The 127,199-nt window shown below is 41.4% G+C and overlaps 1 protein-coding gene across 9 annotated transcripts; it reads left to right on the forward strand.

Annotated features, from left to right (window-relative positions):
- Nucleotides 1–6,410: 6,410 nt before the first annotated feature.
- LIN28B (lin-28 homolog B) lies at nucleotides 6,411–106,651 on the forward strand. 9 transcript variants are annotated; one of them, XM_057404678.1, is made up of 5 exons: nucleotides 6,411–6,521; nucleotides 16,826–16,874; nucleotides 23,437–23,624; nucleotides 63,447–63,631; nucleotides 101,562–106,651. In XM_057404678.1, exons 2-5 carry the CDS (start codon nucleotides 16,838–16,840, stop codon nucleotides 101,929–101,931), a joined length of 780 nt encoding a protein of 259 aa, XP_057260661.1. In that variant the 5' UTR covers nucleotides 6,411–6,521; nucleotides 16,826–16,837; the 3' UTR covers nucleotides 101,932–106,651. The 9 variants fall into 9 exon arrangements, with proteins under 9 accessions (XP_057260661.1, XP_057260662.1, XP_057260659.1 ...); XM_057404679.1 differs by having other exon boundaries at nucleotides 23,440–23,624; XM_057404676.1 differs by lacking the exons at nucleotides 6,411–6,521; nucleotides 16,826–16,874 and adding an exon at nucleotides 18,339–18,904 and having other exon boundaries at nucleotides 101,562–101,860; nucleotides 104,500–106,651.
- Nucleotides 106,652–127,199: the final 20,548 nt, after the last annotated feature.

A 127,199-nucleotide genomic window follows, 5' to 3' on the forward strand; every position in this document is an offset into this window, starting at 1 on the left:
AAACCCTTCCTCCTGCACCTGACTCCTTGCTGTGCTTTCGATGAGCATTAGATGAAAAGCTACATATTAATTTGCCTTTCTAAAAAGAAGTGCCATAACCACACACTGATAATTATTCTGTGGAGGAGTGTGCTCAAACCTTTCTGTTTGAACTGGACCAAACAGGAGTCAGAATGCTGGGATCAGAAGTAGAATAAATGCTTAAAAATTCAGCCACAAACTACCACTGGGTAATCAGCTGGACACAAGGAGACCTGAGCTCTTATCCCTTCCCTACTACCTTTTTTTCTTCAGTGACAGTATAATGTAAAATACAGAAGCAAATCAGACCAGCAACCACTCAATTATTAGTCTTTTGTTTGGAGCTGGCTCTTACAAAAGGGGTCCTCATAGTAGAGACCTTTCTTCCCCTCCTCCCACCAAACTCATTGTGGGGTTAAGACCCAAAGGCCATGTCTATACAGATAAATAAAACAGTACAGGGCTCATTTTCTGACCCTGTGACTAACTAGCCTGGTATATCTCACAACCATAGAAGGTTTTAAACCAGTTATCCCTGCAACCACACCAAAAGCAATCTGCATACTAGGGCTTGGCTTTGGTCTAATGACAGTTGCCCAACCACAGCCTGACACTAATTGTTTCGGCATGGCCTGGTTGGCACAAAACCACTTCATCGACTGTGCACAACCAGTGCTCTGGCATCAGCATGAGCAGTTCTGGGGAAAAGGAAACAGAAAACAAGACCCTCACCAGGGTCCTTCTATAGCACATCTTGTATCAGTTTTGCTGTGAGCATGCAGGAAACACACAGCTTTGCAACTGCAGTAATTTTCCTTTGATTAACAGTAGACTTGATGTATTGAAAAAAAAAAAAATTACAAGGGAGTTACATGGAATATATGGTAGTCATGTGATTTATCACCAGGCTTGAGCCCATAAGGATATATACCTGGTATGCAACTTCCAAAGCTAAAGGAGCGATCTTACTGCAATCTTAACTTCATTACTGCTCCTAAGACCACTGGTGGAACATGAACCTGTAGGAAAAGGTCCACAGCGAGTCCGCAGTGGCAAGGATCTGCTCTACTGGGGAAAGGGAGCCAGGAGCCACAGATGATGCAGGAACCTCGCTGACAAGGGTGCAGAGCAGGTCTGTTAGTGGCAGCCAAGAGTCCAAGTAGCCAGATGATGAGGCAGGTCCAAGGTCAAGCCTGTCACCTCTCAGGGTGCAGATCAACAGGCATGGCTGTGGCTGCAGCACACCTGCAATGGAGCTTTAGCTGGGAACAAGGGTGAGAGCCTCAGCTTGAAAACAGCTTGTGAGCAAAGGAGCAGCAGGCCCTTACTGAGGTTTCTTCTAGCATTTTCTTTCAAGGCTACCAACTTTACTATCTTTACACTGGCCCTGAGCCCAGGCAGCCACACACCTAGAAAAGGGGTGCACACAGGACCGCCACACACCAGCTGTGTGCCATTTCCATTCCCACAATTCTTCCATGTTTCTGTCCTGCATTCGTCTACCACAGTTCCTTATCAAATCTATCTCAACACTTTTGTAATCCCCATTTTGCAGAGAAACGTAGAAATACTTTTTTTTTCCTTCTCCACTGCATTCCCACACCCTTTTTCTCTTCCTTCTTTTAGTGCATCCTATTCGCCCACTAACTTCCCACATTCCCTTCATGGCAGTCAGTCTCCCTCACGCATACTCCCAGTCCCTGCCCCTCACAACTAGTAGGAGAGATGCTGTTACTTCCCACAGACACACATGACAGCTCTTTCAGGCAACAGTAACCCTGGTCTTCATCAACTCATACTTCACATATTGTGGATTACACTATGCTGGCAAATAAACATGTTGATATGAGGTGAAATGCTCTTGGGCAGTGAGCCTCTGTCTCCACTCCCATTTCTAGACTTAGCTTTTTGCCCCTTGAACAGTCCTAATCTCAGGGGATTCTTCCTCTGACTCTATTTTTTTTCTCTCATCCTGGTCTTGCATTTGTCTTTTTTAACATTTGACTCAGACAGCTTCTTCCTTCCAGGGTGCTAGCAGTAGGGTCACTAAAAGGACAAGAGAGAGAAATTCCTTTTTCTTGTTCCCAAAACAAGAACCTGTTTGGGAAAAGGAGCAGCTAAAAGCATTCATGGAAAGCTTTCTCTGAGATCCTGTAACCCCAGGCAAGGAGGGGGAGTATGTATATGAACTACCCGGCTGCTGTAGAAGACCCAGTGCACATAGGCTGCTCAGCATTCAGTGTTAGAAATTACTTGGGTGTTTGTTGGACCAGGGCTTTGTAGATTTTAGCTTTTGAGAAAGCCTCTTAGTGTGTGCAAACTGCAGTGTGGAAAGGGCTGTAGCTCAGCCAGATCCGGACAGAGTACCCACACAAACAACAAAAGGCATTTTCCTGACATTACACCAGATCTGGAGTGCCTGCTCTAAATGTCAGGACCTATCATTTTGATAAAAATAATATCTTAACATGGACCAAATATGTACATATATAAAATTACTTTTTTTAATCTGGGGAAAAAATGTAAACAGCCTATAGAAGGCATGAAAAATTTCGTATCGAAGAGCTGGCTTGCCAAAGACATAAGCAACTGGAAAACTGTTATATAATGGGAAATTTTTAGACAATTTTAGTAATGGTCGACACAAACACACCCACTTATAACAAAAAACAGTTCATAGAAATATTGCAGATAAACCTATACACAATCTCCAGGAAGTGCCTACTCAGACCCTGATTCAGCTGGCATAAAGCAAGACTAGTGAATGGGAGATGATAACATCGGGGGAGAAAACATAGCATGGTTGAAACAAACACCAAGAGAATAAATGTGGAAGGATGAGAAACACAAGGCAGCACAAAGCTGTGGGACTAGAACACTCTCTCTGTGTGATAAAATGAGTAAATGTAGTCTCTGGTCTGAGTAGTAGTTAGGTGGAATAGGAACAACCATTCTAGGTCTAACGCTAGTTTCCAAAACGCTGGAATGTGCTAGAGAAGCTGTTACCCAGAACATCAGCAATTCCCCCCCAACAATCAATGTCTCAGCTCCTTTTCAAATGTTCAACGAATATTTCCCACAGTTGGAGACACCATTAGGGAATGGGGAAAAATGGTATTTACTGAATGTTTTTCTTTCTCTTTTTTTTTTTTTTTCTAACTAAAGTGAAAAAAAATCAGTAGATCTCACTAGAAAAATAGTATATTTATTGATTTTTTGACATATAATCATGAACTACTCCGGAAATTATTTTTGCTAGCAGCACAACACAGACTAAACTGTTTTGGTTTGCTTTGCTTTGGGTGGAACATACAGTGCTAAAAGTTAAAAGTGCTTTTTTCAGCACTAATTTGTTTTGCAAAATATCTTCAGCGCCTTTTCTTTTTCACGAGGGATGGCAGGTCATTTTAACAGGTCACCCAAGAAGAAAATCTCGGACCTCATGAAAATGCCTAGAACTGTTTAATCTGTGTAGGAAGAAACAAATGTTTCACCAAGCTCTCAGGGGAAACCCCATGAATGAGCCCAGTGACAAAGATCCCGAGAAATGGAAAGTAATAGAAAAGAATGTGCCATGATTTCATAGCCTTTCAAATTTTGTACATCAGTTATTTACTGGAAGAGTTCAATTCTGCTTATGTTCCACATATAACTTGCTTTATAAACTTGCTATAAAATTAATTATGCCATATGCTGAGGGTACAAAAACCACGCAGGTGGGTAGGTTTCCTCTTCTGCAAAAATATCTCAGCACAAACACCAGGGAGCAGGAAGGAACTCTTCCTCATCTATTACAAATAAACAGAAAATTACGTGAGAAATCAAGTTCTGACTATGGTTTTGTTTTTTGTTTTTCAGAAAAGATCACATTATTACAACGTATAGCTAGAGCTGTTTTAGGGTAATCTAGCTATATATTGAGCTACATTTATTTATATTTATATGCACATAGAGTGCAAATATTTATATGCACACTAGATTTTAGGTAACAGAGTTAAATATTAGGAGTGCTAACAAAATGCAGCTACTTAAAGCTCATCTGGAAAACATGAACAAAGTAACTTTTTAGAGCTGCACCTGGATCTGCACCTGGATAAGTCTGTCCTGGTTTTGGCTGGGATAGTTACTTGTCTTCCTATTAGCTGGTGCAGCACTGTGTTTTGGCTTTAGTCTGAGAGTAAGGTTGATAACGCACCGATATTTTAGTTGCTGCTAAGTAATGTTTACTCTGATCAAGGACTTTTCAGTTTCTGATGCTCTGCCAGTGAGGAGGGTCACAAGAAGCTGGGAGGGAGCAGAGACAGGACACTTGACCCAAACTAGCCAAAGGGGTATTCCATACCACAGCACATCATGCCCGGTATATAAACTGGGGGGAGTTGGCCAGGAGGGGCTGATCACTGCTCAAGGATGTGATGGGCATCAGTCAGAAGTGGTGAGCAATTGTACTGTGCTTCACTTGTTTTACTCCTTCCTCCCTATTTCTTCTTATTGTATTTTACTTTTTATTGTAATTGTTAAACTGTTCTTATTTCAACCAGTGGGTTTTTACATTTCCTCTGATTTTCCTTCCCATCCCACTTAAGGGAGGAGGGGTGGGAGTCAGCGGGCTGCAGCATGGTACTTAGCTGCCAGCTGGGCTTAAACCACAACAGTCCACAAAGTCTAAGTGGGTCAGCATCATTTGGTGACTCACTGCACAAGACTCAATCGTGAGCCTTGAAAATATTTCTCTGTGCAATGCAAAATCTTTCTCACCTACGTAAGGCACAGTATCTGAAGGCTTGAGGCCTTCAGAGCCAAAGCTTCTTTAATCTCAGGCTAAGATCACAGAGCAGAACTCTGTATAGATTTTTTTGTGTGTGAAAAAGAAGTCAAAAAGCAATGCACAGTAAGTATTTTAGCACTAAATGGGCCCTTCATTGCCCACAAAAAGTGCTGATAAATTCTTGAAAGTCTTACAGAAGCCTCAAAAATTAAATCCAGGAAAGCCCAAGTATGGGAAGTTGTGATCAAGGCTGGCATACTAATACCTAGTGATAGAAACCTACATGAACTGGGCTTACTACAGAGCAGGAAATAAGCAACTCAAAAAGACGCCCTTTGCACGTGCCCCGTGTTTATCTCTGTCCCTTAATACAATTGCATACAGTATCCACCTCTTTGCTCCCAAAAACCTTTTAAACCCTTTCTACAATTTCAGCCAAATTCAACATGAAGATGCTAAGTGTCATGAAAATCAGAGGTCAGATAAAAGGGACTGCTAATCTGTGTCTGCTGGACACGGAGAAAAAACGGTGTGACTTCACCAGTTACACACTGCTTAACTTACCACTTGGCTAATCCTTAGCACAAGTGCCTGGTAAACTTGCTAACGTACACACCGCTGGGAACCATCTCCATTTCAGTAGTGCCTGTGGGAACTGTGGAGTGCTGGAGCCTGTGCAGAGGGGATGGGTGGGAAAAAGATGTGGAACACTAATCCATAGGTACCCCAGCTTAGTTAACCCTGTTATTTCAAGAACAATGTACTACGTACACTTGGATGAAACCTGTCCATGACGGTACATAAACTATCATTGGGGATAAACAGAACGTGCTAGAAGCCTCACGTGCTGGGAAAAGAACCCAGTCATGGTTCAAGACAAGTGGAAAGTGACAAGCTCCTGACAAAACAGTTGTACACCAGACGCCTGCTTTGCTGATGTGGGCGGCACATCATGAGGACTAAGACACACCACCAGCATGTCACGGCTGCAGCAGCTGGTGTTCTGCTGGGCGAGATCCTCCACACAAGAGCAAAGCACTACCGGCCCGCGGCATTTTGCAAGCACACAGCAGCGCAAGCGGACCCGACTGGCGAGTCCAGCCCTCGTTGTGATGGAGCCAGATGCAGCCACGGGAGCCACATGACCTCCACCACGCGCGCCGGCGGTGAGACAAGGAGGCGCCTCCACGCTCTGTGAAGGGAGGAGGTTGGCCGGGCGCGGTGAGCGGGGCAGGCCGTGCGGGCGCGGCGGGAAGGCGGTCGGCGAAGCAGGGGCAGACCGCGCCGCTGGGGGGCGCTGCCAGGGCAGCGAGCGGGCGGCTCCCGGGGGGCGCGGGCGGTGCCGCCCCGCCCTCCGGCTCGCGCTGCCCTCGAGCGCCCCCGCGCGTAGCCGCCTGGCTTCCTCCCTCCCGCCCGCCGGCGGGGAGGGCGGCAGGCAGCGGGCAGGTGCGCGGCGGCTGCGGCGTGAGCCAGCGCCGGGGCCGTGTCTGCCCGCCACAGCCGCCGCCCCTCCTCGCTGGATGCCGCCGGCTTCCCGGCGTGAACACCGGTTCCCTCCTGCCGCTGCGGCTGGCTTTCTCCTGCTCCTCCTCCGTTCCGTCCTCCCAGCTGCTCGGGAAGTCAGAGCCCTCGGGGGTGCCCGTCGGTGGGTGCGCGCCCCCAGCCCCTGCGCTCGCTTCCCCACCGCGGCAGCCGCAGCCCCGCTTAGCCCGGCCACCATGGCGTGCGGGAGGTAAGAGAGTTCCCTTCACCTCTCCTCCGCGGGTATCGTCCTCCCGCTGGCGCCGCACCTGCCCGGGCGCCCCGCGGGTCCGCCTCCCGCCGGTCCTGGGCGGCTACGGGTTGAGGGGGATAGTGGGGGCCAGGTGTCTTTTCCTGGTGCCGGAGGAAAAGTTGCGGCTGGCTTCGGCGAAGCGACTCCGCATTGTTGTGTTTGGGCGCGGGTGTTTCCCTGCGGGCGGCGGCGTGGCGGGTGTACTTCCGGGTTCGCACCTTTTTTCCCTTCGCCGCAGCTGCTCCGCGTCTTCTCCTCTGCCCTCGAGCGGAGCCGGAGCCCCCAACCGCTGGAGCTGACAGCTCGGATATCAGCACCTGAGTAGCCGCTCCCCCTCCAGGACGCGGGATAGGGAGTGCGGGGCCGCGCCGCACGTCAAACGCGAACAATAACAGTCGTAGTAAGGGAAGGGTGAGGGGACGGAGGCCCCCCACCCACGCCGCCGAGAGGGGCGCGAGGAGTAGCGCTCCGCCGAGACTCGCCTGCGCCGCGGCGGCGGCCGGGGCCGAGATAACGGCCGGGCAGCGGCCGCGGGGACGGTGCAGCAGCCCGACGCCAGGGGGCGGCCGGAATGCGGCCGCCGGGTGGCGATAACCGGCCGGTGGGGCGGGCGGGGACCGACGCTGGGTTCCCGCGGCTCGATAGGCGCAGCGGAAGGGGAGGCCGGAGAGTGGACGGACGGCGGAATGGAACCCCCTGGGCGGCGCGTCCGCCGTGAGGCGGCCGGGGAGCGGAGGATGGGGCCGCAGCGGTGCGCCCCGAAGGTCGTGGGTCTTGGCTGCCCTGTGGTAACTACCACCGGGGCGGAGGGAGGCGAAGGACAGGGGTGGGCACCGCTACCGGGTGTCACGCGCGGCGCCGTATGCGTGGTGCGGGGGGTTTTAACATGAGCGATGTCGGGGCCGCCATTTTGAATGGCTCCCTGCCGCGCCGCAGGGAGTGCGGGGTCGCAGCCGGCCGCCAGTCGCGGCCGCCCCGCGGAGCTGTGAGAAGAGGGCCAGGGCGGTGCGGGGAGTGCGTCCCGCCGCCGGGCGGGATTTGTGGGTAACGGTCACATGTAGCCTCACGGCTGGCCCTGAGGTGGAGTTGCCGGTGCCGACGGGTCCCAGTGCGAAGGAGGACAAATAAAGTGCAGAAGTGTCTCCAAACGCCTCGTTTTTCCTTGTCTGTTTTCACGCCCAGGGGGAGAGGCGGCAGCGGAGTCGGTTTGGCCAGTGGGCGTTGTTGGGGGGGGCGGGGGGGGCTGCCCGCGGCGCGGCGGGAGGCGGAGCGGCACCTCGGCGGGGGCTCCGCCGGCCCTGCGCTGCCGCTGGTCCCGCATCGCTGCTGCCCGTGCCTTGGCGAGCGGTCCGGAGCTGAACGGCGGCCGCTTCACCCAGCTGCCGAGGTTGGGCTGCAGTAAATCGTACAGTGGGGCAGGCGAACAGCTGGTAAAATTGTAAATTAAATTGAAAATAAGCGAACAGCGGCAGTGTGTGTAATCATTTTGCGCAGGCTATTAAAAAATACAAACCCGAAGTATCTGAATCTGCGAACTCCAAGGTTAATTTTAAATATCTCTTGGCTTTGCCACAATGGAACTATCCATTTTAATATGATAATTTGATTAATTTACTTTTTCCCTTTTAGCAGTTCTTACTTGTTAGTGGCTGTGAGTAAATAATGCATAACGTTCTTATAGTCACGGGATGAAATAGTAGTGTGCACTCTGATGCCAGCGTGTTTACACACTTCACGCTTTTCCTTTACGTAACTGATGTTGCTGCTGTTTTTAAATAGGCCATACACAGGGCTGTTTCCTCCCCCCCCCATCTAATAGCTTGGTTTGGAATGTCACATCTTGCATGGAAGCACTATTAATTATTGCAAGTATGGACAAATGCCCTGTCACAAGTCATCAGATACTAAAGAAATAATTATAGTTACATTTGGGTTTGTTTCATTTAAATATAGCTATATATAGTTTTAGTGGTATCTGTAATACTGTGCTAAAATGCAGGAGTGCATTTAGATTGATACCTACATGCTTTGTTTTACAAAACTAATTTATTTTTGAAACCACACTAAAAAGCACCTTAAAGCTTCACAGGATACAGCACTGACAATTTTGTTTGGAAAACTATTTCTAAGATACGTAACTAAGCCATGGTTCTTTAAAGAATGATGCAGTTTTTTACCCCCCTTGGTATAGAGGAGAAAGAATCAATATTGAATTAAATTACTACCTTAGTTATTAATACACCAGGAAGCCAAGTTTCCTTTGCTATAGTGAAACAAATCATATATGTAGTGGAAAAAGTAGTTATTACAGCTGATATTTGTCCTGTGTAGTAGTTCCAAAAATGCAGCTGTAGTAAAAACTGCTTGTGTGTGTATGACAATAGCTGTCTTTGTTTTTATAATACATTCTGTAGAGGGCATGTGATGCCATCTCAGTTTTCAAAAACATAAAAAAAAAAAATTAAAAATATGTTAGTTATCATGTATTTATAAAATCAGAAGAGGAAAGTGGTGATAAATAAACGAAGGCAGTGACCTTAGACCCTGTCCGTCCTAGGCCTGAAAGGCTATTGCCCGGGCCACTGCTAGGATGCAGTGGCAGGTCACCAGCAGTGCTTCAGGTAGCACCCCCGAGCACAGAAGTGGGTTGTAAAGACCGAGCAGTTAAGATATTTCTGCCTCCTCTTTTAGTTCTTTTTCCCTTAACTGGCCGGTAGTGTTTCGTTAGAACCGCAGCTGGAGCCTGCGGTGCGGAGCGCGCCCTCGAGCTCACGGGCGAGGTTCCGAGCGGGGTGTCGGGGGGAGGGATGGTTCCCGGAGGAACCCCGTTTTCCTCCGCCAGCACCCTGCCTCCCCCTCCTCCCCCGGGCCCTCGTGCGGCGGCGGCGGGTCCCGGGCAGCGGCCGCCGTGGGCGGTGGACGGGGGGGTGCCGCGCCTCCGCTGCGCCGCTGGCCGGGGTGCTGAATCCCGCGGCCATCTTGGTGCCGGCTGGAGCCTGCGGCCCGGAGGTCCGGCCGGTCTAGGGCACGGCTGCGGGCTGCACTTGAGTCCTGTGCTCCGCTCGGGTGTGCTCGCGTCCTGCACGAGCGTTCACGGAGGGAAGTGGTGTCGCCAGAAGCCTTTGTGGAACCCGCGGTACCGCTCCGGTATTGAACGCCGGTAGTAAAACCAATGGCAGAAATACTGCAGTGTGCTCTTCTGCAGAAAGGGACCCTGACGGGAGAAAAGGGGGTTTTGTATGCAACCTGTGAAGCGTAATGTTACCCATGTAAAATGGAAGTGCAGCCAAAACCAACAACTAGACAGGCACTTGCTATTTGCTGTTTTTAACCACAGGTTGAGTTCATGAAAGGGCATTCTGAAAGCTAATATCAAAACAGCGTGTCATCCGTGAGAACAAAATAACCATTCCTAGTAAGGGGGCGGCTCAAGAAAAAACAGTTACCCATGAGCGGCAGCACCAACACAAACACCAGCTTTTTTCCCTTTCTTCCTCTCTCTAGGAAAAGACAGTAAATTTGGAAAGATGTGTGCTCTAGGAAATTTTTTTCTCTCTAAATTCACATCAGTGGGCTCCAGCATTTCTAGAAAATAAAAAACAAAAAAAAAAAAAAAAAAAAAACAAGCTTTTTTTTTCACCACAGAGACAAGTGTTCATTTTCTGTAATTGCACCCTGGATGTTGCAAATGCAGTTGTGCCATAAAAAGCAAATATGCCACTCTGGATTGGTGTGTAGAGGCTAAAAAAAAGACAAAAACAGCTTGGGGTGTTTCACATGGGAGGATAACAATTTAAAAAAAATATACAGAGGTTTTAACATTATGCTTCTAAAAATAGAACAAATAGATATGCAGGGTCTTCAAATTAAAGGTCAGAGGTGACAAATTGGGACAAAGGTCATGCAGCTCATTTTCAAGCAATCAGTTTCTAGTTTTTTCATGCTTGAACAAAAGCTTAATTATACAGAAAAGCGAGGACTGTAATATTTAACTAGTCACCAGTAACAGAAATAGAGGTAGTTTTACACAATTCCCTCTTTGCTTGAATGTGGATGTATTGTGAAATTATTTGTGCTACTGGTAGGTCTGTCTAAATCTGTTTAAATACATTTTTAAATTCAACATCTAATAATTTACACTCTGTACACTCTGTATTTAGTATCTGTACTTGAGAACTAAGAGTGTGTAGCCATCTTCTGCTTTATCAGTGATCTTGGGGAAAAAAAGGCAGGGGGGTGTCTATCCTGATAATCCATACTATGATTTCACAGAAAGTTAAATTGCAGGTCCATGCAGTTTGGCATTCATGCACATACTTACTATTTCTAACAAAGTACCTTGCTTCCCCAAAGTCCTACCTCCAGTCTGTAGCAGTGCGTGTGTCCCTGTGCAGCAATTACACAGACCTAAAAGCTGACTCTTTCATGAGTGTGTGTATGGGATTATCATTTTATTTTGTGCTGTGTAGTCTTTTTTCATGAATTTAGATTCAGGGTTCTTAACATTTTGAAAGGATTGTTTCAATCTTTATATTAATAATATCACATTTACATTAACCCATGTTGTCATAAATGTTCTGAAGGTATTTAAAAGATATTCTATAGCTAACATTTGATACATATTTAGACTACACACAGTATTAGGATAATGCCCCAAATTATACTGTTAAGATTTGTATGTTCACTAGTATTTTTGTATTGCATTGTAAGGTTTGCTTTTCTTTCAGACACTGTGTCTCCTGTACCTACTTCAAGTACTGATGTGTGCACTGATTTTAAAAATATTTTAATTCTTAAGAGATTGTGAGATTTTGGTTATGTATGACTGGTGTTTCTGTGTATTTTTTTCTGTTTGAATGAATGACATATCTTCACTAAAGTTTCTGGGAAAAAATGACCATTGCATTATTTTATTTGATTAGTTTTTCTAAGTAGTGATGTAGTCAGGAAGTATAACATACAGGACTGCTGTCCGCTCCTGTTAAAATGAGAAAAATATCATACCTCCTGTACTATTCAGGAAAAGTGAATATAGATGTTTAATGAGTGTTTAATTGGTGTTATATGAGTCTTTTACAGACACTCTGTTGTTTTAATTTTATAACCTTTGTTTTGATTGTTTTAATCCACAATATCCATTCCATAGCAGTATTTGGTGAGCATGTTATGAAATACAAGTGATTAAAAAAAAATCCACCTTTATTAACACTCACAAGTAATAAGTCAGTGATTTAAAAAAAAAAAAGACCCAAGCCAAGAAAGAACATTCTGTGTTTTGTAGGTAAATGGCATGTACAAATAAAACAAAAATTCTACGCAAAGGGAAAGTTACGTGAAAGATGTGTAAATTCTGTGAAAACAAGTATTAGTTTAATGTAAAACACCTCAGGAAAGAGGTCTGAGTAAACCATACTACAGTTGTTACAAACCCAAAACTCTATAGAACATATATGTATTTTTAATAAAACTTGCTGTAGTGCCATCATTTTTGAGGGGATGATGTTAAAGTCTTAATTGGTTGGAGTATTTTTATAAATTACACATTTGTTTACAGAACATATTTAATCTTGGTTTAATAATGGTTTTGCATTGAGGAAAAAGCATGTACAATTCTGGATTAAAAATAGTACATCTCTACATTGAATGTGAACAATACGCATACAATTTAGTAATCAGGAGCAATCGAGAAAAATTTCACTTTTCTTTAAACTAAAAACTTAAATACTGCATTTGCCTTTTTGCCATAATGGCCTTTAACAAGTATCTTTTCAGGGCTTCATTTTTGTTTTGTTTGCAAATAGTTCTCAAGTGGGGAAATAAAATCTTACTCTATAGTTTCTCATAGAAATAACTAAAATCAGTGATCAAGTTCTGAAAAATATGCTGATCTAACTATGATTTAAGAATTGCAGCTTTTAAAGGTTTTTTCTTTACAAAATACTGAAACCAATTAATCTTAAAAATACAAAGAAAAAATGTCTGAAAACAAATGTAATAAGATCACAAGGTAGTTTTCTCATTGTTTCATTTCCTGCATGGCAGATCAGTGCGTGGAATTTCAATGTACCCATGCTAACAGTAAACTGGGAACAAAATAAATACTAAGGAAGTAGAAAAACAGTAGTAGTAGGCGCTGGTGTGTTTTATTTTGAAATTGTGTATTTTAAAAAATTAATCTTTGAATCTTACAAAACACTGTTTAAAACATACTTATTTTACACTGCTTTTTATTAAATCATTATCATAGTTGCTTAATATATGTACATTCAAATGCAGACTATGTGAAATTGCAGGTTATACTAAAGTGCACTAAATATGAGAATTGTGTATACCTAATTTCAGCCCTTAAAACAAAAATAATTTTGTTCACCATGTTCCTTAAGTACATATTATTAAAGTTTGAATCTGAATAGTTTTAAATGCTAAAATAATTGTAAATATTAATGTAATAGTAACGTTTCACTTTTAAAGAGAAACTTTGATCCAATTTAAATAGCTGGTAGGCTTTCATTGACTCTGATTTTGACAACGTGGGGCTTATTACTCCCTTTCATCTCCCAAAAGAATCAGATTCATAACAACAGTGGAAGCATATTTTACCTTTGTCTCTTCCTTTTCTCACTGTAGTCAAATGACTGTCTCACATGCAGTTAAAAGGTGCATAACAGGATGTTTGATACTCAAGAATGTGTACTTTATTTCTAAAAAACTAGGGTTTGCTTAGCCCCTTTTTGGATCTCAGGAAAGCAGACGTGGACTATTGCCCAGCTATTTTATTTACTTCAAACTAATTACCTCCTTCAGATGAATGACAAAATTGGGTGAAATTAGTAAAGAAAGATTGAATTATAATTTGCTATTTCTTCAGTTAATTTTCTTGAATAAGTATTTTTTAAATGTTTTGGCATCTCACATACACACGCTTTTATCTTCACTTGATAGAAAAATATTTTCATGGTGTAAGAAGAAAGGTATGGAAGAAAAGTAAAAAAAAATCAGAATAGCATCAGAAAAGCTTTCAATTCCTGCCCCCACCCCCACCCTGGGGTTATGGAAGGGCATTGACACCTGAGTGCACAATTTCAGGAAATTTTAATTTGCCTTCTTTATTCATTTCAAACTAACTATATTCTACTGAATAAAACAAAAAGGAAAAAAAGAATCAAAACAATAAAAACATCTCAGAATGAAATTCATTATTTACAATTGTACGTTAAGGAATCCATGTAAATACTCTTAGCTTAATTCAGAGTATGAGATAACAATAATTTGTTATGTTTGAAATCAAAATACTGTGTGCATAGTGCTTCTACCAGCAGTCAAGAACCGTAAACGGGAATAAAGCATTAGCTAGTTTTTACTCACTGGTTCAAAAGATAGATGGCAAAGTTTGTTAATTACAAAATGCATTTTCTCAGTTAATATATCTGACCTATGTGTGTGCATAAATTTAAAAAGCTGATGTTTTATGCTTGGGTTCTGTACATGGAGTTTTAAAATTTGTATATGCTTGTCAACATTCATCTCTTTTATGTCTTCACTACTGATAAGTAGAAGAGTTCCTTTAATACCAGAATGTTCTTCCCAATTCCCTTGCATCACTGTCATATCTGTTTGTTATAAAATAAATAGTTCTTCCGCACTCTGATTGTACTTATAGTATCCAGAATTCTTTCAAAAAATACTGCTGGCTTTATTCTTTGGAACCAGTCAGTCCCTGGCTGCCACTGAGAGTGAAAGAAACAGGTTTAATTTTTTTCAATTTTTTTTTTTTTGGAGTAAAGCATATGACATTTAAATGGGGTAACTATGTATGTCTGCTTTACATTCATCCAAGCAGATTATGTTTCTGAATCTTTTTGGCAGCAGACTTGCTTAAGTGAATGAATTCAAAACAATGATTATCAAAGAGAATTATTTTCTTTTTAAATAGGTATTTTTATTTTCCATTGAAAAGTAAGTTGTCAGAAATAACCTATATAAGGTATTAAGTGAATTACAGAATGTGCTACCTATAAGGAAAGGTAGATTACTTTTGTTGGTGGGTCTTTATTGATACTACGGATACTACTCTCTTCATTGTATTTCCCATCCTGCAGTTAATTCCATGCGGTGTTCTGTTGCATTATTTTTTGTGCTTACTGTTACAGTAGCTTTCCACATGCCACAAATACATAGTTAAAACAACAGTTGCTTTCAAAGCAAGTAACTTTTTATGTAAAAACCTCTTACTCTCTAGTACATAAGTCCTAAAGTTGTTTTTGGTTTTGTTGTTTTTTGTTTTTGTTTTTTTTTTTAGTTCAAGTAAATTCCAAGATAGTTTCAGAACTTAAACACCAAAAAACACTTTTCTGTTTTGTACAGCATAAGGAGGCATAGCAGGGTTCACCATGAGATATTTCAGATCCCAAAGCTGCTTCCATTTAAGTCAGGGACTGTTTACTTACAGCTTTTGGTAGGATGCAGTAAAATACAAGCCAATTAGTTTCTCATTTAAACTATTTAAATTGGAATGTTCTTCTGACATCCCTTTTGCCAAGTTTTGTGTATTGCATTGGGAAGCTGTTCATAATAACTTTATAAAAAAATGCCATCCCTTTTCTACTTAATAATCTGTTTATTTGTCACTCTCAAATACATAATACTTACAAACATGTTACGCAACGCGATACTGGAAACTATTACTTGTGCTGTTTCTGATATAATTTTTAAGAACAACAGTTTACCCCTTTGAGTCCCGACCTTGCTCCCCAAATACTTATTTTTAATCCCTTCATAAACTAAAGCAGACTACGTGCCAAAGCCAAGAACGTATCCTTTACTCTATGCTTGCATATTTCATTATGTTGCATAAATAATGCAAGTAAATCTGAAAGACACAAAAGGCACATAGCTACAGGTTGGCAGAACAAAGCAGCAGACACAAGAGAATGGGCTTCAGTGCTTGAAGGTGTAAAAACAAAGCTAGGTTTAATACAAGGCAAAGAAGTCCACACAATTCCAGTGTAAAACTTAAGTTATTACAGAAGAAGAACTGGCAAGAAGAAGAGCTTGCCAGTGGTGTTGTACTGAAAAGAAAGATTGTCCCATCCCCTTTTCTAATTCCTGGTGTTCGAAAGGATTCAGGATAACTGGCTGTAGGGGCAAAGAAGTTAAGAGAAATTCAATTCTAATTTGTCTTTGGTGATTCTTCTGGCTTTGTTCACTCCAAGTAGAATATCCTGGTTTTTTTTTAGTAAGAGAGGAGGATAACTGTCAGGATGTGCTCTTATATTTGAAGAACTCGTCTCAGTTTTCTTTAAAAGAGAATTTGATTTATATCTTAACAGGAGAATAATGCAATTCCTTGTTGATTTTGTGTGGGTTTTAATTAAAGTAGATTATTCAAAAGATAGTAGAGGGTGACGAGAGGCTTGTAGCAGGTGAGTTTGTGCATGTTCCTATCTGTTTATCTCTCATTGATTAACAAACTGGACAGCCTAAGCAACGTCTGCTGCAAAACCCAGGTCTTTTCCTTCATGCTTCCTACCATCTGTGTCACTCATTTTGTGTGTGATATTCTTATTGGCATTATACAAAATAAGCCAGGTCTTGCTCAAGTAGATCAAAAGTACACCTTTCATCTATCACCTTTGATCAAGTCACACATCTGTATTTTTATGACTGTTTTTGTTCGATTAAGTTTTAGAATTTAGTATTATTACATATTATGCCCTGCAGTTTTATAACTGATATAATACAAAGCATTTCTCTAGTGATATAATAAATCAGCATTGAGTTACATGGAAGAGTCCTGAAGAATCATTTGGGTTTGTTTTTTAATCGCATACAAGGTATGACTGTTTATTTTGTACAATTTAAGTGTAGTAAAGACAACTCACTAGTTCTTAGGTTACCTACTGCAATTAAATATTGATAAAGGAAACAAACAGCTTGCAATATTGTGCAAATCTGTGTTTTTCCCTTCTGCTGTCATCAACTGCATTTTCATAGGAGACTAATGAAAGGCAGTCCCTTTATGGATGCTTGGGGGGGGGGGGGGAAATCAGTGGCTGATTTTTATCTAATGCCTTGTTTATCTCATTGTGGTTCTGATGAGCTAGGTAAGACTCAAACAGTTAATAAGTTTACAGGTCACTTCACAGAGTCAATGCCCTGGCATTTTATGGCCTCCTAATGAGCCGTTAAACTGGAAAAGAGGTAATTAAATATGGTACTCTGGTACAATGTACACAGTACTGACTCCAGCTCTCTGATTTTAGGTTCCTCAGAAGATGATGAAGTCATTCAAGAAGGTCTCCTCAGGCTCAGGTCAGTCTTTATAGCATTTTACCTGGCTGACTTTGTATATATAAAACTGAGTTACTGCAGCACTTTTGTCCCACCGGCTCTAATGAGTTCTTGAGGAAGGGTGAGTGGCAGTGCACAGGCTTTAGAGTTCTTGCTTGACTCAGTTTCTGTAAGACAAATAAACAATTATATAAGGAAAGTTTATTTACAGTAACCCACCATCAGATACCTGCTGTAAACCGTAAGAGCACACGCGTCTGTCAGGACGCTGTTGGAGCACCACCACAACATGCCATATGTACCGATGGCCATGTACATCTCAGTCCCCGACTAAAATTTTACGTCATTGAGGTACTTTCATGCCTCTCCCAAGTTACAGCGCCAGTGGGGCGTTACCGCCGCGCAGCCCCCCGCCCCGATCGCGACCGCTTCCCTGAAGCTTAGCTCAGCCGACAGCGATGCCGGCCCTTCCCTGCCTTTCCCTGCCCGGGCACCGGCGTGACCGCCCGCGGCGGTTTATGCGCGAGGTGGCGGATAGGGGGCGCGGAGCTCCCCGCGGAGCAGCGCTGCCTACCCGAGGGAGGGGCGTTCATCCTGAGCATACTTGCATGCTATCCGTGCCCCGGCTCCCGTATGACGGGAGGCGCTCACTGAGGAGGCAGATAGCCCGGGCCTCACGTTTTACCTGTGTGTTGGGGCGGGAGGAGCTCCCCGTGCTACCGGCCGGCCGTGCGGCGGGCGAGAGCCCCTGGGCGGGGAAGATGCGCGCTCTGCTGGGACACGCACACAGGGAACCGACCCGCCCGCTTGTCGTCCTGCGCCTACATGGCGGGAGGCGAAGCGGTGATCGAGCCGTTAGCCGCCAGCGCGGTTACTTCGTGCGACCTGTCCCCTTGGCAAGAGCCGGTTTCCGCTGCAGTTTTAGCCCTGTCAGACGGGTTCCCACGTCGACTATTTAAAGCCTCCTTAAATCCGCCGGGGAAGCGGTCGCTGTCAGTTGCAAATGTACAGCTGAGAGACTGTTAACGTACGTGAGACCACACGCTGTAGCTGAGCTCTCGGAGTGGTGCCTCCCGCGTTTTCCTGCCCTCGGATCTAACGGGGTTAGAGCCGTTTCTAGTATATTACAAACTCCCCTGGCCGGCCGCCGGCGTTGCCGGGAGGGATCCGCGGGAGGCACGGTGGACCGTGCAAGAGGGCTGCGCGGCACCGAGAGCCGCCGCGTTCCATTTCCACAGAGAATACCAGCAAAGCGCGTCTTCGAAACCGCGCTTTGGCCGTCAATTGAAGTAGCGGCGCCGGTAAACCGCGGTGGGATCCCGCAGCGAGGGCATCCCCATCTCCCTGAGTGGAGCCGCGCGCTGCGCCTACTTCAGGAGTAATGGCTGAGGCGCGAGGGGGCAGCCGTTGGGGAGGGGGGGTGTGTGGGGTGTGTGTCCCAACGGCTCCAGTCGGCGGGCGGGATGTATGTGAGAGATAGGGGCGCCCGCTGCGCTTTAGCACGGTGATTCCCGAAAAGAGCCGTCGGCCGGGACGGGGCGGCCCGAAGGCACCGTTATAACACCGGTAACTTCATACTCCCCAGATGCACGTCGAGCAAATCCCGTCCCTAGCGATGGGAAGTGCGTAGCTGGGTCGAAACTGTTTCGTTTAAAAATATCTTCAAATAATCCTGCGGGAATAATACGGAGGGTAACAAGCGTGAAATAGGGAAAAGGGGAGAACCGGGCGGTGGCAGGGCATGACCGACCCTGCTCCCCGAAGTGTGCGGGAGGGCGCATCGTCATATTCCCCGCATTTTATGACGTGTCGCACAACGGAACGAGGGCGAAGCCCCGCGCCGGGGGAGGGTCGCGGGGACGGAACCGCCGCGCCTGCGGCCACTGATAGCGGCCTCGCGCCCGTTGGGTGCCCGGCCTTCGCTCTCGTCGGCGCCCCAGCGGGCGAGGAGCGATCGGAAGCGGCCTCTCCGGGCCGGGGCGACCCGCGCCCTCGAGCCGGGCGCTTCGCGGCGGCGGAAAGGGAAGGCGGGTTTGGCGCCCAAACTGTAGGTGAGAGAATTTTGGCGGGAACGCTGAGCAGAGACCCCTGTCCTGAGGAAGCAGCCGGGAAGTCCCCTTTGCCTCCCGCTGGCCCTCCCTCCGCCTTGGGAAGAGCCCATTTCGATAGAAAACGTGTAGGAAGCACGACGGGCTTCCCATGCGGTCAAGAGTCAGCGGGAGCGGCGCGCGCGGGCCGGCGCGGTCCAGCGTGGGGCTCCCGCGGCGTAATGCCACCAACCGAAGGAGGGGTAGAGGGGGGGAAGCAGAGTGGCTCCAGCGGCTTTCTTGCGCGTCCTGCCTGCCCGCCGGCGAGAAACGGTGTCTGTGCTTTGATATGGGAAGTCGGGGCAGCACCCCGAGCTCTGCTTTCAAGTGTAAAAGACGCGTTTTGTTTCAAATGCGCGCAGGTCGGTCGTTTGGTTGGCTTCCCCCGCCCCCTCCCGTTTTGTTTTCTATGGAAGTGGTGGTTTTTTGTTTTCTTGTTTTGTTTTGGGAAACAGAACAAACTAGAGTTAAGACTTAGAAGTTTTAGGAAGGTGACAGGAAATTCAACACCACTGGGTTTGGTTACATAGTTTCAAGTGAGTCTTTACCGTGCATTTAAAAAGACAAGGATTTCAGCTGCCTACAATTGTCTTCACCAAAATTAGCATCCCTTTAGAGAAAAGATAGAAATATCTTTTTTAAAATGTGAACTATTAACCATTAAACTAATTTTTTTCAAGAGCTGGCTTGTTCTGTAGGGTTTTTCCCCGTCTTTATCCTCTTGGCTGCCCCCCCCGATCCCCCCCCCCCCCGATCCTTTACAAATGAATTTTGGAAAAGGGTGTTAGTGGGTTGGGTTCTTTTTTCTTTTTTTTTTTTTCTTCCCGAAGAGTTCCCAGCTGGCAACAGCTCTCTACCTTCCACAAAACTTGAAAGGCTGATGTCCCTTGCAGGAAATGAATGAGTCGATAACATCTGACACCAGTGACCAGTCCAGTGACCCCAACCTTAATTCCACTAATACTGGAGGCCTGAAAATCTCAGTAAAGACCCATTGCAAATCTGCCCCTCTCCCCCACGGCCCCCCATTTTACAAAATCTGTATTTATTTTGCAATGTAAGAAATACTTTGCAACAAATATCTTTACATTCATTTATGTACGCAGTTTGTAGTCTTTCATTTATTCATCAAAGAACATATACTGAATTTTGTTTTAACATAAATTTGCTTACAAGACATTTAGTTCATTTAATAAACTTAAGCAGCTCGTTTGTATCTGCTTAACCAGTATTCTTGCCTCTAAAGAATTTATATACTAAATGTCGGTAAAATAACTCAATCTGAGAAAACAAACAAACAAACAAAAAACAAAAACAACCCGAAGACTTAAAACGGTATAAACCAGACTGCTTTCTGTCTATTGGGAGGGAAGGGGCAGAGAGAGCTTGTGTTTAATAAATGTGCCATTCTGCTACAAGAAATGTAGCCTTGGGCACTTCAAATAAGTGGTGTAAACTTTTTTTTTTTCCCATTATTATTATTTATTTTCTTCCGGTAACCTTTGTTGTTCATAGCTGAGTTTTCACGCGTGTTAAAATCTCGTACATTTATTATATATTAGATGTCGTCCCGGTCATAAGATTCAAGCATATAAAATTACTGGTGATTTAATATTGTAAAATAATCGCTATTGTCGAGGGGGGGAGTGAGGTTACAAGCAAAAAGAAGTGGTGTGTTGCACGAATGGGTAAGGCAGGTCAGTGTAGGAAGTCGACCTCCACTGTTGAAATAACCTATAGGAAATTTACGGTTGAAGACTGCAAAGGAATTTCAGGATTTAAAGCTTCTGCTTCACTTGCCAGGCTGGTCATATTCCTACGCTTTTGCACACTCTCTTTTCTTCCTAGAAAACAGTCAGGCTGAGCACCTGGGTGTTTCACACAGGAGTGAGGGGCTGGCAGGGGAATTTACGCTTTCCCGAAAGGCAACAAAAGGAGTAAACAGGCCCTGGGGGGCCAAGGCGTCCCCCGTAATTGGGCAGACTCATGGACGCCACTTCCCAAACAACAGCAAGTGCCTTGCAAATGCATAGCCCCTTGTGCTCAGGTTCTTCGCGGATCCGTTTGGGCTTTGGCTTTTGTTTGTGTGTGTCCTTGGGATAAGAGAGGGTGCCGGGGTAGGGAGAGATTTTAATAAGAAAGAATTGAACCCAGGTTTTAACAAGGTTTGGGCAACGTTTAAAGGTTATACTATACTGGATGTAAAGTGAGGTTACATGCGAGGAGGTGGCGGTGAGGACAGAAGAGGCAAATGTGATGTTTTCATGCCTTTATCCGTACCTTTACACCTAAGGAGATAGGGAAAATGAAAAATAAAACGGAATCTCACCTAATTAGGGCTTAGTTGGGGTTTTTTGTTTGGTTGTGTTTTTTTTACGTTTCTGAAAATACTTTTTAAAACAAGCGTTTGGCCGAAGAGCAGCACTAGCGAGGGCGTGCTGGGGGCCGGCACCCGGTACTGGGGCGAGCCGAGGGGCAGCGCCGTGGTAACGGGGGCGGTTACCAAGCCCGTCCCGTGGCACACGCTGCTTATCCGAGTTGGATCCCCCTTCCCGCTGGCAGTGAATACTTAAACCAGCAATCCCCAGTCAGCACTATTCTCCCCTCTTTGTCTTCTTCCTCCGTTTTTTTTTTCGCCTTCCTCCTCTCTAGCAAATCATTTTCTATCAGTCCTCTCCTCGCTGCTGATAGAGGTTCACTCCAATACTAGGCTTGAAAGCTGGGTTCTTATTTAGGAAGTCATTAATCACATCCCCTCCCCCGGAAAGAGATGGCGGAGAAACCTGTGAAGTACAATTCCTCGCCCCATCCCCCTCCAGAAATGGTTTGAAACGCCAAACCTCCGCGCTTTCTGGGCCATATTAAGGTGATTCCGCCTTTCAGGCGCGCTTTTGATTTAAATGTGGGATAAATGATGCGCACCACAGCCGCCTCCCCGCGTACTTCAGCGCACGTCTGCGCACACGCGTGTACCTCGTCCGTCGGCGCCTTGCATCCTTGTGTATGCCCGCCCGCCCAGCCCCCCTGGCCGCCCGCCCCTGCGGGTGTGCACTGTTCCCAGGGCGCTTCCTACGTATTTGTGCGCGCACGGGAGAGCAGAAACCCCACGGTTATACGTCATCTCGGTTTCCCGTACGGACGCGTGCAGATTAGCTGTCGAAAAGGGGGGGGGGGGGGAAGGCGCGTTAGAAATTTCTTGTTCATTCATAAATTATTTCGGTGTGTCAGCCTCGTTGAAATGGCGATTGGCTGCTCCTGCCTCCTGCCAACCCCTTAAGGATCCGATGTGAAATTAGTAGCAAGAAAGCATGTAATTGAGCGAGTCACGTGTGCGCAGGGGGCCAGAAACGGAGCGAGAGAGAAGGGGAAAAATCAAAAGAGGGAAAGCACATTAGACCATGCGAGCTAAATTTGCGATCGTTCAAAATCAGGATGTTAGATTAATGCAGAAGACCACTTCGATCCACAGGGAAAGTTTTCATCTCACGAGTTTGGAGCAGAGGGCCCGTGGGGCAACATGGCCGAAGGTTAATTTTCTTTTTCTATTGTTTTACTATGATTTTCGCTCTCTCGCTCTCTCTCTCCCTCTTCCTACCCCCCCCCTTCCCCCTTTTAACCCGACTCTGCATTACCCTTTTTTAGCAGCTCGCGCAAGGGGGCTTTCTCCAGCTCCATTGTTACCCCGCTCAGAAACTGTTCCGTACCGCCCACACCGATTCACAACTTGAAAAGCTTTCAGGGGGCTATTGTTTGAATTGTTCCTGTTTGATTAAGCACAGTTGCAGTGGTGGGATGAGAAAACGGCCGTACACCTGTCCCAAGTTGAATCGAAAGTTTATTCCAAGGAGGGATGGATCCACGTTGGAAAATAGTGGTTTCGGCGCTGCATGTGCAATAACCAGTTGTGCAATCTACCCAATTTTGCTTATTCTGTCTCCTCCACCCCTCCTCGGCCGACCTCCCCCCTCGCCCACCCGGTCCTGCGCCTTGCGAGGAGAGACTAATTGGGCTGAGAATTTCTGTTGAGAAATGGGATCGGTCTTAAACCAGCAATATTCAAGTAAAGTATCGCGTTCCGTGCTGTTATGTGACTGAAAGATAGAGTTAAATGGAAAAATACACGTATGTACAGAAACGCGGGCTGCCCTGGGCAAAGAGAAGGAGAGCCTCCGTATGCAGTGTTTCCTCTCTGTAGCCTCCGGTGATTTTTTTTTTTTTTTTAAGTATTTTTGGGGAGAAGGTTGTTTATTTCAGGATTTAGGAAAAAAGGAACTATTTTCGCTTTTTTGATTTTGTTTTGTTCGCTCTTCCCCCCCCCCCCCCTTTCTTCTCTAGTAACTCCTTCATACAGTGGCAAAAGCATGTTACCAGAATTTAACTCTTCGCTTTGCATCTTGTCCCCCCCCCGGTCCTTGTCTTTCTACCCCCTTCTCACTTGCTCCCCTCCTTCTCCCTCCCCACCTCTCCTACCCCGCGCCTTTCCCCCTCTTCCTCAGCAGGGGCGAGTAAAGGTGGAGACGAGCCCGGGAAGTTGCCGGAGCAGGAAGAAGAGGAGGAATCCCAGGTTTTGCACGGAACCGGCCACTGCAAATGGTTCAATGTGAGAATGGGATTTGGGTTCATCTCCATGAGCAACCGAGAGGGAAGCCCCTTGGAGTCTCCAGTTGATGTCTTTGTACACCAAGTAAGACCCATTTTTGTCTTCCATCTCAGCCTGCCACATTTGGTTGAGCTCAGTGGGACTCCAGTTTCACATGCAGAGATGTAACCTGTTTTTCCTAGGTATTTAGGTACATCTGTAATTGCCTTAGATAGTAGTTTTGTTGGCAGCGGGCAATTTGAGTAAATAAGGTTGTTAGCTTGTGTTTTAGTCTCTGTGGCTGGAGGTTTGTGCAACGGGATAATGTTAGTTCTTCATATTTTCCTCCTTGGTTAGAAGCTTCTCCTTCTTGTTTCAAGCTTTTTGTTTCAAAGGCCACACAATTATTAATTTTTTTTTACTAAGTTTATAATTTGTCACCAGCCTGATCAGGAGCAGATATGCCTTTCTGTGGAAACTGATTAAAATTAAGCTTGGAAAAGGATAAATAAATGTAGGGTTTCATTCAGATAACATTTGAATACAATTTTAAATGCTTTTCTTGTAAACCTCGAATTACTTGTTAAAAGATCATCTGAGATTAGTTAGTGAAATTCAGACATAATTACACTGTAATTTTGCAGTAATTCAGATCTGAGAGTGTCCCTGTGGTGATACACTGAAGCGTGCATGTGCTTTGGTTGGTTGATTTTTAAATACTCCTTTATAGAGGAAAAAAAAAAGTGTAACAATTCAGGAATCAGACCAAAAGCAGTGTTTTTGTAAAGCTGTTGGGGACAGAAGGGGTGTGTGGCCATTGGTTTTATTTTTAAGCACATTAACGGTGTTTGTATTTTGAATGTGGAAGCTGGTATGGATGCCTTCATGAAGTGGAGTTTCAGATGCAAGATATGTACAAAATGATAAAGTTAAGGGAACCCTTCCCAATGTCTGTACTGTGGTTTGTGGAGCAGGAGCATGTGTAGACCTTCCCTGGTCCTTCTGTTTAGTCTCCAGTTGTAACAATGCTATGTTGAATTTCACCCATCTTCTCTGTGATCAGAGCAGAGCGGTGTCAGGTAAAGAGACCATTTTGGGTTTGGCTAGGGCCATGTTAGGAAGGCAAAAAGGCATCTTAACTCTTTACGTGCTTGTCCATTTTCTATGACGTTTGCAATGATGGGGGGGGGGGCATGTTCCATGATTATATAGTGATTCCCTTTCAGTGTTCCATTTGATGGTCCAGCCTTGTTTTGTGGTAACTGTCATCAGGCTTTTTGAAAGAATACACATTTTATTAGGTTAATAAAAAGGTGACTGAAATTTAGAAATAATGCTACTGCTGTTGCATGCTGCCTTGCTCCTTGTGCTGGTGAAGTGGGTTTCAGATCTTGGTGCCTTACATGTACCCTGTGCCTAAGGGACTGCACATCAATATTAGTTGCTTGAATTTGGAATTATGTACACGGTATAGAAACCAGTAGTGAACTTACTGAATTCCTACACTGTTTTATACTGGCATATGAGATGCCCCCTCTTCGCTGCTGCTTTTTCTTCTCGGAACTGAATGAATGAAATACTTATCAAAGAAAGAGCAGTCTTCCTTCAGTTTTTCCCCCTTTCTTACCTTCTTTGTACATTCTTAAGTCGTGAAATTGCTGTTCACAGTTCTATAAATTTACAGATAACAAACCTTTTTCCTAATCTAATTTTGTGTTAATACAAGTCATTCTTTTTGTTCCTGAAATAATAGAAGGCAAACATTTGAAGCATAGCAATGTTAATAAAAAAAACACATTTGGAAACAAATATCCTGAGAGCTGTGGAAATAGAGAAGTGTTGAACTGCATGATAATGGAATACATTTAAGTAATACTAGACAAGATGTGCTGTTCCATAATGGAAGGTAGTCATAGCAAGTAATAAAAAAAAAGTATGTATTAAATTTGGAAGTCACTATTTAGTTGTGACCCTTAAGGAAGGAACAAGAAGGAAATGTTAGACATGTTTGTCTGCAGTTTAATAATCTACAGTTTATCAGTATCTTTAGGTTTCTCAGACCAGACTCTATGCCACAGTGTAAAATGCAGTAAAAACCAGCGTGTTTCAATGTACATGAACTGTGAGCCTCAGTAATTTTAAGTATTACTCAGAGATACGTCTCACTGAGTTACTAGTATTCTGCAGCGGATAGCTCTTACAAGAAAGAAAGTTTCTCACCTTTTTCTTTCTGATGAAATCTGGGATATATGTAAACTTCATGGTGACATGAATCTTCTTTCCATCTGTCAAAAGCAGTACTTTAATGGAGAGAAGCAGTATCTATTTCAGAGTACATTTTAGGTAATTTATCTTACTGCATAGAATGCTTTCTGTTAGCTGACTACCTGACCAGTGGTAACAGTAGCAGCCAGAGCATAAAAATGTCTTTAAATCGGTGATGTTATTTAACAGTGCTCCCTGTACAGGAGACTCTGTTGCCCAAACAGTGATTTGACCCTATTCCTATTAGTTTAATTAATTTGAAAAATTTAGGCATGTGAAAAAGCCTTTTTGATATTAGTTTATTCCTCTGTTGAAACAAAATATTGGTGTTCAAAACTGCTTTGAAAACACTTCACAATCTAGTTAAGTGTGTGCACATAGTGTTGCATCCATTCATTCATTCTGCAATGATTGTAACTACTAGTATAATTTTGTAGAATCAGACAGTCTAAACAGAGGAAAAAAACTTTCATTTAGTTCAAGTCCTGTCAAAGCTAGTTTAAACCCTGCAACAATATTTTTACTTCTTTATCTTACTTCTTCTTGGTGAGGTTATGCCTAGTTTATGAGGTCTTGCTATGAGTCAAAATTCCTGCAATAGTTTAAATTGATTATACCTACACTTTAAAGTTTGCAATAAATAATTTTGCTTTCCTCTTGGAGTTCCCCCTTTGTTGTGTGCAGATTACAGACATGTTTTTCTAAAGTCAGTGCTTCACTAGTTGTATAAATTGATATATTTTTAGAGGACAGTGCTTTTGTTTGAACTTCTCTTTCCCTTCACCCAGTGAAAGTTCTGTTCATGAAGTAGCTGCAGTATTTGAGTTTTTAACTCTTGCCTTTTAAGTCCTTTCTTCAGGACTCACCATTTTCATTGATCTTCTGAAGTACCTTCAGGTTGTTTGTTGTTACCCTTCTGGTAATAACGTACCAAGAGCTAAATGCATTAAGGTAGAAATCATTATATATGTGCATCTGCGTGTGTACAATGTAAATAGGGTACACTTACAAACATCTACACTCTTCTCCTGTTTAGCTTTATTCTTATATCTTTAAGTCAAGTGCTCGAGTCATTCAGTGTCATATAAAATTGCAAGTCCTGAAAACTATTTAAGTTTTTTTTGAAGACAAGCCATATCCAATGCAGCAATGTACCCAGTCCACTGTGGGTTTTTTACAAAAAAATGAAGAGTAGCCGTGTTAGTCATTTTTAACACTGTTAAATCCAAGGAATGTGCACCTTACTGAATTTGGCTCAGTATTGTCATTTGGACTTACAAAAAGTTAGAATGGAATGAATAATATAGCTTGCTTTTATTCTGCACAGTTATGTGTGTGCAACTCTTGTTAAGTTTTAGAAAAAGGTCTGTCAAAGGATAAAACAGACTGGAGGGTTGAACAAGTGAAAACATTCGTGGTGCACATGAAGAAAGGTCTTCGCTGCTAAGAACAGCTCAAGCATTCATGAAATCAGAGAAAAGGGTGAAGTTTATTAAAATGTTATTTACATGTTTAAAATTGTGCACACAACTATATGCACAACTGTTTTGGGTGCTGGCAGTAAGGTAAAAATGCTGTGCATTCTTTTTTGCACACTAAGTTAGATGACCGTGTCTGTTTTCCTTTGCATAGTGTGAATCCCAGATGTTAAAGATGATAATGAAAGGTGCCAGATATAAACAGATATAGTTAAATACATGTTTGTGAATATGAAAGGTTATAATTTTACATAATGTTTCCGAGTAATGTGGTCTTTCAGAACGAGATGAATTGTTCAGTGAGATGTCTGTTGTGACCTGGCTCTGTAGTCCAAAATTCTTAGCACATTAAGGGGATTGATACAGGATTTCTGAACTGGGACCTTAAATGTGGTCCTTCTTTGGGATTCTCTTTTATGAGGTGGGGAGAGGAAGGAAGGGAGGAGCAGCACGCAGGAGTTGGTGTACTTTATTTTTCTCATTAAAAGGAACATGGTTGGTTTGAAATTTTTCACTTTTATCTGAACTTTCTCACTGTTGCTGCAAGTTACTGTTATTACAAAATTTAATAAAAACGGAAAAGAGCCTTTTTTAATTTCACTGAGTTCTTCTGCACTGCACTATAATTTTTTTATGTTACAAATTTTGCTCTTCTTGTTGCAAGTACCTATACCAGAGGAGGGGAGTCTTCAACTATGATAGTAAACCAAAGAATAAATGGAAAATTAAACATTTAAGGAGCATCTGAAGTATTCCTTTAATTTCACCAACCATTCTTTTTGAGATAAAATCAGATGCCTATTCTCTAAGTTCTTGGTACTTTAGCTACAGTTGAACTACTTTTTCTACGATAAAGTTGGACATGGCATGATACGCAATGCTGACTTTCTCATGTTGTGACGTGATCCTGTGCTTTTGCAAGGATGAATTCATTCTTCTAGCCTATATTTTCCATTTCTGCATTATTAGGAGCCTGTAAAAAGCTACTTCATTGCTCAGGATAACTGGAAGTTCTTGGGCAAGCAAGTGGGATCAATATTATCTTCCTCCTTATTGTTAAATACCACATAGCAATACCCATTTGAAGTATAGATGTCCTCATGCAGAGTATGCAGTTGTAAACTTGTCATCTGACTTCTGCAGGGGACCAGGCAAGCCCAGTCCTAATCAACACAAAAAGGTCTAGCAGGATTTAGAGAGGGAAGCTGAGGAAGGAAGCAAATGGGGAGTAAATTTGTGTCTGCAGTGAGCAAGTATGTCAGAGATCAGACCTACAATAAAGATGTGGGTGTCAAAGTGCTCAGCAGCCTCAACACGTGTAGAATCTGTAATGGGTAACTGTTGGAGATCCGGACCCAAGCTTTGGCACTCACAAGCTGTCTTGGAGCATACAGAGAAAATTGACTTTTAAATTATGGGGACAATGAATTTGTGGTATAGAGCAGTACAGCCTTGTTTGGAATTACCTTTATTTATTTATTTATTTATTTAGGCTACTCATTAGGCCAAGTCCTACATTTCAAGTGCTACCTATGGACGCTGGACACAGATGGCAAAATACTTCACTGAGAGCTTGATGGTTTAAGATGGTTGAGTGAAGTAACTTGTAACTTGTTATTTAGGTTATGGAGCTGCCATCTGTAGAAGTACTTTCTAGGTTTCATGTATTTACTTCTAAACCGGACATTAGAGTGCATTTTTATCAGTATGCTTACACAGTATTTAACTGAATGGCAAGTCCCATTAAACCTAAATGGTGCTGAATCAGATCAGATTTTGCTGAGGAGGTTTGAACACTAAATGTTGACAAGCAAAAATTACAAGCTGCCCAGAGATGGAGGCCAGCAATAGGACTTCTTTGTCTTAAGGGAGGTTTCCCTCTTTGGCAGAGCAGTAAGTATACCCTTTCCAGAGCATGCTATCCTCCTTTTCCCCAAGCCTGAGGAAGTTGTGCACAGGGGTTGGGATACTGGAAGGAAGAGGATATTTTGTCTGGGGCACAAACATAAGATATCAAAGCAGATACATGAACCAAAGCTAAAAGGAAGTGAATTGTCAAATGGAGGAAAACGTTATTGTTGCTTGCTCTGGTATGCAGCTACATTACTGAGGATTGTAAATACATCTAGAGCGATCCAGAGTTTTGTTTTAGACCCTTTACAAAATAGACTCCCACGTAAATACTGTTTCATTAATCTTCCTTAAAAACCCATGTCAGTAAAGGCTTGTCATCTTTCCCCACTATCAACAGGAGTAAAATTAGGCCCATCAATTTCTACAGAAGTGTATAAAAGTGGACATATAATTTAAGTAAGATCCTAGGAACCTAGAAGCCAGGGGTAAAGCCCATTTCAGGTTTCTTAAACAAATACAAACAAATAACATATGGTTACATTTTTCATTCCTGTATTTAAGGGTGCTTTTCCCCGCTTTTGTTAAATTAGCTGAAAGTTATTGTGACTGTTAAAAAAACATTATGTTATTAAGACACTTAGCTGAGGTAGTTACTCAGGACAAGTCTGGAATAGCTTTTGCTTGCTGGCTATCACTGGTGAAAGCAGTGAATCCTTAAATTCCTTTTTCATCAGCAGAATATCAGTAAACACTTTGGCATGGAAGGCAGGGAAGTGCTTCTGCTTGCTCAAGCATATTTAGTTGCAGAAACTGGTGTCCAGTCTTTTTCTCAGATTATTGTGGCTGACTTAAAATGGGGGTGTGTGGAGTGTGTGTGTTAACTCCATAGGAGATGGCTACAGGGAATTCCAGATCCTCTCTCTCGAGATGGCTCAGCTGCTTGCAGAGCAGCTGTGGAAACTGCCACAAGCTTTATAGTCCACTGTATTAAGGAAAACTGCCACTGATTTTGATTTTTAACTAACATGCAAAGCTGTAGCATGCAGCAGGTCAGCAGCTGCTATGCCAGCAGCTGAGTTGGCTTTGCAGTAGCAGTGTGGTGAACAGGTGGAGGTTGAAACTCCTACATCCACCCTTCGTGGTGGGAGTTATATGGCTGTGATTTTACTTTTACTTTTGGCAGCAGTGCTGCTGCTTAAGTAAGCTTCAACAGCTTTTATAGCACTCCCCCTGTTGGGTTAGCAGAACTGCTTGTGAAGTTGCATGGCAAACTCAGCTTGGGGAAATTTTGGCTTTTGTATCTGATTTTTACCATTTTTCATATGGAGGAACCCCAAAATCCCCACAGATCAAGGGTGGGCAGTATTGGCACCATGGAAGGGCAGACAAAGATGCAAACAAGCAGCTGCCAGGACGAGGAGAAGGTATAGGAGGAAAGAGACCTTACAGAAAGTGAATGAAACTGCAGTCTCCTCTGGTGCAAAATAGCAGAATACTGGTGTTAACCTTCAGCTGAGGACAGAGAGATGACCACAGTGTTACTGACTTTTAAAGAAAAAAGGTACTTGTGGGTATTTTGGGATGAGTACAAGCATCTGAATTTTCCTTGGAATGTTACAGGAATCTTTCAGTTCAATCTTACATGTTTATCTTTCTTGTTTTATTGATTACAATTAAGCTGTAGCATTGAAATATACTGAATTGCAGTTTTAATACAGCACTACTTACAGAACAAAACAAAGCGATGACTTTTCACCACAATTACGTGTGTTTCTTCTTCAGAACAAAAATAAGTATATTTACAGGGTACTTCCAGAATTATTTCGATATATCTTTTTTAGCAGATAGGTGAAAGCTTAGTGAAAGTAGTTGATAATCTGAAAGGTATAGCTCCTTCATTATTCCAGACATACAACTTTGAAAACTAAATTCATCAATACATCAAAAAGTTGTTTATCTGACGTGTGTAGAATATCTGTGTTAGATTACCAGTGCAGGAGGCAAGAAAAATCACACATATACTTTCTATTCAAAAGTTCTAATCTAGTGTAGAATTATATTTTTTGGAAGGAGGGAGAATGAAATATTTGGATTGTTTTTGTTAGCATCATAGATTAGTATTTTCACCTGTAACATTGTTTAACAAGTAAGAACAGAGTGAATAGCTATATAATCAGAGTGAATAGCTATACTAATATTTGTAGTGTATGAATTTGTCTACAAAATCAAAGTAACATTCCATGACTACTACAGATTTTTACGATGCTCTGTCAGAAAACACTTATGCCATTATTACATTCATTGTACATTGTGTACTTCAAGCAGACTAGAATAAGCATAAGCTTGTATTTTTTCACAGTACAGGTGTCTTTAAAATCTCTTAACAGTGTACTTGTGCTATTTTTAAAATGTTTTATTTCATTTTACAGTTGGGTTTTGCAAGCTAGTATTTGTAATAATACAATTTTAGTGAAAATATGGGTTTTAAAAAGCCTCCACTGACCATGTGTAGTAATTTCTGAATATTCTTAGACTTGTTATATTTGAAATAGAAAAATATATAAAAATGTTTTAATATAGAATGTACCTAATAGACCCAAGATGACTTCTGTAGACTTTGGATTAGACTCCCAACAACTCCCTGTAATTAACTGGTTTATATTGCTATCTTACCCTGTTTAATTACCTGGCCTAAAACATAGGAAGTTTAGATTAGATATAAGGAAGAAGTTCTTTTCTGTGAGGGTGGTGAGGCACTGGAACAGGTTGCCCAAAGAAGTTGTGAATGCTCCATCCTTGGCGGTGTTCAAGGCCAAGCTGGACAGAGCCTTGAGTGACATGGTTTAGTGTGAGGTGTCCCTGCCCATGGTAGGGGGGTTGGAACTAGATGATCTTAAGGTCCTTTCCAACCCTAACTATTCTATGATTCTATGTAGATTGGCCATCTTGAGAATTAGCCATTGTTGACACTAAAGTGGAATAAGATTAAAAACTATTCAGAAACCTCTTTGCTACCCTCTCCCCTAAATACTAAAACAATAGTACATTAAGTGAATGGAAATTTGAGAATTGTTTCAACAAAAGCTCATCCGTGATGTAACAAAACCATGACATCTCTTTTGTTTTCTTATGGATATTACAGACCTGATGGGACAAATTCTGTTCAGTCTTCTCATGTGAAGTAGTCCCACTGACCTGTGAAACTTATTCAAAAAACTCAACATTAAGAGTGGATTTTAAGTCTCTTGTATGAATGCTTTTACTGGAAGAATGTAGTTTACATCCTTTTGGTTTTGTAAGTGTGTAAGTGTCCTTTTTGCCCTCCAAAACTTGTGGGTCTTACTGTGGTCTGATTTGTTCCCTGTACAGTGCTTAAATCTTAGGGTAGTAAACTTGGATTTGGGTTGGTGCTGCTTAATTAAAAGTTAAATTTATACAACTTAACACTTGGCACTTATGTTACTTGTATATACTTTTCACCATATGCTACTTTTTTGGTACTGTGAATGTATAATATTTAATGTCTTACCTAAATTCACCTGATCACTAATCTGCCAGACTGCTTCAATGCAAAGCTCTCTTGGGCTGATAATGTTGTGGGGTTTTTCATCTCTGTGTTGAAAAATTGCTCAATCCTAAATCTTTTCCTCACAGGAATAGAGAATGGTGGAAGTAGTATGTAAAATGCTCCTAATGGGAGCAAGACCCATCACCATAGTGCAGGCAGGTTCTGTTGATGGGGAAGGAAGTTCACCCTTGCGGTGAAAGCCCCTTGGGATCTTAAACAGCTATTCAGTAACCCAGAGACAGTTGGGGCCACCTGTGCAGGTCCTTTGATTTCTGGTGGGAGCAGTGGGATGTTGTAGGTATTGGAAAAACTTCTGAAAAACTTTGTAACTGCAGTATTGTGTATCTGTGTTCATAAGGTGAAGGTTCAGAATCCTCCTGGCAGAGTCCCTCAGGATCTTGTTCCCAGCCTAAGGGATGTAGAGTCTACCCAGATACAAGAGAGAGCACTGATTCATGGTGAGGGAGAAGTAGCTGAATGCTCTGTCCAGGCAGGAGGCTGTGGACAGTTACAGATTTGGAGGCATAATATGGTCATCAAATATTTGTAAATGGCAGTCAGTCAGAAAGTTTCCATTTTGCCATAGTGCCTAATAGTCCTCCACTAGTGATTAAATTCTCATTTGGCTGTGCCAAACCTGCTGTGTTTGCTTCATTGTTTGTTTTGGGGGATTTTAGTGTGTGTGTTAATTAAAGAAAGCATGTTACATTTGTAATAGCTGTTCTGTATGAATCAAAATCGCATCTATTTAATGTTTTCAGGTAGCATGTTTTGCAAAAATTGGTTAATGGATGGGAAATGCAGGGTGGAAGCTACACTGTAAGGAAAGTATGGTTTCTTGTAGAAGGATCTGGGGCTTTAGCATGCACACTGATTTTAATTAGCAGGACATTCAGCAAGGCATCCTGTTCATTGTGTGCAATTCTGGTTTAGAAACTATGGCGACGTAGAAACAAAGATAAAAGTAAAATAATTTTTTAAGTGTTTTTAATTGGCTTCAGGAATTAGTGATAATTGTTAAAGGTAGACATTACTTGTAAGGCAATTGATCTGGATGTTAAATGTGAATTAGTGATAATTGTTAAAGATAGACATTACTTGTAAGGCAGTTGATCTGGATGTGAAATGTATGCATGAATAAACGATACCAGAAACTAAGAGTTTCTTTACAGGAAACTCTGCATGTCACCGTTGACATTAAAGGACTAGTGACAGAGAGAGGACTGTGGGATTGAACTGTAGATGATGAAAGAGCAAACGATTGTCAAGGTGTGTTGTCAAGATAAAAATCATATTCAAGATTATCAAGCAGAAGTGTACATCTGAAGATAAAATCTTTGCTTAGTCTAACTGTGTTAATTCATGCCTTTGCAAACACTTAATGCAGCAGTAAATACCACATTTTTCATGAAGGAGTGCTTAATTCTCCTGGTCTATAGTCTGTTATCTACACTAAGAAAGTAGGCTGACAGATTTTCCTCTTAACAATACCTTCTCTTCCTCAAGAGTTAAACAAAACAAAAAGTTCTAAACATTCAAAAATCTGATCAAATGCTTAAAAATTACTTAAAATGTTTAAAATTATTTAAATTCAAAACACTGGTTGTGAAGGTTCCTTTAAATTTGATCTATGCTTATGTTTGTCTTCAGTAGAAATTAGCAATGATTTTTGTAAAAAATAAAAATACATTTTTCATTTGATATGAGGTCTTTGCATTTAATGACTAATATATTTGCATGACAGTAGATACTTCTCAAAATTAATCTGCAGGCTGCTCTGAGCAACACAATCTTTTTTATGTTTCATAATGTAACTGGTGGATTCAGTTTCTCCAAAGAATTTTTACATTAATCTTCATTAATTTATTTTCATTAAGCAATTACATATTTTTCTAAATGGCAGATTATTTCATTTTTATAATACAGTAGTTTCTTTTTTACTGACAATTATTAATAGTTTATTGGAAAGTGATAGCTCTTTCCATGCTTATGGGAGTATTGTGAATCTGTTTCACATCGGTAGTACTTCTTCCTTGGATGATAATTTCTTTAATTGGTGATAACTGTAAATGGATTAAGATTAGACTGTTAAAATGGCTACAGCTGAAACACTGTTCTTTTGCCAAAGACTGAGTATTTTAGTGTTCAGTATTTGATAATAAGTGTGGTTAAAGCCCTTCCCAAATCTTTGCTTGCGAATCACAGAATCACAGAATCCCAAGGGTTGGAAGGGACCTCAAAAGATCATCTAGTCCAACCGCCCTGCAAGAGCAGGGTAACCTAGAGTACATCACACAGGAACTTGTCCAGGCGGGCCTTGAATATCTCCAACGTAGGAGACTTCACAACCCCCCTGGGCAACCTGTTCCAGTGCTCTGTCACTCAAAGCCAAGCCAGCAACATTTTTTGTGATCTTCTACATATTAATACATTTTCCATATGGGAATCTGGTTTTTAATTATATATAAAGCAATACAGAGTTTTTGTAGTTATAATGGGGGGCGTATGCATATGTAATTTAGTATTTATTCTTAATTTATGGTATGCCCATTTCAAGGGAGCTAAACCAGCACTGACCACAACAGGTGTCATGAAATGCACCTATAGTATATTATATTCTCTTGAAAAGTATTGAGGCAATTGGCATTGGATTTTGTTATAATATTTCTGGGTTTAGGGTGATGAATATAATCTGTTTAGTAAAGTCTTAAAAACTGGTAAACTTTAACTTAAGTTTCTGTTTTCTCCTCCATTTAACATGGATTTTGAAAGTAGCATGGTATATTCTAACTACATTTCAGGGACCAAATGTTACTAACAGATGAAATGTTGAGCCAGGTGAAACCGGTGAAATAGTTACCAAGAAGTTTCAACAAGTATGCACAATTTCTCTCAAGAGTCTTTTTCTGATAGTTTCATTTGGGAGCTTAGATATTTAAACCAGAAAAGTTTGATTAAATAAATGTTGGAGGAGTCTTGTGGGTATATACTATCATTTGGTGTACTTGTTTTTACTATGATTGTGAATGCTTTGCAGTCTTTAAAGTGCCCCCTAAGCTAATTATATAATAGAATTATTTTTATGAATTTACAATATATGAAAGCTCATCTAAATTTCTTGCAGCACATTCAGCTGCACTAGGTATGTCATGAGAAATGTGACTCTTCTATTTATGTGGCAGAAGACACTCTACTGGCTTCCTTTGTTCATTTTCACCAGGGTCTTCATTAGTTTAAGTTTAGCTTTGCCATTTTGTGGGGGTTTGATATTCCTGGCATTTTGGGTCTAAAAGAGAACTAACTTGCCAGAAAATTACTTACTGATGATATGTAAGAGAATAAAAATGTGTACCCATCTATGGCTTTCTTCACTTAAATTAACATGTAGCAAATTTAGTGTGTGTGGGGGTGTTGTTTAATTCCAGTGGTTTAACAAAGCTAATCTGAATTTGTGTGTCTTGCTAGCACATTGTTCTTCTGGGCACACTAGCATCTCATTGCCAGTTTTTTAAAGATGATTGACAAAATTATTTCGTAAATAAACATAGGATTAAATTAGCAATCAATACAGATACATGCTAAAGCTATATGAAAAACAGTAATCCTCGTTTCCTTTAAAAATTGGTTTGTTGAAAAATATTGACTACATTACAATAATTTTGACACCTTTATGAGACAAAATATTTTCATGTCTAAAGGAGACACTAAGATCTGTAAATGTGCAGTTTCCATGAATTTGACTAATCTTATCAAAAGCTCTCTGGTAGCAATGTTGCTATTAAAGTGCTACTGTTAAAAAAAAAAACTACATTCAAGCATTGAGAAACTAAATTAGCAAAATCTAGATATTAAAAAAAAAACCAAAATGAAATATTCATTATGAATCAATGAAAGATCTCGTAAATATTTGTCTACAAGACTTCATCTTCTAAGGTGTCAATGCCTATTTCAGGAAATACATTTAACAATGTAGATCAGTTTGGATTCTGCTGCATAAAGGAATGGCAGAGAGGGATGCTAATTGTAACAGTGGTTTTGAAATTTGCCAGCCAGTCCCCTTCTGGGTCAGTGCATTACAAATCTATGTAATTATTATCTATAAGGGGCCAAAAGTAAAGATTTTTGGGTCTTAATTTTTCTTCTTGCCAACAAGATTAGCCAGTTGGCTCTGCTACAGTTGGTGTGGATGGACCTCTCATCTTGCAAAGAATAAGCTATGATTTTTTTTTCTTGTATAGATGTATTTTTACTGTATGTTCAGTTGGTAATATTCAAGTAGGGCAGGTTCCTTCTAATACAAAAGTTGTCATGAACTACTTTGGTAATGAAGGGACTCTGGGATAATGCTCTTAGTACCTCTTGAGACGTGCACGAATGGAATCACTGCAAAATTTCGTTGCTGTTGTTCTGATGCCTATTTTTATCTAAAACCATCACTGTGAACGTAACAGCAAAACATTACCACCACTGTGAACAGAACATCTAAAATCCTGTTCTCTGTTACAAATGTATAAAATGTAGACTAATTGGTCGGCTGATGTAAAAGACAGGTGATTCCATTCTGCTCTTTCATGTCAGTGGCAGAACAGGCAGGAAGGCTGGTTGTGTGTGTGTGTTTACTGCAGCAGTATAAACCGGTTTTAACGCTAAGCTAAAGAAGCTGGATTCAGGCCGGCAACCAGGTATTGGCAGGTGAGGTACAGTGCCGTTTGGGGGTTCTACTCGCAGAGGGAACGCACCTGGGCGCGGTAGCCTGACGGCGCCGGGCTGGGTTGCCGGGCGGGAAGAATTCGCACCAACCGGCTCGAGTTGCTGGCGCTCGGACCCAGCTGAGGGAGCCGGGGTCAGGGCTGCGCGCTGTCTCCCGCTGCCGTGGATAACGCAGTCCTCCCCCATTAGGTAGATGGCCCGAGGAAGTGATACGGAAGATTCAAAGAGAGTCTTTTTATTACTCTCTTTATATGGTTTAAATATTTTTTTAAAAGAAAATCAAATTTATCAAACAGTGCAGAACTGGAAATGCCGGTTAGTATCTTTGAGAATCTTGATAATGACCGATCAGAACGAGCCATACAAAGGCTGGACGCGCTGGAGGGGGCAGTACTCCTGGAATCAATGGGTTTAATGCCGTGCCGTGTCTTGTCAGCAGCAAAACCACACACTTGCCCTCTGCTGTAGCACTGTCATGGTGCAGCGGGCATGATAACCGTTTGCTATGCCGCAGGACCAATTTACCATCACCCACGGAGTAAATTAATGTATAGCAACTACAAATAAAAGACCTGGCGAATTACTTGGGTTTATTCCCCCCCCGGAGGTTTGCTACGGTTTACGCAGGCGCTGAGCGCCACGGTAGCATCAGTTTATACAGGGGGCTGTCGAAGATGTAAACACTTTTAAACTGAGCCTGGCTAAGGCAAGCACCCAACGCTTTGTTCTTATCTCGGCTCCCCACGCCGGGGGCCCGGCCTAGCCTGCGGCACCAGCCGGCCCAGGCGCGCAGCAGCCTCGGGCGCTGCCCAGCAAGATGGCGGCGGGATTGGTGGCTCGGCGGGGCGGAGGCGTCCCACCTGCGGTCTCGCCGCCTTCGACAGCAGCCGCTGGCGTTCCTTACAGTTAGCGGCAGCCCGCAGGCCCCATTCAGGAGGGCGACTAACGGCCACTGCCACCCTTTGTTGTGCAGCCGCGGGGCCTGCGTCTCCCGCCCCGCCGAGGGGACCGGTGGCCGTCACACGTGGGCTGCCCGGCCAGGCGCAGGTCGTTCTGGCGGCAGCGACCCTGGAGCTCGAAGCGCGGCGCCTCGCCGCCTCAATTACTTTTATCGGGGCTGAAGGTGAAGGCACCTCCCTCCTTACCACCGTATTAGCCTTCTGCGGCGCGGGGCTTGCGGGAACTGCTGCCGCAACCACCGGGGGCCCCGGCAGGCCAGGGCCGCCACCCAGCCCTTTCCCTGCCCTGGAAACAAGGGTGCAGGCGTCACAGCGGAGGGTTGTAGAGCATAGGGGGTGGCGGTGGCTCCTCTACCCTTAACGTTAAAAACGACTTTGGAAATAAATGCGAGCTCCTCTGAAAGGAGCATATGAAACCTGAGTTAAGCATTTGTTACTTGATCCGTTGATGCTTAGAGGAAAAAGAATACTAGATGGAAAGTTAAATGTGGGTATGACAGAAAGTTAAGACATTCAGGGAATTTTCTTGGATCTCTCAGTAAACAGCTAGACTTTCCCTCTTAATTCAGCGATCAAGCAAAATGTGCTCCTAAATAATATGTACTTCATGCTGTGTTGAAATAGTCCTATTTACAGATATAATTGAAATTTTAAGGTAAATAACTTTCTACCAACAACCAATTACACTAGAACTTTTCAGTGGTGCTTTACCTCGAAGCGTACAGTTTTTCTGAGTGTTGTAACATGACAGCAGAAAGACTTTGCAAAATATTGGGCAGAATTATCTGCTTTTGTTTGAAGAAGAACATAGTCCTTCTTCCAAAAAGTAATTTTAAAAGATTAATGATTGTAGGATTCCAATCTTGCAAACACTTGTTCTTTAAAATAAGAACTATTCATGTAAATAAAGGTTTCAAGATGACGACCTTAAATATGTGACATATAACTAATCACCCTTTAAAACTGGTCTTCTGCCTTAGTCTTTAGTCTGGCCTTGGGCAAAGTTCTGCATGGATCTGACAGGGTTATTTTTTTTCTTGTGTTAGAACTATAGTTTCAGTACTTAAAATACTTTTTTAATTGAGGAAAGGATTGATAGTCTCAAGGGTTTTTTATTAAAAAAAAAGAAAAAAATGTGTATATATATAGATACACTATATTCTATATATGAAATATACATATTTCTTCCTCAACAGTTCTGCAGCAAAACAAGTAAAACCAAGTGCTCTTTCATAATGCAGGTCTCCAATATGTTGATTTTTCTATGTGAGTGAATTGTATAAAATTGTTTTACAAGTTCTGTTACTGTAGTTTATAACAGTATAATTCAAAGAAGTATTTTTTACATTTTAAAATACAAAATGCACTTCTAGGCTGTGAATGGTGTGTGGTGATTCAGCCCTCTGGGACAGCCTCTCCTATGGATGAATTTGTGTAGTGTCATTAACTATGATACATTTGTGTGAGTTGCTCCTTCTTCCCCCATCATCATCCACTTCACTGGAATCTCATGGTTTCTTCTGATAACGTTTTACTTGCAAACGATTTTTTGTGGATGCTTATGTTATGGAGGGAGTTTGTACTGACAGAACGCTAAGGTTGCTTTGGTTGGTTCAGAATAGCACAGGGCTATTTGAAATCAAGGCTGCTTTTTACTTTTATTGTTAGCTTCGAATAGGTGACACATACTTTTTGAAAGTGTTTATCAAGCAGAAATATGTCACATTTCAAGTACAGATAATTTTGTCTGAGGTTTTCTACAATTTTAGTTATTTCATGTATGTCTGGCTATGGTTTTTCAATTAAACATAGGTTTGTTTACAAAATGTACAGTTTTCTTACTACATATGTCAGATAACTAGAATATTTAGGTAATGTTTCATTTGGGGTTGGCAAGTTACTTTAACCTTTCTATGTCAAATTATTTGTATGGTTTTAAAGTTAATGTTAAACGTTGTTTTTACAATCCCAAGTGTGCAAAATCACAGATCTCTGAGGGCCAAGTAATTGTCATTTCATACACCAGTGCTTTAATGACATTTTAGCTGATACACATCAAACTTTTCATTGCTGTTTTTATGACCCTCAGAATTATGCCACATGCTTATTTTTAAATTAAGTAAGCATTTCTGCTGATCTTGAAGAAAAAATTTTGCTGAAGATGTGATGCCATGCTAGGCTTTTGTTTTGGTTGTTGGTTTTGCTCTGTTTTTTTTTTCTCCCCTGTTATAACTCTGCAGTTTCATTATTGCCTTAAGCCACCTTCTTCCTTGCTAGAAGAGGCAATCCTACCCACCCATTCCTCTCCCCTGGTCTCATGTTCTCAAGTGGATTTCCATGTCAGTTCCACTGACTAGAGAAGGAATTCCGCTCCTTTGCTCTTTGAGCTAAAAACTAGTAGTTTATTTTGCATGTTTGAATTTCATTCGTATCAGCAAGCTCATAGGGCTTTGTCTCTGCTATGTGAAAATTGGAGCTAACTTGAAGAAAGAAGTTGAAGCATGCAGCCTGAGGAAATACAGAATACAACACTCCCTTTGGTTTAATTTTTGAGTAACTGAGCCAAAATAAAATGGGAGGTCTTGTTTCCTGAACTTCACTTCAGTCTTACTGATTGAACTTGCTAGCTAGGAAAAAATGATAAAGCAAGACTTTGCACAACTGCATCTCACAGAACCTCTGCCTCTGTTGGTGTACACTCCTCATGACTGCACCTTGTATCAGTGCTGTGCTTGGTCTGGTATTCATTCCTTTAGAAAAGGATGTTAACAATCCAGTCCTGTAGATAGTGGCTCTGTCCATTTCTGTAACTTTTTTAAAAATAGAAACATTTGAGAGTGACATTCCCGTTGCCATTGGTGAGATTTAAGTTATGACTGCCCTGCTGGTGTATAGCTAGCAGGTGTAATTGAGCTGTCTCCTTTACTAGGCATACCTTTTGCTTAATATTACAGGGGGATCAAGTTAGTCTTCCTTGAAGAGTCTCCATGATTTATACTTTGTTGAGTTTAAATACCTAGTGAGCTGAACTCACTAGCTGTATTGACTGAGGTTCAGGACCAACTAGTCCTACATCAAATAAGCCATAAACAGCTGCTCTTTTGGTGTCTAATCTCTGTTTTGAAGCAAGGTATTTTTTGTTTTCTTTTAAGGACACTTGAAAAATATTTTCAACAAAATAAACCACTAAAATGTCCTGGATGAACTGAGAAATGTTGTTAAATACTTCTCATGCACGTGGGCATGTTTGTTGTTCTCGTATGAGTTCAGTGCTGCAAAACACTGGATCGCAGTACCATACCTACAGAGTTAAGAGATCACTTGACTTCACTGAAATTGGCTGATGATGATCGAGGCCCTCAACAGGGCTCTGTGCAGGACTTCCTTGCGCAGCAAGCTGCAGAATGGGCTCTTAATTTATCTGAGAGCAGGTAGGACTGAATTCTGGCTATGCAGGGTCAATGAAATTATGTTAGGTGCTGCATACACATAACCTGGGCAGATTTAGTAGATAGATTGAAGTGCTGAGGTCTGGTTGCTGTTAATTTAACGTAAAGTCAGAAGGATGTTGTATTTTATAAAAAGCAGAAGTGATTACCTTAAAATTGTTTATTGGCACAAGTTGTGTTGTGGCTGGCAAAGGTGCACCATGCTACAGATACATGCATTACTACTGTACATTAGAATCCGCCCCTCTCCCAGAAGGCTGTTTGGTGAGGAGGTAATACAGATATAAATAAATTGAAGGAGCCTTTCTTTATATACATATATTCTATATATGTTATGTATAGGATTTCTGGGGATGAGTGGCAGCTAGGATGGGGAGGGTGGGAGTGTAAGAGATCCAGAAGCTCTTTAGGGGACTGCTGACAGCCTATGCTGAGCAAGGTCAGGGTGGTTTGGGAGAAACACTGCATGTGGCTGGTTTTAATTGAGAAAGTGTATGTCCCACAGTTTTGGGAAATACTTTTCTTTCTACAGCTGGACTGTCACTGATGAATGGAGCCTATCAAGTAGCAGAGCTCTGTGTTTAATAGCATTTGATGAGGATCCTCATGATAAAGTTGTCTTTCATACATAAAATTATATATGGTTTGAGTCTGTATCTGCTTTTCCTGTAAATGCATCTAGATACTTATTTTAGAAAGAAAAATTGCCAAATGCCACTAAAATACTTTTCAACTGCAACATGTAAGTATGAGGAAATTGTTACACTTTTCAGTAACTTTTGTTTATTGCATTGATCAGTGCTTGATTAATTTGGCATTTTTCTCTTGTAAACAATAATTCGTGCACGTTGTGCACTGACATTACATACATGGTCTAAGTGGATCATAACTGTACACCATTGCTGTGATGTAAGACTGACCAAAGAAGGTATGGCCATTTCTGGCACACAGATATTAATGAGAAGGTTATCAATTTGGGGTATATTGTAACAAACTGAATTATTTGGTACATTATTCTAGCAGAGACTGAGTTAGGTGAACAAAATACCATTTATCTTTATTTGTAGATTGTTCTACAGGCATTATTGATTTCCAGATTTCAGGTGGTTGTAATAAGTTACCACGGTGACATTAACAGTAAGCGGATTATCTTGGTTCAGTGGTTGGGGGAAAGTATGTTGCTAACAAATGGAAAATTTAACGTAAGAAAGAATAAGCTGCATGTGAGAAAATATTTATAAAGGGAGTACTAGCTGTGAAAGTAATGTTTTAAAAATTACTATAAAATGTACACTTAATTTCCACTTAAAGGTATTTGCACAGCACAGGATTTTCTTTATTTTACAAAATGAAGCACTATCGAACTTTCCTGAGCAAAAATACATAAATATCTAATTTCACAAAGAAGAAACTTTATAAACCTGCTTTCCCATCAGCTTAGCTTTTGTGGGTCAGCATTTTATTATAAACTCTTGATTTCTTTACAAATAAGATAAAGCCTATAGTAAATAATTTCAGAATTACCCATGGAAATTTGGGAAGGTTGACCAAGGAAGAGTTTTTCTTTAAGACTTTTTTTTTTTTTTAGTTCTCAAGTGGTGACAAGGAAACACTACTATGGGATTGCTGAGCAAAATGCAGTGTATGCTGTAGGCATTTCTGCTGGCTTTCCTTCATCTTCTGCGGGTGCCTCTTCTCCATTTTGTTTTCCTTTTTCACAGGTTTTCTGGTTGTGATCTCTCTTGACCCTACTGTGTGAGTCACACAGGACCCTAGTAACATCAGAGAATACTACTGTTGCATTAAAACAGGAATGCACAAGTCAGGGAAAAGACTGGGAAGGCAGCAAGAGGAAGGCAAAGGTCTACTGTTTTGTCTGTAAAATAATGCAGTAACCTTTAGCCAGGGCTTGAGATTTTGCATGGTTTATTTGACATTTAATACTGAAAGTTAGCACAACTATTTGTAAAAAGTCCCTACATAGATTTTGTTAAGATCTGTTTTTTCTATTGTGGTCTGTTACCACAGTTCAGAAAAAATAAGAATAGTTATAAGCACTATCAGTCTAAAAAGTGAGTGCCAAATGGAGTGATTATTTTCTTTCTGGTTTTCTGTCTTTTAAGCAAGTTTCCCTAAGATAAACCCTTGAAAGTCATATGCCTCAATTTAAGTATTAATTGGTGCTTACAAATGAGTGCCTTTTATTTATTCCTGAGAAATAACATCTCTGATCTGTGCATAAATACACTTTTTTATCAGAAGTTTACCTTAACTGTTTTGTAATAATATTTTAAAACCTTATATTAAAATGTTTAACCGCTTTGGCATTCGTATCCTAAATTCAGTGTTCTGTAGAATGGTGTGTTCCTGTACAGAATATAAGCAGAAAATACTTGTACTTTTGTGATAAAGTATACTTATACCTGCCTAGCTGAGTAGATAATGAAGCTATTTGAAAGCATTTAGAAAGCACTTCTTTAGACAAACCTAAGAAGCATACATTCCTCTTGTCTTTATGTCTTCAAAGCTCTATCCATCTTTAGTTTGATTTTTATCTTTGATAGAATTTTAGCACTGCTGTTTGTTAACCTGAACACCAGGGAACATACTCTGCAGTTGGTATTACATTTCCATGTTTATCACTCATGGTTCTCACAAGTTCTGTGCAATAGCTACATTATAAAATCTCCTGAATACTGTGCTCAGTGACTTTAAACAAATCTTTTAAAAGAAAATCTGTGTTACATTAGTTTACTATTTTTCTGTACCTGTGGGTGTGCTCTTTACACAGCTGACTATGGATTCAGTCTCTTGGCAACTGCTTGTTGATCATATTAATAAGTTGTGTAGAGATTTCTGTCAGAATTGAGAGACAAGGCAGGATCACTGCTGAGCTGTGCTCAAAGATACCAGGGTACAGATTCTTGCTTAAATTAAGGCATGAGCCAGCTAAGCATAATTGCTGCAAACACCTGCCTGATCAGCAGCATAAAGTCTCCTTTATTGACCAGACAAGTATTACTCACTTTTTGGGCTTTAAGGCTGCATCTTGTGATAAATAAACCAGGGTTAGGAGCAGGCTGAGAGTGGATTACGTGTGCTGTGTGACAGGTAACAGGTTGGGGTTTTTTACTCCCTGCAGCAACTGTTACCACATCTGGCGCATCTGGCAGAAGGGTGCATGCCTGGTGGCATCGCTGCCATCACCATTCTGAGCACAGCTACCCTGTGTTTTTGGAATGGGGCAGAGGTGAGGAAGAAAATAATTTTGCAAGATGGATTTGAAATTATGCTGTGCTACCTTTCTTCAGAGCCAGGGGATGATGCCAGAGCTGTTCGATTAGCGACATGTATGCAGCATGAGAACACAGAAGGAGGGAGAGGCAGGAGAGACTTTGAAATGGGTGCGTATGTGGCTGCCAGCAGATGTAGTCAGCATCCCATGAATCACAATGTTTGTGGTAACCGTGAAATTCTTACAGCCCACACAGTTTTGTTGTTCTATTTATTTATTTATTTTCTGCTCACCTTTCTGTTTAGTAATAACAGATTGCAAAGACAAATGTTTTTCTTCCCTTTCCAAAAGGATTAGGGCATGGTAAATTTTAAGAGATGAGAGGTCCTACAGTGGGTAGGTAAACCCATGCAGGGTATAGTTTGTACCTTGTTAAGGACAGCTTTGCAGTAGATCTGTGCTTGCACAAGTAGTGGCAGAGGTGTTTGGAAGTAGTGTGGTTTCATGTTGGCTTGAGCCAAAGTGTCCTGCGCTGTGTACTCTTTAATGTGATTGAGTGAAGTACTTGTGCCATGTGGGAGGTAACAGCACTTCACTAAGCACACGTGCAAATGCCATGTGTGGATGCACTGACTCATGTTAATGTAATTACCTCATTGTAATTGAGTTAAGTACAACTGATTTAACAGTAAAGATGAGCCCACAGTTACAGTCTAAAATGTGAGTACATATTTGATTGTCAGAGTTAGTGATTCTTGCAGGAGGCTGAAAATTTTCTTCGTAACACAGGGAATGAAAAATGTGCTTAGCTTCAGCCACATCCACAGTCCAAGTAGAACTTGAAGTTTTTGCTTCCTTGCATATATTTTCCAAATACTGTGTGACCATTGGTAATACATCTTTTGCAGAGTGGGAGGGATCAGCATGCTGTGCTTAGCACCTTTTTATTTGATTAGCTGTTCTGTAGGCTGACTTCCAGTACTGAGGTAGAAATATCTTTTCTTGTCACTTAATTGCTTTAGGGGGGATCTCATGGCAATAATTTTTAAAGCCCTGTCCTGCAAGCTTGATCTCCCAGAAATGTTTCTCATACCTGCTCTATATTAGTTCCCAGTTACTAGGAAGCTCCACTGTTGACCCAGACTTACTCCAGCAGTAGTTGACATCTTAGTATGTTAGCATTTACTAATCCATAATGTTAGAAGCAATGCATGTGTGAAGCTGATGTGAGAAAGGGACTGGAAAAAATCTTGATTCATTTATCAGCTAATGAGTTTATCAGGTACTAATTATATAGATTTGGTGTATTAATAAAAAAATATTTACTTCTCAGTGAAGTGTTTTCTCTCTCCCCCCCCCCCATTCCCCCCCCCCCTTGAAAAAAATTCTTTTTCATGTAGAGGACTGGACTGGTCTTTGTAGTTGCAGATGAAAAGGGTTTATCACAGATGCCAGATTTTTTACAGAGAGTTCATCTGTGTGTGCCCTGACTTTTGACTATAGTGTGTGACGAATGTAACATCCCGCAAAGAAAAATATTTTGGAATTACAGTTATTTACTAAACATCATTTATCTTTTAAAGGTTTAGGTGACTGGTACTCCAAGGGTCTGATTTGGCGTCACAATTTAGCCCATTGAGTTTAGCTGCATCAGAAGGAGCAGTCTTACCTGCTTCACTCTTTCTGTGCTGGCCCAGGCTCCAGCATGAGTCAGTTCATCAAGCTAAACCTGTTTTAAAACCAAGGCAAACAAACACCCCCCCAAACCCCATCCTCTTTTCATAGAATTAATTTTGTACTGGCATTGCTACCTTAACTAATGATGATTCGGATGAATGCCTGGTACCAAGGGGTGGAGGGAAAGAATCTGCATCTGCAGCTGGGAAGAGCAGAAGGGAGCTGCTCCCTTCTCTTGAAAAGAGCATCATTTAAATTAAAAATTATGTGAACAAGTTTATAGGAGTAATTCTAACAGTTTTGTTGTCATTCCAGAAATACTCAGTTTCTGAAAATAGGGTACTCTGTATGTGTCTACATAGAGGTAGCCATATCCTTGTCTTTGTCCACACATATTATTAGAAATTTAGTAAGATATTGTAGATTCAAGTTGTTGTTTAAAGAATCAGGTATTTTTATTTTATGAACATTATTCATTTGTGATGCTTCGTTTTGACCAGTTTGTTTTGTTTTTAAGAACCAAAATACTGTATTTGGCCAAAAAACTTTCCTGGGTAGCTTTTCATATTAAATAGAGCAGAAAACAACAGGGACAAAAACAAAATATTGCATACAATTGTGAGTACTGGTTGTTACAGTATAAAACACAAATAGTATATGTTATAAATCTAAGCCCATTATTAAGCATATTACCATTTCTTTATTAGAAATTCCAGTTAAGCCCTGAAGCTGAAGCGTGTTAAGGAATCTAAGAATATTCCTGACATTTAGATAGTGTATGACTGAGTCAGAGGTTTTCAAGACTTGCGGGCAGGCTGCATCAGAAACGATGCAGTGTTACTCTTTGATGTGGAAAAAGGAACAAAAAACAGATGCAGCAAATGTTTTTATATATAACAGGTCATTAATAATACATCGGGGTGCATGCAAGGTTGAGGTTGGGTGGTTGGTTGGTTGGTTTTTTTTTCCAAATTTCAGATAAACACCACCGTTGATAGCCATCTGCCTAGTAGTGATAGTTTAAACTCTGAGACTTGGTAAGTAAAGCTTCTGTTGGCTCAGCTGGTTTTACCCTGCATTTTGAGCAGTGAAGTACTAGCAATTCCTATCAAATCGAGGACACTTACTGTTGCTTGAACATCAGCAACTGTAATTGAGACCAGCCCTTGTCTGAATCTTTGTACAGACAAAGACAGTGTTTCTGCCTTTAATGTCTTACGGGGAGGATAAAACCAAACGGACCAGTGCAACGAGGAGAACTGAAAATAAACTAGTGATATTTGCAATGCCAGCAGTCCAGACCTCCAGCAAGGCAAGCTCTGGGCTCATATATACAGAAACTTTTAACAATACTCAAACCCCTGTCCTAGCAAAATATTTGCTCCTGAAACAGGGAAGCATCATGTGTTACAAACACTGAGGCAGCCTACCTTGTCTTTTAGAATTTCTTACCTCAAAAATACCTTGCCTGTCTACATAACAGACGTTTATGCACCTGATCACTCTGACGAATATTCCTGTGTCTGCAGAACAAAGCCAGCTGTAAGAAACCCTACATGGTATATGAACCATAGAGACTTGACAGGTGACTAATCATGACCATCATCTTATGTTTTCTTTGAATTCTTAAAATAGCTAGTCACATGACATAGTGGTCATGTCTAAGTGGCCTGGGAAGTGCAGAAGTACTGTGTAGCTATGAGGAAAAAAGCAGTTTCACTGATTTGACCTTAAGATCCATTGAATTGAAAGGGTATGTGTTTAAGAAAGTGAGATAGATTATGTAGGATTGGCCTCAAAATAGTTCACATTTCCTACATCTGTGCAGGAAAGTCTCTAAGGTTTTTTGTTGGGTTTTTGTTTGTTTCTTTCTTGGTTGGTTTGGGGTTTTTTGTCTCTTCGTCCATGAGCACAGTTTGCTCATGAGCAGAATGTTTACCAAGCCTACACAGTCTTGTAGGCCACATTATTTATTTGTATCTTGGAGGAGGCAGTAGTTCGTCTTTTGTAACTGTCCTGTGTGAGTTTTCCCCTGGGGGGTGGAAGCATGCTCTGGAGTACACTTCCAGTTCCTGGTGTCCAGTCTCCTGTGATCATGTTGCAGTGCCTGCACAGCCTGCCAAGTCTTCCTGCAGGATTTCAGACAGCCTCACATCCACACTGGGATAATCATTGTGTTCCCTGACGCTGACAAGGTTGTGCAAAAGCTTTGTCATCTTCTCCCTGCTGTGTGAGGTGGCTGTTAGCTTCTGGAATTAGTGCATTACTTCGTTGTGGATACAGATACTAGTAGTGTATTTTTTTAACCTTTAAGAGTACCAGACAAGCAGATTTATGAGGTTAGATTTGTTAGTGTAGTGAACGGAAATGCAAGAGCTCTAACACAGAACATTTTCTTAGACTGTGCCTGTCTAATTAGAGGCATATTTATTGTGTTATCCAAAATTGCTGGAACTTTTTTTTCTGGAGAAGCTCTTAGTCTTGCGTTGGTATCAATACCTCTGTTGTCCTTTGGTCAGTGAAACTGTTATCTGCTCATCTATTTGTGCCTTTAACCCTACATGTGTTTTATCGAAGAAAGTGAGAATCTTCATTGTTCACATTCCTATATGGCTAAGGCAGGCAAGGTTTTCTCCTGAGCTCATTGCTATGCACCCTCTGTACAATCCCAGGGTTCTTAGGCCTCCTCTCACAGCAGGAGGGGGATGTGCAATCAGAATCTCTATTTCCTATCATTATATAGAGCTTGGATGACTTCTGGCAACTGGTAAATCCTGCTTATTCCCTTTCTTATCTGTAGCAGTTTTGAGTCTCTACCTGAAGGTGCAGATAGTTTTTGACGAAGGGAACAAAATCCAACCCAAAGAGTGTATTCCTCAGCTGTCCAAACCTGGTGGGAATGGACCATAGTGTCTACACAGTGTCCACATTGATATTTACATCTTCTCTGATTCCGTGTTACGGTACTTTCAGGGATCTAGTTAAGGGAGAATGTAAAGGGCCTTTCAGGTGGGACTGCTACTTGTGTTGATGACAGTCTCCTTGCTACTGCTATAAGAGCAAGTAGTGATAGAACAAGGGAAGGTGGCTTTAAATTGAAAGAGGGTAGATTTAGATGAGATAAAAGCAAGAAATTCTTTACTATAAGGGGGTGAGATAACTGGAAACAAGTTGCCCAGAGAAGTTGTGGCTGCCCCATCCCTGAAAGTGTTCAAGGCCAGGCTGGATGGGACTTTCAGCATCCTGGTCTAGTGGAAGGTATCCCTGCCCATGGATAGCAACTAGATGATCTTTAATGTCCCTTCCAACCCAAACCGTTTTATGATTCTAAATTCTTGGAAAGTGGTGTGGTATTTTGAGAATTGCAGAGGGTAGTAGTAACAGATCTTCCCTGAAGATTCATTGTGTTCCTACTCTTAGGTTTTCAGGTTATTTCATAGAACACTTTCATCTACCATCTCCCAAAACCAGATTTACTTAAAGCTGAGTCATTCCCATGCATAGATAGTTTTTCAGTTTTTCTTCCTAAGTTCATATCACTGCATCTCCACACCTATTTGTAGCTATAAGTGAGAGTCAAATACTGCACAAACAGTTTAGGTGAACCTAATGGTAATCATTAGAGTTCATTTAACCGGATCTTGAAAAATTGCTCAGTAGCCTGCCTTCTCCTGTGCTTCTCCTAATTCTGCTGGCTTTGTCTCCCAGTAGGATAGCTGTCTGGAAGCTGCTGGTGCAAGAACTGCTTAGCACATATATCCAGTGTAGGTACTGCCTGGATTAAAAAAAAAGCTCTTGTGATTAAATACTGCAACATACCTCTTTTCCCCATATCATAATATGTACAAGAGGCATTTGCGGAACTGGCAGGTTAATTTTTTCTGCCAGCCAGAGCTTTCTAGCTAACGTTTTATCATACTTTGTAATGGGCAGCTGGTGTGGCCTACTTTGGCCTCTGTTTGGTTTATCTGTTTGATCAATGTAGGTTATGGAGTTGGCTTTAAATTACATATGCACTTGCACATACACATGTATATAACTGTGATAAGGGAAAACTGAGTTGTATGGTCAAGGAGGAAGAAACTAAGAAAATACTCAAGCTGCACATACAGCTCCAAGTGTAACCCCTGTTTACTTCTCACTTTAGTTTATACTTGCTTGATTTTATGATCACCTACTACACGCCCAACATAATGTGTTATGCTTTCAGGTACGAATGGGTGTATTTTGCATAGTAGCCAGAAAAATAAATATTAGTGTGAATATGGTCATAAGATACATCACTGAAAGGATTCTAAATAAAGAAAGGATACACAGAATTTAATGTTTGCCACAACTCATCTGTGTTTCGTGCATCACAGTTAACTATGCCATGTACCTATGATTTTAGTCTTTGGAGCTTTCTCTTCCAAACAGTTCAATAAAAGCGGAGCCTGGAATTTGTTTACTTCTGGCATTAAAAGCAAACAGCTCAGGGAACAGGCAGCTTTTACTGGACCTGTGAAGGAGTAACACCGATTGTACAGATTTCAGGCTGTATTTTGTTTACTATGGGTTTCACTTTTTGGGGTGTACTAAGCTGTTGGTGTGGGGAGGGTTGGCAGCTTTCACTGCTATTAGGCAGACTGTGAGACCAGACTATGATATTAATGCAGCAAAAGGCCTGAGTGGAAACAAATATGTTGCAGTGAAGGCTTCAATTTTTGTACAGTACTGTTTTGTTTGGTTTGTTGGTTTTGTTGGTTTGTTCCCCTCCATGAAGTGTAGCGTTGAGGGGAAGTGTTTGGCCAGAACTGAGAGGAATGAAATCATTATATAGACGACTGTTTTAATGTTATTACAGATGGGTACAACAGAAGGAAACATCTCGGAAGTTACGAAAATGTAACTACTGCAAAGCCAGTGTCCTTGGTCTTGTGATGTCTCTGGAAAGGGAATATTGGGAACAGAAGATACTTACTAATTTGTCAGCCAGGATCTGTACCCCTGACAGGCAGTGGAAGCCTGAGCGTGCCACATGTGCTACCCGTGCCCTGTGGAACACCATGCTTTTAGCGTTGAAAGGAGGACTGGGGAGAGTCTACAGCTCAAATCATGATACTGAAAGGGTATTACTAGGTGATGCAGCTAAACCATAAACGTGTGTGAAAGGATTTTTCCTGTGAAATGTTTGCCTTATAACTGCATCAGAACTAATCACCTGTCTGCATTTCATAATGCAATGTGTCTGGTGTGTGTGAGGTGTAACCACCCCACAAAAGCAGACAAATTCAGCATTAATAGGCAGATGCTTCTGGGTCTGCTCTCCCGACTGAGTGTTGATGGGAGCTGTGTCAGCAGACTGTAAGAGGAAGGACTTGTCCTTAAGGAACCCCTTTGTGTGTTCCTGCTGCAGCTGATCTGACCCTTTTTCAGGAGGCCTTGGAAAACATTTACATTCTTTGGCAGAGCATGCTAAAATTAGGGCATAAAAATGACAGTTCAGTATTTGACTCTTAATATTTAAGTAGTCTCGCGTTGTGTAGTCTGAGCAGAAGCCAACATTACTGTCATTTGATTAATGCAGTTGTGTGTGGTATTCCAGTTGCACAAGTACTTTCTCAATAAAAATAATCATAACTATAGTAATAAGATACTATTTTAAAAGTAAATATCTATGCTAATAAAGTGAAAGAAATCTTTGATGGTTAAAATCCTTTGTTCTCTTCCATAAAAATCACTTTTATCACATTTACTTTTGAAAAGTTTTGCCTTACATGCTGTTTTCTCATTTGTATCGCTGTAAATTCAGACATGTTTCATTGAAACATTGTTCCTTTGTAACAGACTATAGCTTACGCATTTATAACAGAAGTGACTCCAAACTAACCATTTCTGTCAGCTTTTAAAATGCAGCTGTTCGAGAACTAGTTCACAGTAATGTTACAAATTAAGTACTCTCCCAAATAATAATTTAAATGTGCTGCTAAGTTCAGGTTGCTTTTTGAATCATCAGTGGTATCTCCTTCTACTACCCTGTATTTCTAAAAAAATAATTTGAAGTCACTCACTCATTTCCTGTTACATCCCGACCGTGTTAGACACTGATTACTAGTTTCACTGCTCTCTAGTACCTCAACTGTCATGTATTTAGATGATCTGACAATCCCTTCCCTCCAAAAATATGTGATAAAGGTTTTAAGTGTAGAATAACTTCGCGCTTATTCTTCCTCCAAGACAAAAGTGTTCTTTTATTCAAATATCTGATTATCTAATCAATATTTGTAATTCTGATGTAGTTGTATCTAATGAAGATATAGCTGATATAGTAAATTGGTAGAACTGATGGGATACTGGATTATCCTATACTAGATTAAAAAAAATAAAAAATTAGTAAATGTATAATCTCCTAAAAATAGCTGAGATTAACCATAATTTAAAAACAAAAACCAAACAAACAAAACCCCAAAACAACAACAAAAAAACAAACAAAAACAAACCAGAAATGATAGAGAATTTGAATTGTAAGTCAGGAGCTGTTAATACATGTTATTGTTTAATTTGTCTTTTATAGTAAAGGAAAACATGTTCTGGTTTTACAGTATAGATAATATTGTGAAAATAACTACAACTTAAAAATAAACCAGCCCAAATAAAAATTTCAGCTATTTATCACTGCTCTGCTTTATGAGCAATGACATTTGAACACCACCAATTTTGTCGTATATTCTTCACTTATTTTTGCATTCATGGTGACTTTGATTTTAGTAAACAGTCTAACCAGTATTTTTATTTTTGCGTTTCAGTTGTATATTGGCATTTTAAATAAACTGAACTAAAAAAAAAGTAGTAAATGCAGGTTCTGACCTCTAAATGATTTAGCAGGATTGATGTATTGCCTCTTGATCATCCATGCCTTCTTGTATCATTTGTGCAGTACCTTGCACAGTGCAGTGTGAGTCCAAGGACACCTGTACCATAAAAGTAAAAATAATATTTGATCAAAAGCTTGAGAATAGTTTAAGAGAGGTTCCTGTTTACAAGATAGTGGATTTTTATTTTGGGATTGCTTAGGGCATAGTTACTCCCATTTGACTAAAATATCATCCGTGCTCACTTACTCAGAGTAGCTTTCAAGCAGACAGCTTTCTTCTCTCTCAAGTGTTAGAAGGGATCATTGAAGCATGGAAGGGTTTTGCAGTAATGCAGCTGATGGTGGTTTTTAGATAGCAGGCTCCACAGCAGGGATTTCTGGTTTCTGAGGCAAGGACCCATGAGGTTGCAGTCGTGGCACTGTGCTGGGCTGGCAGGCTCTCTTCTCAGTCCAGGGCCTGGGAAAGGTTGTGGTGTTGGTGGTATGGGGACAGTTCTTCAGGCTCCAGCCTATAGGTAGCTGGGACCAACCAGAAGAGAAGGAGAAACAGAAGGAGGTAGTGGCAGGGGCAGACTGCTAGGACAGTCCAAGTCAGGACTGGGCTGTAAGCCCTCGTTCTGTTTCCAGGACTTGAGCCCTTCCAATGCCTTCACAGCCTGGGAAGAGAGGGGAGTTGACTCTTGTGTGGCTTTGAGAGCCTGTAGTCACTGTAACTGTCAGCCATTTCCTCTCCCCAGGTGAGTTTCAGCTTGAATTGTCACCCAGGCCGTTCCCCCCCAGCCCTTTCCTTGTAGTCTGCCACCCCTGCTCTTTCAGTGTGGCCAAACCCTTCCACCACCCTGTCCCCTGCCCCTTGAGAAGGTCAAGTTGCTGTGTTCCAGCATGTTCTAACCACCGTCTCTCTTAGTGCCATCCTTTCTACCCAGTAGCCCTGCTTCAATTTATTGCTCACAAGTAAGATTCTTTCTGTCCTGGGCATACATTAGCCTGTACCTACCAACACAGCCCAGCTACCTGATCCCCAACTTGCTGTTTGCCCATTGGTCTCCAGAGTTGTTGATAGCTACCTCTTACACCACGCTTCTGGAAGAGAGGCAGGTTGCTGCATTGGGTTTTATTTTGCTATGAGAATAGGGTGAGCTGAACTGTCTTAACATGTTCAGAACTCCCTCTGTACTGCTGACTTGAGGAATCATTTGTATTAAATAGAATTTTTCAGTGTCAACCTGTGGCTTCTGTAGTTGCCCACAGTGTTGGCTGCTCTTCTGTTTGTTTACCAGTGAGACGTGAACTGGTCAATTTTCTCATGTAAAGCTGGGATGCAAAAAGGTGGGTGAATCACTTTCTCAGGATTTTCCTGGTACAATTTTTCGATACTGGTAACCAGTTTAAAGGTTAGGGACAGCTTCCCAGAGATTAATGCTAAGGATCTGCAGTAAGAAAACGTGATTCTCCTTTGGGCCAGTTTTATAAAGGAGAAGGGAAAAGTGCATATGGAGGGAGAGATCTTGTTACATCTGAATTAGCAGAGCACAGTCTAGGCCGGTTTTGTTTTTTTTTAATTGTATGCAGTCTCTTTGGGATGGTAGGAGGTGGTGAGGAAACCTTTATATAGCTAAGGCATCTCCTGGCATAGGGGATTGTTGTTCCCATGCATAGGGGTGTATAGAGGAGCACAGAAATGAAGCTCACGGACATCGTCAGGCAGGCATGGAAAATAGAAGCACTGCAGTTGTTTCTGAAAATGTGGTTAACAACACCAGTGAGGTGTAGTAAATCTGGAAGAAATTGTGGTTTAGTTTTAGGTGAAATAACTCTTACCACTGAGTCTGTGCTTTCTGCCCGAGTACATTTTCAGTACTTGAAAAATGCAGCAACCTGTGTGGGTTGTACATTATGCCTTCCTGTGCTTCTGCACTTCCACCTGTGTTTATGGGACAATCTGCATTGAAATCAGCTGATTTTTAGATCTGTGAGAACTGTGTTCCAGTATATTCAATGTGCTTTTTAAAATGAGTGAATTGCAGCCATATTCTGTTCTGTTCTCACTGTAAAATCATAGGAGAGATGCCAGACAGGAGACAGCTCAGCCACATCCATCACACGGGATTCAGTGTATTTGTATCCCTTGTGGAAGAAATGAGACAACCGGACTTGGTGACATTCATGAATTTGCTGCTGGCTCTCTTTTCTCCCTCCCTTTTCCCCTCTTTCCCCTTCTTTTTTTGGTTTTTCTTTTGTATTTTTTTTTCTTCTTTTAACTTTGGGGGGGGCGGGCAGGGGGGAGGTCTAAGACTCTGACACCTTTCTTCAGGTGATAGAATGCAAGCAAGAATGGCTTGTTTTGACCTCTTCCATGGAGGTTTGGGAGGCTTGAAAAATACTTAATGGACTCCAAGAAAGTACACAGCTCACATTATTTTCCATATGTATATATTATGAATTTTCCAGTGTACAGCACATCATCAAGGGAATAGGTACACCATTCCCATAGTCATGTTTGTTTTCTCCCCCATCAGGATGTTTTTTCTCAGGCCCTTGTCACATGAAAGAAGAATAAACAGGGGGGAAAAAAAGTGCCTCCTCCCAATAAAAATAGAAAAAGGATAATCTGCCTTAAATGCATAAAAGGACATGTTCGTTTGTTCCTAAATTTTGTAGAGTCTTCAGGTCTCTGCAACAGTGCCTTACAGCAGGTGAGCATTGGGAACAGAAAATAAGTCGCTTTCAGTTGCATGAAGTGACTGCACTTGCCTGAGGGTGAGATAGCTCAGTGGTGAGTGAAGGAAGGGAAGGGCCAGGCCACCATCCCAGGGGGCATCTGTGGTCACTCCCAAAGGCACTGTGGTCAGTAGTGAGGGAGCACTTATGAGGAGGGAGCTTGGAGGTTTTCAACCATTGGAACGCCGTCAAGAGAAGGAGATGCTTCTCAAATGGCTGGACTTCAGAGGGTGTTATAAACTGCTTGGGATTAACAGCGTGGTTTCAGATCACTGAGGCAGTGTAATTGGTAAGTTGTCAAGATGCTGCACAGGACAGCGTTGCCTGCCATGTCTTCTTTTGAGGTGTGCTGCTGGGTTTTTTAACTCTGCATAGAACTGATTCAGGGAACAGAAACAATAGCTGAAAACCTGACATTACCAAGAAGAGGCAGATGTTTTTCTTTCTGAGTCAGTATGAGACTGAGGTGGGGGAAGAGGAACCTTTCCTCTCAGTTATCTGAACTGAGTCCTCAAACTCTATCTTGTGCCTAGCATGACTGATGAGAAAATACTTAAACTAAGAAATGGGAGAAGAGGCTGGCTGGATTTTCATGCCTAAGGTATTAAAAGCACAGAAGGAGGAAAATTATGTAAATGAGAATTGCACATGCAGTAATACAAGTAAGCTATGCAAAGGAGCAGTGGAAGGGTAAAAACTAGTAGTAGAAGATCAGTTGTGTAGGTGATACACTAACAAAAAATATACTTACTATAGCAAGAGAAGAGGGTGAGGTCATGGAGAAGAAGCGTAAAAGATGTTTATTATCCAGGCTCTTTCTGGTAGTATACAAAACCAGAACACCTGGTGCTGAATGCGTAATCAGATATGGAGACAATGGAAACATTGTCAAATAGCATTCGTGGCCTGAACAAAAATACTGAAAATTTTGCAGAAAGTTAGTAAGGTGTTGTGAATGAAGTGGCACCATGTAAAGAAACGAACAGTAGCCTGGACACAGTAGAATCTGGTCAAAATCACTTCGGGAAGGAATTACGAAAGACGTATTATACAGCTCCAACTTCCAACCCAAACCATTTTATGATTCTGTAAGTTATATGCATACACTGTAATAACAATATTATAAGAGAGGAATACTAGTAGGAATAGTAGCATTATAGGTGGGCTATATAGAATCATAGAATACTTAGGGTTGGAAAGGACCTTAAGATCATCTAGTTCCCGCCCACTAAACCATGTCATCCAAGGCTCTGTCCAGCCTGGCCTTGAACACTGCCAGGGATGAAGCATTCACAACCTCCCTGGGCAACCCATTCCAGTGCCTCACCACCCTAACAGTGAAGAATTTCTTCCTTATATCCAATCCAAACATCCCCTGTTCAAGTTTTAACCCAAAAAAGGTTAAAATTGAATCTCAGGTAAAGGAAAACTGTGGGAAATTACCCAATTCTTCAAGCAGAAAACCTTGTCCTGTGAGGGATATTGGTAGAGAAAAGGTAATGCAAAAGGAAGAAGTAGATTATCAAAGGAAGTCACTTCTTGGAAGTTGTGGTGGAACAAAGCCCGAAAGTATTAAGCTGAGTTAGAATTAAAGTTCTTAAGAGTTAAAGCACTTCAAAATTTCTTCAGACATATAAATAAATTGAGAAAGAAGAAATCCTTGAATTAGTGTCTGTTGTTCAAAAGCTGAATAAATACTTTTGCACACTTCTCACTGAGAAGAGTAACAGTGTGAAGAGAGTAACAGGATGGTGAACGGAAACAAGATTCTGAACATGGCTATGGTCGAGGTGGAAATTCAAGCCACAAACTCCAAGTAAATAAAGATGTGAAATTGCGGTGTACCAGCTGCATTGCAGTTACTGCCTATGTACCAGTTCTTTCCGTACTGTCAGTTACTACCTCACCCTATCTAATAAACATTGTGTACATGTGGCATACATGGCTTTTCATTGCCTAAGAGCTGAAGTGCAAATCTTTGAGAAATAATTTGGTTTATGGCTCTATTTTAAAGTCAAGTTTATTTGTATTATGTTGAACTTAAAAAAAAAAATACTATAGACTACTTTTTTTTTTTTTTTTTTAGAAAAGTATTAAACACATTCTCATCTCAAAAATTGCCATTTCCACTGTGTGTGCCCTGGAGCTCCTTGAACCGTTCAGTGAACAGAATTAGCTCACTAGAAAAACAAAAATCTATCCCTGTTTCCTCTTCCTGTTATCCCCCTTCTACCCCCTCCCTTCCCCCTTGCTTTTAAACCAAGTTTGTTTCCTGTCAGATTAGTGAGTTAAATTGGCTTATGGGGAGGACCAAGAAGTGCCAGATTTGGTGCAAGATAAGCCTCTAGGAGCAGGAAAAAGCCCTTGAGGTCAGCAGGAGTCAATGGCAAGTTGTCTTGTGAGTGCTTGGTCTTCGAATTCTCTGCTAATGCAGAAGAGCTGCATTGCTTTGGAGGGGCTGTTCACTGTAGTGGACTTTTTGTGTGTTTTAGCAGTCTGCCACCAAAAGTATATAATCTTACCAAACCTCCTAAAACGAACTTTTGGCGGGCAGCGAAAGTACTTGCATCAGGCCTTGTATCATGCAACTGATATTATTTTGTAACTCTTCCTCTACCATTTGCACTGTACAAAAGTTAAATTCTGGTTTGACATAATGCAGGTAAGAGCAGTAGTATAGACCCTGTGTAAATTGTTCTACCTCTGTATCTTACTCTGTACCTTACTTCCAGGTTGCTGGCTCTTGACAGAACTGTATTAAGATTGTTTTGGAGAGAATTTCTTACACTCCAGTGCAGTTGGCCTTCAAGGATATGCCTTCCTTCATGTCTGGATTTAATTGTAGATAATTCTGGAGGGAAAACTCTTTTCTTACTTTGGGAAACCCGGCATAGTGGTGGCATCTGGTCATTGTACTGAACAATCAGTCAATCACTAGATATAAAAAGGGGCAGAAACGAGAGATACAGATAATAAATTATCTAAGTAGAATGCCTATGAATTACTTTTCTCCCCCCTCTGAAGAATTTAAAGTCTGTAACAGCAGTTGGTCACAGCCCTGACTGGAAATGGCAAAGTTGTTATGAGGAGGTACTTACAGGGACCCTGTTACCCCTTTCCTTCCCCACTTGTTAATAAAAATAATGCACATGTACTGGAGGCAATTGGGCCTCAGTAATAAGCCTTAATTCCAAACTTCCTTTCTTTCCTGGAGCCTGGTGAGAATTGTAAGCACTCCCTGACACTGCCCAGGAAATAGTACATTTACCATCTTGCTAATACAGTTTATGTTTTGCTACAGTTATGTTTTGATATTTTTTTCATAGTAGGAAATGCTTTCCAAGAACTTGTCATCTTGGATTTTTTCGCTCTTTTTTGTTGTTGTTGCTAATACTCTTACAAAATTGCCAGCATTTTGGACCAGGCCTTTGCTCGTGACTGAGATGTGTGAGACTATAGGCACTATATAGCAAGAAATAATAGGATACCTATTAAAAAAAAAAAAAAGTTAGAAATGCTTCTGTCAAGTTAAAAGGGAAAAAGAAAAAAGCTCTGAAATCACTGTATTGACTGCTGGTAAAAATAACAGCAAAGTCTCTGACAGCTGAAAGAGAGAGAAAGGAAGAAAAGCATGTTGCTTTTAAGTTTTTCCCTTTGTTCGTTGGCGGTGTGCCCATACACCCCATTCAGGGCTCTAGAAATGGTTCACTGACTTGAAACTCTGGCTGCTTTTAACTGTATGGGTTTTATTTGTTTAAGTAATGCGAGGAAAGCACTGAGCTAGGTCTCTCAACATTAAATTATCAACTTTAGAGACATTTTTTGTCCAACTCTTTAGACAAGTTGAGGAATTCAGGTTTTAGATACGTTTTGCTGGTTTCCAAATGCCATTTTTTCACAATGGCTTTGAATTGTTATTGCACCCTCAGAGAATCTCACTGAGTTGGCTGACAGCACAGGGGTATACATTTACACAGTCAGATGGCACCGAATCCATCTATAACATTAAAAGGCTGTTGAGGTGTACTCAAGGAGAGTACTGTGCAAAGTCATTTGGAATGTTTTTTTCAACGTTTTCTGTTGTTAAAGGAGCTTAAAAAAACCTAAATAAGCAAAAAAAATGTGTACTTGCATAACAATTTATGAAAGCGTAATTGTTCCATTACTTTGGCTTTTAAATATTTTTTAAATTCCTCTTGTAAATACAGTGCTTAGTTTGGAAATAAGTTCTGGGGCTAAAAGTGAAGTGAGAAAAATAAAAACATTTAAAAAAACTAATAATGCCCTGGTTTAGGTTGTGTTTAAATAAGTACTTATTTCTTTTTCAGTAAAGTAGATGTTATGTGCATATCAGATGTCAACCTTTCGGCATTTGTTTTATAACAGTGAAACTTGGAAAGAAAAACACCTAAGTCTTGCTGAGATTTAACTATATCTTCATTAAGTTATAGTTAAAAAGACAAAAGCATCCACGCCGTGTTCAGTATTGCTAAGAAATAAGGACTTACGTTTATCAACTTGAGGTTCACCTTATGATCACCACCCGTCAATGTTGTCATGATTGTCTAGCTTTGGAACATATAACTCTATGTTTTAGTTTGGGACAAAACACATGTTCTTTGGTTCTTTCCTTTTAACAAGATTTTCCCTGGTGGCTGCTGAAGTGTGTATGGAGCTAGAGATGGATTCATGCCACAGTCAAAATCAGTTGTTTCAGTTGATGAGTGGTGGTGTCTTTTTTAGGGATATTCTGAACTTGTATGTTTCTTTGTTGTGACAAAGATCCTCTTATTGCTATACAGACATGGAGGGCTTGCTTGAAATAATACTGCCTTCCTGGTTAGGTTTCATTGGTTTATGTAGAATTGCTGTCTCCAGTTGTATCTGTGAGAAAAGTTGCATGTTTCCTTTCCATACATTATATTTTCATTTAAAAAAACAGCCAAGCTTCTGATTCAGGGGACAGATCTTACATTTTTCTACTTTAATGTGTGTTGCTCCTCGCACTGTATTGTCGCCCCCCCTTTTCCTCTTTCCGTTTTAAATAGTACTCAGCCTCTTATCTAGAAAGTCAGCTATTTGTCTCATGCTTCACACGGTTACAACATTTTGTGATAGAACCACATGTACTAGAGCTGTACAACTGGATAAGCAAAACCAGCCTTCATCCTAACTAGTGGAGCTGTGTTCTTGCTTACTTTTGGCTGCTGGAAAAATCACAAACAACTGAGTCCCTCAGCCGGACTGCCATTGATAGTATCTTGTTGGAATTAGGAATGGTTGCTGCTGGGTAGGCTGTGAGGACTCGACTGGTCTGGTACTTGGGTTTTCTGGAAGCAAAGGTGCTTATACTTTCACATGGTTTCATTAAAATAAATATTCCTAATAATTTTATATTTTTTAACTTAGTCTATTAGTTCTGTGGGCAGTGGACTCCACAGTGGCATCTCTCTTTAGAAAGACAAGGAGAAGTTAAATGATACAAGTCCCCTAACTGTTGCAGAACCAGGAACTAGAATTCTGTTTTCCAGTCTTGCCAGGTGTGATGCAGCTCCAGATTAAGCTAGCTGAATAACAGAAAAGTCAAGGTTGGAAGGGACCTACCTCTTGAGATCATCTGATCCAACCTTTTGCTGAAAGCAGGGCCTTGGATTAGGTGATTATCTGCCTTTAAGGTGAGCCTTAGCTATTTCCAGAAAAGGGAACTGTACTTTTCTGAACTTCTTTGTTTAATTTTTCTCATGGTGAGCTACTTCTCATGTCTAGATGGAGCAGTTCAGGCCTGTTGCCTTCTGTCCTGTTCTACATATATCCTTGAGAAGAGACCAGCTCCCTCCTTTGTGTCTGAGCCATGAACTCTTGAGATGTCAGTTCTTGAGCTCTGCTGAAATAGTGGCTTGGTGCTGCAGACCTCCCATACCCATAACATGATTACAGGGATCCCATCTTGGGGATTGCCCTCTGGTTTGAACACATTATTTCGTTGCACTTGTCGGATAGTAGATGTGACTTACAGAGTCGAATGTCACTCAGCTCTTTTTGACATGTGAATGACTGGGATGACACCTTCTTGACTCCGTGGTTCAACCGATGAATGCTGGAGAACAGAATAAGAATCAGTCAGGAAACATTTTTCTCTTTGCTATGAAGAGTTCATGAGCAAAGGAAGAAAACATGTTTATAAGTTCCCTCAATAAACTGCAAGTGTTTGGAAATTGATGGATTTTGTAGTCTTCTCTGTGAGTCCAACTGATCTCATTCATGTAGTGTGTAACTTCTAAAATAAACATCTAGTGCAACCAGTGTCTTATCATTTTATGCACGCTCCCCCCAAGTTGTCTCACTTACTTTGATTAATTTTATTTAAGAGTTTGATTAATCGTAATTGTCCTGGGATCTAGACCCACTATTTAAACCCAGGTAACTTATTAGGAATTGAGATGAAAAGTTTCATTGCATCAAAATCAGTGGTGAGCTCCTGTTGACTTCAGCTTGTCCAAGATTGCTATAGTGTAATATCAAAAGATTTTTCAGTATTTATTTTACTTGCACTGATGATAATAATTTCCTTTTCTGTGAATGAAAATAAAAATCTATACCTAAGTCATGCTAATTAGATAAGATTTTTGGGATAGTGAACAGAAATGTAGCAGCTCATTAAGGATATTTGAATTGCCTATTTCAGTAGACTTTGTTCAGAGTGCCTTCCTCCTGCTGTATTTTTGATCCATTTTCCAAGCAGCAGAGTCACGTCCCAGAAATATGAACTATAATGATTTTGATCATAAACAGATTAGCCCTGAAGTGAATATTTGTTCTCTTCCTGTTTTGTTGAAAATCCTTTACAGTTCCTGATGCCAGTTAGACAGCGGGTTTAAGAGTACAGCGTTTTCTCTGCTTCTTACATTCATCATGGAAAAGGAAAATGTTATTTCAGTTTTGCTGGTACTGAAATTAGGTTTTTGTTACTTGTTTAGCCTTAAATAGTGTGTTCAGTGCATCCAGGATTCTAATTTGCAGTTTCATCTGCTACAGCTCGCACGGAGAAAACTTATTCAACCTGTGTGTATTCTATAATAGGATAATTTTTCCTGTTGATTATAAATGTAAATATTGTTTTTAAGGCATTGGTAACCAAGAGTATTTTTCCTATTACAGAGCAAGCTTTACATGGAAGGATTTAGAAGCCTAAAAGAAGGAGAACCAGTGGAATTTACTTTTAAGAAATCTTCCAAAGGCCTTGAATCAATACGGGTAACAGGCCCTGGTGGGAGCCCCTGTTTAGGAAGTGAAAGACGACCCAAAGGGAAGACAGTACAAAAAAGAAAACCAAAGGGAGATAGGTAATTACCTTACTTTGCTATTCCCCTCCCCCTTTTTTATTTCTTTGCAATTTTTTTCTTGAAACTATGTTTTCAGCATTTATTCATTTGTGAAAGGAAAGCCTTCTATGTAAATTTGGCTTTTACATCTAGCCTCGTCATTTGATTAAACTTATTAAGCTGTATCATAAATCACCCACTTGATTGGTTTCACTTGAGAAGGTTTTTAATGAATTAGAGGGAGGCTGCAAAGGAGCGTAATACTATTTTGAAAATATTACTGTTAGACTGAGAAGAGAGGTCAGTCTGAATACAGGTTAAACATCATGCTTAGGTGAGAATTGTGCATGCTAAGGAGACTATTGTGTGCAGTGGGGTTTTAAACTGTCCATCAGTAATTTTAAACAGAAGAAAGTGTTGGTGGTGCAGTTACGGTTGAGATATGCATAATTTGATTAATTACATTTTTACCTAGAGAACAGAGTATCAGGTATTTCCAAAGGTTTTAGTGCTTAGTGGCCTGTAGAACTGTTGTAATAATGTTTTACAAATCTTAGGTTAGTCTTGAGAAGTGCACTTCTTTATATACAAGTGCAGCAGTCCAACTTGCTCTGTTTCACTTCACTTCTGTCTCTGAGGGCTTGAAGAAGTCCTGTAATCCTCTTTACTACAAAGCCACCTGCACATAGTTTCCCAAGGGCAGCCTTCCTACCCAAAGCTCTTGTATTTAGGTGAATCTCCTTTTTTAACTCCTCATATTTATTGCTTAGGCCGGTAGCTGTAATGACTGAGTTCAAGGGGATGTTGTGAAGGATCCTAGCAAGAACATCTAGTCAGGTTTTGCCTGCAGTATTTCATGTATGGAACGACTGAAAAGTGGCTCTTCCCTGTTGCAAGTTCTGAAGTAGGGTAGCTTGGGAAAGAGGGGGAGTCTCCTGGAAAAGCAGTGTAGCCCAGCTTCGTGAAACGGAGGATCAGAAACCTTTGCTGACTACAGATGAGCTCCACTTGTCCCTACCTCTGCTAAAAGGCTGCTTCTCCTTCTCCCCTCCTTTTTGCTCTTTTTCCTCTTTTTAAATTAAGGACTGAAGACAACATGATAGTTGTCCCTCTTTCACCTTCTTTGTAAAAGCTAAAGGCCATGAACAAAATTTATTGCTGCTGTAACAGATCAGAGTCCATAACCACAACAGCGAGAGACTTTGTAAGCCAGACAAAGCTTTCTTTTTGATTGCTCACCATATCTGGCTTTTCGGAGTTGTGTTGCATGCAATGGTTGTGAATTTTTTTATTCTTTTGTTTTTTTTGGTTTTTTTTTGTTTTTTTTGTGCTAGGCTTCCAATATACCTCTTATTTAAACCATTTTGTTTTCCATGCACTGTAATTAATAATCTGTTTAGGGTATTAGCATTACCATTGTTATTGATGTTTTATACTATGGCAGCAAAAAAAGGCCACAGTCATACAGCTGTGATAGTATTGTCCTGTTTGTTGTACATGTATATGAAGAAAGACAGTCCTTGCATCAAAACCCTTCCAATTTAAACCGACAGGTTTTAAGTAGACAAGAAAAAGTACATATTGAAGGAGACAGGTTTGAACAAATGTAGATATTTAGAGTGCACAGCGTGTAGTCAATGCAGAGGAAGCAGTACTATCAGAGTGCGATTCATCTCACGCTAGGGAAGCATCTAAAATATTGGGGATGAATCTTGCCTTGTGGCTGTTTCTTTTCAGGGGCTACAAAGAGAGCCTAGCTCCAATGCTGTAGATACTTCCCTTACAATTCTCTAAAGTTAGATGAGATGAATCCTAATTTCAGTGATGTTTTTTCATAGCTAAAGCATATAAAAAATTGAACAGATATACTCTGAAAAACAGTGCAGAGGGGTAATCTGTGAGATGCTGTACTCTTGGCTTTAAAAGAAGAAAAGTTAAAAATTAATTTGACTTGATTTGAATATGAAAATGTGGGCAAAACCATCTACCCACTTCTGTCTCAAAATTCTTATGCTTAGGTTATAAAACACACAGAAGTCTGAAATTTGAAATGCTTGAAGTAGCCTGACATTATTACTCATTGAGGAACAGTGTCATTGCTTAAAGGAAAATTAGTTTGGATTGAATGCCTAGCCAATAAAAACTTCGTCTCCAACATGCATAGTGGAAAATTTTTTGAAGATGCTGTTACCCTGTGAGAACTGCCTCCATTTATGAAAGCTAATTCCAGCTTCTTGTGTTCATCTCTTTTCTATGTTACCAGTGTAATAGTGCAAGGGCCCAGACTCGGTATATCTTTCTGTATAGATACCATGACTTCAATAATGGTGTATTAGGACAGATGAGAAGATTGAGAGAAAGGCTTGCAGATAGCAAATATGGGAAAAAGAGAAGGAAAAGCAGCAATATGTGCTGAGGGGGAGGAAAAAAGTCATGACGCTGAGGTTACCAGTATTGTTGCTTGTTCATAGATTTTGCGGAGCTTCCACAATGGACTCCATAGTTGCTGTAATTTGCAGAGTGTTGTTGCTGTGGGCACCTTGCTGTGATATTCCCCTTCAGCGTTAACTGTGGGCTGCATTAATTTGATAACATAGGTGGGAAGGCTTTGTGATTGCTGTTGGTGATACTGGCCAGTTTGGCATCTTTCTCAGCCAGTGTGCTAGCACATGCCAGTCCACAGAAGGAGAAGATGTTTGCAGTCCATGTGAAATGAAGCTGTGGCTATAAGTAGCCTGCAGGCTTTAGGTTCCCATGTCTTAGTTTAAGCTATTGTAATATCCATCTATCTTAAGTGTACTTTTTCGAAGTGTCTAGAGTGATGTGGGCTAGAGGTGAGGATTCTAACCAAGATTCAGCTGGGATTTGCATCTGACAAGTGCTGAGTTCAGAAATGGTGTTTCTTGTCAGAGATGTACAGTGGAGAGGCTGGTTCTACCTAAATAAGCAAGGGGATGAATTTCCAATGCGTTACACTGGGGCACGTTGCAGCTGCCTTCATAGCAGCTCTTAACACATGCCCAACACAGTGTGTTTTGCTCAAGTTTAGTGGTGAGCTGACGCAAAAGCACATTGTGCTGCTTTCTAGGAATGAACACAGGGAGCTGATGCAGAAAAGTACCCCAAATTCACACTTTAATCAACTGCCCAGTAACTTGTAGACAGGCCTGTAAAATCATGATTTAGAATCAGAACCTACCCCACCATCTCAGAGTAAATTTCGGAGGCAGAAAAAGAGACAAAGGAAAATAATTTTTGCGCCTTTTGAGGTTTTTTTGCTTGTTTGTTCGCTTGATTGTTCAAAATGCTCTCCAATGTTTGTATGTGATCTAAAATGAAACTGTGCCAAAGGCCATTATATCAAGTGTAATTTTTTATTTAATATTAATAAATTTATATAGCTGGGAAAAATATTCTTTAATGCCGTGTATATTTAAATAAATTTAAATAAAGGTCTTTGGCACAATATTAACAAAGAAGATGCATGATACAGGACTAGAAGTTAAGAGTTATCTTTGGGACCTAGGGATGTTATCCAGTATCTTTAAATATTCTGAGTAGGAACTCAAAGTTGGATACTTTTTCAGCAGAGTGTCTGTAGTGTTGTATCTGTTTAGCGTGGCACCTCCTTCATGTGGAACATTTCAGGCAGGATGGGGATAATGAAAACATTCTTTTTTTTTGTTTTGAAGTATTTACACCAAAATGGGAGCGGTAAAATAAGGCAAGAAGGAGGACACAAGAATTAAGGGTCTAGCTCCATCTCCCATTTCTAATTTATGACATTTCAGTCCTATGCTACCATCCACTAACATCACACTTGTGGCAGGGCAGCTTTCTAGCATGGGTGACCTGTATCAATAATTGGTGTGGATTTCAGCATGTAATAAAGTAGCAGTATGTTGTGAAATTTTGGGTTTGACATGAAAACATTTCACTGACTTGGTTTATAGCACAGCCCTGCAAATAAACTGTGAGGGATGGAGTTGGGAGCTGCTGGAAATGACAGAGTTTAACAAAGTGTTGTCACTGGATAGACGGTAATGCTGAATTATGTTCTGGGAATATGGCTAGTGAAATAGCTGTGTATTTCTAGCTCAGTTGGCTAAGAACTCATGAGCACTGAAGCATCAATGTGACACTTCAAAAAACCTTTTGCCAATGTAGACATCTGTAATGGAGTGACGAACAGAAAAGTGGCTTTGTAAGGTATACTACATGGTGCACGTTGTTAAGGTGCAGTAAATGGCGTTTGCCAGTAAGTCTTGGACATGACTAGAAGTATAATTTTCACATGAAGAAAATTACATTTCTAAACCACTGATTGGGTGGAATTACAGCCACATAGGGAAGGGAGACTGCAATTAAATAATATAATACTTCCCTGATGAACTGTCACTTAAAATTAGTTTGTGTCTGAGTCAGACAAAAAATTGATTTAATATTCGAAGACATTCTGTGGATTATCTGAAGTCAGGCTATAATAAGAAATTCTTAAAAGTCTTCAAAAGCTCGTGATCTGCACAAACAGCCACTAACCTGTTGTGATGCAGGCAGAGATGACAGCTTGGTGGAGTGCTGTGGAGGTCACTTGAAGGGAAGTTAACATGACTAGGAGACTTAGTTTAGGACAGCAAAATTATGTGATATAAAATCACTTCAAACTTGAGACTGTATCAGTTCCATCTCTACTGACTGACTTGGGAGAAGCTCATAAAAACTATGCTTAACAGATGGATGGGGCTGAGGTGGATGGGGAAAACCCATCAGGGTTCCTTTGCCCAAGAGCTGGGATCCAAGGCTGACATTGACAGTCACAGCACACAGCTACAGTGCAAGGGGCACATCCATTCCTGCCCTCAGACAGCCCCAGGGACCCACTTTGGGCAGATCCTGTACAGCACCTTGGTGATACGGGGAGCAAGCAAAGCAAGAGTGCTCAGCCGACTAGAGAAATGGATGAAAAATCCAGGGATTTGTAGCCTTTGGCATAAAATGGAGTCAGCATGTCACTGTCAAAAGGGCTGAATTTCCCTGGTCTTTTCCAAGGTAGATTGCATTCACAGTTTCGCCGGTTTGTAAAGAGGAACCTGGCAGAGACATAATGCAGAGGTTGCGTGGTTTGTGCACAGATTTCTTAAAAATACAGCCTTGCGAAAGGACCTTTCTCAAGGGTGGCATTTAAAAATTAAAACGTTAGCGCCTCTTCCTCATCCCTGACTCTCTTTCACTTGGTTTTACATGTTAAGAATTTCTTTCTTTCCACTTTTCATTCTTGCTTTTCCCATTTTACAAGTGTAGGATATATTCTTGGGATTTGTTGTTGGTTTTTTTTAACCTGTGATTCTGTTGGGTTTTTATTTGCTCTTTCTAGTCATGTTTGTGACCACTCTTAGGCCTACAGACTGCAAAGACCACCATAGTTTTGTTCTCTTACGTGAAAACTGCTATATGAAATAAGGCCCCTCTGGGCTACTATGCCCCATCCCTGGCAATGTTCAAGGCCAGGCTGGACGGGGCTTTGAGCAACCTGGTCTAGTGGAAGGTGTCCCTATCTGTGGCAGGGGGATTGAAATTAGGTTATTTTTAAAGCCCCATCCAGTTCTAGCCATTCTAGGATTCTATGGGTCTACTATCCTCTTTGCAGCCAGAACATTTACTGAAGGAGGCACTGGAAGAAATAGGGAGCTATAGCTCTCCATCTCTGGCAATTAGTGGTTTAGGCATTTTTTCATATCAATACTTAATCTGCAAAAGATAGTTTGATGATGTGTTAAATATCCAAGTTGCTGGAGGCAACCTCTTCTTGGATCCTCAAGCAAAATTTGAGTTTGTGCAGCGTTTTAAATAGTTAATAATTTGTATACTCAAAAATAGGTTAGAAAGAGAGATAAATACTGGTGTGAGATGTGCTCTCTTACATGATCTTACTATTGGTATTTACTGACTGTGCCATAAATAAGCCACTAAACTAGTATGAACTGCTCAAAGAAACAAAAAAACACCCCAACCAAGCAAACAGAATAACAGAAAACAGGCAAAATCCAAAAAGCCTGAGAGCTTTGCACTACTCCAGTACTTTAAGAAGGTTATATCTTGCTGGGCTGCAGTCATTAGGGACAAAGTTTTCCATACTTGTGCTTTTTTTCAGGATGACAACTTTTTGGAACTGTTTAGCAACAGTTCAGGGTTTTCCAAGGCTGGGATAAAAACAGAGGGCTTTATAATAGGGTTAAAAAAATAGGTAACTGTTAAAAATAGCTGCCGCTTCATGCTGTGGATTGGGGGCTTGAAAGCTGGCTTGGAGATGGATCTCTAGGGCAGGGGCTTAATCTTTCCTTATCTTTGTGCAGACTCATTTAAGTCTAAGTTAGAAGCCTCTGAAAAATGTTACTGCATGTACTCGTTAGACAACCCTTATTAAAATCTACATTGTCCAACTCTGTTTAAGGGAGTTCAGCAACCACAGCTGTCTTGCATACCAAACACATGGTGTGCTTCCAGGACTCAGTCCATCCAGCCTTATGAGAATAGAATCAGATCTCCAAGACTATTTTCTTCACCAACAGATGAAAGAAGCTTAAGTGGTCTGTATAGTGCCCAATATCTATGGACAGTATGCTATTTGGCATGTTTCCGTCTCCAGCCTAGGGTGTAGCTAAACTTCAGTCTTTTGGAAGTACTAGATGTAGAGCTGTGATGGCATAAATGCTCCAGAGTGAGTGCACATGGCAGAAAAGCCTTGCATCTTAGAAGACAGCAAGCTGTGGCTAGCCTAGCTTCTTCCCCCACATCCAGCAGAGAGCATCGGGAGTTGCCTTCCACAAAAGATAACGGATTTCTCTTCCTGCCTATTTCCCTAGTTCAGTCAGTGGAGAGCCAGGATGCAGAGCTGAAAGATCAGTATTTGAATGTTGGAGCTAGGTGTAGAAATGGTTACAGTTGTGCATAACAATACATGCAGTGTGTAATTTGCAAGGCCAATTGCCCATAGGCAATGCAGGCTACAAAGCTTAATTTGATCGCTTTCTAGCTGTGCTGCTTGTCTGATCAAGTTGAGTTAAGAGTTATCTTGGGGTACTCCAGCACACTGTAGTGTGCTGGGTAGTTACACAAGCAATTCCTCGTTCATGTGAAATGCCATGTTTTGGTTTCATACAACTTAACTATCAAATTCATCACAAGGCAACATGAAAGCAAGGGCTCTTCTCAGATGCCATTTTGCTGGTGAACTTGGATGACCATGCAGTGTTTCAACCTGCTCTTTCAGGTGCGGGCGGGAATTGAGCTTTGTACTCAGGCATACAAATCAACAAAACACACAAAAATGTGCTTCATTTGCATCAGATGTGCCTTCTGATAGAGCTATATGCGTGCTTCAAGTGAAATCAAGTTTCTGTGTGAAAGCAAGAGCTGGGAACCTGGTGACAATGATACCACTAAGTATTGAAGCCTAATTTTCTTCACAGCAAGCTTGTATTAAGAGCAGCATAGAGCCTGAATAAAGTTGATTTTGGTATCCGTTTGTATACATGTACAGTTAAGAAGAGATACACCCCAAATTTTTCATAGTGTTCATCATATGAAATCCAAATCTGATGCTGAAGTAGATACCATTCTGAAAATGTACAAGAAACAGATGAAGTGAGTAGGAATGTATTGGTTTTCTGCAATCTCGTGTAGTGTAAAGCTGTCTCTGTGCAGCAGATGGATTTCTTAAGTACATACACAGTTTTTGGAATGCAGAATATTTTTCAGTAATCAGATGTCTTTTCATGTGTGTTTTCTGAGCACTTCACCCTCTTTCATCAAGGGATGAGCTCTCGCTCATATACCATAAAGTACTGGCATATATTCAGGCCTTTGTGATGGTGTACTGATCCTAATGATCACACTGGAGTCGTACCTGTAGTAATGATTCCCCTTATCTGAAGGAATTTAGAAGCAAGACGGAACTGAGAACTTTGCTCAATTTAACGGAGGTCATGCATGAACTTCAGTAGAGTGTACGTTAAAGTATTTCAGTGTATAATTTACAAAACATTTCTGTTTCTAAAAATCTTCCTAATATAACTGGCGGCATCTTCCTTGATTCAAATTCTCTCTCACTGTTACTACTATGCTAATATACTACTTTAGTAGACAAGCATAAACAAAACAGTGAATACATTTTCAGGGCCCAACTCAGTAAATACTTAAGCCCTGTGCTTTGAAAGTGTAGGGAAGAGGTCATTATTTGGATTTCTTTGATTGTGGAAATTTCTTTTTAAGTTGATGTTGACCCTGTCTGTTGACTACAGACAGTGCTGGTTTTTGCTCACGGGGCATATTATAACTGTCAATGGACAGAGAACAGAACTGCTCACAGGATGAACTGCCTTTAAAAGATGCACACAACCTGTGCTATATTTTACGACAGAAATATTCAGGGTCAATAATTAAACCCTAAATACTTTTTAATTTAGGAAAACAGTTGCATTTTCTTGCTTTTATTGATGCGTTGCACTCAACTCATCTAGCAAACATACTCAAAGCACATAATAAATATGTAATACTAAGGAAAGATTATGATAGTGATTCTAGATGATGGAAGAACTTGCCATATATTTTAGCCTTTTGAAAAAGGTACTAAGAACTTTAAAGTTGGAGAAAATGGAATTATAGCATAGCTGCCAAATCAGGTATTCCCAAAAAGTTGCCTTTGATTTACCACTGTTGATGAATCTGAAGCTCTTCAGAAGGAATAAATATTCTGGAGCCCTTTAACTTCAAATTAGCAAAGATTGTGCAGTAATATAATTCTAAATCGCTCAGCTGCTTCTTTTATTAGCTGTGGCTTCATGTTTCTGTCCTTGACACTTAAAGATCAAACCTACTTAAATATGAATCATTTAAAAACGTTAATTTACTTCAATATCTTACTTTGTCAAAAAGCTCAGGAGTTCATTATATAAGAGGAATGTGTCACTGAGGTAGTCATCTCTGTAGTGGTGGTGCAGGCACGCTGCTGCTATTCCCGCTGTGCACACCCACCATGTCCCGAAGTGCACCTACAGTGTGCTAGAGCACTTCTCAAGCAGGTAGTACAACACAGGCTATGTCCTGAAAGAAACAATGAGTTTAAGGACATTTTTACTTCAAGAAAGGTAAATCTAATCTGGAAAAAAATACCCTTTTTTTAAGCCACCCCTGTACAGTGATGTGGCATCCTCCATCCAGAAGTAGCAGGACTGAGTGGGACTTTGCAGTTGCTTCTGCTGGTTGTGGGAAGTTGTTCAGAGAAGAGACAGTGGAGGTGAAATAGAAATGCTCCTGTGATGTCCATGATCCCTCAGGCAGGGTGACAGGAAGGTATTTCAAGGACAGTTGATCAGGCAGAACATAAGAAAGGAACAGGAACATGAAAACACAAACACAAAGAGGAAAGAGAGGGAAGAGGAGGGCTTGGGGAGCGGAGGACAGACCATTGAAAATGGTGTCAATATGAGAAATACAGTTTTCCTGGTCTCCAAATGATCACCACCTCAAAGCTGGTACTCGGGGCACTTTTCAGGTAGTGCAAAGCAGCCTGAATCCCCTGAGGTACAAACAGGGATTGAATCAAATTTTCCTCCATTTTGAAAGATCTGCAAGTCAAGAGCTAGTGCATGTAAGTATAGGTGGGTTGTAAGCTCTTGTTTTGCAGCCCTGAAAAGACTGAGGTAATTCCAGCTGGGAGGATTGATCTGAAATGGGACTTTTTGCAGTAGTGTGCCTATAGTGTGTTCCTCGTTTAGTGGGTGACAAACATGACACATGGAATTTGTGTTGTAGAACCACCAAATGCTCCCAGCTGTAAGAGCTGCTCGGTTTGAGCTTTGCCCTAAACATGTCAGATGATGTAAAATAGTAAGTGCTCTGCAGGCTCTAATATATCGAATTGGGCACCTAGAATAAGACTCCTCTGGAAAATGATTTGGGCTTTTTCTTGTGCTTAAGAATTCCTGTGCATTTCACTGAGACCAGTTAAACCACACAATTCCGTAGAGCCATTGCAAAATAATTAATATTTGTGATGCCTTAAGAGATCTTAGAGCCCCAAAGTCAGTACTTCTGTATTGTGTTCAAGATTTGGCTGGTTTTAGTGGCGAGTCCAAGCATTGAATTGAGTGGGCTAAAGAAGTAGTACACAATAACTATCTTGTATTTCATGCAGCAGATGAGAAAAGGCCACGTAGAACTTGCGTGTTCTTCACAGGCCGTTACTACAGTGTAAATGGTTTCCTTCTCTTTTGAATTCTGAATTTATAGGTAATGGGTAGAAATTGGCCTGAACGCTCCTCAGCAGCTAGGCTTGGGGATTTGGACTGTTTTTTCTTTGAAAACATATTTGACACTGTAGGACAAGGATGAAGACACTGGTTTCAAGGAAAAAATTGCACATACATATGCAAGAGAGAACAAAGTTGGCTGTCGCCGAACTGGAGGACTAGCTAGCTCAGGATAGCATTATTGATGGAGTAGAGGGAGCTGGGTTTGCTCAGTAACAGACCCATGGAATGGTTAAGGTGGAAGGAGTTGTGAAGGGTCACTGTGAAATATGGGAGTGAGTTAAACAATTTATTTTCTTTGATCTCCATTCATTTATAATCTTATTGGTGCTGAGTGTCCTGGCACTAGAGATTTTACAATGAATAGTTGAAAGTACAAAAATTGATATAAATTGTGCTGGTCTTGTGCTGAATGGCTTTCTTTCGCCTAGAAGTCACTTGGAGTTTTACTCTGTGAGCTGTTGGACAGTTTAAATGCTAAGCATTTAATTTACTTCAGACAGCTCTGAAAACAATAGCAAACTTACAGACTGCTCTTATTTCATTGTCTGCAATTAATGTTGCAGCAGCCTTTGCATCAAAGTTTAACCAGAATGCTTTGATTTCCTCAGCGATAAATGGATATCTTTTGGCCAGTACAAAAAGCTGAAATAGTTCAGTGTTTCCAGTTCAGCTTCAAATGTGCTAGTGTTTAAAATTAGTACCTCTGTGTTTTTGTTGTGCTGAACTAATAATGTAAAACAAAACAATGGGAGGGGTATGTTGGTCTGTGTCTGCTTAATGAAACGAGTTGTTCTATAAAATTATGCAGTGTTACTTTTTCTGTCAATGGGAGAGAATCATCAGTAGTTGGCAATAGGATTAATATTGTATATAGCTCAGATGTGAGCCTGTTTACCTTTTTAAAGGTTTAATTTTACTTACGTTCCTTTTCTCAAGTTAGTTGTTGTAAATCACTTCTTTCTTGTAAGTACATGAAAAATCTTGAATTTCCTGTTGATCAGGCTCAATTTTCCATGTTTTTGATATAATTTTGTAAAACCATAGTTAGCTGCTCACATAATAATTGTTAGGAATATGTGCATACATCTCCTTTTAATTACTACTTAAAATGTGCTGAGTATTTCAGTTTTCTAAGTCAAAGAAGAATCCACAGAGTGTTTTAATTTACTTTTTGTTAAATAGTGTTCAATAGGATTTTATGTTATTAAATGTGGGAGTATCATTACTCACTTCACTTTTAGAACTTTGTCCTCACACACATTGTATAAGGTACAAATTTTACTTAGAACTCAGAGATAATTTTATCAAATGGTTTGTTCGTGTAATCCCTATATTTCTAACTCACTGGAGCCTCATGAAGTTACCTTTCTCCTTTACAATCTATACATTTCATTTATGCATAGAAAAGAAACATCTGGCATTTTTTTAATGAGCTGTATGCTCATTGACCAAAAAGCAGCAAGGAATCTGTTGTATGGCTGATTATGGCAAGAAAATGAGGTAGTAGTCTCAGTACTAATCAGTAAAATTTGTTTAAACTGATGCTGTTTCACTTTCTGAGTTACTCCTCATACTTTTAACCTGACAAGAAAAGAAATGTTTAAAAATGCCTGGTGTGGAAAAAGGCTACTTTCAAATGTAGAGATTAGAAAGAAACATTTAAAACATGTATCTGTGGTTAAAGATGCTGACTCTTAATTCTCTCCTGACTAGAGCTTTCCTTTTTTATCTTTGAAGTTCAGTCATTATTCCATGTCAATGCTATTGGTTCTATTTATTTTTGTATCCTCCAGAAATTAATTCATACTTTTTAGATCCAATCTTTTTAGAATATTTATGAATGTAACATATCAACAAGTTTGTATTTTGTGCAGCCTGTGGAGCTGGATTTTGGAATTTGCTTTTTTAGTGGTTCTTTTGTGGAAGAGAAATCTTTCAGGCATGAATTGATAGTCCAGATCTTTTGAGGTCTGTCTGTGCTAACCTATGACCTCTGTTCTTACGAGGTCAACATCTGAGGGCAGGAGATTAAGGCAGTTAAAAGATTGGAATGGGAACTGGAATGGAAAAATTAGCCAGCACATTTTGGGTAGAAAACATCAAAGTCATCAAACAATTTGCTTATTTTAAACTCAGTTTAAGAGTAACAAGCTAATTGTACTGTGTTTGTTGATGCAAGCAATTTATATTATTTGAGGACATTAACACTAAAGAATTATTTTATTGGAGAAACGTAATGCCTGTTCAGTATAAATGCACAATATATTTTGTATACTAAATGCTTTTGTGCAACATCATTTCAGATAATAATTCAGGATCTGATCATGCAGTCTGTATGTACTCAATGAGCTCTTTTTCTTACAAACAGCAATAGTAAGTGTTGTGGAACCTGAATCTTGCTTGTGGTCTGCTGAAGAGCGCTGCAGAATACAGATGCTGTCAGTACATTGGAAAAGTTATTCCCGTATTAAAATTTCCCGACTGATGCTTAAAAACATTTGTGAGCATCTCTTTTTGTTACAGCTTTTCAAATGTGAATTCCTTTCAGTGCAAACTTGTCACTAAGGAATGTTGTTTCATAGATTATAAATTGATTTGCAAAAACAGCACAGCACTGTCTGTTTGTTCTTGTCTGTCATTGTTTGAAATTCATTAGTATGTGTTTTTAGAAGAATGAGGACTTAATCTTTTATCTGTACAATCAATTTCAGCGATGATAGTATTAGAAAAAGACACCTTTCCACATCTGATAATTAAGCAAGTTCAAGGATTTGTATAAGCAATCACAATTTGTCTTGATTGTTTAAAGTGCAAATAAAGTGGTTTCAGTATCAGATGCAAGAGCCAGACTAGTGTTTCAGCATGGAAACCCACCTACCAGGAAAGAATATTGCGGATATCTCACAGCTCAGGCCCTGACTACCAGTGTATAGATTAGGGTTCTTCTCCTATATGGCTACTAATTAAATTAAAATACTGTAAATAAAATACAGGTAAACTCAAGCAATCAGCCCTCTGTAAGCCTCAGTCTAACCTCCACACATTATTGTTGCTCCTTTGATAGTGAAGGATATGAGATTTAAACCCTTTTGCAAGCTTACCACTTTCCAAACTATTCCTCTAAAGGCTAAAACCTTTCTTCAGCTTTTACCCCTGACTTGCACCTGATGGGAAATTGGGCAAAATGATCACCATCATTTCTTCCTCCTTCGTGGAAGGAAAGAAGGGAAAGCGGGAACAGCTGTTGTGGACTGCAGCAGCCCATGGACCATTCGCACGGATGCAGCCACCTCTTTGTTTCCTTCCTGCCATTTCACTGGGGTGGCTGAAGAAGCTCTGTACCAGCTGCAAGGGCTGCTACAGCCACATGTGCCCCACGGCCATGGTGGTGCTGCCCATGACTGTGTGTGCCCTCCATCCCTGGTGGTACTGCCGCAGCCAGCTGTGTCCCACATCCCTGGGATTACCATAGGCGTAGGGGAAACAGGGTATTTGAAGGGGCACACCAATCCTGAAGGCTGTTGTATCTGGGAGATCTGTTCCCCATTTGTATTCCTCGGATAAAGTAGGGTGGCTTCTGATCAGCCATTTTGTGATTCTTGCTTGTCAGGGACTCTCTGTGGTTAAATAAATCAGTAGGATCAGTGGATGGGGAGCTAATTCTGTTTTATAGAACAGCTTTGGCCATCCACTTGCAAGAACATGTGAATCACTGTGAAGAAACAGAGGACTTGTTAATTAATAAAGGAAAAAAGTTAAGCACCCACAAAAATAGTGTGCCTGACATGATTTAAAATAACTTTATTGTTTGCCTAAGCCCATTCTGTACCTTCTTCTGTCTGTTCAGATAGTAAACTCTTCAAAGCAGAACTGGTTTTCTTCTTACTCATAAAATACTTAAAATCACTGCCGTTTTTAATTACAACAGTAATTGTGATTCTTGGATATTTTACTTATTAGAGAGCAATGATACACACATTTTCTTATCTGGAAGACCTGCTTCCCAGGATTTGTGTTGGATATGTGTATCCTCTTGTTTCATGGTGTGTGTGAATGATTCAAACATCCTGTCCACAAGCCTGCTTTTCCTAACTATCTTTAGCCCATCCTTTATAAAGTAGTCTGTAGATACCTAAGATCTACAGATTGAAAACTGCTCTAGTAGAGAGTAGGATGCTGGAGGTTTTTCATCTCTTAGTTACTGTTACGTTAGTTCTAAATGTACTAAGAATTGCCTTCAAGTTTTGTGTGCAGTAGCGTGCAGGGCAGAGTAGATTGCTTGAGTTTGCAGGAGGGGTTAATTTAAAACTCAAAAGAAGTTATAATAAATTTTTTTAATTACTTAGAAATTATGTTTGACTTTTTATGATGAAACCCTGCTTTGGTTTTGCTTGATCTGTGTGAGGAATAGGTAGAGAATATATCTGTAGTGCCCTCACGTGTTATTTTCACAACAAAAAATTCCTTCAGTGCTAGACGAAACTGGTTAGCATTACTGCAAATAGTATTTTCAGGCTTATGTGCTTGTGAAGATTGACATTTCTGACAGTGCAGCTGCACCAGGTTTCTGACTGCAGCTCCCAGTGCTCTTGGAATCAGTGCCTCCAAATGGGCTTTGTAATTTGCCTCAGCTGAGTCACTTCGTTACCATCAACTGCCATAAAGACATTATTTCTTCTGCTTTGCTTTCTAGGCTTTAGCGTGCACTGACCCCCTCCTTTTCAAAATAACAGCTCATCAGAAAATACCTTTTGTAGTAATGCAGTTGAGTTCAGAAGGTTTCGGGAATCTGGATTATTGGTGGCCTTTTTTGTTGAAGGGACTATTGTTTTTTGTGATCCTCATCTGTTTCTAGCCGCTAATTTGAATGAGAAACCAACAAAGAAGCATGTTGGTTTTCTTTGTAAGTAGAGGTTATAGTTGTTCCCAACTGCCAGGTGACTGTGAATGTCTATGAGATACTTCAGGTGATTAGCTATCCATAAAATCTTTGGAAATATACCATAATATATCTAATCCATTATATCTTATTTTTCTTAATGACCCACATTTCTTGCTTAATTCTTGCCTAAAATATGAATGAGTCAAATTTGAAAGCTTTTGAATTTGGCAGAATAATAATAGTCTTTACCCTAGTGTAATGTTAAGATAAATTTTACAGGAGATTGAGTTTAATTGCTTAGAGAAAAAAAAAAATTTAATCTGTTGCATACATGTGTTGTATACATATATAGTATACACATAAATGTGCACATAATAGATCAATGAAAGGTTGCCTCAGCAGCATTGAAGAAAGTGGATGTCAAAATGAAGATGACTTAGTAAATTGGTTCAGAATGAGATGTACATGACTATGACTTCATCCATTCAAACAAATGAACAAACCCAAACAAACAAAAAAAAAACATAGTTTTTCTAGTTGCAAGGTAAAACTGACAGGAAGTGATCAGTGCTTCTTCCTTATGTTGACAGTGGTTCCCGTTCTGTTCCAAACTTTCACCAGGTGAGCTCAGTACAGGTGGTCACATAACAAAGTGAAGCTGTGGAAAATGGTGAATCCTGGCTTTGTGGCACGGTTTAGTTTATTGCAGACTGGTAGCTAAGACTTCTTCTAAAATATGCTGCATGTGCTGTATTAGCAGGTCATTTTCCTATAACCAGCTGACAGTCCCCAGTCTATGCATGTGTAGTCAGCATGGCCGCAGCATGTGCTCCTTTCTCCCGGTTCTCTCTGCTGGTGCATCCTGGAGTGTGTTGTTTTACCTTATTCTCCTTTTGCAGTATGAGGTATTAGGCAAAATGAAGCTATATTGATATAACTGTTAGCTTGCTCTTATTAGGCCAGGTAACAACAGAAGTAATGGTGTCACAACATGCCATTTTTGTATCTATGGTCTTGCAAGTGTAAGAAGGTCAGTTGAGAGTTTTCACAAACCTGAAAAAATTCTTGAATTACAGATTATGGTTGAGACTTTTAAGTGGGAAAGTACATGAGTTGTAAGGTGGTATTAGTACTGGAAATTAATCGTGACACTGTATGCACACTAATCACTGTCGTGGAAACATATGGCTGCCATAATGAGATGCTGTGTTGGGAATGGGATACCACCATGTTCCCTTTCTGTGGTAGCAGGTGGTAAATTTGCTTAAGCTTGCATATTTTGTTACACTGTAGAGGACTGTAGTTTGTGTGTGGCATATAAATCCACTTGATTTAACTTGGAATTGTTTTCTAAAAACAGATTCTCTTTTAGTTAAAGAAAAAATTAAAGATTCCACAGGGAGAGGGACAATGTATAAAGACATGAAACCAATCTGTTGGTTGGCGGTGGAGGGGAGGGCAGTCTGGGTGTTGTTTTGTTGTTCTTATTGTCTGGGTGGTTTTAATAAAAAAAGCAGTGCTTTATTAAACAATAGTTCAACTTTGTCAGTTTAAAAATCCTTATTTCTTTGAAGTAGCCAGCTGTGACCTCTGAAATGGGTCATGCATACCAGTATGTCCCTAATGTGACCATTAGGATTAGAACTGGGATGGAACTGAAGGTGGGGGTGTGAAGAACTAGAGATGGGGATGAAATGTGGTAAAAGGGATCACTGGATATGAACCAGGAAGTCTGTGGGACTGCTGATGACTGTATTAAAGAGATGTGGTGAGTGGGCAATACTCATCTCTCAATGGCAGGTGGAAGCAGGGCTGCTTCTGACCTGGTGCTTTCTGTGGACCAAATACTTCCAAGTGCCTTTAGACAGGTCTTCAGCATACTTGTGCCCCAAATCAGGTAGGCTGTAGTTCTCTCCTTCCTTTTGCCACAATTTTTGCCCCATAAAAGTTGAGGAATAGTTGAAGAAGCTTCTTTGACATGTATATTTCACATACTTCAGAAGAAGTGGAGTGCCAAACATGGGTCAGGTGCAAGCTGGCTAAGAGACAGGCTGTAGCTGTGTGCTTTGCATTCTGTGATCCAGAGCGCATGGCTGGCCAGGGCTCTGCCTGCCTGGGATGCAGCTCTCTGCTGCGGCAGGCTGGGTGCTCACCCCATTGTAGCCACTCAGGCACTCTGTGTGCATGTGCATGGGGTGTGTGTTACCTGTGAAAGCCAGTGCAAATGAAGATCTGTGCCACTGCTGTGGCTGTGCTGAAGTCTGGTGCGGGAGTGCCTTGGTGTGCCGGGCTCCCTCTAGGTATGCTGTGGCTGGTGTGTAGCCTTGGGGAGCAGGACGGCTGGTTTTCCTGCCTGTGCACGGACTATTTGAGGTAGGAGGCCAAGAGTGTAGCCTGAAGGTAGGGGTTCTGGTGCTGCTGCTGTGTGGGATGTGGATGAGCAGGCTCAGGTGTCCTGGGGTGGCCCCTCCTGGGAGAGGATTGCTTGCACAATGCTCACTGTAAAATGACAGGCACTTCTAAAATTCCCCTCTTGGTATTTCAGGCAGGCAGCAGTCTCGACACTGCCAAGCACTCCCATGGGCTGAGACGGTCAAGCAGCATGGCCAGGAGAGTTCTCCTGAGGATGCTTTAATACACACAGGCCTAGAGACCTGTCTGGCAGCGTGTGCTGGGTAACTTAACTCTGTGTATGCTGCAGTCTCTTTCTACACAGGAAAGGAGTCTTTCTGAAAGAAAGAGAAGATAGGGAAGGTACAGAGATAGCCCAGCCCTAGGCCATACCCTGTCTCAGGGAGGACTCAAGACAGATTCCTTCAGATTTGGGATTAACTTCAAATTCCTTAATAGTGGTGTTGTTAAAAGTGCAGTAAATGTGTACATTTAGGTTATTGTCAGTGTAGGCATTGAACATCCTGAGTTGTGCCTTTTTTTTTTTTCCTTTATACGTGCTTGTAAATCATGTATGCTGAACAGCAAGAGCATAAACTTCCATCAGCTCGTTCTGTATCTCATGCCTGTTTTCATTAAAGCGTAGGCGGGTCTTGGGACTCTTCCTCATTCCCCTGGGGACACACAGCTAGTGTTCAACTGCATCTGGTTCAGGCTTGGCAAAACTCTCCCCAACAACCTCCCCAAAACTTGTGCTGTGCTTCATAATACAACTGATCGGTTTCTGGTTTGCTTGTTTGTGGTTGACAAATTATGCCTTTCAGGGTGTTTTTCCTTGTTAGAGAGTCACTATTAAGTTGAAAATACTGTAAATTTCAGAAAGCAATACTACAGTAGTTTATATGAGGGTTTTTAGCTGTGGATTTTTCTGCACTTTGCTATAGCAGCTGAAGAAATGGGAATCTCCCAAGTACTGGACAGCATTAACAGATTGAACACCCCCCCATTAGTTATTTTTTCCTATAGGGGAACTGTGACTTTAAAAGAAATGGATGCTGCCCCTGGCTCTGTAAGCCAAGTCTCTGCCAGAATGCAGTTTCACATTACCGAGAGATGGTCGGCTGCTGTGGCCTGCTGCATCCCCAGCCAGCATTGTGGTTTTCTCCCCGCAGGGTTGCTGGTGCTGATCTAATTCTACAGAGCCAGTTCAGGGAGTGTAATTGAAGGAAACCAATCCTGAATTAAGAAAAAAGGTACTGAGTAGCAAACAGGGTGGAGTGGGGGATGCCTCTTGGTAACCTCTGCATTTGGTGGGTTTATCTGGAGTACAGAACCCTAGGGGCAGCTCGGCACGAATCTTGTTGTCATCTCCACTTGACCTCTTTTAGCCACGCTGAAGCTTGTCGTTTCTCTGGCCAGGGAAAGAAAACAGGATGAGAAAAGCATATCCTACCTATTTTAAATGTTTGGTGCCACCACCCCAGTAGCTTGTCTGTTAAACTCTGTGGTACCCGGAAGTTGGTAACTGACTGGGAAGGTAAGCAGCATTCCTCAGCTGTGTGCCTGACATCCCTGCAGGGATGAAGAGCAGCCTTTAAAAGCTGCAGTGGTTAGGTTTAATTCATGGTTATCTTCTAGTTTGGTGTTATAGTATGGCAGAGCAGCACATGTGCAGTGGTCATTTCTCAGTTCCCCTTGCCCTTCAGCAGCTGCTCCTCAAAACTTGCAAAATGTGAGCAGTAGGCTTGGAGGAATGCAGTGTGTGGTGTAATCACAGCTCTTCCTTCCCCACCAGCTTCCTCTGAGCAATCTGTTTAATTTTTTTCTGCTTCTGTTGCATTACTTTGAACTGCTTTGAACGATGTGAAGACAATGTACTAATATGTACTAAAGCTAGCATTTCCTATATAGTGTTGTGCTATTTCACATCAATCATATAATCTTAAATATGTTACAGTTTCAGAGTTTTACTTTGGAACTTAAATGTCCTAAAATTACAACCTGCCTTCATTGTGACAAGGAAAAAAATAATAAATTTTACGCACAGTAGCAGAAACCATATTCTTTCCACCTAATTTTGCTACATGCATCAGTTACGCAGTGTTTGTGGGTAATACACAAGAAGTGAATGTTTCAGGTTTTTTAACAACAGTTCCTCAAAGGAAATTTTTTCACTGAATGGAACAAAAGGATTATATAAAATCAGCACTTAAAGCTAGTAGTACTGTAATACTGAAAAGTGTCAGTAACCTTGTGAAACTCAGTATATAATCCAGTGTTGCGTTTTCCAGGATTCCAAAAAAGGAAAACATATATTCCCTGATATTTCCAGGCATGCATATTTTCCTAGTCTTTGCTAGGAATCAGTGAGTTTTCAAAGCATTCATAAACACTGATCAAGTATAAAAGTATTTTATAGAATGCTAATTTGAAATGTTGAGATAGCAAACTAATTTTAAGTCTTTCAATCACCCTCAGTTACCAGGAAAATTAAACAAGTACCTTAAAAAAACAAACCAACAACCAAACAGAAAAGTAACCAAAAAAACCCCACCAGTTCATTTTAAAAAATCATTTATGGTAAAACTCTATAGTGATATTAATGTTATTCAGAGTTCCTTTTGTACAAAGTGTATGATATGGGCAATTAAAGTCCTGATATATTGATGACTTCTCTTTCTGTATGACAGCTTAAGGTTTTCTTGTTGTCCTCATCATCAGAGGAAAGTTACTAGCTGAACTAATTCATTTGAGAAGACTTCATACAGGAAATAATTTTGCAGCTATTTTTTCTAACTGATACATATGTGATTTTAACACTGGTGGCAGGAGGCAGGGTAAGGTATGGAAATGCAGGCAGCTGCCTCTGAAAGAAACAAAGCTTCAAGGAAGCTTAACATGCTGAAATCAAGGGGGGCATATAATCTCCATCCTCGGGTGCTAAAGTACCAAGCGTCACATCAGTCCAGGGTTATTAACATCTTTTGCTTTGGAATATGGACTGAGGGCTAAAGAGGGCTCATGAAAGGATATAAAAACTCCAGGCAAGGGCAGTCAAGCTAGTCTGATCTCAAAATATGTATGACAGCCTTGCGTCCTACTTATAGAGAAGACCTGGAAATTCAGAAAAAGGGGGTAAAGTGCAGTGTTAGTTTATCAGTTGCAAATTGTGCTTTACCTTTATTATTGTACCTTACCTAGCATTTGTGTTTTGTTAATGTGATTATATTCTTATACAATGGAAATGTACCAAAGGTAATGTAGCCTTCAAAAAGGATCTGTTACAGTGTGCAAGAAAAAATTATCAGTTAAAATAAGGTTTACCACATGAACTCTGAAATGGATAAAAAATAGTTTACTGAACCCAAGAGCTTGACTTGGGTTGAACCTTCCACACTCCCCTGTGATTTATGATTTGGAATTCTGAATGTTTTTAGCAACATAGTGAGTATGAAACTGCTATGCCTTGTGTAGTGTATGCCACTGAGCCCCCTCATAGTATCTAGGCAGACTTCAGGGACAACTGTATTAAAGAAATATTCAAGTTAAAATAAGTTTCCTAAGTTGCACCCTACTATTTATATTAAAAGATAGAGGTGGTGAGTGCTGTAATTTAATCTGATCTTCTTGGTGTATGGAGAAAGTAGATGTTATCATGTCCTGCCTTTCCTGCCAGTGTGTCTTCCCGGTTGCTCCCCAGTTTGTTGGTCTCCCCCTTTGCCAGCTAGTCATGGTTGTCCCAAACCTTTTATGTCAGGTCATAGGAACCCCAGGAAGGAGTTTCTGGCATTATTTCTGCTTTTGCTCTGGGGAGCATGTAGGAGTGGGGAAGCTGATCTTCCTGACACATCTAGAACAGCTTGGGGAAAGAAGAGAAATGATCAGGTCTTCGATTCCCTGCTCCAGTTCACTGTAAAGCAAGCTCAGCACTGCTGAGCTTCAGGTGCCTCCTGGCTCCTCTTCCTAAAGGCATATAGGCCAGCTGGGAACGGCAGGAGTATAATACATGTCAATGAACAGTGTGTCTCCTGCACCAGGTGAGGCACTCAGCTGGGGTTCTGGTGGTGGGATTTTTTTTCTTACTCTGCCAGTGTAGTGCAAAAGCAAGTCACTTTGAACAGGTAAGGGAATTGGCTCTGAAGTACTGATTATGGTTCCTCAGCCTCTTCAATAATCTGATTGCCCCCAGTGTTGCAAAAAACTTTGTATAGTTTCTGTAACACCAGCTAATTCCTCAATACTATTCACAAGTTATGCTAACTGCATTGTCTTTAGGAGCCAGTATGTCAAAGTCCTTTTGCAAAGAAGCAGACACATTATTTGGTGTTTGGTGGTGCAATTCGATCATTTCTGGCTGCAGTCTCATTTTCATGAGGTGCAGTTTGCTTTTCTGGTGGAAGGCCCACTGGAGAGGAAGGGATGGAGGGTTGGCTTCATGCTTCTCTCAACTCGTTCAGAGCAGCATGCACAACAGGTGGAGCAAACAGGGAGAAGAGTATTTCCCTCTCCCAGCCTTACAGTATCTCACACCACAGCTGGTAACCTGCTAGGCAGCCAGCTGTAGTCTTGTGGGTTTTTCACTATCTCTGTTACATTGTGCACTGCAGCTTTTTATTGGCGAATGTCTGATGTTGCTGCATCATGGCAAGGCCATTGCAGGATGTTACCTTCTACATCACAAGCACTATACAGATGGGTCTTGGTGTGTTACACTTCACAAGCTTCCCCTCATTTCTCAGACTGAGGAGTCTGCTGTGGGCTATCTTTATTCAAAACTACTTTTGTTTCCATTTTGATCTTAAAGGCACAAAAGAGGTCAAGACAGGAAAATTTGACCAAATTTTCAGAATGTGATGATCAGCCTTCTGGAAGGATCAAAAATTATGCAGGCACACATGATTTGGGTTTTGTAGGAAAGAAATTATCAACATCACTGTTGATGAAGTCTATGATGATTATTTGTGTGGTTAAGAACTGCTGGGGCAGGGTCTGAGGCTGCAGAGGAGGGAGAATCTGAGACTTTGATGAATATTTGGGGTAATGAACCTGAGGTAATGTATGATGTGCTACATAGGACAGCGTTAGGGTTTGGCTTCACTCAAGAACTGACAGATCAAGATTTCAAGAAGGGAAGGGGGAGAATGGGGGAGTAGAATGGACCTGCTGCTGCTGCTAACAACCATTAAGAAACTACAAAGCCAGCTGCTCTCACAGCAGAGCTTGATCCTTTCAGTGCCTTTAACAGCACAGTATATATTCAGAGGAGAGGAATTCATGAGGCTCTATGGACCTACACCATGGCATTACACAAAAATGCAAACCTGAACAATGGGTGGCCTCAGCGGTTCCATCTGGCTCGCCATTAACAAGGTTTAAGTAAAGTGGGTTTCCTTGGCTGTGTCACACACAATTTACACTTCACATGCTTTAACTTTGGAGCCGGACCAGAGGGAGCACCACTCTAAACACACATGGCAAGTGTCTCCTAACGTGTGGTAAGCACATTTAGTATTATGCTCTTTGAAAGTTACAGAGTAGTAGCATTTAGATAATTTCTAAGTACTGTTTGGAAAGTGCAGATTTTTTGGCTAAATCATTGCAAACAAAAACATTTCAACAAATTAGAATTACAGTCAAACATTGTTTACTCAAAATACTTTAAGGACATTATAATATTAGTGGTTGGATTCAGCTAACAGCAGAAATTATTACAGACCTGAGAAATGTTACCACCACTATTTCTGAATACTGCAGTCCACTTTTAAGCTACAAGAGGTATTGATACATGGAAACATATTCTGTTACAAAGCACTATGCTTTCAGAGCTACCAAAATATTTAGTTAATAGCATAGTTAACCATGGCAAATAATGACCTCTAAAAAATTCTAGCTGTAGAGAGCAAGTGCTGTATCAACAGGCCTGTTAATTTCTGTGCCATTGAGTGTCATCAAGCACTGGAATTATCACAGCATTTTTCAAAAATCATGCTTTTTGTCTTGGCTTTGAAATGCTTCAAGGGAACCCAACTGATCTATAGGCTGTCCCATTCTTGAGTATAAATTCACTTGTTACTGAATGAGTATCAAAGTTGGGAATTCGATTGTGGAGCTGTTTCACAATCTATAAGACAAGCAGTTGCACAGTTAGCTATATGATAAAGATCTAAGATGATATCCAGGGAGGAATACAGCTATTGTTGCTGGAGAGGTGTTCAAGGCATTCCACAGAGCAGGGCTAGTGTTGTACTGCATGACAAATACTACAAGAAACCCAGGCATCTTGGTTGCCTGCTACCACAGAATCATGAGTTCATTAGTGGAGCAGAACTTCATACTCCTCCTGAACAATTAAAATTGCATGCCATAAAATGATCAGAAGTTGTTGACTAACAGTTATCCGAGTGATGCTGGTAGTCTCATCCTGAGCAAGCATCCTGCCACCCCAAACTTCCTTCTTGGTGAAGCTGCGCAGTACCGCTGTGATGGGACATGCTGCTTTTAGAGCTTGGCTTCAGCCTCACCAGTATTGAACAGCCCTGCAGCAGCTTAGCACCTTCCAGACTTTGCCAGCAGGTGAGCCAGTGTCACTGCTGATGGCCTCCCTTACATGCCAGTAATGGAGGGGTTGGTGTGGGTGGCCCAATGCTTGTTTAGCCCTCTCCTTCCTCTGTTCTGCTCTGACCCACCCTCATGGTCCTTCTGTGCTGCCCTTTCATATCTGTCACAGAGAGAGGAATATCTTTAAACATTACATTTCAGTTTCTGGCTGTATGCAGCAGTCCTGTAATCATAGCCATGATTATTGTAAGATGCCATTTGACAGGCACGTCAGAGTTGCCAGTCTCCTCAAAAGTTTCCTGCCCACTGCATTTGAGGTAACTACAGGCAAAGCAAATGGAGCTGAGAAGTCGTCTCATGACTAATTGATCACACACCATTGACATTCCCTTCTCTTTTCCCTTTTTAGCTACCAGACTCCTGTCTGTGAGCAGCAGCTTTTGATTTAAGCCTTATCTTCATGACAGGCTCAGACAGAAAATAGAGAGCTGTTCTTGCTGAGTCCTGACAGGTGCAGTGCTTCCACACCAAGCATTGCAGTGGAAAGAAAAGGAAGAAAGAATAATGCACCAAGGCAGAATCTGTGAAGAAGGTAGGAGGGAAATTGTCCACCTGCAGGTAGCACTTGCATGAGCATCAGGTAGCAAATGGCCCAGCTATGCTATGCATGAATAGAGAGAGATTCACAAAAAAAAAAAAAGATGAGTTAACCTTAAGTAGAGGAATGGGGAATACCTAAAAGAATGGTGTAAAAACATATTTAGTTAGAGGAGGGAAAAGATGCATCTCTGTGTGCAGCATTTAGTGTATCTTTAACTCAAAGCACACTTTACAGCCAATTTAACTACTTTTTTTTGTCAGTTAAGTTCTTTTCCAGCTCACTAACTGAAAGGGATTTACAGCTGTATACAAAACTAAGTTCAACATCTGCATCTTGTGCCTGGATTTCCAGTATGTGATTCTTTTATCCAGCCTTCACATACACACTCCTACTGCTGCAGATCAGATAAATTAAATATTATGATGGTTATATTCGTGAATCCAGGTAGAAATTCAGTATGGAGTTGCGTAAAGGCTGTGTGTGTGTTCTGTGGCCAGGTGTAAGTCCCAGACACGGGGTGTGGTTCCACATAGCTTTTTCTCTTGTAAGAGCATTTGAGGATGACAGGAATCTCACTGCTTAATCTACTCCCTCCCACCTCCTGCCAGTGTCTGTTACACCCTCAGTTGTGCCATTGCAGTGGTTTATGGTTTTGCTTCAAAGCTGGAGGTGTGAGCTGAACCAAGCTAAACAAATACTGCAAACTGAAAAATGCAGATGAATTAACTGAAACCTTTTGCTGTTCAGAGTTGGCTAGCAGTTTCAGTTACTGCATGGATCATCCTCAGGAGTTTTTGAAAGCTGATCATATGTCTTCAGAAGTATTCTTGTTTAGAAGGGGTCTGTTTACAACATTATTATCTTCCTCTTATTTTCACATTACCAAAGAAAAGCTGTGAATGAAATGTGAAGTAGTTGAGCTGGAGTCCTGGTCACTGCTCACAGTTCCGGATGGGTTGGAGCATTCGAGCAGGATCCCTGGCAGTTCTCTGCTTTCTGCCTGGCGCAGCATACTGTTGCTAGCTTGTTTCACAGCACAGAGTGTGAAAACAGAAGGGCACCCCAGGAGCTGTCGCTGATGCTGCCAAGACAGCAAGCAGCAGTCACGCTCACTGTGCAAAGCTTTGCAGGAAACTGGGATGAAAGCTAAGCGCAGTAGTTTGTTGAAGACATTCTGGTTCAGATTTTTGCACCATGTAGAAAGTGTTTTCTGCATCTGATTCTCATCTTTTGTGCTCCCTGCTACCAGGGAATGAAAAAGACCTATGGAGAGTGTTTCCATGTTTGTGAAAAGTCCATTCAAGGTCTTAATAGCCCTTATTTTCTGTGTAATGTTTGGATTGTAGACAAGAGTGAAATGATTTTACACAACTTGTCTATGACTTTTAATCCCAATAGTTGAACAGCAGTGAACTAGCCATAACAAAGATGACAATTTCAAAATCAAGTATTTTATGCATTGTCCAGGATGTGCTTGATTCCTGCCACTAGTTCAGTGAATGCCAACTAATTTGTGACTTGATGCTGTATGCTTGTACTATTGAACCATATCTCTTTTTTTTTCTTGCTTTACCAGATACAATCCTGAGGGGCACAGACTCAGATCCTCAAAGCTACAAGGATCTTGCTTGCCTCTAAAGTCAGTAGGACATAGGCATTTTAATACCTGTAAATATATACACAAGAGGGTCACACAGGCTCCTTGTGACACAGAAAGAAGGTAAATGCCATGCTCTCCATCACCAGCTTCTGAGCCTGGGAAGGATGAGACTTTTCGTGAGTTAAATTTGTGGGCTGTGCTTGAGGTCCAGAGACCTGGGTGGGGACACAGTCTTCCTCCATTCTGTAGTCATTTAGAATTGGGTATTTTGGGGTATTTTGGATATTTAGAATTAGAAGGTTAGTAAGGAGAAGGGCCACAGGGATCTCAATTTAGGAGTATAGCTTTCTGGCCTTCCAGGTTTTCAAGAGTGACACTGGTTTAATAAACGATTAGTTTGTTCCTGGAAGCAGGCAGTAATCATGTAGGAAGCGTCAGACCTGTAAAGGTCTGGCCTTTGTCTGCTATGGCTAGAACTGTTCAGGTATTACTATTTTCGACCACACAGAAGGCATTGGGTTTCTGGATTTAATAATTGGGTGCTGCCAAGAGCTTCAAAACTTGAATTTACTTGCTGTCTCTGTCTTCAATCAGTTAGGGTTTCTACTGGACAGCCAGCAACTCAGTGCTGTAGTTTACACCTGAGCTCCGCAGAATTACCAGGTTGGCTCCTGAGCCTTCCCCTTCACCTCTATGGCCCAAGCCAGTGAGCAAGCTTTCACGTACACAAAAGGGTCCCTTAGGGTTCACCACATACTGTGCTCAGTGTGAAAAAACAAGTCTTCCCTCTGTCAGGAGGTTGCTGTGATCTCCAGATGGTTGTTGTTCAGCCTTCTGAAGGACTAGTGATTGATGGCTTGGCTTCGCAAGCAAAGAATTGGGAAGGGCTTTAACCACGCTTACTACAAGCATGATGACCAAGGGCATGTGGGATATCCAAATCTGGTTGGAAAAGAAGGCTGCTTTGCACAGTGAATGCTACTGGATAACTGAAAGGTTGCTTGGTTTGGAGTACAGGTGAGCTGTTAAGGCACAGGCATGGTGCTGGCATTCATCACTCTTCCAGTTTGTGACTGTTTTCAAAATTGTAAATTCAGGGCTTCCGTAATGGAAGCTTTGGCTTGAGTGTGAATTTCTGATCAAACTACAGGTATGTTTGTGCTGTGCTTGGTGAGCATATCCCTTGTGCTTTATATCCCAGTGCAGTTTGTAATCTTCTGTTCCCTTGCACTGATCATGACTCGGGTGCCATTATCTTGAGTTGGTCTTTGCTTTCAAGCATTTTATTTTATTTAAGTCTAGGGTTCCTGTTTTATCTGAATCTACTAATGCAAAGCTCATCAGTTATGCCAAGAAAATTGATCTTTGGCCTATCAACATCCTTATTGAAATAATTTATTCATTCTTTCTTAACCTGAAAAGCTGAGTGTAAACAGGCAGAAGACTCAAAACACATTACTCCTCTACCTTGGCTATAATTCTTTGGTTTTCATTTTTCACCTTTGTGATTTATGCGGCATTATGCTTTCAAGCATTCTGTCGACCAGCAAACACAGATGTACAGGTAGAACTGAGGGGCTTCAGCCTGCATTGCTGCATTGCCTCACACCTTGTGCCAGCCTGACCTCTGCAACCAGCCTTGCACCTACTTGGCAACTGTGACTTTTCAGTATTCATGCACAGTGGGAAATACTTTTCTCTGTTACACTATTAAAGTTAATGGAGAGTAAGTTTGGGGAAGTCATCAGAATTGCTCTGGATTTACACCTGTGTGACTGAGAGCAGAATTAAGGCCATTAAGATTCTCTGTTTCTGGAAAGATGAAGTATTTTTAAAAGTTTTATAAACCTCATTGTTATCATTTTACTGGAGAGACATCACAATTACTAGATCTCAAGAGGGATCTAGTGATCTAGTTTACCACATATAGTGAAATGATTTCTGTTGCATTTTATAATTTTTAACTGTACAAAGAATTAACAGAATTCAGAAAAGGTTTTAAACTCAAACCTGTGTGTGAAATTTATTCATTCTTTCTTAACGCCAAACTAAGAAAATTAATTTAAAATGTTTTTATATGCACAAATGTGGTTTTTATTTTTAGGTACATAATTATAGAGACAATTAACAAGGAAGATATATTTCTTGATGAGATAGGGCAGAATAGTAGAAAATGGCATTAGTTCTCTTTTAATTCTCAGGGATTGAGCAGTCTGGGACAACAAGAAATGCCTGCCTCAGGTGGGAATTAAAAGCTTTAACATATGAGGCTAAATCCTGTTGCAGCTGAAATCCTCTTTTCATGCTTTACTGTTGCTTCTGCATTTTTATGTGGAAAGTTTCAAAATATCTTTTTAAGATGTTGAAAGCCTTTTAAAAATGTGTTGTATAAAATGCTGAACACAGTCATTTAGTAATAATGTCAATATATAGAACTAGTCCAGTTTAGACATCTTAAGATGCAAGTTTGGAAAAACGAGTTAGGAACTGACTGCTTTCTTTCTCAGTCAGTGCCTCAGAGTGATACAGATTTCCCTTACCAGTAAAATGTGGCTGTAGAGCATCTGAATGGTGTAATTGCTCTGGCAGGTATCGAACATGTGAACTTATAGGTGCCATTTCAAGGAAAATCAGCCACCATGTTTGATGTTCTTTTGTTGCACAGTTGGGAAAAGAAGCCTGCGTGTATTTCATGTGACATAACTTATCAATTCCATGAGCTCTGGAAGCAACTCCTATAGAGATAGCTGGCATGTTCTCTTGACCTCTTCATAGTGAGTGTGTCAACAGTAACTGTCCCTTTATTTCTGATGAATGCAAAGAAGCTGGGAGTTGCTGGTCAAATCCTGCAGTCCTTAACACTTCTGAAGTCTGTATTTATCTAATTAGTGATTATAGTAGGAGATTCCATTTCAAAACTATCATCTAAGTCCATAATCTCCTCAACAGATACAAAATTATAGACTCATTTAAGTTGGAAAAGATCTTAGGATCATTGAGTGCAGCTGTTAACCTCACACTGCCAAGTCTACCACTAAACCGTGTCCCTAAGTATCTACACATCCTTTAAGTCTCTTCAGGGATGTTGAGTCCACGTTTTCCCTGGGCAGCCTGTTCCAATGCTTCATACAGGTGTTTCTGAAACTTTGTGCATTATACCAATTAATAAAGGATACCTAAAGTCATATGACTCTAAACTGATATTTGGAGAAGAATAGGTTACGAACTTCCACAGCAGCCTTCTTCCTTCTTTTCCTCTGCCACTACTTGCTTCAGTGCTCCAACCTACTGCCAGGATGCCATTTGCTGTTTCCTGCTGTTGTGAGAAGCTGGTGTTACTTGTATTTGCTGCTATTTTTAGTGATAAAATAAGGAACAAAAGGGAAATGGAAGTTTTTAACAACTAATTCCCAGTTACCTACTACCCTTTTATCTCATCTGTGGATTAGCTGATCAGTGGGTGTAAAAACCCTGGAACTGGCTCTGCTGAGAGGCAGATAAGGTCAGGCGTGCCTCTTAACTCATGAACAGCACCTCACTGACCCAGAAAGAGTTGAGCTAGTCTTATGCATTGTGCATCCTTATCCACATGGCCAGGAGGCTCAAGCCATCTCTGTGAAGACTTCTGGTGTTACTGAACTATGCTGCTGGGCATATGCAGGCAACTGCAGAGGCACTGAGCCGTGATTTCAAGCACAGCCAGCGAAGGTCTACTTAGTTCTGGCTACCCCCATGACAGCTCAGTGCTGTACCCCAGCTAACTTTGGCTATAGGCTGCAAATGTGGGTACACATTGCAGTGATACCCAGAGCAAACCTGTCTGTGGCAGCCTCTCCACCAATATCAGCTATGGAAAACACTGGTTTTAAAATTACTGCATGCAGAACTCTTTTAATTAATGCTTACATGAGAAATTTGTGGTTGAGAATATTTGTGTGTGTGGCTACATAATGCAAAAAGATTAACAGTAGTAGACTTACTTGAAATCATGGTATAACATTTCATGTTTGAAATGCATGATATACGACTGTTTAAAACATAACTTACTTAAACTGTCACTGATCTTGTATCTGCTTTATCTGAATGGATTAAAGATGTTAAAATATACACATTCTTTCCACACCATATTGATACTATTGGAGCAAACCCATCTTTCATGTTATTTAATAAAAAAGACCTCACTTTGTAAATTGTTATTTTGGGAGTTCTTAACTCTCAGTATATAGAAAACCCTTTTGTTACAACACATGAAAGTATATCCAAAGCATTCCTCTGTGAGGATGCATTTCATAAGGATTTTTATGTGATTATGTGAAAAATAGTTTCCCTCCATGCCTTTAAAGAGGGCTGAGTGGATAGCAGAGATAAGGTTTCATGGAAAGGAAAAAAGAATGGAAGCAACATTGTCGAGGTTGTTTTTTAAGAGCTACTTTTCGTGTAGTCCTTTCCATTTTTTGTGGAGAAAAAGACTGCATCTTGTGCATTTTGAGCCATCTTTCTGATTCATTGTTCTTGATTCTCAAAAAAAAAAACCCCAGCATCCACTTTCCAGTAAAATATTAGCAGATTTTAAACAAATTTATTTCCTGACAAACTTAAGCTCAATTGTATCCCGACAGGCCTGATTTATCAGGCAAATGCCTTACGTTGTTTGTCAGCTTCTTTGTTGGGGGGTGAGGGGGAGGGGAAACCCAAGCAACAAAAGACCGTAACCTATTGTTATTACTTCTGCAATACACCGGGGGAAATAGATTGATTTAGAACTAACCACAGAAAACTAGTCAATCTGATGCGTTTACAACGGAGCATTTTTGTGTATTTATTTGTAACAAGAGTAAACATCAATATTAGACCCTGTGTGTTATTGGAAGCCTTGAAGACAGTGGGTTTGTGTCAGCATACTGCTGGGGCTATCTGTAAGATGAAAGAAGGCAAGCTTAAAAAAAATGGAGGGACGTTGTTTTTCTCATGAAATTGAAAGTCTCCAATCTCTGGTATTTTATCCTGTGTTGTAGGATTTGGAGGACAAATAGATAGGTGAGCATTTTTTTTTTTACTTCATCTTTATTTCTTATGGGGGTTATCCTTTTTTCTTTTTTTTTTTTAAAGGCTGTTTCTGCTAATCTCAAAAAAGTAAAGCACAGGAAATTTTCAAACTGAATTTCACTGAAGAACAACAGTCTGTAATTAACTTTCCCAGCATGTTGCCTCTGCTCAGTATTTTGCAAGAACAAGGGGTTCAGGGTAGCAAATACTCACAGGATCAGTGCAAATCTGAATGTGGCCCCAGTGTGCTGCTTTCTGACTTGATAGTATGCCATTTTTCAACATACTTTGTTAAAAATAAATACAGTTTTTAAATTTATCTGATTTTTTTTCATGGATTTATAAATGAGGATGTGAGTGGTTTTATGCCTTAGTGTGACCCTGCTTGTTGGACACACCGTAAATGCTGTGATGATGATGCTAAATGCTCCATTCTCTGGTTTATTTAATAAGATAATTTCACTTAACCTTAAAGGATTTTTTTCTGTATTATTTCAGTATTTGGTATTTTGAATACTAATACCTTATTAGCATGTTGTCAAAGCTACCTGTATTCACTCCTGCATTCAGCTACAGCTCAGGAATTAAAGGTTGATAAACAAAATGGCATAAACCCCAGCAATGTGCATGTGAGCAGAAACATTCCAGCAATTTCCCTCTCGGATGGTGCGGGTAGAATGGGTACATTCAGTGAGTCTTGTGTATGTCTCATTGACTTGCCAGCGATTTTCGACCTCTAAAAACAAAAAGCTGGGCCACGTTTCTGTGTGTTAATTCCCCTCTGGGTGCGGGAAGCGGGGCACGGCTCAGCAGCAAGGGAGAGCAGCCATGCATGCCTCTCTCCTGCACCCCATGGTTTTTTAAAATAGCATAGGCTGGCTTGATTCCTCCTGGGATTTAACACTGCTTAAAAGGTTTGGGGGAAGGGAGAAATCTCCCAAACCAATTCCTGCAAGGGAATCCCCAGTAAAAGCCGTGGAGGAAGAAGTGAGATGCCAGAGGAGCTGGTGCTCAGTGTGGAGCTGCCAGATGGCCACTCTTTGGGGTGCGCAGGGTTCCCCGTAGCATTCCACCCTTCCCCTGCTATGTGCTGCTGCTGCTCCTCCAGCTTGTTCACCTGACAGCCAATCAAACTTTATTTTGCAGGGATAGTTGCCGCCTGATTGTAAGTTGCACTAATTGCGTCCTCAGATATTAGCATTTCTTGCTTTAAAAGGATGATGTCTGCATGTGCTATTTATTTTAAGGCATAAGGATAATGCCCTTTTTCATACTGGTTTTTAAGTGTAGGTTTCTCAGGAAGAAGGATTTTTGCATTATACCTGTATTAAGCAAAAAAGTGATAAGCGATCCTTTTACAGTATAGTAACATATGAGAGGTTCTTGTTTAACAGCAATCACCTGTGATCCTGCCAGTCTTTGGAGTGCTGCTGTGACAGATTTGATATCCAGGATTTGGTTGCTGGAATACTTCAGTAATCTAGTAAAATATACTTGTATTTATCTCAAAGACAATTTGAGATCAGCAGATCCTCAACAGTCTAGAAGACTTTCAGCTTTGCAGAGGTGTTGGAGGTTCTTCTCACTTGCCCCAGGTGGTGCCTGTGCAAACGCACGCTTCCTTGAGCTTTTCTAGGTGTTCACATTGACAAGCAGAAGGTGTTCCCATGTACTGCCCCATGGCCTGATTCTCAAGCCCTTCAATTGTAAAACATCCTAGTTTTGTCTAAGATCCATATTTCTTTTATATCATGGATAGCTTAACGTCCCTTACAACAAAATAGGGTAGTTCAGGCAACCTACTGTATGTTCTGTCTACAAGAACTGGTATTTTTTTAGATACGTTGTGAAAGTAATTACTAAAAAAAGACAGGGCAGCACATTTAGATACAATTTTAAAGATTTCCTTTATGCTTTAACTGCATAGTAGGCATTCAGTGTATTGTAAAAACATCCCTTTTGCACATGCTGTTGGAATACCATGCTGTTTTTCAAAGCATTAACATTGCTAGGTGGAGTATTTTAGCCAAGATGCAGCTTCTTGTTGTGTGATAGCGTTCAAAACGGAAAAACGAGGAGTTGGTGTAGGGAATATCCTGGTGGATTATTTTAGTCTTCCTCTGACTATACCCACTTTCTTTCCTTTACTATCCCTGTTAGATGTTAACCCCTTCTCTCCCCCTCCTAAGAAAAAGTCAGTCATCAGGGAAATTTTAAAGCTTTTTTTCCCCAACAGATAATAGTGTAGAGCCACATAAATTATTCTCTACTTGTCATATATATTGGATTATCAACTAAATCATATTATAAAGCAGCATGAAGAAGCAAGAAGTAGTGTTAACCCTCCTTACTGCTTAGCTCAGCTTGTTATTGTGCCGAGCGTATTTGCAAGGCAGGGGTATTGTCATTTTAAAAAGAGATAGAGCTAGAATGTGCTTCCTAAGTAGGAGTTGACTGCTGGGACAAGCAAAAAAAACTGAAAACTAAAGAGTGTTTTGTTTTGCATTTGCATTTAGTTGTGAAATTGAGTATTTCTAATGAATCTAGAATCTGTGCTTTTTGCTTGCTCATGTTTCCTTTAATATTTATAGTTTCATGTAATGAGATCCATAGTGAAGGAGAATTTAGAAGTGTGTTCTAACCTTGCTACATGCTCTCTTCTTTCTTTCTTTGTAGGTATGAATGTTACTGTTTTCCTGAGAATACTGAAATACAGCGCTACACAAGTTCCTTGAAGTGTGCCTTTATTAAAATGTTTGTCTTTTTTTAGATCAAAAAATCACCCTGAGTTACCTTCCTGTCAGTGCCATAATAAAGAAAGGATTACTTGTTAGGATAATTGCCATCTCTTTATTTACCCTGTTGCATTATTTTTTGAGCCTGAAGCTACCTAGTAAATCATGGGAGCCTACTGTGAGAAAGACAGTCCTATTTTAACAAATCTCCTTGCTGTTGCTTTTTTTAAGGCTGCTTCTACTGTAATTGCAATTTCAAGGGCATTTTGTGGTTTGTTCATCTCATTATGTAATCTACATAGAAACTTTTACCTTGTGTTGAAGCTAACGTATATTATTTTGATGGTGTTTTTGAAGTGAAGAAATACTTGTTACGGTTGTACTAATTTAGAATTTGTGAGAACATACTGAAGTGAGAATTTGCTATTTTTTTTGGCAGCAGCCAGCTCGTGTATTGTTCTGTATATTTATGTATATAGAGATGTGGATGTTTAAGCTTGTGTGTGCATATCATGTGCTATCAGGTTTCATTGTGTTGTAACCTAAGTAATACAGCAGAGAGGAGCAAAGAGTTGAAGGATTTTGGACAAAAGAGTTAATGCTATATACCATAATGCATGTGGATGGGGCCATGTGGTATCATTTGTGAGCTCTGAGGTTGCTGACCATTTCCATTTTGGTGTAAATCCCTTAAGAAGGAAGGCATTTCAGAGTGGGGTGTGATCTGTTCTTCTGGTTAGAGTTATTGACAGGGTAAATAGTTAAAAGAACTGAATAAATACCACCCTCCTGTTTAAGTCCAGGCACAGCCTGGTTGGCACATACATATTCTAATACAATACTTTAGCCAGATGCTCCAGTTGGTTGGTAACAAAAAACATTCCTGAAAAGCCAAATCATAACTTAATCACAGTTGCTTCTGATAGAGATTTCTTTTATGGTGACATTTTAGCGTGATGTGAATAAAGGCAGGGAATTACAATATTTTGCAAATAGGATGTATTGATAAATATATATGCAAAAGGTGACAGAGGCCCCTTGAGTGGAAGCAGGGGCCCTGACAGCAGGTTCTTGGTCAATTGGTGAGGTGAAATGGTTCACTGAATTGGATAACACAGTGCATACCATAGTGACTGATTAAATTGATTTGTCTGTGGCAGCCGCCTACCCTGCTCCTGAGGCTCTTTAACCTATTTTCAAACTTCTTTAACTATTCTAAATACATGCAGTATTAAGGGAAAGAAGCAAGTGCAAATGCATGCACAGCTGTAAAATTCTGTAGTCTGAATTAAGATAAAATCTCCAGTTCCCAGAATGTCTGCACACTCCTGTGTTATACTGTATTATACTATACTTAGCCCAGGAAGAGGACACTGCTGGAAACTGGTGAAGAAAATAAGAATAAACATAATTATTTAATATAACCTAAATGATAACAAATACTGCAGTTGTGAATTCTTAGATGTATTTATTATGGGATAAAACAGTTCAGGAGTTTTGTTGTTGCTGTTACTTTGTTTCTGTAATTGCAAGTTTTGCTTCCATATTATTTTGTCCGCAAAGTGTTCAGAAAGCTTGTGAGGGAAACGTACTTGGGTGAATGCCAGTTAAGAAAGCTGAATGCTACTGTTGAGTGGGGGTCACTAATTTGAAGATAACTTCAGTGATTTGGGGGATAGTAGTCAGATGGATATTGTTTAATAACTTGCCTTTTTAATTATAGGGGGGGAAAGCTTGATGTTTGGTCTTAGATCAGATGTTTGTGGTTTACAAAATAGTCCATAAGTACTTTCCCTTCCTATGATAGGGAAATCAATACTAAATGATAATAGGTCTTGTACATGTTATTCTCAGTTGAAGTGAAGCTTTATATTCTGTGTCTCTTCATGGGTTATTTTGTAGAATACGCATAGTCTTCAGATTCCATTGACAAAGCACATAAACCTTCAGTGCAGTGGAACCAGTTCCATAAAAATGGAACCGGTTCACCTAAAATATGTTATTGCAGTTGTTACAGAAGTTCAGAGTTCAATATAAGGGCTTTGGTTTCTTGATTCTTAATAATTTTTATGGAAGATATGACAATTTAATTACAATGTTTTCTGACAGTATAATGAAGTTCTGTTCATCATTTAACTTTCTAAATTATAGGTCAGTCTTGTGGGACATGACATGTCATAGGCAACTGTTTTTTCATTTGTCTGTGAAAATAAAGATATGGTTAGTGTCTTGCTAATAGTGAAGAGAAATGAAGAGGGAGGTACTGAGAGATGGTTTCTTGGCATGATTTGCAAATGTTAACAGCCATTTTGCAATCTTTCTTAAAATTATGCAGGTTTTATCAATAGCATTTCTTTGGAAGGAAAAGTAAATTCCGTAGGTGTGACTCCAGCTGTACATACAGCTTTGCATGGACAAAACTTCTTGGCTTTGTACAGACTACTAGTGACCACTAAATACTAGCTGAAAAAGTGCCCTGTTACTTTCCAGGAATCTGAAAATTTAAAATACTTTGATGTGGGCTTGAGCCAGAACATGTTGCACTATTTTGTCTGTACAGTGAGTTATAGTTACAGTCTTTTTTAATCATTCAGCTGACTCCACCAGGTCTAAGTATTTGTGCAGTCATTTTTTAAATTAGCTGATGGTTAAGGCAAAGCAAAAAAAAAGTTATTGGTTTAGTGCTCTCCAGTAGCATGTTGGATTATAATAAATCAAATGTCTATGCAATCAGTGCAAGCTTTATAAAACAAAGAAACAAGAAACCATAGAAAAATAGCCAAAACAGAAAACTCAGTGGTAAATATGTCTGGCACAGGGTCACCATGCCACAGGCATGTAATGAATTTTTTGTATCATGCGTTACAGTAATGTAATCCAAGGATTACATACTGTAGTGTGTTGCAAAGTAAGAGGATTGAGTAAGGAACTGCTGGGGATTTCATTAGGGTTCCCCTGGCTAACAAAGTTAACAGGAGAGCATTTGTGGCTTTTGGCCATTTTTGAGAGCTGGAGAGGAGGCTCTCTGCGCCCATCAGCTCCGTGTCCTGTTGCAGATGGCACCCTGGGTCACAGCCACTTGCACGCGGCTTCGGAATTTCCAGAGAAAACAAACAAACCCTTTTTTGTGACTCTTAACGGGGCCCTATTTATTTTCTTTTGAATTGAAACCGTAAGTGCCATTAGGAACCCTGTGCAACACAAGCCCTGTAAAAGCTTGGCCGAGCCTTGCCTCGCCGTACCTTGGCTGAGCCAGAGAAGGGAAGAGGCCGGGCGCTGGGCGAGAGCCCCGTTAGTGACAGGGGCACCGAGTCCGTCGTCCACGTTTGGGTTTCCCTGCCTAAAAGCAGCTTCTGCTGCTGAGTATCTCCTCTCTGCACGTTCCTTTATGGCCCCGACTGGCGACGGGTGCACCCAGGGTGAAGCGCCTCGGGGTGGGGAGGCCGTCGCTGGTGACCGCCTCGCCTCGCCTCCGCGCCCCGCATTGCGATGGCTGTCCTGCCAGGCGCTGAAGCACTCGCGGGCGTTTAGTGCCCGGGTGGAGAGAGGTGCCGGCGGCGCGGCCGTGTGCCTGGGTATCTGGTGCCCTCTAGTGGGGCGGGCCAAAGAGTCAGGCCGGGAACCGGCAAACGGCTCGCTCCCGAGTGCAAGGCGGGTTCCGGCACCGGTGCGACGAAGGGGCACCTTCCAAGCGACTTCCTTAAAAAACAAAACTCACGCTGCTTCACCAGCAGACCTTGCGCACGCTCGCCCTGAGCTTACTCAATATGACACCTCTTACCGTTTAACACTGCATTTTATAACTGGTTGTCTCTCTGTTTTTAGATGCTACAACTGTGGTGGCCTGGACCACCACGCTAAAGAATGTAGTCTACCTCCGCAGCCAAAGAAGTGCCATTACTGTCAGAGCATCATGCACATGGTGGCTAACTGCCCCCATAAAACTGTCTCGCAGCAGCCCACCAGTTCTCAGGGAAGACATGAAGCTGAACCACAGCCTTCCACTTCTGCTTTCCTGAGAGAAGGGGGAGGAATGCACGGCTACTCGTCTCCATTGTACTCTCAGGAGGGCAGGTCGGAAAACTCAGAGCGCTCGGGCAGGTCACCACAGGAAGCTTCATCGAGTAAGTTGTCTGCGTCACCCGAAGAACCGAGCAGAAAGGGGCCTTCTGTTCAGAAAAGGAAAAAAACTTAACGCATTTGTCATAACTTTCCATTTTCTTTATCCTCTTGGGATGTCTACCTCATGCAAGTACAGGGGAAATAATTTCATTACCAGTAGCTGACCTGGAATTTTAACTACTGTTGAGGAACTGTGAATTTTTTTTTCTTTAATAGACAAATCACTCCAAGCAAAATACATTTGAGCAGGGTGCATTACGTTTTACCTTCTGTATGTGTGTGTGTGAGTGTGCACGTGCGTGTGTGTATGTGTACATATCTATACATTTTTTTTCCATCAGACCTCTCCAGCTCCCACAGACATCACTGTGAAGCAATAGGCACAGTATCCACAAACATTCCTGAACTCATTCCTATAACCTGTTTCCAAATGTGTTCAAAACCAAACAAGAATACGCAAGAAATCTCAGTCAGAAGAAACCCAAACCTGATAAGCCACACACAGAACTGAGATCAAGACTGTTACTTCTCTTGTGATCTAAAGGTTACTTTCATATTTTAAAGCTGCCATATGGTACTACAGATACTAAGACATCCCCCATACCATCAATTTAGGTTGTTTTTTTTCTAAGCTCCAGAAAGCATCAGAACCCCTCCCTCCCCTGTTCCCATGCAGGGCAGTGTCATGACTCAACATGGCTCTCATTGCCACCATCCTTTGTGGATGAGGAGTTCAAAGCTCCAGAAAAGACAATGAATGTGTAGTTTCTGTGCTGGTTTCTCAAAAATTTTTGTTAAATTAATATGGTTGTAACTGTAATTTAGATGACTGTTGTGTAAGGGAGAATGTACAACTTGTTACCAAACTGACCCTATTGAGTAATATCAGGATACCATCCTGTTTAACCCTTTGTATTTTGTGAACATTTAGGGGACCTTGGTGGCAGTAGTAGCAGCAGCAGCAGCAACTTCTCTTGGTTCCAAGTAGTGCCCCCCAGTTTGAAGTTACTTCCCCTTGTTTTTTGTTGAAATGCCATGGAAAGAACTTCCTAGGGATTTTTGTTGTTATATGTTCTGGTTTTAAAGAAAATGAAATGCAAAGCTAATGCGATCTTGGGATAAATAGTTTCTTAAGAATAAAGGTAGGTGGGTGCTTGGGGTTGCTCAGCCAGCCTCACTTGCTGATGATACAGCACGAGTATAGTCAAGAGGAACAGGTATCTGCTGCAGACAAGCCTAAGTGAAGAGACCTCCAAATTTGCCAGAAGCCCTGGGCATCACCTGCTTCTTGTGAACTGGGGGCTGTTGCTGACCAGCCTTGGTCCAGAGTACGCTGGGACCACACACTTCTGCATTAAAAAGGAAAAAGGCTGGTGGCCTCAGAGTGAGACTCCCTGGGCTGCAGCCCTTGCTCGGGGTTAATAGAGTTGGAGCCTATCAAAACTTCAAGTCGCTTTCCATTTGTAACTTCTGAATTACCAAGTCATACGTAAGATAACGTACTTTGACAAATCCCATTGTGGATGTAAGTTAATTAGAGAAACCTGTATAATCCTTAACATTGGCAATAAACACAGGCTGTTAAAGCTTGGAAGTGCCGGGTAGGTTTAAGCTTGGATAATCAAACTAAAGAAACAGCCTGCATGAAAGGCTACAGCGAGCCAAAGTCCTACCCGTGGTAACTCTTTTGCAGCCACTAGTTACAACAGGTATGTGACTGGCTCATTACATGGCCTTCCCCTTCCCACTTGTCCTGCCAGATGAGACTTTTACTGTTGCTGCTGCTGCTTCAGTAAACAGGTAGTAATCAAATGCCTCAGTGAAGGGCACAATTTGAAGAGAATTATTTTGTGTGAATTCCCATGCCAGTGTTTGCGAGAATCTTGATGGTTTATACTGAAGTTCTCAGTATGCTAATGCAAAGCTTACCTTTGACGATATTGAATGTGATATATCTATAGAGAAGAACTTCCTTGCCTTACGTAAGGATAGTAAACTTATTTAAATTATGTAGACAAATCAAAGTGGCATTGCTTAACCTTCTAGCCGGTGTAAAAACCAGGTTAAACAGCAAAGATGCAAAACTTAGGTCACTTTGAAAATTTAAACCAAAGTTCCTTATAGAAATGGGCAATTGTGGATTTGAAAACTGGTCATTCCCTGTTTATACATGAGAAGTTCAGAGCTGAGAAAAGGAAGTAGTTTCAACATGCAGATTTTTATTGGTGCTGTTAGAAATCACTCTGCACCAAAGTCAGACTGAACTGCTAAGAGCACATACCAAACCCTATCTTATTGTTGGAAGCTTAAGGTTTTATTTTTATATATTAGAATGTGATCACTATTACATAACATACTCAGGACAAAGAACTTTGCTCAGGGAATATACCATGGAATGTTTTGTTTTTTCTTTACAGAATAGTCTGCAGACCTGCTTACTCAGAACAAACCAAATAGTCTTAGACCTTTTTATCTCTATATAAGTATTATGTACTGATATTAGTATCTACCTCTGAGTTGACATAGATCTACATTTCTGATAATCAGATCTCAGCATTTTGTATTATAAGTTCCTGTGAAATGATAAAGTGGTATTCTGTACTGGTTACTTATGTGAACATTTGTGTCTTTACATTCACAGGGTCTGAGTTTTCAGAGACGCTGGGCAACCACAGATCCCGCTGACTTCCAGTCAGAGTTACTGGTGCTCAGCTTTTCTAGGAGGGGAGGGATGAGGGACTGGGGGTGGAGGGGGAGGAATAAAAACACAAAAGCATCAAGCCCACTTTGTTTACATAGGTGACAATAAAATTATTATTCTGTTTACAGCAAAAGGCTACCTCATATTTACTACATAAACACACCTTTGTGCTGCTCTAGCCTTAAAGGTGGCTGTTGATCTATGGTACATACTTTTTATCTGTACTAAATATGTAACTGATAGTTCACCACTGCATACATTATGGCAAATACTTGTTTAAGATGAAGCATCCATTTGAAATTATGAGACGTTTCCAAACATTTCTTTGAAAACTTTTATTTTTCTGTCTAAAGGATTATGGGCACTGTTCATGAAAATAAATACATCTACAGAAAAGACAAAAATGTATATGCCTAAGTCAGACATATAGCAGCAGGTAACTACTGGGCACTGGGCTGCAGTAGGAAAAAATACCCAACAACTATCTAATTATACTCCTTCAGCTCCAGATAAGAAAAGAAGCCTTTAAAGCAGGAAGCACAGACTCAGCTTCAGATTCTTCCTTTATGTCTCAGGACAAAATGAATATTCTACATCATTGGCCCAGCCTATTCACCAGCCTGTCCTTGCCAGAATGCTTCACAATAAAACTCATTTGAGTAGAAATAGTTCAAATGTCTGCTCAGAGGGATGTATTTTTCTCCTGATAACAGTGGAGATAGTCTGGAACAAAAATCTCCTTCCCATTCCTCCATCCCAAAATATTCAATTTGATTTAATCATAAGGGACATGGTGAGGTATTTTTTACTCTCCCCAAGGAGAGGTCATTGTATTTATTTACATGCTACAAAAGTTAGGCCATGAGGGGAAGACTTGTATTTGGAGGAGGAGGAGCCAAATAGCTTTTCACTGCAGTTGATGGTAAATCTGGCATTGCAATACCATTTGCAATATTTTGCTTTTAGCCAGCTTTCAGGGAGTGCCAAACACCACGTTTGGATCCTACCTCTTCCCTTTGCAGGCCACCTTTTTCAGCCCAGTTCTGTTCTGCACCAGTGTTATCCTGGAGTTCCTGCTTAGTCATACTTAGTTTTGTGAATAGAGCCCCATAAAAAGTGTTTATAAATCTTGTAACATTCTTTGTAAGAAGAATTATAAAAGAACATGGGAAATCTCAAATTTAATTTAATTAATTTATCTGTAAGAAATGTTTATCATAAAAAATATATATGTATTCCCCTGTGCTAGATATAAAAGTAATTGGGAAGATATGTACATGTGCAGATGCACTGATTTTAATTTTTTAGAAGTCTTAATGAGATTTGAGTATTGTTTTAGAAACAAGCAGAGCCTTGTTAAATGCATCAATCTTATTTTGCTTAGTGTATCAACAGCCTCTTCTTTAAGATCCGTTGGTTGTGTTACCCCTGTTACAACTGTTGACTGATAAAAAGAGGTTGATCTATGAACATGTTTCTGTTTTTTACATAAACTGGAGCTGTATATTAGCAGCTTCAGCAGTGCTTTTATGAGAATGTTGAGAAGTACCAAGGTATTTGCTACCATTGTCATGGAACCAAATGTAAGAGCAATCATCTTTACAAAGGATAATGGTTTTGACTACCTCTTGGATTGCTAAGTTAAGCAACAACTGGCTGACAAACATCACCAGACTGGCTTAAACTAGTATGTGTTGCTTGTGGTAATAATAACAATAACCATACTAGAGACCAAAGTGAACACTGATTTCTATATGTCTTCAATACTGTGTCTTATCTAGTGTTTTTAAATTATCTTCTGTAGTATAGATTACCTCATTGTCCATTTTGACCTGTATGTTGTTTACAAGGTGAAATAAAAGAAAAATCACTTGAATTTTATGTTTTAAGAAAAAGACAGTGAGTTGAAGTTTTGAAGGTCATTTCACCTGTTTACTGTCTTGAGGGACTAAAGCACTGATTGCCTTTCTACATATCATGTATTTTATATTCTCATTTCATGCCTAATGTCTTTTTTTCCTGTCAGTCATGGATATTGTGAGGTTTAAAAGAATTACTTGATTAAAAATAAAACATATAACGTTGGCATTTACAGCGAACCTTTGAGATTTTCTTTTTTTACTTGGACTTTGCATATGCACCTATGTTCACTTACTTTTAGAAGATTATCTTCAGGGAGAATAATTTTAGTTATACAAGCTGTTGTTGGGTGGAGGGAGCTATAAATGATTAATGCATACCTGGATCCATATTAGCAATGCTGTAGAAGTTGTACCCCAAACCATATTCAGCTATCAAAATTGCACTGCAAGATTCTAGCTTCTGGTATTTGCTCTCTGTGAGAATACAGTGGTCATTAAAGTTATCAGACAGCAGGGTTATTCTCTGGGATGAAAAGCTTTTGGTATTTAAGTCTCGTCCCATCTTTATTACTTCTTCCATAATCTGTAAGCTTGTACCTATCTATTACATATACTATTTTAAAATGATTTGAAGATTGTTTCCTTTTTTAGAAATTAAAGTGCTGTTATCTACCATTACCTGGAAATTCCATCTCTAAATTACATTAAGTGTACCAGTAAATCAGATAGCACTGCCTCATCATACTGTATTAAAATACTTGAGAGCTTGTATATCCTAGCTCTAGTGCCTGTTTTGATACAGGGCTCTACGTATATGCAATTAATAGCAACATTTAACAATCTCAACTAAATATAAGACAGAGATATTTTTCTAATGGTACAAACATTTGCATGAAGGGTTACCATCATCTCCTCTCCCTAATCTACTCTTCTAGTCATGGAAAATTTCATTTATTTCCCCATATCTCCCCCCAGTTCATGGCCTCAAAAAAAGAGTGATATAAACGTGTCATAAACGCATATCCCATAACACACCACTCCCAACCTGTAGCCGGTTTCAACACTTTCCTGGAAAGGGGAAGAGGTGACTCAATCCTCTTGGCTAAGATCTCACACAATTCCCACTTCTTGGGTCAGTCACAAGGAGCAAGGCTTTCTTTAAAATATCTTATTAGTATGCACTTTGAAGAGTGCAGTTCACATGGGGTTATTACACATACTATTGGCCTGCCTGACCCGTGTGTTTCAGGGAATAGAATGGACATCTTGGGCACGCTACTATCTATTCCACCACCCGCAAGATGACACTGGAAGGAGCAAACCACCTCAGGGAGCTGTGAGCAGCTCTGGACACGCACAGATGTAAGAAGCCCTTGGAACAAGTGAAACAGAGAAACCATCCCTCTAACAGTGCCTAATTGTGGCTGAAACCAGAGTGCCTGGAAGAGCAGCAGCACCTAATTCTTCCTATTAGCCTCTGAGACATGCATGCCTCCTTCCCAGAGCATCTAGAAGTCAGTGGTCTTTATTCTTTCAGCAGCTCCCTCAGACAGTTAAGAACGCTTATCTTCACTTTAAAGGCAGAAGTCGAGTTTTGTTCACTAGGCAAAGACATTGTCAGGAATACTTAAATCCACTTCTGCAAGCCAAGAATCCCATCCTAACCTTGCAGAGTTGAGGTAACTGCTACATGACACAAACAATGCTGATTCATGCCAATGAGAAGAAATTCTTGGGTTGAAGCTTCTGAATTGGTCAATAGAAAAAATAATAATCACACCAGCCTTTTAAACTAATTTTAAAAGCACCATTGTCATGTCCTTCCCTGTGCTGCAGGTCTTAGGACACATATTTCCAAGCACAGAATCATAAATCATAGAATAGTTAGGATTGGAAAGGACCTTAAGATCATCTAGTTCCAACCCCCTGCCATGGGTAGGGACACCTCACACTAAACCATCTCACCCAAGGCTTTGTCCAACCTGGCCTTGAACACTGCCAGGGATGGAGCATTCACAACCTCCCTGGGCAACCCATTCCAGTGCCTCACCACCCTCACAGTAAAGAACTTCCTCCTTATATCCAGTCTAAAGTTCCCCTGCTTAAGTTTTAACCCATTACCCCTTGTCCTGTCACTACTGTCTCCCCAGCATCCCTAAAGGCCCCCTTCAGATACTGGAAGGCTGCTATGAAGTCTCCACGCAGCCTTCTCTTCTCCAGGCTGAACAGCCCCAAGTTTCTCAGCCTGTCTTCATACGGGAGGTGCTCCAGTCCCCTGATCATCCTCGTGGCCCTTCTCTGGACTTGTTCTAACAGTTCCATGTCCTTTTTATGTTGAGGACACCAGAACTGCACACGATACTCCAAGTGAGGTCTCAGGAAAGCAGAGTAGGGGGGCAGGATCAGCTCCTTTGACCTGCTGGTCACACTCCTTTTGATGCAGCCCAGGATACGGTTGGCTTTCTGGGCTGCAAGCGCACACTGTCTGCTCATGTTCATTTTCTCATCGACCAGCACCCCCAAGTCCTTCTCCGCAGGGCTGCTCTGAATCTCTGCTCTGCCCAACCTGTAGCTGTGCCTGGGATTGCTCCAACCCAGGTGTAGGACCTTGCACTTGTCATGGTTAAACTGCATGAGGTTGGCATCAGCCCACCTCACAAGCGTGTCAAGGTCTCTCTGGATGGCATTCCTTCCCTCCAGCGTATCAACCGAACCACACAGCTTGGTGTCATCGGCAAACTTGCTGAGGGCGCACTCAATCCCACTGTCCATGTCAGCAAAAAAGGTGTTGAACAAGACCGGCCCCAACACCGATCCCTGAGGGACACCACTCATTACTGGTTTCCAGCTGGACACTGAGCCATTGACCACAACTATTTGTGTGCGGCCATCCAGCCAGTTCTTTATCCACCGAGTGGTTCACCTGTCAAATTGATGTCTCTTCAATTTAGAGACAAGGATGTCATGAGGGACAGTGTCAAGTGCTTTGCACAAGTCCAGGTAGATGACATCAACTGCTCTACCCCTGTCCATCAGTTCTGTAGCCCCGTCACAGAAGGCCACCAAATTGGTCAGGCAGGATTTCCCCTTAGTGAAGCCATACTGGCTGTCACCAAGCACCTCATTGTTTTTCATGTGCCTTAGCATGCCTTCCAGGAGAATCTGCTCCAAGATTCCAGCCTTTCTGTAACCCTTAGTGGCAAAACAAAGTCAGCCTTTTTTAAACAAGCTGTGTTTTTCCCCACAATCTTCAGGACCAGGAGCTGTTTACACAAGCCGCTCATTTAAAAAATACTCTTAGTTCATTAAAGGCTCTATACTTATCTCCTTCTCTCCACACCAGTCATCTTTTCCCTGATAATACAATATTCCAGATGCAAATAATTTCATGTAATTCCAAGTGGCTTATATACTTAACAGTCTTTTACTATATACTTGCGCAGGAAGAATCTCTGCAGTGCAGAGAAGGGAGTTCATTCTCTGGATGTCTTCCTCCTGCTCGTTAGTATTATTTAGGTGATGGCCTGGTTAATTTAAAGACCTTTTCAGCAAAATGCTGTGCTCTGCCCAGTGCATCAGTTGCCTGCAAATGCTGTTGCCCTCCAGGATGACCAGCTCTCTCAGGAGAAGGTTGCACTGCCTCTTATTTTATTGCAAGTGTTGCCCACTGCATGGTTACAGAGCAGTTGTTATCAAGCCTGTTGTGGTTTAAACCCAGTCAGGTAACTCGTTCACTCACTCCCCCCCTTCTTTCCCTCCCCCTACTCCAAGAGGGACGGAGAGGAGAATCGAAAAGAATGCAACTCCCACGGGTTGAGATAAGAACAGTTTAGTAACTAAGGTATAACACAGATCACTACTGCTATCACCAATGATAATAATGATAAAGGAAATAACAAGGGAAGAGAATACAACACCTCACCACCAGCTGACCGATAACTCGCCCCCCAAGCCCGACCAAGCTCCAACCGATACCTCCTCCAACCCTGCAGACTCCCAGCCCTTCCGGCTAACTCCCAGTTACATCCTGGGCATGACGTGCTGTGGTATGGAATACCTCTTTGGTCAGTTTGGGTCAGGTGTCCTGTCTCTGCTTCCTCCTGGCTTCCCCTCCTCCCTGGCAGAGCATGAGGCTCACAAAGTCCTTGGCCAAACCAAAACATTACTATCAGCTCTGTTCCCAGGCCGAAAATCAAAACACTGCACTGCACCAGCTACCAAGAAGGGGAAAAATGACTGCTACTGCTGAACCCAGGACATTATCCACCCCTTATTCCATACCATTCACGTCATGCTCAGATCCCACATTTTCAATATACCATCACTCTTATCTCGGTGCACTCTTATCTTAGTGCACGGACCAGTCCCTATAAAGCTGCTGAGTCCATCTGGTCCATGATGTCACGCTCCATCTCTTGTAACAGTCTTTCAGAGCAGGAGAGACTGTGTGCAGTGTTCACACTTGTGAATAACCTGGGCAATAGTGTCCATTGCTAAGTCCACCCCTCGATCATGAGTCCATCTCTGTGTTGCATCTCTGCTCTGATGGCCTGAAGTGCCATGGGCCCACCAGGCTCAAAATAATTCACTGTCCCCTTCAGCAGTTTCTGCAGCTTGTTGCTGGGGACTCCATACAGCTGCCTTCCATCTCCGACGCTTCCAAAGCACTGGAGGGGCCCAGTGGACTAGATACTTGCCCATACTGTCACACACACCCTGCCACTCATGACTGTCCAGCCTTGGGGAAAACCTCTTGGTCCCCCTATATTGTCGTCTAACCCCAGACAAGACCCAAACCTGACTCTGCTTAACTTTTGAGATCAGACAAAATGGTTGTGGGTAGAACACAGTCTGTTTGTGTGCCAACATGCTGATCCCCATCACAATCAGCAGGCAGGTCCCAAGGATACCCAAAGGCCATTCAGAGCCTTCAGAACTCTCAAACGATGCTGCTGTGCTTGTCACTGGGGCTGGTGTAGCTGCTGTGCTTGCCGGCTCTCCCACCGCCGGCTTCTCTTTTCCTGAGTCCAGCTCTTCCTCCTCTGCCTTGCGGGGAAATGCTGCGTGGTCTCCTCCATCCTCCTGGGGCTCGGCAGGCGGCTTCCGGGGAATGCTCTCGGCCGTCGCGGGGCCGGGCACCTCCGCGGGGCTCGGCTCGGCAGCGGGGCTCGGCTCCTCCGCCGCCTTCTCCCTCTGCTCGGCAGCCGCCTCCTTCCTCTCCTCGACCGCCCCGACCTCCTCCACCGGCAGCCGTCCCCTCGCGGTCTCCGGCCCCGCTCCCGCCGCCGCTCGGTCCCCGGGGCCGCTCTCCCGGGCCGGTTCGGCTGCCGCCGGCTCCCGGGGCCGCTCCCCCTCAGCTCCCCGCAGCCTCACGAAGATGGAGAGTAGGGCGAGGGCCAGGGCGGTGCAGAGCAGCCGGACGGCCAGGTACAAGTCCACGGCCACGTCCGTCCCGCCCTGCTGCTGGAGCCCGCCGGTATTACAAGCCATTGCCATAAAGCACAGTGAGACAAGAACCTTAGCCCAAGCCCCACACTTGATAAACACTAACACAGCAAATACCGGCTCTAAGTAAGTTACAACATTCTGAAGCTGTGATATCAACAAGAACAACTCTGAGAGCCAATAAATCAGCATTGTGATGAGTGACTATTAATCCAGTCAGATCTGTCGTTATCTCAACCCTTCGTGCCCCACGTTGGGCGCCAAAAAGAACTGTCGTGGTTTAAACCCAGTCAGGTAACTCGTTCACTCACTTCCCCCCCTTTCTTGCCCTCCCCCTGCTCTCGGAGGGACGGAGAGGAGAATCGAAAAGAATGCAACTCCCACGGGTTGAGATAAGAACAGTTTAGTAACTAAGGTATAACACAGATCACTACTGCTACCACCAATGATAATAATGATAAAGGAAATAACAAGGGGAGAGAATACAACACCTCAGCACCAGCTGACCGATAACTCGCCCCCCAAGCCCGACCAAGCTCCAACCGATACCTCCTCCAACCCTGCAGACTCCCAGCCCTTCCAGCTAACTCCCAGTTACATCCTGGGCATGACGTGCTGTGGTATGGAATACCTCTTTGGTCAGTTTGGGTCAGGTGTCCTGTCTCTGCTTCCTCCCGGCTTCCCCTCCTCCCTGGCAGAGCATGAGGCTCACAAAGTCCTTGGCCAAACCAAAACATCACTATCAGCTCTGTTCCCAGGCTGAAAATCAAAACACAGCACTGCACCAGCTACCAAGAAGGGGAAAAATGACTGCTACTGCTGAACCCAGGACAAAGCCCCAGGCCCATTTTCAGGCTGCTGATGCTCAGTTAGCATGCAGCTGGTTGGTTTTTGTTTCCGGGCCATTCAATACTTGCTGTGCAGCACTTAGATATTCTAGATATTCAGGGCTGCAGCAGCAAGCAGTTCATAAACCAATGAAGATGACCTGGCATCATTACTCCCATTTTACCAGCCAGGAGAAGGTGGACTAGGCAAAAAGTAACGAGCATTGAGCTTGGGTGTCCATCCATTTGTTTTAAATAATCCAAAATTCAAGGCTAGAAAGTATGTCCTTTCCCTAGTTTGTCCTGCTGCATGACACAGGCTATTAAATTCAGGGCATTAGCTATTGTATTGAATTTTAGCACTCAGCTTTAACTGGAGCCTTGTTTGCTTGGCTGCTTTAAGCGTATTTTCCAGCTGGGCTTCAGATCAGGCCTGAACATTCCTGAGGGAAAAAAAAAAAGAGATGCTCTGCTCCGTGACAGCTTGTTTTAATAACCTGCTGCTAACAAGCAGGGCCTCATTTCCAGATCCTCTAGCCTCAAATTCCAGCTCTTTGTCCATGAGAGTAAAAAGTCCCTTTATGCACCAGTGAGAAAATGCAAAACCTTTTGAAAAAAAATAAAAATGAAAAGATAGACAAGCCCCAGTACCTTTGGGGTTTGCTTGGGTTTTTTGGGGGGTGGGATGGGATGGGAGGGTTTAATGAGGAGTTGTCTCCTCCTTTAGCATCACTTTGAGGAACTTGCTACTCTCATCCCCCACAGCCCTTCAGCTTTGATGCTGGAATAGCATATCCAGCTCTGGCTTTAAAACCAGCCTTCTGCCTCTAGTCAGACCATTGTTCAAAGGCTATGTTACCCAAAACAGATAGTAGCCAAACAACATAATCCTACCAGTCATGGAAATGTGGCATTTACTGGGCTACTGCTGGGAGCTGAACACTGCCTTGCTCCCTGCAGGAGAAAAGGCAAAAAGCCTGGGCCAAAAGTACCTGGATGTTTCCAGTAGTGGGATAATTAACCAGCAGAACAATCCCTCCTGACACATGGGGCAGGTCCTTTGACGCAAATGGCTAGGGGTGGTTTGTAGCTGGAAAAGAAGTGATGGACTCAGTGATGGATTTAGGTTAGATATTAGGAAAAAATTCTTCCCTGTGAGGGTGGTGAGGCACTGGCACAGGTTGCCCAGAGAAGCTGTGGCTGCTCCATCCCTGGCAGTGTTCAAGGCCAGGCTGGACGGAGCTTTGAGCAACCTGGTCTAGTGACAGGTGTTCGTTCCTGTGGCAGGGTGCTGGAACTGGATGATCTGTAAGGTCCCTTCCAATCCAAACCATTCTATGGTTCTATGACTCATCTTGGCCACTGCTGAGTGGATCTGTTACCAGCAGTACCGCACAAAAGTCATGTTTTTCAGTCATTCTGGCTAAGTACACAGATTTATATGGCAGGTGGTTGCACTGCCACACTCTTGGTCTTCCTTATTTTAGGAGATTAGTTCTTTCGTCTTTCTGTGCTTTTAAAGCTGTGCTGAATTATGATGCCCTAGGTTCTTCAATGCAGTTAGCTAACCCTCACACTCACCAAAACAAAGCAAAAGCACCTTTAGTTGGAGCACCCAGAATACTTGAGGCAATCAGGCTAACTGGACAGTCTGGGAAATACTGGCTGGAGGTTACTGGAGTAACTTAAAATGAGTTAAATTTTGAGGCATTTTGGAAGGTGCGTATGAAAGAAACCAGAAATGCTCCTTCTCCCCCAAGGCAGCACAACAAGGGTGGGGGCTCAAAGTGCAGCAAGTTTCTTTCCATTCAGCCCCCATTTATTTCATCTGTCCTTGACCTACACTGACAGCTGTGACAAAAAGTCATGGTGAAGCCTGCTGAACCATAACTTCTGTGGATCTTCAAGTCTGGGAGCTGCTGAAAATAAGTTGACCCACACAAAGCTGCACAGAGAGGAGCAGAGGCTTCCATCACAGAGACCCTCTGCTTGGCAGCTGCAGCATGGGAGAGCAAAGGGGGCAGACACACGCACCACTGCAGAGTTCCCTGAGTCCTAGGATCCATTTCAATGTTAGCGAAAGCCAAGGGGAATTAAAGCAAAATGGGAATTATAGAATCATAGAAGAATTAGGGTTGGAAAGGACCTTAAGATCATCTAGTTCCAACCCCCTGCCATGGGCAGGGACACCTCACACTAAACCATGCCATCCAAGGCTCTGTCCAACCTGGCCTTGAACACTGCCAGGGATGGAGCATTCACAACTTCTCTGGGCAACCCATTCCAGTGCCTCACCACCCTCACAGTAAAGAACTTCCTCCTTATATCCAATCTAAACTTCCCCTGTTTGAGTTTTAACCCATTACTCCTTGTCCTGTCACTACCGTCCCTAATGAAGAGTCCATCCCCAGCATCCCTATAGGCCCCCTTCAGATACTGGAAGGCTGCTATGAGGTCTCCACGCAGCCTTCTCTTCTCCAGGCTGAACAGCCCCAACTTTCTCAGCCTCTCTTCATACAGGAGGTGCTCCAGTCCCCTGATCATCCTCGTGGCCCTTCTCTGGACTTGTTCCAACAGTTCCATGTCCTTTTTATGTTGAGGACACCAGAACTGCACACAATACTCCAGGTGAGGTCTCACGAGAGCAGAGTAGAGGGGCAGGATCAGCTCCTTTGACCTGCTGGTCACACTCCTTTTGATGCAGCCCGGGATACGGTTGGCTTTCTGGGCTGCAAGTGAACACTGCCTGCTCATGTTCATTTTCTCATCGACCAGCACCCCTAAGTCCTTCTCCACAGGGCTGCTCTGAATCCTTTCTCTGCCCAACCTGTAGCTGTGCCTGGGATTGCTCTGACCTAGGTGCAGGACCTTGCACTTGGATTAAAGCAGAACTGCAGGAACACACATATAGTTCCAGCAACAAGAGATTAAATAAAAGGGTATAAGGCTGTCAATCCCACTGACCAAGGAACCTGAAAACAAATAGGATTACTGGCAGCTCTTGGAGTTTAGGGACAGCCTATTAGGGGGCTTCAAGGAGCAGCACTAGGCTCAGCTCTCCTTCCACCACTGGTAATGCTCCATTCCCAGTGCAGGGATTGTGGTTACTTCTCCCAGTGACTCATGAAGAAGTGACAGCCCTGAACTGACCCCTGTATTAAAAGCTACAGCCTTGTTCCCCTGAAGTCATTTTAGTTGAGCTCTTTGTCATTCTCAGCCAACACCAGAGAGCACTATTAGTCATATTAGCATATTTGGAAGTGACTTAACATACACACTCACATGCTAAAGAGTGCACACATGTCAGGAGGAGCATTTAGGTCACCTCCCTGAGGCATTTCACCCTGGTCTCCTCAAACCCTGGACAGCACAGTTATACTCTGCAACTTTGCTGTGGGCAGGTACAACTTCCAAGGTGCCACAGATGTTTTGACCAATGAATTTGGGAAGGGAAAGGCCGAGATTCTCCTTTCCACCAGCTTTGCCGTTTCCCTTTTTTTTATTATTGTTTTTATTTTTCTGTGCTAGCATTGCGCTATCAGATGAAATAGCAAACCCCCCAAAAGAAGAAAATTTGAAGCATTTGTCACGTAGTTAGGAAAACTGCATGCTTGTGTTAAAGCAAGCTAAAAACTACATTAGACACATCAGATACATCACTACCAGGTGAATCTCGCTGTTATTGCTGAACAAATCACCTCACTGTTCTGAGTGCTGACAAACTGCAGACACTCAGGGCTGAAAATGTTTTTCCCTGCTGGGGCCAGTTCTGTGGATTCAGGCCAACCCCATGCCAGGCAGCAGTATGTACGACGTAGAACATGTCCTATTTCTCTTATCAGCTCAGACTGAGGAAGACCACTCGCATCAGCAGACATTTAGGTACCACGCCTTCTCACAAAAGCAATTGCTTTCCCCACTTCCCTATATTGCTTTTCCCATCATGCCTGCCTTGGAGCTGTAGCTGTTCCCCAGAGCACTTCATGTGGATAGGTTTTATTTCACACCTTCAATGCCTATACATGTTGGACCTGCACTGCAAGTACATGCACTGCTATGTATGTCCCCTCTGTGATGTATTTGCAGACCATTAGCTAGAGTGGCTCCCAACCCAGGCAACATCATTGCCCAGATTTTCCTCTGCAAAGCTATGCAACTACTACCTACAAGGACATAAGAGTGCTTATAGCTGAACTCCAACCAGACTAACTCACCTTGGCACAAAGAACAGACTCCATTATCTCTTCTGTAAAGCTCTGCTACAGCCATAAAATCATCAAACCTGTGAAGGCCTCCCTCCCATCCCAGGGGAGCCACCAGCATCTTTTCCTGATTTTGTATTGGCTTCGGCAAGAGCACTGAAGACAAGAGCATCTTAGCTAAGAGCAGCTGTCAGATTCCTGTTTGGGCCTATGAGGCAGCTGAAGGGCAGCTTAAAAACCTATGAGCTTTTAGCACCAAAACAGCAGGTGGGTTCTGTGTACCATCTGGTTTTGTTCCAAAAGTTGTGGACAAGCACAGCATCGTGTTGGCTGGTACGATGTGCTTTACCACCACTAATCAATCTCTGCCTGTATTGGGTTTGCATGGCAAGGTTTTTGTAGCAGGGGGGCTATATGGGTGGTTTCTGTGAGAAGCTGCTAGAAGCTTCCCCTGTGTCAACTGCAGCCGATTCCAGCCAGCTCCAAGATGGACCCACCACTGGCCAAGGCCAAGCCCAAAATCAAGAGAAGCTGAGAATATTTCTCCTTGAGCCAGTACTACTGAGTGACAGCCACCGCAGCAGAATACCTTTCCTCTAGGTACTGTACTCTGCATCAAAGCTCACCACTATTCCAGCTGGATAAAAGCCATGCATCACAAACAGGAAGGTAAAAACCTGTTCCTGGAAACCTTCACGGATCCGCAGATCCTCCCACAGATCCCAGAGGGCAACCCAAAGGAGGGGCTGAGATTCCAGTTCCTGCCTCCAGCTGTTAGACTAGACAGCAGTATCTTTGCATGTAATGACATAAAACCTCCCCTATCTCGTGTACCCACAATTTCCTGCAGTTCAACTTGTCAGGGTAGTAAAGCCAGGCCTGGGGGTCTTCCCAGTTTGGCTGCAAGATAAACATTTTCTGAGCACTCCAGCCACTGGTAAATTTTTGGGAGGCTGGGTGTGACAATAGGCTTGATGTATCTCTGAGGCTTAAAAAGGCGTTTTTCCTCTACAGGCACAGTAACTTCCTCACATCAGCAGCATTGATGGTGCTTTCCACAGAGCACGGATTAGAACTGGTTTCCAGGAGAAATTTTCCAGAGAAAAAAGCCTACCTGCCTCTTTTTACATGAGTACACAGACATGAGGATCTACAGAGAGACACAAGAGGAACACGTAAGGCAATGGAAGAAAATACACTGATGAGTGCAGATCTTGAGCTCCTAAGTAACACAAGTTATTTATTAGCTCGCAGCTAAGAGCTGCGAGTAGTTACCAGAAAAAAAACACCCCTGCGAGTCACACAGGGACACGCTATACTCACTCAAAATCAAAACAAAATCATCCATTTCCTGGAACACTACCACCATGAAATGAGGGGACACAAGAAGAAAGGGCTGGTGGGAAAATAAAGAATGTCAAGAGCCTCTCAATTGGTTTCCTCTGGTTGCAGAGCACCCCCAGTAGGTCCTGAGGGCCGTGGGTCTCCTGAGGTCACTTGGAGCCCCACTGGAGCTTCGTAGGCCAGTGCCAGCAGTGCCAGGATCCACCTGCACTCAATACCCAGCACCTCTCAAGCACCCAGCTAACATTTTCCATAGGGGCTTCTGAGCCTGGTTTTGTTCTCACCAAGTCAAAGGGGGAAGGATTTGGGTCATTGTGAGCTTTTGTCAGAAAGGTTCCCTAAATTAGTTCCTCTATTTGAGATGAAAGGAAGAAAGAGGTCCATCTTTATTTTCCCCATTCACACGCTGTAATTACTCCATCTCATCCCTGTCTGCTATTCACTGGCTCTCAGCAAGGCCCCAGCAGCAGGTCACAGGTCAGTGTGGAGGACAAGCCTCTGCTTCCCTGAAAAGGATTGCAATATCCTAAGTGCAGCTTCCAGAAAGTACCCAGTCCTTCTCAAAAAGCAGGCTTAGTGAACTGCACAGGCAGTGGCACGGCAAGGAGACCCCAGGCCTGGAAATCACTGCTCCTGCACTTTCTACTCTGGATGTCACTCGGTTTGTTCAGTCTCAAGAGAACAGTTAGTGTATCCCAAATACTTTTATTGTGCACTGCTTTATTCTTCTGGATTATATAGCAAGGTTTTTGCCTTGTGAAACTTCATATCTACTTATCTGATATCCCTATATCTCAAACTATTTTTAACTTAATGCATAATTTCGCTGCTGCTGTTGTTGTTAATGGTCACAGGGCTATTGTACTTTTCCCCCTAAGGCCTGGGAGAGCTTACATGTACATTTCATATTAGCAATAAATGCAAAAATGTCAGCTATAAGGGCAGGCTGAGAGACGCAGATGTTGTTGTCTCTCTTTTAGCAGCCCCCTTTTACAGGGGAGGCTGGCTCAAAGGGACTAACAAACAGTTGTTTTCCAGGTCCAAAGGAGAAGAGAAAAAACCCACACTTAATGCCAAATTCTTTTTGCCGTGGTTTTAGACAGGTCAGCAGTAGGCAAGCATTGAATGCCCACATACCTGATCTTACAAGGAAGGAGATTCCCAGGTCAGGCCTGACAAGCTCAAGAGAAGTAGGTTCATCTTTCTTCTCCCTGCCCTATTCTGAAGGGGTAGGGGCGGGCCATCAGGGAAAAGGCAGAGTAGCTAGCTGGAATCTTGAACGTGTTTGGATTGCCACAGCATTAGCTGCCAAAGCTGATCTGCTGCTTCCCCACTATGCTACACAATGTACCAAAATCATAACGAGGCAGGCTTTGATGAGAACTCTCCCATTTACCTGGCCATGAGAGCAATGCTCGCTCTGCGAGAGCCATACTGCAGATGCCAAAAATTTCTTTAACAGCTCAATAAATATTATCTTTTTCTCTTCATATTACAAGCCAGAACTGGGCTTGGGTATTAGTGCACTAAGGTTAATACACATAGCATTCATTCAACAGAGCTGGTAAGGAGAGTAAAAAGAGTATAGGAAAACACTTAAGAGGGTTTGATTTTCCAAATTGAAGTTTAGTGCTGGAAAGTGCCAGATGACAGTGGAAATTCTCCAGAAACAATTCTCTCTTTGGAAAAAAATAAAATCAAACTTTCCCCACTCCAAAAGCCATTAAACTGTCTTGCATACAGTTTACATACATTGTCTCTTTTTTCATGTTGACTTTATTGAGGTTTTTCATTACTTTCAGCAGTCAGCACTTTTTAGTACATCTAAATGCACTGTATAGCATGATAAATATGATACTGGACAAGAACACAACTCTGATCAACTGCTTCAGACACAAATAGTGTAGTGATCATTCTTTCCACGACACAAATAAGTTACTCACTGCACAACTGATTTTTCCCTTGTCTTTAGTCGATAGGCTCTACTGCATCTAACTCAGAGTGGTGAAGAAAGCATCTCCAAAAAGAAAACTGGAAGCAGGAAGAGAGATTTGAGCTTTAAGTTACACTGTTGCCTGTGGTACACTGTTGTTGCTGTGTCCTTTAACAGGAATAGCTTTCTGGTGAAGTTGTGCAGGGGCCGCCTGCTGATCTACCAGTTATCAAAACAATTCTGTTCAATAGTTGCCCCAAGTCTTCGATCATAACTACACTTGTTCGCCCCACCCTACAGAAATGTTACCTCCATCACTTATTTCGGACATCACGTGACATATTCTAAGCTCATCTGGCCTATCATCAAGCCTGAAGCTTGCATGCACTTCCACAGTCTTTGCTAAATCACTGTCTTTCCAATTCCCCCTTTCCAATATTTGCTTCCCCACTGATATTGACAGCATTTAGAAAAGTTTGAGAGGTTTCTCCCCAGCAGAGGCTGCTGTTTGCTGCATTCTTTTCTCCCAATATGAGGATTTTTATATTTCTCTTCTGCTGAGCAAAACAGCACAAATTCCAGAGTGCTCTCACAAAGAACTTGTTTCTATTACAGCTCTGACAGTCAATCAGAGTTCAGCTGGGGTCATGCCATTAGGTTGTACTGGAAGAAACATTTGTGCTGGCAGAATGCGATCTAGAAGCATTTTAGGAACAGAGTTGGCCATAATGCTGCCTCCCAGCTCCACCTTCCCTGACCATGGCAAAGTACTGCAGCAGGGAAGAGTTACCAATTCACTTCTCTTTGTTGCTTCAAGGTAATGTTCAGAAAGCTATTGATCTTCTGATACGCTTGTGACGAATGGAGATAAGATTTAAAATTTAGTTGAGTCTCCACCCATTAAGACAGCAAATGTGAAAATAAACCGGTTTGAACCAAATGCAATGTAAACAGCTTGTAGACAAACTGTAATTAGTTCCAACTGACTGATTTAAATTAATATAATTCCATGGATTCCGTGGTAATATCCCCTGGATACATACCACCTATGTATTCACATGCCATTTAGGATACACACTAAATATGCTACCAAATATTGTCTGTATTTTCATTCTAAATATAGACCCAAACAATTGTCTGTTCTGTGAAGAAAACCAGGGTTCTCAGCCCACTAAAGCAAAATAAAAATAAACCCCACTTATGTTACAGATTTGCTTTGAAAGGTTATTTAGGGATTTTTGTCTGTTGGCTTTTCACCTGCAAAGGCTCAGACCCCCATTTCTAGGGCAAGACAGCAGAGTGAGCAGACGTTTGCTGCAGAGCCCTGAAAAGAATCCCAAGCTCTCCAGGAATAACACACTAAAAATGCATTTTCTTGGTCTTTTTTTCTTCTTCGGCCCCCCCCCCCCCCCAAAAAAAAAAAAAAAAAGAACTCATAGTACTAGTTTTATGCAATTAAAAGATATCCAAGACACACCAGGAGAGGGGAAACCTGCACTTTCTAAGAGACACTACTGTTGTCCTGTTTAAGTAATATGATTTCCCCTTTGACATTTAATTAAGGATTTAAAGTTTCATGTTCTGTAAGGTATTTTACAACACAGAGTTCTACTTACGCACATAAACCCAGTTTTCAATTCAATATACTGTAAGTCAAAAGCAGCAGTAATCTAATGGACAGTTATTCCTCCAAATACGATGCTAACATGTCAATGCAAGGTTTTTCTGTTGCTAATTATAGGGCTTAGTGGTGAGCATATAAAAGCCTACAAAGAAGCATAATAACATTTCCTTTGACAACTGCCCCTACTGCCAGATTTGATTCAAAGGAGGAAAGAGTAAAGGGAGCAGGAAAGAGACAGGCAGGCAGACAGACAAGCCCCACAATGCTTCTGTGTGCTTCATTTCTCTATTGGGTTTCCAGAAGAGCAACTCAAATTTCACATCCTCAAAACCAAGCATCTTTTAATTTTAGACAAAATCACATCATTGAAATTTCCCCTTACACTTACAAAGATGAAATATCAGCTGGAACACAGGACTAAATCTGGCTGAATTTCTAAGAAGGACAAACCCCTGTGGATGTAGAAACTGCAGGAACCACACAGGCTGCTCACCCTGTGCTCAGTATCACTTACCTCTCCCCAGCCTGCAGCCATCACAGAAGCATGTCAGAGGAACAGAAGTTTAAGCAAACTCCACAAGCATATCCTCAGTGTGTCTTCCAGGCACAGAGGACAACCCAGCTCAACTCCAAGGAACCAAGAAGAGAGAGATCACCTCTACCCATGTGCCGATTTACTCCTGCTGGCTGAGCTCACTCCCATCTCCTCACACCCAGTCAAATGAATCAGCCATCTCCACCTGGGCTTCCCCCTTGCCCCAGATCCTAGTGTAATCCCCATATGGAGATAAGAACCCTCTTTCCCTTGCCCAGCTCACAGCTCAGTTCCAGGGGTGCTTTGGCAGAGGCCAGTGCTGTGTGCTTCAGGAAAGGGAAATGGTGGTGGAGGTGTGATGGGAAAATGCCGATAGAACAATAACGATGTTCAGTGCATGAACCTTCCCAGTCTAAGGAACTACAATCAGATAGCTGCCTGGGTTTTCTTTTAGTTCTACCTAGACAAACCTGTCATCTTAATTCACCTTCACATGAACGGAGTAAGAAGTGTGTTTTTGTTGTGTTAGAGCATTATATACACTATCAGCTTGGCTTCATGCCTTCAGTATAAGCCTTTTTGCTTGCTGCTGTGTGTTTTGCATCATTTGGAGAGAAGCTCAAGGACACTGGACAATAAAAAAAAAGCACAGTGTGAAACTCCAGGGGATGGTGTGATCAGGGACATTGCTTTTAAAACAACTGAGAGAGAGAAAGCACAATTTCCTCAGCATTTAAATGCTTAGAAGTTTCTTATTTCTTCACAGTATTTTGGCAGACGATGTCTGTACTACTATTAAATTCCTCATTTTCCTGGAATATAATAGAGCACTGAGTAACAGTGGACACAATAGCATTGATAGAATAGTGTACAAATGGATGCATGTCAAGAGACATTGCTTTTGATTTGTTCTTTGCTACAAAGGATGATGGGGAATTGTTATCCCAAAAGCACTTTGCACAGGAAACCAGGATGTGGCTGTAACAGACATTAATCCCCTAGGAGAAAGTTAAGGAGGAAGTCAAGCACAGTAAATTGCAGTGGCTGGACAGGATTCATTTGAGGTGTCTGATAGCTACAGTAGGTCCCGGAAACTGTAACACAACTTACACCCATCCCTGTGCAAAGCCCCAGATTCTACTAGAGCTCTGACTTACGGGTCTTAAAGAGGTTTCTGGAAAAGAAACAGGTATTTGACAAACACACAGGCATGGCATGGCTCAGTTACTGATCTGTAACTTATTCCTGTTCATTAAGTGCCAAGTAAATATTCTTGTGCACTAAAATTCAGCTAATATTTAAGGTCACTGAAAATGCTCCATTCCTCCTGTAGTCATAACTTTATCAAAAGGAAAGCAGTTAGCTCTGTTAAGTGGCCCAACCCATCAACTTTTGTCATGTTGCTAAGCCACTCTGCTACGCTCTCCTTATTGCAAAAAGTCTAGAGACTGAACTGCAATCAATACAGAGCAATCCTCCAACTTCTGCTTTCACACTGCTTCTCTGCACACTCTGATGACTCTCAGATCATCATCATGCTCTCAGGAAGTTTAAATGTCAGGGTTAATTAATTAAGATGGTTTCTTTTCTCTTATTAATCCCTTAAGTACTTAGAACCCATTCCCCTTTAATCAGAAGCAGATGTGGCCAACATGGCAGTAGAGACAGAAAAACATTTCACTCCGAGGCACTTCCTATGACTGCGTTTCTGAAACAACAATTAAAGTAACTGTTGCTGTAATTCCAGTAATAAGGTTAAAACGTGTTGCTACAATTTCACTTCCCGAAACTCCATCCACGAGTTGTGAGTGTATCTGTGATGACCTGTGCACAATGTTGCTCTAGAAATTGCTGCCTTCCACATATGAAGATACTTTCTGAGTGTCTGCTTTTGCAATAGGCTCCACCTAGATACCAAAATTTAGGGAAGAACTGGGCTCTTGCCTTTTAACTGTATCACCACTGCTACTGTTCCACTTTTTTTACTGAAGTGCCTCTTTTGTTACATCTTTGTTTTGCTTTCTAATGCGTACATCAAACAAAGTAGCATATTTTCCATTAGGAGATTATAATTCAGTTGCACTTACCTCTTCAAGGGAAATAGTATAGGAAGAAAGAAATGAGCATTTAGTATTTGCATACCCATCCAAAACAAACAAACAAATTCAAATACATTTGGCTTCTTTATAAAATGACCATTAAAAAAAAAAACAGGGGTATCTAAATTACATTCATATTACTGAAATAGTTTTGATCATTGAATTGACCTGTTCTAAGCTTGCTATTTACTGCAAATATCCATCATGGAGTAGAACCTGAGAGGTGGCTTTCACCTGTACAAACGTGACGTGGGTAGTGACTAGCACCTTTCTTCATGTTAATAAAGATCTGGAGGTTTACCAGCTCTGCACTGCAGCAGTTTTTACGTACCTGACTTCCCACGCACTGGGCTAAGCTGAGTTTTTTAATCCTCTCCTAGTGACCAGAATTACTGTTCTTCAAAGTGGATTTACCTTCTGGAGTAGGAGCACGCAAGCTCCTGAGTGTATGAGGTGCAGCTGAAGAGATGCTGGGTCAGCTCCACGTGAAGCTCATTCCACATGATTAGGACTGAGACAAATGGGGCTTTGCTACAAGAGCAGGACAGAGCCTGAAATGAAGTTTATAAGACAATTTTTTATACAGGGACACCTCTTAGTCCAGTCTCCCTGACAAACCTCCATATGTGTTTTGCTGTATTTATGTAAATGCATTGAGATCATAGAATTCTTGGAAAAAACAAAACAAACCCAAAACATAAGACACATTTTGATGAAGTACCTTCATTTCTTCTCCTACAGATATTTTGGTTAGTAGAAATAACTATTTGCTGGTATAATTCCCATCTGCTACATGGTTACAGTTATGACCAACAAAACATGATGTTAGGATTTAAAAATATACATTGTTTTATGTTTGATCTACTAATCACATCTTGAAATGAACTAACAATGGGTTTACAGCCACCCTCTACCCATGGATACAAATACTCCCTTAAATCTCAATTACTACAGGATGCTTCTTACACTTCTTAAGCAGAGCATGAAAGCACTGCCAGGAAGAAGAAAGCCATCACCCACTGATCTGTAGGTCTGCAACCATCACTTTCCTTACAATAACCAATTACTTAGAGCAGCTTTTGTAAAACCTGCAAAAATATACAGAATTGTTTTATTTACAAAGTCTGTTGTCCTGTAATCCAAAAGGAAGATAAACATCTCAGACATATGGTCCTCACACGCAGGCATCTTCTTGTAACGGCGCCTGTTAATATTTTTGTCTCCATCGTTGCAACATTTCCATTCATTTGGAACTTGACCCTGCTTTAGAGGAGGCTAGATCAGATCACCTGCAGAGATCCCAAATTAAGTAAGTCTGCATTTTTTATAATTTACCCTACTGAAATGTTCTGTGAGTATTCTTTTTATTAAAAGAAACAGGACATCCAATAATTCAAACAAGTTCACAACTTTGCACCACACAGTCACTGGAGTTACGAGGATACATATTTCTCCATTAGCATGCATTTTACTGCATGGAGATTGTTTTGTATTTTCTAATGACAGAATCATAGAATAGCTTGGGTTGGAAGGAACCTTCAAAGGTCACAGAATCCAAACCCAAGTCCAAGACCCTTGCAATGAGCATATATTCAGCTTTCTTGCTGTCTACTGTATTTTTTTTCATGGTGTAATCTGTTCAGTTGCCAGTACTTGACAGTCAGCTACTAAAAATGTGGTAAGATTCTAAATGTGCATTTATATTTTAGCTGCTGAATCCCACTTTTACCTCAGCTCGCAGCTGATCCTACGTATCATTTTGGTTTATCAAACCAGTGGTTTTGAAAGCTGTTCCAACTAGCACTTGTGCTTAAACTACAGCAGCTGCAAGAGGACTTCCTAATTTCTACCTGTGATGACTAACATTAAATCAGATTTAGATGATAAACCACATCAGCTCTAACAGAAGCCAGTGTGCTGTCTTTTGCAGATGAGTGGCCTAAAGGTATTTTACACTTATTCATATAAATTAGTATGTCTCACCTCAGAGTGATGTTTTTAATAATGCAAAAATGACCGAACCACAAGACATATTGATCTAATATTAAACACTGGATTTAAATTCACAGAAGCAGGAATGCTGACAACACAGCTCAAACTTGCAATTGTTTAACTGCAAGTTTTGAGAGTGCATGTGCTTGAGGAGAGAACTGCTTGGCTGACTCAAGGATGCTTTGTCAGGATATATTTAGAAATAAAATGAAGTGAAACAAACCAGCAAAACCCAGGTTCTGACACCTCTGACAGCTTGAAAATTTAAGCCAAACCTCTATTATTGTATGTAGCGGAGTGTTGTGCAATTCAATAAATGGAACAGAATCCATTTTTTGTTATATTTAGTTAAAATATACTGTTTGTACATAACAAATTTCAAGAATTGCCAAAGCACAGAAATACAGGTACCATCTATGTGTCTCCACAAATCACAGACAGGACTAATACAAGTGACGGTTATAAAGGCTTCCCAATGCTTCCCAACATGAGACTATGTTTTACTGTACTTGCAGCTACCCAATTTTGAGGTATGAACTGATTTTCCTACATCAGGTGTCATGTGTACCTCACATATTGCTGTGTGAAAAGGTCAATCCATAACAGCTCAATCATTCCACAGATAAGACCAAGAACAGCACAGATTTCAGTGTAATACAGTTATCTAAAGAAGAAAAAGTTAAGGTTCAAAAGGCAACATTATATTTAAGTATTTGGCCAAGAAAAATTAAAATTGAAGTAATTATTATAATTGTAGAGTCAAGCAGTCAGGTTTGG

The sequence above is a fragment of the Pezoporus wallicus genome, unplaced genomic scaffold (assembly GCF_028554395.1).
Source record: "Pezoporus wallicus isolate ANWC-B61680 ecotype Strahan unplaced genomic scaffold, APGP_CSIRO_Pwel_v1 contig_6923, whole genome shotgun sequence".
NCBI classification, from domain to species: Eukaryota; Metazoa; Chordata; class Aves; order Psittaciformes; family Psittacidae; genus Pezoporus; species Pezoporus wallicus.

Coding starts and splice junctions, on each gene's coding strand:
- LIN28B (XM_057404673.1), top strand. CDS start 18,595: ATGACCGACCCTGCTCCCCGAAGTGTGCGGGAGGGCGCATCGTCATAT. Junction 23,625..63,446: donor TTGATGTCTTTGTACACCAA/GTAAGACCCATT, acceptor TTCCTATTACAG/AGCAAGCTTTACATGGAAGG. Junction 63,632..101,561: donor AGAAAACCAAAGGGAGATAG/GTAATTACCTTA, acceptor CTCTGTTTTTAG/ATGCTACAACTGTGGTGGCC.